Below are 132,597 nucleotides of genomic sequence, written 5' to 3' on the forward strand. Positions count from 1 at the left end.
TTGCAAATCTAACCCTGAAAAATTATTACTAAGCCTGAAAATGGCCCATTAAAGTAAGCGGTATGCATAAAGTTTTGGACAAGCTCGCACCCCTCCACTGTGAGATGTTTATTTCTCTGCTGCACTCACTGCCAGCAGGCTTTTAATATTTCCGAAATCCCACAACCCAAAACACCTTGCTGTGTCTCTCCCAAAACAGCACTTTTCTGGGAGAACAAGAATTCTAACCTCAAGAATGCAGCAACAGATATATTTGTCGTGAGACTCCACTGAAATCTGGCTTTCGCTGAAAATCATTGTATTTAAAGAAACCTATCACTTGGTTCACAAATTGTAACACCATACTTTCTCATAAACCTAACAGACTGCTATATAAGGCCCAAATCTTCCCTTCTTTAAATCTAGGAGCTTTGCCATGGTTTTAACCAGGGCATGACCAGCTTGGTAGTATACATTTGACTAAGAGATGAGCATTAAAAACCTCAAAGCTAACCCATACACTCTGAATTTAAAGTTGAGATATGGTAGCATGTATATAATCAGATAGCTCTTGCTTTAAAAAGCTCAAAAGAAGCAAAAAAAAATACAAATAAAAGGTTGCTAAAATCCTAACTTATTTTGTAATCGTGTATTGGAATAGCAGTTGTTTTTGCTGGTCTGGTCTGCCTTTCTGCTGGCTGGGTTCCCTTTCTGTGTGACAGATGTGCTATTTATGGAAGGGGATTCTGAATATTTTAAAGCACTGACTGTTAGGATCATCTCATTCCCAGCCTTTAAAATGAAAGAGGACAAAATGCCAAATAACTTCCCAAAGAAAAAACATCCAAATTAAATAGATGTCTATTTAATCATTAAAAAAGAAGGATGAGGGGAAACAGCAAAACCAGATTGTTTATTTTTTACAAGAAGTGAATACGTACATACAACAGTCTAGTTGTTGCTGTGTAACATTTTCTGATTAAACACAATACTTGGTATTAGTTTTCACTTTTAAAAACAGATGCTATTTTAGAAAAAAAATAAAAATCAGAGGGTACACAGGTTTCTAGAGAAAGAATACATGGCTAAAAATTTGGCTGCTTTCTTTCTCGGCTGTATTGACAGGTCGAATGAAAGAGAGCGCTTCTCTGTACAAATCTGGCCTCACAAGGATCTATTTATTTCAGCAGTTGGCCAGAAACCATTCATATTCACTTATACATATCGTAAACAATATTTACCTTAAGAAATCTTCCAGTGAAATATTTTCAGAGCTAGCACATTAATCTTCACAATTCTCTTCATGTGTTGGGTATCAGCTTGTGGTATTTGCGGGTAGAGAGATAGAAAGCTGTGAGAAGTCACTGAAATAGTGCGTGTGGGATTCTGCTCTCTGAACAGGTAGATCTTATGGTTTGTTTTACCTCACCTGATGGTTTAGCCTTCTGGGAAGGTAATTCAGGTTATGGTAAACTGCGGCATGGTTCCCTCATTCTCCCTTTGGAGACACAGTGACAATGAAAAAAAAACAACCCAGTTTTGCTTATTAGGCATTTAAAAAACAATTCAGATTATCAGTTTTTAATGCTTTTTTCCCCCGTATATCTTTCATTATATATGCAAAATATTTTCTTGTATTTTGAAGTTTTCCAGAAAATAAGCCTTTTTTAACGCTTATTTATAAAAATCTAATTCCCACAATTACTCTTGCAGTCTCTGCAGAGGGTGATACCAATTTAACGTATGCGGCTGAACAATGTGCATACTATTAATCTCAGAAGGTAACACAAAGATGTTAAGTAGGTGATGTGAGATTTTTAATAATATTATTATTATTTTTGCAGCTGTGGTTTAGTATTTCAAAATTATTTTTTTCTTAAAGACGACAGCACTTTAGTATCTGCATTGACCTCCATGATGTCAGAATGTCATTGTGCAACCGTAGCTAAGAAAAGCCTCCGAGAAAAAAAAAAAAAACAAAGGAGCTTTGCATCTTCCAATAACATGAGATGTGCATATACAGTACGTAGCATTTTGGAATTCATACTGTGGTAGTGAGTTGTTGCTTTCAGTTTGATTAGACAATCATTGTTTCGTTTTCCTTGGTTTGACAGTGAGTATGCTTGTACGCTGCTTAAGTCTTCTTAGTGCTATCTAGGTCAGTATACTTAGGATAGCTTTTATGTTCTGTACGTCTGACAGATAGCGTGCCTGAGAGAGATCAGCACGAAATTTTCTTTTATTTGTTATATCTGAGGATAGAAAAATATTTTATAATTAAGCAGAATTGTATACCACATAGCACCTACCGTTTCTGCATTGCAGATATATTTAGCTCTAACACTGCTTGTGGTTAACAGGGTGTAGCGTAGACACAGACAGCTGATCATGCAGTCAGACCCTGTGCTCGTGTGGTTTGTCAATACTGCTCAGGATTTTGATGGGCTGTAAAAGAGAGAAAACAGAAAGGAAAGAAAAAGAAATGTTTTATTTGTATGAACATTAGACCTTTAGTTATGCTATTTTTGCTATCATTGTCTTTTTATTTCATTTTTGGATTCTGAGACTTAAAAATTAGGAAAGCACAGCAAATGCATCCAGGATTTAATATGTGCGACATGAAATCTTTCTGCATCAAGAGGATGTTACCGTAGTCAATCCAGCGTTTCTTCAATAAGCAAGAAGATTGTTTTGTTTTCCTCGGCAGGCGGACTCAGCCATTGCACTGGCAGATTTTGATAAGAGTTTGAAATGCCTACTACTGTATTGTAGATTTTGGAGTTCGCTAACAGTGTTAGTGACTGGAGCTCATCTTGCATCACCAGTTGATGACAATTTTCTTTGTTCCCTCCCACCCAGTTGAACCAAGACTCTGTAGCCGATACGCAATGTCACTTACAACATTAATCAGATACTGCATTTAAGGTGAGCTGTCCCTTGCCTCCTCCCTTACCAGAGCTGTGCTGCAGTATGTATCTTACTCCTGCAAGCCTAAAATGGCAGGCAGGATTAACGTTGCTTGTGCTGTGTGCATGCTGTGTATTGAATTCATTATACTGTGCCTAGTATCTCAAATGTGAGTATGTAAATGGTCTGTGTGCCATGTCATGCAGTAGTGAAGACCGGGGTTTGCTTCATTACAGGCTTAGATATTTCAGCATCACCTTAAGAATTCTTTTTTCATTTGCAATGTGGTGAGCTGTTAGCTTGTCATCACATTCAAACTACATTATTAGCCCTTGGAAAGGGGGGGAAAAAAAAAAAAAGCAAACTGTGCTTCCAGATGGTGTCACCCTTTTTCTTCTTGTGTTTACTGTAGTTTAAATAATGTATATTGTATTGTTAATTAATGTGAATATCGAATTAAAGCACTTGAAACTTACATATTTATTATGCAGGTAGGAGGCACGTCGAATCTATTTTTAACTCTTACGCAGTCCACGTTGTGCAATGGGCTTTGGTTGTCGAGTTTATATTTTCAGCTGTGATATCAATAGGCTGATTTTCAGTAAATGTGACAAGTGGCCTTTGCAGTGGTCAGCTTCAAGCTTTGAACTCTCTGAGGAGGAGAAAAAAAAAAAAAACAACCTTGTGTTGCAGTTTCGGAAAACCTTGAATGAGGACATTTTTTTTTCCCACTCCTGCTTTCCCTGTTGATAAACTCGGTTCTCCTGATCACGGTCTATTCAAGCTGCTTCCCATCTGATTTTTGACAACTGCTTCTAAAAAATCACCAAGAAGACCAAGAACAGAACTTATCTCCATTGCTTTACTTAAAAATGGCTGGGTGCATTGCCATGCTAACACTGCACTAAGTGGTACACGCAGGTAGGTTGAGATTTGCATGTTTTACTGATTTCTTGGTCAGTGTTGCAAGAACATGAAATGGGCTTTGGAATGTAGCTTTCAGTTAAAAAGTGTATTAAACTGTTAATGAAAACAACCTAATATTAAATTGTTGGCTTCACATATTGGCATGACAATTGTTCTTATCTGTTTTTAAAAGATCTATTGTGAAAGTAGAGCAATCATGTCTGTTAAAATAATCATATGTACTAAGGGCGTGGCAACGCTTATGCAACAAAAGAATTTTTGAAAACCCTATTGATTCAATCACATTTTAAAGCTGACTATAAGCATTACTAAGCTTGTAGTTAAAATGCAAAAATAAAAATTGAGGTAGGTAAGAAAAATGAAAAATATTTAAATTCTGTCGTAAGCGGTTTTGTGTTTTGTGCGAAATCTTTAATAAAGATTAATATGCTTTAATGCTTATATTTTCAATATTGGCTACAAACCTAAACCTGCAGTATTTCTTTTTATTTTAAGGTAGAAGGACTTTAAAGAGAGAGATTGATATAGATGGCCCTGTCAGCTTAAACTGAGTATCAGTTCACTGAAATGTGTTTTACTCCACACAAACAAGGTTATGAAACAAAAACTTAACATCCTTAGGTATAAAAACCTGAATTTGAGCCTTAAGAATAAAAAGAATTATGAGTATTGTATTACTTATACCAACTTTTGTAATGTGTTTGTTTCAGATTAATACTGGGCCAGAACCAGTTTCCTTGGCAACCAAATCCTTTTAAAAGGTGCAATAGTAGAGACGTAGAAAGATGTTATTCTCTTTAATAGCAATATCACAATGCAAATGGAAATTCTGCAGTTGTTTCCTTTCAGTTCTAAACGAGAATCTGATCTCATTTTATGTTTCCACGCGGTTATCATTTCTTAAACGATGCCATGTTTATAAAGCTGTACACAACAAAAAACTGCTTTATTCCTGTTTTGCATTGGTTGTTTCCAGAAACGTACCCCGGGTTCTTTTTTTAATTTAGCCTAGTCTTGCATGTAGGTCAAGGTTTGTACTGTGTGTATATAAAGTGATAGTTTCATTATTACAAGTATAAAAGTATCACTGAAAAATTTAGCAGCTGAGAAATGTAGAGAATCAGAAGTATGTTTAAACCTTCTTTCACCCTTGCTGTATTCAGCCACAGTAATGCTAATAAACCTTTCTTTAAATAGTGGACCAATTCTGAAGTTCAGGTAAAGAACTGTGTTTAAACATACTGGAAAAAAACTTCTGTCGGATCTTAAACAAGCCTTTATAGAATAAGCTCACTTGTGGTCTGCGGTAATTTTCAGACCTTATAGATCTTGCAAAATTTAAGTATTATAATTCCTTATTTCTATTTTTAGCTAATATTTTTAACAGTATCAGTAAAGTCAAATCTTACGTGTACCACAGGTAACTGCTTATACAGAATCGGATGTTACTAAATGTCTCCACTGAGCTTATAACGTAGTGTATCTCCTTGTGAATCTCCTTTGTACGTGACTTGAGAAATTCTCACTACTGCAATGAGACTTTTGCAGCACGGTAGCCATTTTCCCTTCATGTCCTTGACTTTAAAATGACTAAGTATATTTTGCGTGGATGAGGACCCAGCACTGAAAATTAATGCAGAGAACGTATTTAGAAGCACAGACATTATCAATAATAGCCTTGACAGTGTCAGTAATATCAAACTAATGCTCATTTATTCCTAAATGTAGCAGTTCAGTGCGTTCCAAATAAACAGAGTATAACTGTTCAGGAATATGACTTGTCATCTATCTTGACAGGCCGATGCTTAATAATAATAAAACCATTTGATTCATAATTACGAGATTAGTTTGACGCAGTGCAATATTCCCCTGTTCCACCTAAAGAAGCAGAACTGAAAACGTAATAAACAGAATCTCTCAAGTGACATATTAAAGTTTGCATTTTTTTGTAATTTGATTTATCTCCAGTAGCTTGCTTCTGCTGATTATTTTCCTGTCTGAAATGTTAATATGGAGTGCGCCATTACATATAGTTATCAAAACTGCATTTCTTTCTTTATTTCTTGTGTGGTTATTTTTAAAGGAAGTTGCTGAGCAAACGCTATGTAGAAGCAATCTATTTATTGCCGCTGGTATTTATCTTTAGAAAAGATGGGGCACTTAGCGATAAACTGTTTTTATTAGTCTTTGTGTTCAAACATACCCTCTCAAGGCATTTAAAGAAAGGCTAGCTCCGTTACATGAGCATGCTTCGCTATGGTTGTTTTAAATCCATTTGCAAATTTGCTCTTTTGTTCGGGGGTGCAAGTCCTCTTGTAATTAATATGACTGAACTCAAGTGCTTTCATGAGTCTGGAAAAACTCATTGGCAGCCTGTGAACAGTAATTTCTTCTAGCTAAAGAAACTGATTTATTTATTAAGGAGGAGTCTAGCAATTAGCAAGCTGCTTCCAGTTTGACTATTATACGTGGGTTGCTGTATGTATTTTAATGGTAGTTATATCTAGCTAATGCAGTGTCAAATCTTATAGCCAAAGGTGCCATAAGAAATCTTGTGTAAACTTCATCCGTTTTATTCTCTTTGGCCAAGGGAGCTAACCGGGGCACATAGGAGCAGGTGCAGTTTTTCACACCTCCAGCACAGCCGGCAAATGTTATTGTTGGGGGGGGTCAGGCCTTTTTTTTTTTTTTTTTTTTTTTCAGTTTTATCATAGAAGGCTAATTGTTGATACTGAGTCCTTCCTTTTATAATTTAGATGTGTTCTTTTATCCATGCAAATTCCATTTGTGCCCAACAGAAAATCCATACAACACATGAGTAAAAATGAAATCAAACTAAAAATCATTCACTCGGACACTATTCTGCTTGCTTTTCGATGACCTTTCTGATGAAGGTTACTTCTGCCTCTAAACTTCATTTTGATTTGAAACTGCAGGTCTCTCACTGTGAAACTATCCATGTTCAGATAATATTTGTCAGACTATTAGACAGACTCTCATAGTAGTGAACAGGTACCAATTAACCCTTTTGGGGCATCTACTGTCTGTTGTACTTTATCATGTGAATTGCCTTATTATGTTTTAAAAGGGCTTTATTATGTATAATATTACATTTGAATTCTAGTATTATCGAAATTGGGAATTCTCTAGCTTTGATAAGATCTTTTACTGCTGTAATCATCCAAATGTGATGCTGAAGCTTCCCATTCACCGTAATATTTCACAGTCATTTGCGAATATGACTTTACTGGTATTTGAAGTAATAATAATGGCTTAATGCAATTTTCTTTCATTCTGGCCTTTGTTACGGCAGATGTGAGCTACAGAATACTTATTGAAATCAACATACGTTAAAAACGTACTCAGCTAAACCAACAAAAAAAATGAGCTCACCTTCTTGCCTTTTAAAGCCAAAGTAATGGATCCTGTATTTCCTGTGTAATGTTATTTATAAAAGTATATGGTATATTTGCAAATGGGAGATGGATCTATGTATTCTTAATTGCTGCTATATAAATGCCTATCAATCAGCTGAGTCATAAGGCCTTATCCGTAAGATTTTGCAGTTGCTCTATGGAACAATCTAATTTTGTTTAGTATCTTTGAAACAAAGCCCTGTTCTGAATAATTTTTACAGTATTACTTGATAAGCTTATTAGGATGTGTGATACATTATAACATATAATCAGGATGTTTGAAAATGATGGATAATTATTTAAGCAGAGAGATACAGAAAGTGTATTCCAGAGAACAAGAGTTGCCTAGAAATGTCATTATCACAGATACTGTGGTGATATCTGTGACAAAAGAGACCAAAAGAAAAGTGTCAGAATAGAAAGAGGAGAAAGCAAAGGCCTTTTGAAAGACTGCAAAAAAGCCCCAACCATGGAGGCTTTTAAGATAAAAGGTAACTTGTAATTGGTTTCAGCAGTTTATGTGGCGTCAAGGGAACTGACTAGTAATGATGCTTGTTTCTTCTTGTACCATGATTTGTTTTCTAAACTGGCAAAAGGTGAAGCTAATCTTAAAATACAATTGTTTTCCACTGACTTTACCTTGTGAAACTCGCGACCAGACTAACTGAGGAAGCTGTGAACCCTCCATTATTTGATGTCTTACTAGGTAAATCTGTGAGGAATAATTTGGATATAGTTGAGATGGGAGAAGGGAAGTAGAGCTAAGGATTATTTTTAGTCTAATTTTTCCAGTGACCCCAATGAAAAATTATGTTAGACTTGAAAACGTCCATACATGTCTGTCTAGAACATATTATGAAGCATTATGTCCAGTTTGCACTACACAGGTTAAACCATAATAAAAGAATGCAGACAGAAGCAGTATTCACAATAGCTTGGTTAATGGTACGGTTTTATTGCTGGTGTGTTGTAAGCCTCCCAGATGTAGATTTGGAGTCCTATAGCACTCCAGGAAAAATTCCAATGAATTACACAATGTATCTGTAAATTAGTACTTGTCTAATAATTTAATGATTAAATTTGGATTTTCCCATTTGCAGGCTGATACACAGTAGCCACAGAGTTCCCAAAATTACTGAGATGGTTTTGCCGAAAATACCTGTCAATACCACTTTTAAAAGACTCTAAGAGAAGAACAACGTGATTTTAGGTGGGTAAGTTTATGGAGTGATTATAGAAAGCTGAAATCTCTTTAAAACTCACATAGAAATTGTGCTAAAGTATCTAACACTTTAAAACCAGTGCATTACACGATATTTTTTTTTTCAGTTAAAGTTCTACCTTTTTTTATAATCATGTAAGAGTTGGTCTCGCTATGGTATCGCATTGCTCTCTTCCATGTCAATATTGTTAGATTTTTCCTGCTCTCGCTGGATTTTTATTGCCGTAGAGGCTGGACAAACAAAATCAGGCAGAATAGATCTTTGAAACAGGTTGTTATAGCCTCCAATGATCTGTACAAGCCGAACATATTGGCGGGCAAGCAAACCTCCTGAGCTTGCCAGAATGTTGACTCTGGATCCCAGTCACTAGTGTTCATTACAAATCTGTGCCATACAATAAGGGTAGAGGAACTCTCTTAGTCCCAATGCCCATTTCTAATTTTGTTGGTTTGGTTAGGCTGTATATAGTTCATCTAATCTCTACCTTCATATGTGACGATAGTCAGGGGTAGTAAAAAACCCTCTTGAATCGTGATTTGCAAAGTGCACTTTGTAAATTCAAGTATATTATTGTGGTAAATAATCGGGATGTTTAAAAATAAGAGTTTCACATTTTGCATAGCTTTTTCAAATATTAGTATTTTCCTTCTTACTGTGCATGTGAAATAATCGTATTGGTTAAAATAAGTATGTCTGGCATCTGTGCTTTAGATTTGAGATATATATGTAATGAATGAAAGAATCAGTGAAAACTTGATAAATTCATTAATTTTGAACTTGGTTCTTTGTATCATAGACTATAATTGGCATTGTAGAAAGGGAGTAGTTTCATTGATTTCAGCAGCAGTACTTGCACAAATTTCTGTAGGAAATGGTTTGTTGCATCATAGTCACTAATGCTGGGATATCTCTATGTAGAAATAATTAATTAGGGCTGCCACGCAGAACGTAAAATAAGGAACCAAATTTAAAAAAAAAAAAAAAAACCCGCAAAAAAACCCCCCAAGAAACAACACAAAGCCTCTTCAATTCCTAGAATATCTCAAAATGTTTTCTGTATTTAAGTTTTACTTTTAATATGCAATGTTGTATGATGTACAAAATGGCAATGGATTTTCAAAGACAATAAGATGGCATTGGTGATTTAAACTAATCAGCGAAACATTAAAATTAGATAAATTCGGGTTACCTGGACTTACAGAAGCACGGGCTACAAAATCTAACTGGTACCTATTTCAAGTGAATTATCATAGAACACTTGCTCAGTATATTTTAGGTAGAATACTGGGCCATAACCTGTTTCCTTGGCAACCACATACGAATAAAAGGTACATTAGCAAAGCTGCAGATGTGTGTCAGTGAATGCTTGTTAAGCAGCCCAATGCATTTACATACCATGTGCTCACAATAATGCATGCATCTTGAAAATCACCATATAAAAAGATTTCTGGGCATGGCCCAATGTGGATTCTTAATAGTCAAAGGCTTTAACCTAAAAACCTCATGTTTTCAATGGAAATTTCTCTTGTGATATTTTTTTTCATTACGCTTTAAATTGGACTTGCAGTAACTGGACAAAACTGTCATGGTAGGCTTGGTCTGCAAATTGAAACCTTTCTCCAAGATTCTGAATACTTATTGCACTGCTTTAATACAACAAAATATGTACGGAAATGAAGATCTACGGTGTCTTTTGGAAATGCTCAGGCATTCTAAATTTCAGTCTTATACCAGCATTCAGAAGCAAGTATGATTATACTGTTTCACACAGCGACAAACTAAAGCCACTAAATAAAAACGAAACTGATGTCGCTTGTAGCGCTCTCATTCTATCCAATGTATTCAACCAAAGAAACATGACCAAGTGTTGCCTTCTAACAGTCAACAACAGAAAAAGGTGGTGGGGGAGAAAAAGCTGTAGAAGAAGTCAAAATGACAGTTTTTCATGGACTTTCAGAACAAGATTTGGATGCAGTATTTAGGCAGTACTCACACTTTCTATGCAAGTCTTTGTATAGTACTGTTTTGGTTTATATTTTTGGATTTAAAAGAAGCTCAGATATCTAAAATCAGTTTCGACAAATTTGTTTACTGACTTCAGCAAGTTTATGTCCAGGTTATTTTTGGCCTTTCTTCTTAAAGTATTAATTTGTATATAAAATGAAAATTGCATAAAACCCTTCAGGTTAACTATGTTATCCCAAGATAATATATCTTTAAGAAATAAGTCTAAAATGCTAATCATTAAAAAGACGGAAATAATGGGAACCTGCGCATCCTGAGTTTATATTCCGTTTGTGTAATCTGAGAAGTTGTTTATGTGACCAGTAGCCTAATTAAAACCCCCTTGAAATCAATGAAAAGATTCCCATTGACTTTTTTGGAGTGTACAATAAGAGAGAAGGCTTCATACATAACAATGAGATTTAGCAAATTATCCTGACAATGTTCAACATTTCCGTAACTCTCCACAGTCAAGTGTACCAGAATCTAGTATTAATTCCACATAGTTTGAACACATGAATCTTTTCACGATCCTGAACCGTAAACAGTGTTGTTATATACCACCATGTGCTACAACACTCTTAAGGCTTTTGAGCAAATAAGAGTTTGGGAAATTATTAGGGAGGTGCAAGTCAACCGCTTTTTTTCTTTTTATTAGTCGTTGCCCCCCATCTGAGCTCACCGTCAGGCCAGGGTTTGTGTCTGGGGCAATTCACATGGGTGGCAGAGGATGCAGCATGAACCAGAGCTGGAGCCGTCAAAATTTCTCCTTGCTGCCAGCTGCCACCTGCTTTTGCTACAGTCCTTCTCCATCGCCCAGGCAGAGGCCCTGCTGCAGCTTTTAGGTTGGAATGTGCAGCAGGATGGAAGAGGAGGAGTAGGGCTTGGGCTGGGCCATTTAGATCAGCACAAAATGGAGGATAAGACTATTTATGAGCATACAGACAAAGCTATTGTGTGCCAAATAAGTTGTCATAATAAAATCGACACACTAAAGATGATTCAGAGGAACAGCTATCACTTGGGCATTGTTTTTGTCATGCTAAAGTTTACCAATGTAACAGCAAAACCATAAAAATATTTTGCAATGCTTTAAGGAATACTGGAGATCACTGGTGGTCAGTTAACAACTTGAAGACCAATTCTAGCTTTCAAAACGGCTGTGTTCCGCCATCTAGCAGACCAACCTGTTTCCAGGGGAAGTGATTTAGCTCTATTTTCAGTCTAGCATCATTTCCTACATCAGCTGTAGTAAAGGGCAAGAACGGCTGCACTGGCCTGGCCCCCAGCACACCTCACTGCAAGTAAGAGTGGCCCCTGAGCATGCAGCTTGGCTGCTGCTCTTGGGGATGTGGGTTCAGGTAGTCAAAGGATGTTTCTTCTGAAGATTGGAAAATGAGAGGCTGGGTTCAGGACTTTTATTTTGCCTTTCTGATAACTGAATGGGCAACACAATACCACACAGTAATTGTCCAAAATGAACAAAAATTAAACATTTGATTTGCTACTTTTGCTTAAAGCTATTCAAATATATAAATTACTACATTTGACAACAGTCAACAACAGAAAACTGTCTGTTGTTGTCACTCTGTCTGTAAACATAGCTTCATGATTGCAATTGATCTACGCTAGCTAAGGACTGTGATGTGTCCCATAAGTGTAGGAGGCTAGAAAGTGGCTTGTCAGCAGCACATAAAAAAATGAAAGACTTAAATGGAAAATAATACTGAGATTGTTCAGAGATAGCAAGCTGTAAAGTCAGCTGATTCCTAGTAGCAGTACAACACAAGCTTTTATATTTTCTGCAAAAGAAGAATTTGGATTTATGTCAGCTATTGCTGTTGCTTCATTTTCTTTTTTAGACTGGTGGAGAGACAAAGGTATAGTTATACCTTTAAAAATTGCTTGTATGTGTTCTGTTTGGTGTTAATGGGAGTCAGATTAGGCCGTGCCTAAATTGTAAGAAGGCAACATACCTTGGAGAAAGACTTTCTTTGGTGCACATGCCCAGCTCACAGCGCTTGAGAGCCAAATGCGTTCTGCCAGGCTGCTCTCCTCTCAACTGGACTTGGAGGAGCAGGCAGCTGCTGCAGGTCTCCATAACTGTGGTTCTTCTCCCTTCCTCTCCCTCCCCTTGATGCTTGAGGAGAGGCAAAGGGTTACGCAAAGGAACCCTTTCCCCTCCTCATGGTACAGAAAGGGGAGTGAAGCCACTTTGGGCTGCTGGCCCCATCTTCTGCCCCATTTCTGAGCGAAGTGTTGGTCTGCCTGAGGGGTGAAGAGGAGCTGTGCTCTCCTCGGCAGCACCACTGGCTGCTTTGACCTCAGCAGTGAGAGCAATGAAGAAGAATGTCCATCCAAGCATTTTTTCTCATGGATATGCTGGCCTGCTCTAGGCACTGAGAAGGAAATGCGCCAAGCCCTGGCCAAAATCCTGTCACTCGTGAGGAATTTGCAAGAGTTGGTAATGCTATATATGTTGTTTCCTGTTGCTGTTTAAGAACTGAAACTGCTTGGCTAGAGAGGAACATTGGAACATTTTTTTCCTAGGCAGTCTGAAATACTCTTAAGGAAAGAATACCACGTGCCATGTGTTGCAGAAGTGAGATTATCAGACTTCAGCAAAGCATCCAAACACCACCACTTCAGTAAACTTGGAACAAGGGAAAAAAACCCCAAACCCAAAACAAAAAAAACTTGGAACCTTTCTTATACATTTTAAAGAAGTAAATGTTTGCTGACAATTTTCTCTATACCTTGCCATTTTACCATATAAGAAGTAATCCACTGCTAAACTACTTGGACTTCTATTTAGAAAGAACATAATATTTGTGCAATGTTAGGTGCAGTCATTTATATGTTTAATGGGAATTGGTACACGTACGCTAGCAAGATTGCTATTTTTGAAGTACATAAGTTGTATTGTGGCTTACACCCTGAAATCAGGACTGCAAATGCAGATAAATCTTGTCCAACTTCTCACAAATATCAATGTAGTCCATTCACATAGGTTTGACTCCAGCACCAGTTCCGCCATTTTCTTTGCATGCAATTGATTATACCTGAAACGTTATAATGAGAAAGTAAAATCTTGGGTGCAGCCAAGATGGCCTTGTAAAGAATTCCTTACTCTGAAGAATATTTTTATTGCACAAGGAGCTGATGGGACTGTGAATTCCAAATAGCTCAAATTATATATATATGGAAATTAGTACCTTCTATTACAGTATTAGTCACAGAAAAGGTGATTCTTTTTTTAGTTGATGAGCTGAAGTTGCCTTAAGAAAACACCTTATCAATTAAACAAACAAAAAAAAGAGAAAGAAAAAATGAATCCATTTTCTCCAAATCTGTTACGTTGTCTATAGATCTTAAGACTGACGGAGCATCAAATAGTCAAGTACAAATAAATTAACATCTCTAAGTTGGGGGTATCTGCTATAAAAATGATGGTTATGCATCTGATTTTCAAAACAATTTAAAATAATCAATTTTAATTAAGATTTAGAGGGAATTTATAACCTAATCTTCCTTAAATTTGTTTCATGTAATCTAAAAAGATGCTTGTGTTTATTGTTGTTCAGTACTGCATTTCTTTCTTTTAAAGGATTACAACAGGTTTAATTTAATCCATATTATTGTATTGTTACTGACAACACATTTGTCACAAATACTTCTTAAGGCACTTGTGTCAGCAATCTTCATTAAGACATTAATATGTATATACGCACCTACAACAATAATAAAGAAACAATAGTAAATAAGCAATAGAAAAAGTTAAAGATTAAAAGTAACCGACATATGAGTATGAAACTTTGGTTCTCAGTTATGTAGGTTGGAATAAAAAAGAAGGTTGTGAAAACTTTGGGATGCACTTTGCTTTCGCAATCAATATTGCTGTGTTCTTCAGCCATTTGTTCCACCTCCCGTAGCTGTTGGTAAACAGCTACTGGTAAGAACAGCTCAGTTTGTCATGAGATGAAAGAAACCATTTTTTGGTAGCAGAGAGTCCTAAACTAAAAAGATACTCATTGCTTTAGTAGGTGATCTTATTTATAAGAATTACAGTGTTCCAGAAGCAGTAATTAAGCTCTCCACAGAGATGTTTAGTAACGTTTAGTATTTCTAAAATGATCTTTTAATGTGGATTGTGTAAAATGGTGAAAGAAGAGGGATGTATTGATCAGTCACTGAAATGATGAGAATTTCCTGACAAGAAGAAATTTTTTTTCCACAGCTTTTAAACAACGAGCAAAGCATATGATAGTTCCAAGACAGAATGCTGCAAAAAAGACCTCCCCTCCTTATAATAGATTGTATACCTTAAGCTGATATTAAATAGTTTCATCAGATGATCAGCAGCGTTTATCATGAAGGGGGTCTAGCAAAGTTCTAACTTCCAGGCCCATCGAGGGTGACAATGTTTAAATAGTTCATGCTTCTGGATTTATTTTTTTTGTCTAAAATGAATCAGTTCCTACTATTCAGTGCCTCTAATGCATAGGCTTAAGATTTGAAAACAAAGTAACTGTCCAATAAGACCTCATACACAATAGCTTGTAAAAATAAACACAGATTAGCCTTGGGCAAAATCAATATTTTCGAGCAAGCTTTAAGACAAAAGCAAATTGTCCATTTTTCTAACGCTGTTTTCCACCTGTCTCAAAGCCCAGTTTTTCTCCGAGCTTCACAGTCCCAAGTACTGGGAAAACAGGTTTTACTGACTGTTTGAAGTGAGAGGCAGAGACAGAGAGAATATATAGGAAGACTGTGCCGAATATATTGGAGCATCTGGCTAAATGAAGTCAGGCTACTTCCTTCCTTATCTAGGTAAGCGTTTGTTAGTGCTTATGAAGCACTAATAGTATTGTTGCACTTGAGTCCTGAGGCAGTAAATAACCTGAAGTAACCAAAATTAGAGAGTGAGACTCCTGCTTAAAATAAACATCCTCATGATACTGGATGAGTTTCTACATATGCTTAAAAAAAATTATTACTAAAATCAGATAAGGAAAATAAGGTGACTATACTTCAGTAACCAAATGTAATTTATTTCAGATATTATTTTTTGAAGGAGATATTTAATCTCTCCTTTTTAGCAGGCAGTCGCAGAAGTTATGGGCAGAAATCTGGATCTCCATAAACGCTTTCTCTTTCTTCATATGAGAAAGGCTTTGAGGGAGAGTAAGGCAATGCTTTGTTAGGTTTGAGAGGCATTCGAAATGGCGTGGACAAAACTGCACCGATGGACACGCAGCAAGGGGCTGGATACGGGGAGCGCTGCATTTCCTCATCTTTCCAAATTTACAGTCCTGGCACGTAAACAACCTGGCTGATACGCGAAATACCCCAGCGGGCCGTGTTAATTAAGCACAAGGCATTTGGTGCAAGATAAGCCCACGGCAAACCGCGCGGCGACGGCGGAGGGGTGCGGGCCCGCCGGGCCCACCCCCGTCCCACAGGCCGCGGCCGACCCCGCTTCCCGGGCACGATCGCAGCAAAATGGCGGCTGCCCCCGCGGGCCGCCGGCTACGCGCTGCGGCGGGGCGGGCGGGCCGCGCGCCGCCGGGAAGATGGCACCTGTCCCCTCAACCCGCGCAGCCGCCCGCTGAGCCGCCGCCGCCGGAGGAAACCCCCCAGGCGGGGGCTTGACCGCCAGGTAGCTCAAAACCAGTGAGTTATCCGACATTCGAGCGTTTCTGTGACTCCCGGGGGAAAATCGCACTGCAGGTTAATACGCGTTGCCTCCTCGGCGGGAGGTTTAATGTCGTCCGGAGCGCCGTGGCCGCCCGTGAGCGGGGAGCGCCTTCGAGCTGCTTGCTCGCCAAACGCCTCGCCTCTCGGAGGCCGCGTTTTGCGACGGGGAAATATACTGACGTTAACGTGCCGCATCCAGGAGCTTATATTTTATGTATTTCGTGACAGGATTAGAGACAGTCGCATTCGAGCCCCGCGGTAGCGGCCCGCGTTCAGAATGTGGCTGCAAAGGCCTGTGCTCCCCACCCCGCTGCTCTGAGGGGACGGGGCGCCCGGCGAGCCCCCAGCTCCACCGTGCGGGCGGAGGCTGCGAGGGAGCCGAGCGGGCCCGGCCCGGGGGCCGCGCCGGTAATTAACAGCTTGGGCAGAGGGGCGAAACCTTCGGACGTCGGGAAGAACCGGACGTGCAGCGGGAGATGCGTTTTTTGTTGTTTTGTTTTTTTTTTTTTTAATTATTTTTAGAGCCAGATCAGTGACGGAGCGCCCTGCTGGAGGGACGGGGCTCGCCTTGACTTTGGAAGTGAGCATAAGCCTGCTCTGAGGGCTGATAGAAGGGTTTAAAGGCTGTTTTCCATGTGGTATTCCATGAGAAACGATCGTAGAAAGTGTAAAGTAGGAAGTGAGAGAACGAGTTAGGGATGCTAATAATAGGAAAGAATTACAGCTCCGAAGGAATGGTTAATATGGTGGCTTCAGAGATCTGCTAATACTAACGTAATATTCTTGTGCTAAATTCCACCCCCCCAGCTGTCTGAATTAAAAGTTAGGAGGAAACAGTGCAAGGCTGAAAAAAATGATTTAAAGTCTATAATGCTTATGAGGCTATATTTCTATTTGTTATAGAAAATGCAGGTATTCTATATTAATAGGGAAGGATGCAAGCAGTGAGAGTCTAAAAGAGAAAAAAAAATACCTGTACTTGTAGAAATAACATGTAGCCATGTAGACTGGAGCACTAAGCTGCATGCCACTGCAAGCTATTAAACATAATTAGACATGATTAAAACTTCCCTGTGTGCCTGAGGTTGTAAGAAGAGTGAGGGAACCTCGTCAGTGCAGCCTTGCGTAGTCATAGTGCCCAGATGGGGCTGGTGAAGCGATTCCATAAAAAAAAACCTGAGCCACCATCACAAAAGTAGTGGCTAGCCCGTGGGTTTCCGGGTGGGCAAGGGTCAAAATAGTATAGCTGGGGGGGATGTGGGGTGCATGTACTTGTTTTTGTTTGTTGTTTTGTTGGTTCATGATGCCTAGCCCTATTTCTGCTCTAGGACAAAATAGTGCCCTTTAGAGAGTTAGACACAGATGAATGTTCCTTCTCAATTGGGGAAACAGGCCGGAAACAGAACAGAGATAGCCTTCAAAGTATGTTAATAGAGTGGAATGAAACTGAACATAAGAAAATTACGGAGTGAACATGTTTGCATAGTGTCATGTTGGTAAGTACCAGAAAATATTAGCATCTTTAAAATCCCAGTAGAAATGCGTGGAATAAGAAAACAGAGGGAGAACTGTTGCTACAATTTATCAAGTATCCAGATGTTTTTTATTTTGCCTGGGTACTAGCAGCTGGCTCTAATGTGGGTTGTTGTTTTTTTTTCGTTGATACCACTAGCTTGTCTTTCAAATTTAGGCAACTGAAGTGGAATAAAAGAATCTCTTCTCATACATAACGGGGTATACTTGCCTGGCAGTGGATTTCAAAAGTTTAGCAAAAATTAAAAACAATATTCCTAGATTGCAACAGTCTCTTTGGTAGTAAAAACAACTATATTTGTTATATTTGGTATTCATCAGCCGGTAAAACTTCTTCTCTTTGTTTACTTCAAAGTGATATTAATATAAAAATTAACAGTAGCTTCTTCCCTCTGCAATGTCCATGTAGAACTGGATACTCTGATATTTTTAATTAGCAACGTCATCTTTGAGGCATAAGTGGTTTGGATGCATCAGTCTGATCTTTCCATTAATTTCTGATATTACTTATTTTCACTTAAGACTATTGTCCTGGAGTGGTATTCTGTTGATGTCAGGAACGGTAACATTATCCTTTAATCAGCCTGCTGACCATTACACTGAAGTTTCAGATGAATATTTAAATCTTAGTTCTCAAAGTGATTCAACACCTTTTAATGACAGGTTAAGTTTGTTACTGTTTTTGCAGAAAATCTACAAATAGTAAGGTAACTCCCAATCAAAAAATTCTGCTGCTCAGAAGCTGAAGTTATCTATAGGTGCACCAAAGACTATGAAGTTACAGTACAAAGGTACTGTTCAGATTCTGAAGAAATTACTTATGTCTGGATTGAGAGTAAAAAGTATCAAAATAACACGCATATTTGTGTCAAAAGAAGGATGGCTTAGTAGGCTGAAGAGTTTTATTGACCTTTAATAGATCAAATGGTATTTACATATGTTTTGGGCAACATTTATAAATAATACTAGAATTTATTCCATAATTCTGTAATAAAAATCATACAGAAGAATAGTAACATTCCAAATGAACTTTCCAGTGTTTTAATCAAAAATATTTAACAATAATAATAATACGTATGAAAAGGTTGATCTCTGTGTATCTTGGTCTCAGTAGAGCTCCCTTGGAAACTGAAGAGCAGGTTTTCCTTTTGCAGTGTGAACTGCAAATGGAATGTAAAATATTCCTAAAATATTCCATTTATGTGAATGCTAGGTAGAGCATTCTGATTTTATAGCATTTCAGACACATTTTTCACAAATGCAAGAAACAAGCCAGGCAGTAGAGGATCATTTCACACGTGAATAAATGGGCTATTTGGGGAATGCATAGGTTGAGACAGAGGAGCAAAAAGCGTTGTCTCTGAAAATCAATTAGCTCTGGAATTTTTCTGTGTAACTATGCAATGAGATACATAGCAGATGGTTTAGCCCACAGCAAAAATATTAAATGTCCAAATAGCAAATGATAGTTTCTGCTATCTTTACACAAGGAGTCTAGTTTGGTGTTTTACTGAGCGTATGAAAATATCCAAGACTACAAAATATGACAATCTGTGTACAGGCAAGTAGAAACTGAAAATGCTCACTTTTCTCCTTAGGAGAATCAATTTTGAAATAACTGGTTGAATAATAAGACTTGGGTCTAAAACCACTTGGGTTTGTAGATCTTGCTTATAAATGCCTCTTAGTACAGAAGTAGCAGTCTGATATTTTCAGCAAACAGTATGTCAGATGATGTGTCTTTGAACTAAAACCAGCTGTCTCCAATAAAGAAACAGAAAAAACACAGGCGAGTTCCTATGGGGCAGTTCACTGGGAGGTAGCGTTGACATCATTTATTTCCTATACTCAGAAAATAACTCTATCAATGGCTCCTGTTGTGAAATGTTTTTGATGTCTGACAGTTGGTTTCTAATACCACATCACATGAGCAAGTCAGATGTAATCTCAGACATTGTCAATGAGAAAAAAGAATCAATTATGGGATGGTGGCTGCTTGCTTGAAGAGAAGTGTTCTTGTCAGTATTCTTTCTGTAGAAGACTTGATAGACTAGAAGCTATCTGCAATTATATATGGGTTTTCAGATACTGAGCCAAAGCAGATAACTATACCTAACTACTGTGAATTTCAGGTTATTATTCCAAATGAAGAAATATTTCTCATTTTAAGCCAAGCAAGTGTGATAAACACATGATAAACTCTTAATTTTAAGATTTAAAGGCATGAAACAATGCATCTGGATTTACAGCTGCTGTGAGTGACCAGATAATCAAAATAATATACATCTATATTTCTATCGCAGTTATACTGATAAATTCGTTTCTTGACATCCATGGCATATCCAAGCATCAGAGGTATTTTTTGTGAATCACAATTTTTATTTTTATGAATTCTGTGCATTGAAAATTCTCAGCCATTAGACTGTATTAGAAGTCACACCTGTGGGACATGTGCCCAGGTAGAGGCGAGAAAACTTCCCACCCTGCTACGGCCCTCGGATTATTATCCATTTTCAGGTAGGCAGCGATGGAGTTGCAACAAGAAATCCGAGGGCAGTCAAAAGAGACTGCAGGGCCTTGGAACGACTGGTTAAGGGATCAGGAGTACAAGTAGTGTTTTCCTCTGTCCCTCCAGTTTCAGGGTATACTGAGGGAAGAAACAGGAAGATCAATAGCTGGCTCTGAGCCTGCTGTCACCGGCAGGACTTTGGGTTTTTTGATCATGGATCGGTTTACATGACACCAGGCCTGTGGGCGACAGACGTGATACACCGGTCTCAAAGGGGAGAAAAAGATTTGCACAGGAGTTGGCAGGGCTCATTGAAAAAGCTTTAAACTAGATTTGAAGGGGGAAAGGGATGAAACCACGCTCACTAGAGACAAGCCTGGGGGTAGCACATCAAGTGTTTGTGGGACGGTGTGCTAGTGAGGTCCTTCGGTCTGCCATCCCTGTGGAGGCAGGGGCTGGAGTGCCATGTGACAGCAAAGACACAAGGGATATTGATGGGCTATAAATCACAGAAATGCCTGGGAATGGTCAGGTAGGAATTAGGGCTTCTCCCTGTGTCCTGCTTCGAGCAACACAGGACTAATTTCTCTTCTAGTGCTTGGGAAAACTGCACTTCTAGAAGACACCAGTGTTTGAATTTGTGAAAATATTTACTTTAGAGCCAGCTATGGTATGTGGGCTCCAATGTCTCGGTGTTTTCAAGCTAGACAGGTGCAGGGATGAGGAGGAACGAGACCCGGGCACTTGACCCAAGCTGTCCAACAGGATTCTTTCATACCATGAATGTCACATTCAATATAAATTAGAAAGTTTGCTGAGAAGTTCTCTTTCTTCCTTGATGGCTGTGATCCCGAGAACTTCTTGCCCTGGTGCCAGACCCCTGAGCCCTCCTCTTCCTCCCGAGGCCGCAGCGCTCGCACTGTCCCACATTTGCTGTCCACAGCTGGGAGTGTACAGCTTCCTGCTGATAGAATGGGCTGTCTGTAATCCTTGTATATTTTATATTGGTCTCAGGATCAATATTGGTTCTTTAGTATTACTAATGTTAATTGTCTAGTCTTATTCTATTAAATGTTTATATCTTAACCCTCGGGTTTCCTTGTTTTTTCCTGGTTCCCCTTCCTGGGTGTGAAGGGGTCATTGGGTGAGAGGATAATTGTCTACATGACAATAAATTGTTGTGGGTTCCTCAAACCGTAACAAGTAGTTAAAAACACTACTCGGAGATGGAAAAATAGAACAAACCTCATTCTATGGTACAGATCTAAATTTGAACAAAACAAAAAAATAATCTGCTTAAGTCAGAGATTTTCTCCATATGTATACTATCAAATTCATCCATTTTTTTCAGTGTGGTTTTTCATTCACATTTTTCATCTTTTATCTCAATTAAATAAACCAGTATATTCATACAGTAACAGCCTGGATAATCTAAACATTTTTTGTCAGCATTAAACCTCATTATAAATTGGCAGTTATTTGATGGTATTTACTATTGTAATTAAATCTTATTATTTGGTAGAAATTAGGAACACACACACTATCAAATTATAAAGTGTGAACACTATAAATCTAAACTATAACTGAAGAAAAAATGTTCTGTTGCTCTCTATTTGTTTTACTCACTGAATTTATAAATTCAGTTACTTATAAATTTTCAGTCATTTTAAATTGTGCAAACTATTTATCTAATAAAATTTAATCACTATTTAAAAAATAATATTATGTTTACCTAAATAGTGTTCTACTTACTCTGGTATTGTTTACAAAATTGTGTTTCTTGTGCATTCCTTTTTTTATAAAGCATTATCCTGTAGCTGAAACTTTATTGTGTGGGATCTCTGATCCCTGATTTAAATATTAGCTTAATAAGGGGATCAAATGCAGTTGTGCTGTAAAGTCATTGTCTGACAAACAGCCTCAGAAAACAAAGTCCTCAGTATCCACAGAACCACAACAATTCAGCCTTCCCCATAATGTCTAGCAAATACCTCAACTGCATGCTGGGGGAATTACCTCAAGGGTTCAGTGAGTCATGCAGTGTGAACCTGAGCAGATGCACCCACTGGCACAGCAGAAGGTTTGTGGCTGTGTTCCCCAGTGAAAGGCGCAGGATGGGTGACAGACCACAGAGATCTTTTGCCTCCTGCTGAGGAGCTACTGGTGTTCCTGCATCTTTGGTCTGTACATAGGTTACCTTCAGTATTGTTGGCACCAGTGAACCTAAGATGACTTCAGCCTGAAATGCTATGACAAAATTTTATTCATTCTTAAAATTTAAAAGTTAATAAATTAAATAAATATATATATATAAAAATAAATACAGAACTATAAACTTGATCTGTAACTGAAATGGATGAAAAATGCCTTCTAAATGTAATTACCTTCTTTTTTTTTTTCTTGTAGATGACAGTCATGTCCCATTCAAAGGATTTCAAGGATGACTTCCACAGTGACACTGTACTTTCCATTTTAAATGAACAGCGCATTCGGGGTATTTTATGTGATGTCACCATAATTGTGGAAGATACAAAATTTAAAGCCCATAGTAATGTACTGGCAGCTTCAAGCCTTTACTTTAAAAACATTTTTTGGAGTCGTACTATCTGTATTTCAGGTCATGTACTGGAGTTAGATGATCTCAAAGCTGAAGTATTTACAGAAATACTGAATTACATCTACAGTTCCACAGTAGTTGTTAAGAGGCAGGAGACTGTAACGGACCTTGCAGCTGCAGGGAAAAAATTGGGAATATCATTTCTAGAAGATCTTACAGATGTTAATTTTTCAAGTTCCCCCTGCCCCTATGCATACTGTATTAATGAAAAGGGGCCTGTCAAAGAGGAAAAACATGAAAAGAGACATGAAGACTCCGCTGTGACGAATGGACCACGAATTACAAATGCATTCTCGATTTTTGAAACAGAAAACAGTTTGTTTTCTCCACTTGATTTGAGGGCAAACTTTAAAAAGGTATCTGAGACAATACCAGCTCCCAACATCAGCCTCGACAGAAGCGATGTTTGCAAAGATGCTGAGCCAGCCAGTACACTGGCCGAACACTCCTACGCAGTTTCTTCTGGGGGAGATAATTTTCAAGCAACACCTTTTCCTGAACAGGACAGCAGCCCTTCATACAAGGTGGGTGAAGACCACTATGAAAATCTCCAAGCCACACCACTCATTAAGGCGGGAAAACAAGCATGTAGTGCTCCTAAGACAGCCTTTAAGCCCCAAGGTGCTGGTTTGGCTGTAGCAAAAGTACCGGCCTCTACAGTAACCACTACAGAAGCGCAACATGAAGCAGTTACTGATCAGACAATTGCTTCCTTTCCAAAACCTCAAAATAAAGCAGGAGATATTCCTTTATCCAGAGAAGAGGAAAACAATTCTGCTAATGTCTCTGGATCCGTGGCAACTGTTCCACCTGTTTACAATTGTAACTGTTGTGCAAAATCATTCAGTGACAGGGCATTACTCAGTACTCATCTTCAGCTCCATTCAGAGCATCAGGAAACCTTCATATGCAAATACTGCAGCAAACAATTTGCAAATCTAAATATACTGGAAAGTCATGAACAAGTCTGCATGAGATCAAGTACCTTATCGGTTCACAATGGAAACGAACAAAACTTTGCAGATAACTATACCGCTACAGACGGAAGGAATGGAAGTTCATATGCAAACACAGAGCCACCTCTGTTGTCTGAAAACAGCATCACTGATTATTCTAATGCAAACTGCACTTTACCAGAAACGGATCATTTGGTTAAAGTCGTTGATGGGCAGATATTATACACTTGCATCGTTTGCAAGCGTAGTTATGTAACATTGTCTAGTCTTCGAAGACATGCAAATGTGCATTCATGGAGAAGAACGTATCCTTGTCACTACTGCAATAAAGTATTTGCATTAGCTGAGTATCGCACCAGACATGAGATCTGGCACACTGGAGAAAGACGGTATCAGTGCATTTTCTGTCTGGAGACTTTTATGACTTACTATATCCTAAAAAATCATCAGAAGTCTTTCCATGCAATTGACCATCGTCTCTCAGTAAACAAAAAGACAGCCAACGGAGGCTTAAAACCAAGTATGTACCCATACAAACTTTATCGACTTTTACCTATGAAATGCAGGCGACTACCTTATAAGTCCTACCGAAATTCTTCATATGAAAACATTCAAACAAGTAGCCAGGTTAATGAAACTGCTTCTACTAACTGTTTCATTCCGAGTTCCCTTAGCTCTGAGCTACCACCACTGAATTTTCAAAGTAATATAATAGCAAGCAACAGAACTCTGGCCTTGGATACATCTTCATGTAATGATACAGCATCTTCCACGAAAACTCAGAATTCTTCCTCTTGGGGAGTAGGTATATTAAATTCTGACCTGCAAAGGGACTTTTTCACAGCTGAAAAAAGAGTTTCCACTGCTGCAAATGACTCTGGTTCTCAGGAGTGTGATTCCTCAGTTGTGTCTTTAACCAATGTGAATGAAAATTCAACCTCTGTCATCAGTTACAGCAGTTCTGCACCCTCTGTTATAATGCACAGTAGCAGAGTTTCATCAGTAATAATGCACAGCAAAACAGTCACTTCTGTAGAAAACAATAAGACAGAATCTTCAAATAATCTACCTACTCAGTCTGTAAGCGATGATTCTAAATATGGGTCAGATAATTATGGGAAGTGCATTACAAAATCAAAACCTATTAAGGAGAAAAAAAAACCACTCCTGTACAACAGAGGAGAAGCAACTGAGGATACGCAGCACGTCACAGGATCTGGAGGTTCATCTAGCAAAACAACAAATACTGTCCAAGAATCAAGTAAAACTGAAACGTACATTGCAAAGCCTGCCTTACCTGGAACATCTACTGACAGCAACGTTGCACCTCTCTGTCAAATAACAGTAAAAATTGGTAATGAGGCTATTGTAAAAAGACATATATTAGGGTCTAAGCTGTTTTGTAAAAGGGGACGAAAATCTAAACACGAGTCCAAACAGGACAATCTAATTGAGGAATCAGAAATGGAGATAAAAGAAAGAAGCCCATCTAGGCTATACAGCTCAGAAAGCCTGGAGCTGACAGAAATGTGCGATGACGTAAGTGACCAGGACTCCAGTGATAAACCTTGGAGACCCTATTATAATTACAAACCAAAAAAGAAATCCAAACAGCTAAGAAAAATGAAAAAGACCAAGTGGAGGAAAAAGCACGGAAGCAAGAACGCCATTATGGAGAGCCACAACACATGCAGTCGAGAGTATGCGCTCAGGAATGCTCCTGAGGAGAAGGCAATCAGTCAAGAAGAGAACACAGAAATGCCTAATCTTCATTGTGAGCTCTGTGAAAGGGATCAATCTTCCACTGCAGAAATTCAAGAACACGTACATTGGCATGTAGCTACTTCAAAGCCTTACATTTGTGAATTATGCCAAAAACAATTTCAAAGTCCATCCACTTTAAAAATGCATATGAGGTGTCACACTGGGGAAAAGCCCTACACTTGCAAAACCTGTGGTAAGTGTTTCTCAGTTCCTGGAAATCTACAGAAACACGAACGTATTCACCTGGGGGTCAAAGACTTTGTCTGCCAATACTGTAATAAGGCATTCACTTTAAATGAAACACTCAAAATACATGAAAGGATTCATACTGGAGAAAAACGCTACCACTGTCAGTTCTGCTTTCAGAGCTTCTTGTATCTTTCTACCAAAAGGAACCATGAGCAAAGACATGTACGTGAGCATAATGGAAAAGGATACGCTTGCTTTCAGTGCCCCAAAATTTGCAAGACAGCAGCTGCTCTGGGAATGCACCAGAAGAAACATCTCTTCAAAAGTCCAGGTCCACAAGACAGAAAAGAACAGTTTTGCAATGAAAGCACTAAACTTTTGGAAAATCCACATTTCCTTGGCTCAGAAGGAGGTGAAGTCAAAAATACACAAAATGTAGCTCCAGAAGTTATCCTCTGAGTGACAGTTGTGCAAAAGCAAAGAAAAATCCAAAACTATATATTGGAGAAAATATAGATGCATTGAATGGGGAAAGCCTCTCCGCTCAAATTAGAATAATTTACTAAGATCAAATTTCTTCATCTAAATGTATCAATATATGCAAAAGAAGTAAAAATAACACAGAAAAGAAAAACTAGTGTTTGCAATAATACAAACTTAATGTGAAAGACCCAAAATACTTTTGCCACAACAGACTTCTAACGTATATATAGAGAGAGAAAGAAAAAAGGAAAAAAAAAAAAAGACCAACCAAAACCCTTCTACTTAGCATTACAGGAAACTAGTCACTGAACTATTGTACAGTGCTGTTTTTGAGTCAGAATCATTCTAGGCAAAATAAATACGTAGGTTCACAGTGTACTATGTAGAAGGAATTTTTGCTGCAGAAACCATATATTGCATTTTTTAACAAAAAGTAATGTGTTTATAAACAAAATAATTGTAATGTAGTGTATTCTAAAGTGAAAGTGAGAAGTGTTTCATGAACTTGGGTATGCTGAAGTACAGTTGAGTTCTGGCGTGCTTTTCTGTAACTCAACATTTACAAAACATATTCAGGAGTTTAAACCTCTTTTCTTTTCCATATTCAGTTTTGTAGTTACCATAATAACCGTTAAGTCTGAGTGCTTGTGTGGAAAGTATTCCAGATTTATGATATCTCTGAGACATTTAATAAAGATTCAGTGGAACTCACAACAGCCAGTCTTCCAAACTGCATAAATCCCAATGTCAATGGCCTGGCGGAGCTGTTCAGGTGCATTTGTCTAAAGAAAACTGTTCTTGTGAAACAGCCTTGCTTAAAGAAATCCTGTATATAGACGTCCACCTCCTGGTGCGTCTGCAACTTCTGTCTTTTAGAAATACCATTGTTCTCAGCAGAAGAGGAGGAGTTTTAGACAGAGTCTTCTTCCTCATCCTGGAATAATGCCTGGACAACAAACGACAGAGCAACTCCCCATAAATATTTTCATTTTGGGAGGAGTAGGTAAATACTCAGATTCTTGCTTCCATATATATATATGTATGTATGTATGTATATCCCTGAGGCAGTCCCTATGTATTAACAGGGATAGGTCCAGTTTGTGGGGTTCCCTGTCATCCCCATGCCTTAAATAACAGCATCTGACCTTCGTATATCCCTCCGGAGTGATCCCCCTCACCATGCCAGCATCTCACCCAGGCAAGCTTCGTTACAGTGTCCCTTGGACCAGCACAGCCGGCCCATGGCACAGAGGTGCCTGGAAGGGGCTGCTGGAGGAAGAAGCGTTGGCCTTTCTGCCTCCCTCATCCTGCCACACCAGAGGGTTGCAGTGAGCCCTACGGCTTCACAGTTTGCTCAGAATTGTCAGAATAGGCTTCTGAAAGACACCACCAAAACATTACAATTAATATTATTTTTTGAAAATGTGTAACTGAGATTATGAGATTTTAAAAAAGTCAAAGAGGGTGTATGTGTACAAGTTGCAGTTTATGAGATAGGGCTCTGTTGTACTGTATCTGCGTTTCCAATTAGTCATGTAGGTTCATCTCCATGAAGTGATAAATAATTAAGTCAGGACGAAGGTTAGTGAACCTTAAATTCATTGTACGTGCAAATATAGTACACAGTTTGTTTACTTACTTTGTCGTCTTGAATATTTTAAAGGAAACTATAGCTTGGGTACAATAAAACTACCAGTTGAAATGAGTATACAGTATTGATTGAAGTAATAATACAGTCCACTTATTTATTCCATCATCGGTGAATGCTGTGAACCCCTTGAGAAATTTTGGTTTCATGGCAGCTTTGGTTACATTTAAATAAGGATAATAGAAGAATAAACACAGGAAAGTATGATGATGTTTCAAAGAAAGTACACAAAGATAACTTCTAAGTGGACTTGTATGATAATTATAGACCAAAGCAAATAAGGTAGAATATTTATAAATATAAAGATAATTTTACAAATATTTTATATAACTGTATAGTTCTTAAGAAAAATATTGATAGCTTGTGTTAGGTTTGGGGGGGCTTTGTATATTTTGATAAAAACACAATGACTTTGTAACTCTGTATATTCTCTACAGTTTATAGCAAAGCAGTTTTAAGATGGCAATGTCATGTTTATAGTTCAATTGTGGCACTTTTACTACAAGTTACACGTTGCAGTAATGAGTCAAGTATTAATGACCAAATTAGAATTAAAGTAAGTGTAAGAGAAGGTAAATACTATACGTTGTCAAAGACTGTAATTTGCTACATAATCGCATCTGTATTTTTGTTTAGAAGAAAATATTAAATGCAGATGTTAAGGATTGATAAAGAGTCTAATTTTATTTTTAGAAAGAGTGATTATAACTCTGTTTTTGCTTAATTAAAATAACATCTTCCTATTTTTCTGTAAGTCTCTCCATTTTTTAAGTTATGTTAATACTTACATAATCTATAAGATCCAGAGATACGTATCTTCTAATAGTTATTTTGTTAGAAGATTAAGCAACACAGTTACCAAATGTTCCCTTCGTTAAGGTCAGAACACTGAATCGAGAACACATCGGAGCTCAAGGGAAGTGATGGGCTCTCCTGGCATTGTACCGTTTAGGGTGAACACAATGCTGAGGTGAAGAGCATCTCCTGCTCAGGATCTGAGAGGACTTGGAAGACAGGTGAACTGTGTTTAATACTTTGCAACACCTTAAACATGTTTTCACAAGGCCCGAAACTTTAAAAATTCTTTTCTTTTCAATTCTGATAGTAACCTTGCCATATAGATTGTGTATTTTACACACTGTACTTGAAATCTTTTGGGACTCCTGTCAAGAAACACAGTTCAGAATGCAAATACCCAATTGCATAAGGAAATATGAAGATACATACAAAAGAGATTAGGCATATTCAAAATACTTCCCCCTTCAGCTAGGTGTCACTAGTCTCTAACTTCAACTAAAAGTTAAGCTAAACTATGCAGGTCATTTTGGGATGGACATCAGGAGATGTATAACTGAACTAAAAAATTTTGACGTTTGCTACATGTAACAAATATATTTTTCTCTATTTCAAATGCTAATTAAAAAGATGAGTGGATCATCCCAATGCTTGTGCATCTAAACAAAATGTAAATCAATCCTCATTTACGATATACCCCAAATTAGAACAAATATACTAAATGATATTGCTGTCTTCTGTGAAATGAGAGGACGTGGCACAGCTGAACGACAGGCAGCAGCATGTGAAGTAAACCAGTAAGTGTCATCATCGCTGTTATTTGGTATAAACTTCCATAGTGTAGGAGTTACCACTGATAGTTCAACACCTCGGCTGACATCAAAGGTCGGTCAGTCGCTGACGGCTCTCACCAGGCCTGGGGACTGGGGTACCCTCAGCGTGCGCCCTGGCGTCACCAAACGGACCCTGTGGCCGGCTGGGTTACGCAGAGCCAAGGAAGACGCCTGCCACCCCCGTGGGACCGGGGCGAGCTCCAGAGCTCAGCGGGATCCCAGGGAGTCCCACATCATGGTCCGTATCTTCAAGAAACGCCGGTTTAACCCGTGGTGCAAAGGCCCTTTAATTCCCGGTGGAGGCGGGCTAGCTGAACCGTTTCCTACTTGTTTTATGGCATTTCTTACGCGGCCCAACAAGCGAATGTAAACGAGCGAGAGCAGAGGGAGATTCGGCCGAGCCCATGGCGTGCCTTTCACAGGGACGGGCTCAGCACACCAGAAATCGAAGCAGCCGGCTCCGTCGCTCGTTTCGGCCGCTTAATGCGAAGAATACCAACGCGGTAAGTACCGTGCCTCGCAGCTAGAGCCCCTCCGCCCCCCTCACAAAGCAGCAGGGCGGCCGGGACCACCGGGCACCCAGGGAAGCGCAGCCAGACCCCCTGGGCCGGCCCTGGCCGCCGTCAGGGCGGGACCGCCGGGCCCTGCCAGGAGACGGCCGCCATCGCGCATGCGCCCGGCCGCCCCCCGCCCCGCTCCGGTCTCTGGTGCCCCCCGAGGGCGGCGGCCGGCGGGGGCGGAGCGGTGGCGGCGGCCGGCGGGCGTGTGGCGGGGCCGGGCCGGGCCCCTCCCTCCCTTCCCCCAGCGGCGCGCTGCACTGCGCAGGCGGCGGCGCTGGCGCGATGGCGGCTGGGGACGGCGGCGACGAGGTGCGGGTGCTGCAGAACCTCCGGGGGAAGATCTGTAAGTGCGGCGCTGCGGACGCGCCGGGCCGGGCCGGGCCGTGGCGGGGCCGGGCTCCCGGGGGCCGCCGCGCTGAGGTGCCCGCTCCTGCCCGGGCTCCGCGGCGCGGGCCGCCGCTGCTCCCGCTCCTTCCCCGCGGCGGGGCGGCGGCTGTTGAGGCCGCGGGGGGCGCTGAGGGGGCAGCGGCCCCTCACGGCGGGGCCCCTCGGGCCGGACGGCGAGGAGAGCCCCGGGGCGGTGGCCCGGGAAGGGCGGGTGGGGACGGGCCGGGGTCTGCGCGGCCCCGGGGCCGGGAGAGATGCGGCGGGGCCGCTGGAGCCCCGGGGCGGCTGGGGAAGCATCCGTTGGTCCGAGGTTTTCCTTGAGTCAGCGGGTGAGAAGAAATGCCCCCTCCCGCCCCTACCTCGGGCATCGGAGTCTGTTTGTCAAGCAGAAATTGCGAAATTATTGATGTGCAGGAAGTTGGTGGTAGAGGGCCACTCTGGAAACGGTCATTAATGCGCCTCTTTCTTTGTGTAGCGTGTGTGCGAGTGAGCGGGAGGCCGGTGGCTTTATTTTGGTGGTTAGGAAGTGCTGACTAAAAATACCTATAGATTCGGTAACGTGGGAAGCCAGGGGATGAGCCGGGGAGGAGGGGCCGGGGAGGAAAAGAGATAGTGGGGTGCGGGGTGGGAGGACTTCAAAGCCAGGAGGAGAAACAGGATGTGCGGCGGCTTCCTGAAGGGTATCAAAATACATTCATACCACTCCGATGCAACCCGTTTATTTCCTTTCTCACGCAGTCGATACTCTTTTTTTTTTTTTTTTTTTTTTGAGAATGAAGCAAAACAAGTTGAATCGGGCACGGCGCGGGGGATTCAGAACCACTTGTGGAGATGTGTTGAAGGGATTAGGTTTGGTGGAGGAATGGGAGTCGTGTTTACTTAGGTATCGTCATGCAGTATAGACTTGAGTGTGTCTTCAGTAAATAGAAGTGCGGGTCATGGAAATAGGGGACGGCAGGACGCATGGCTGGAGGTCCTTTGGCTCCAGGATCAGCTGTAGAGAGCGATCGCCTGTTGAGTAGACAAGGCTGAACACATGCTTACTGAGATCTTACGTTGTCAGGAGTTATCACAGAAATAATACATGACAGCTTGCCTGTAAAAAGAGAATACTGTTAGCTTTGGGGCAAGGGCATTAATTACTGAAGCTGATTTATTTATTGACACCATTCTGCTGCCTGACTTTTATCATAAGGTTTTTGTCAACACCGGACAACACAACATCCAAAGAGTTTACCATTTTGTGATGCTTGAACTTGATAAAAGTTTTCCATTAAGTGTCAAAAGACAAAATCCAAAATGTATCGAGACTTATGTTGAAACTAGCTTATTGTCCTACTTCTGTGTCCTGGATTGAGCCCACGGTTGTATCGTAACTTTGAATGTTTAATTACCTGGCAAAAGTAATGGTAAACTGAGGACTGTGACTGCTTCCTGGGGAATACCTAAAGAATTTGTTGCCAAAGATGGACCTGTAAGAACTGTAGGAGCCCGTTTGGAAGTGAGTGGAAATAATGGCTGGAATAAAAGATGCATCTTGGAAACTGTGTGAAAATCACTTTGTAAACCTACTTGTTTCTTCTAACAAAACAAAACACTGTTTCGGGAAAAAAAAAGATATGAGTTAAATATGCTGTGGAAGCTTGCAAATCCTCAAATCCCTGGGTGCTCTTTTGTCTTCCTTGCACAGCACACACTGTTTTATTTTCAGTTCTTGCTGGTATTTTACCAATGTGTTTTTTAGGGGAAAACCCTCTGAATGAACAATAATAAACAAATGTAATAATGTAATCCCCCTTGATCTGGAGGGATTAGCAGTAGCAGACCTCACTTTGGGAAGTTGTTCGTAGTCTGTAAGAACTCCTTGTAACGTGTTTCTTAGAAGTGGAATGCGTTTCAGTGCCTAAGCTTTGTTGGCATTTAAACTAGTGCAAGACTTGACACTGACTCATTTTATGTGTTGCATGAGAGAGCGTGGTAGTTTTAATGAGGTAATGTCAGTTCTGTGTAAATCTGCATGTATAGGAAACACCATCTGCAGTAAGTTCTTACTTATACTCTTGTTTTACAGTACAAGAATAAGTGGTAGAATCTAAAGTTAGTGATGTTACACAAATCATCAAGACAGATTTAGAATTGAGGCATATACTTAAAGGTGATTTAAGTGGCTATTGCATACCTAGCGGTGAGAAAACAGAGTAGGAACACATTTGCAGTCCCTGGTCCTCTCTGTTTTGTGGGATACCAGTGTTCGCAGCCACTCTCCTGCCTCCGGTTTTCAAGTAAGACGCATGATGAACTGGTCTTACCAGTTTGAGACCCCATAATATTTTTTGAAAAAGTGGTATTGCACTTTAACAGGTTTCTGCCAGAAATCCACTGAAGATCTATCTTCTCTTTTTTTTTTTATGACAACTCTTTTGTGTTGGTGGCTCTATTTTTTGTGTCATAGTAATGACAAAAGCGCTTTACAAAGGTAGGTGGATATCATGTAGTTTTAGACATGTCTCGTAGTGTTTTAAGCTGTATAACTAGCTTCTCTTTTCATTTTCTGACATACAGTAGTACATTTTTAGGTGGTAAGTGATTTTAGTTGCTTTGATTTTTGGTGTGTTTACTGAAACCTTAGTGAAATGCTTGGGAAATGTCTCTGTTGTCTCGGAGCTCATTTGACAAAATTCAGGACGCGTTCTTTTTCAGATTTCTTGCGCTGAGTTGTTAGCACTGCCTGGGTATCTCAGATTATGCTGCACTCCTGGAGCGGATTTAATTGTTGCTGTATAATATGTTTAGTCCTGTGAAGCAAAGACTTCAGAGTTTGTGTACATAAATGTCTTCTAAATTGCTTTGTTCCGGGTCCCTGTCAGAGGATGTACACTAATTGCACGCTTTCACTTGGCAGAGGATATTGTGAATAGCGTTTATCTATCCCACCTCCTGCTTTTGCTGAGTTTCTGATGCGCTGTTAACAGTGACCAAGCTTTGACTTGATGTTTTCATGTAGTGTCTACGTTTAACAAATGATGTGCAGGTGAGGGAGTTGGACAGAAGTATTGCATTTGGTAGGTTGCTCCAGTGCTCTTACTACTAACTCATAACGTGTGTGGAGAATATGAATTTATTAAATGTTGTACACCTGAATTCCTATCACTCTAACACTTGAGTTTTTATTAGCATTGCAGCTTTTCCTTTTCATTTAGATTTGATCTAATCTTATTTTGATGAGAGGGCTTACTAGGTATTTATATAGAGAACCTAAACAATATTTTCCAAATATCTTAAAATCCAACCCAATATACATAATTGGCAAAAGTGTGAGTTGTTTTTTTTTTTTAAAATTGCTATTATTATTTTTTGCGGTTTTCCTAAAGTAGCTGAGTGGCAGTAAAGAAATTTAGTTTAAAAGTCAGATAACGGGTTGCAATTGTGAACTTCCATCTTTTCAAAATAAAAAGGTTGGTGTTTATTATTTTAGTGACGCATTTCATGGTTTCCCTGTTGAATTAGGCTACTAGATATGTCATGTGAAAATATTTTCTGGTTTAAATTAGTCCAGTGACCAAAACTGGTGAATTGATACGGTCAGTACGAAATAAATAAGTGTGATATTGCTGCTCTTTCATCACTTGCACGTTTCGCCATTTGAAGTGCAAGTTTAAGTGTCACGGTGTGCAGTTTTAAGTGACAGCCTCTGTGAAGAGGCTTGGAACATAGTTTCACAGTTAGGTCTAAAACTGGTTTAATTTCTCTCTTCTCCCCAAAACAACTTTATTTGGTGATTCTGACTAACCATTCATACTACCTATACTTTCTAAACAAACCCTTGGAAAACATTGGTGTCCATTTCCTCAGTATACTTCTCCCATTTCTTACCTCTTTCCCGTTGCATCCTTTGAACGGTGAAACGTGCAGTCTTCAGAATGCAGAATTGCATACTTGATGAATGCACCAAAAATCTAAACAATCAAGCAGGTATCTGGTGGTGTTCATAACTTGATTTTTATGCAACCATTATAACCATAGGTTTTTGGTGAAAAAGTAAGACTTAGTGTAATCAATCAAAGACTGGACCACCGTATGGCTGACAAGTTTCCCACAGTCACAGATATTAAGAGGTGTTTGGAAAGATGTGAAATCCCATGCTCCGTACTTCACCTGACAAGTGCTGTGAGGTTATGTTTGACTCAGGACTGAGAATCATCCTCCCTGCCTCCCCAAAACCTCAATAAATTTGTCAGTGCCTTAAAGTTAAACACTTGGGCTACAAAGTAAAGGCTTTTATCCCATTAGAAAACCAAAACTTCTATTTCTTCTGTTCCCTTGGGTAGAAAGTCTCTTTTAATACTGAAAGACTGCAGTATAGTAGACATACAAATTGTGACTTATGTAGAAATATTTAATTTTTACTCTTTTAAGGAAACATGAAACTATAGTAAATGATTTCCTTTCAAAGTCCACTGTACAGTGCATTTAAAGTGACGATTAAGTAATGTTATATCTGAAATACTTCATGTAAAAATAGGATGGTGAAGCTACAGAGTATAAACTAAAAAATGAAATTCTTATTAGGAACAACTGACACGTGCAGTTCATGCTTATTAATTACAGACTACAGTATCAGAAGCTCTCTGGGGATTACTAGCCTCTTTCATGAATTTATTTTTTTATTTTCTTTCATATGTTTTATTAAAATAGGTATTACTTTTTTAAGGCAGTGTTCAGTCGTTGCTGCTGTTCTTGGTTCTTCTGCAATATCTCACTTAAGGGTAATTTCGAGTGTAGTCTCTTTTTGGAGTCTAATGGTGTTAAAAACCGGTTCTGCTCGTGCCTCTCAATCTGTCAACGTTAAGTGTGGCGTTTAAAAATAATACGTATACTTCCTCCTCTCCCACACCCAAGTTGATGAAAAGCTCATTGATGCTTCTGAGAGCACAAGTTTTAACTGTGGAAGTTGCTTAAGTGTCTGTTCATGCTTTCCATCAGCATACATATCCCGACTTGGCAAACATCGTGCGTGAAGTTCAGTCTCTGTTCCTGTTAAACGGTCACGTTCTCTGCTCAGATACAGTTGTGGTAGGCTTTACAGTGCCAGGCGTTACTGACTTGACTTTCAAGACTGTAATAATCTGTTTAACACAAAAGAAAAAAAAAAAGCAGGGGGAGAGAGGAAGAAAAAGAAAATTCCGATTTTACAGTAAAACTTACTGCACCGTGCTTCATATCTGCAGTTTTTTAAAAAGGAGTATATGTAAGACACTTTAAATCTACTTTCAAGCCGTGGTCTTTGAAAGTGGAGGTGTTATGTTATTCAGATATGATAAGTAGTTAGAACTCAATACTTTGATGTAGTTTTCATCCTATTAATTTGTCATACCTTATCTAAAGTTTAGAAAATGTTGATTCCACATTTCATTGGGAGAGGTATTTCTAGTAGCAGCTGAGGATGGACACTACTGTGAAAGGTCCTGGATAAGACCTCGTGCAGAAAACAGTTCTGGCTGCCTGTGTTTAAGATAACAATTAAAGAGGAAGAAGGACAGGGAGTATCTGCTTGCCAATTAGGAGACTCTCAGAGAGAGTACCAGAAAAGCTCATCTTGTTTCTTTTAGCAGAATAAAAGGTGAAAAGGGTCTGTTTGCTGTCTTCAGAGACATTCAGAGGGGAAGGAAACATCCAGGGAGAAATAACTGTTTAAGCTAAAGGACAGTGTTGTCGTAAATCTGCCTGCAGCATTCAGATTCTGTAAGAGCTTTCCAATTTGAGCGTTGGGAACTGGGTAACTACTTAGAAGTAACCATTTCTGAAAAGGGCTGCCAAATGTCCCGCATGTGTTATTGCAGTGGCCTAAACACTATGCCCGGGAAACCTTGTATTCCTCTGTTGACAATCATCCTGTCTCATTAGAAACTTCCTTTTCTACTTGTTCTTATCCATGTTGTGTTTAGTCAGCAGGTGATTTTTTTTAATTTTTTTTTCCCCCCCTCCTGCTAGGCCAGACAGTTAGGCAAAAATAAACAGCACTCATAGCTGGACCTTTGAAAATATATCAGTGAACTGCAAATCAGCTGTTCATTGTGGAACATGAAATAGAGATTTGATGGGTAAGTCTGTATTAATCAGCTTCCTTTAGCCAAAATACTTGCAGAGAAAATACCAAGTGAACAATAACTCAGCCAGATCATGTCTTGGTCTCATGACCTAATGCTGTATCACCTCGGGCTGCAAGCTTCTCGGATTTAGCAAGCCACACAGGGTCAAGCCCGAGATGAGACCTCTGAAGGGAAAGTGTAGGTGCTGGAGGAAGCGGTGTTGGTGAGTCAGTGCTCTCCTCCTGTCGGCTCTCTGTCCGCGTGAAGCTGGGTGCAGCAGTCTCTGTACGCTCTTGGACCTTACAAATTAAAAATTAGTATGGAAATGCTAGATGAATGGAAAAGTAACTTTTGGATGCACATTAGAACCGTAAAATTCTTGTGTCTAATATTTTGTGGGGCTTTCCCCCCTCAATATTTACAGTCTTTTTTTTTTTTTTTCAGATGACGCCAAACACTTAGTACCCAACAAAATGAGAGACTTTTTCTGTACCATAAACTTGGACCAAGAAGAAGTTTTTCGTACACAGGTAGTTGAAAAATCTTTAAGGTAAGCCTAATTTTTAAATGGAGATGATAAGCAAGACTGCCTCGGTTGGGAATAAAACCAAGATACGTTATCAATGTGGTTCTGCTTTTTCTTGTACCTTTTTAAAATGAGAACTGACTTGTGGCAGCTACTCAGAACATGTCACAGCAGTGTGTAAATCAAGAGTAGCTGAAAGAAGACAGAATTGAGGCTTGTGAGTTCTACGGTGCTTTTAAAGTGAAGCATGCTCAAACATATTTCACTATAACTTTATATTGTTCCATTAGGCAGCATAACATTCTTTTTCTTACTAGGTTGTTTCCAGGGGAAAGAAATATGCTCAATACTTGCTCTTCATGTCATTTCCTACTTCTGACATGCAGTTGGTCTTTATTGGTGGAATTCTGCTTTTAGTGTCTGTCTTGTAAAACCTGTTTCTCGAATGAAGGAACCGGAACTTTTCCATGTATGAGAGTTGCGTGTGCTGTGGGATGCTCCCCTGAATAGGCCTCACTCGCTCCTGAATTCTTGTTTTGGGAACTACACCCAGCACTCACACAGAATGCCTTGCTTTACCTCCCTGAGCAGCGCTTACCTGTAGATTCTGCTACTGCTTTAGAGCCTTAAAAACAATCAAAGAAGAAGTCGTGATGACACAGCTGCAGTAGTGTGGGTGCTCTTATGTCTCAGAACTCTTTAAGCTCACTGCTGACCCACACTGAAGCGTCGTTGCAGCTGCCTCGCTCAGGGCACCTGAGTGATGGTTTCAGTTACCTGGAGGAGATGTTAAACCTTCCTCTTAAAACCCAGAAAGCCTGCTCAAACTCTTGAAAGTTTTCCTAATTCTTGTTGTTTCCAGTAGTTTTATTTTTGGTGTTTGTTTATTGAGCTATCTCTCTAGACGGTTCCAGGTGAGGAACAGCATACTGCTAATATGGCAAATTTAAACAGGCAATTTTACTTTTTCAAAACATTTTAAGGCCTCCATATGCTTTTGCATGAAAAGCAAACACCACGTGCATGCAATTGGGAGCAAATATTTTGCTCATACTCCTGATCTGTGACTGCTGTAGTCAGATCCAGAAAATTTTCAGAGTTTAAGTGGTTGCAATTGAGATTGATTACCAAAACAAACTCAATTGAGTAGTCCTTCAGAGAAGGATGTTAAAGAGACTGTATTGATAAAGCAGAAACTTAAAATTTGCCCTTCAAATAGACAGTAGTTTTATGGGTAAAAGGGAACCCAACGTATCCTTTAAAAAGAAAGGCACTGCTGTCTGATTTTTGACATATTCATAGTTGAAAACCTAAAAGTTACTACTGTGCTTAGAAACAAGACCCATTATGTTTAATGTTTATGCAGACACTTTTATCTTGTTCGGTTAAGAATTATTAAATTTATATACATTAATCACTGGATAATAAAGAAGTATTAATTGCATAGTAAAATATTTTATAAAATAAATTGCCTTAGATCCTTCAAAATTTTTTTAAATAGTACTGAAGTTTTAACTGAAACTTGATGAAATGAAAACAGTACTTTACAGAGGAAAGGAAGAAAAATCTCGCTATAACAAAGCAACAGTTTACGGGAAGGAGGTCTCAAGTGACACGCACCTCCCCCTCAGATTGGGAATGTTTCAGGTGATATGAAATTAATATTTCTAAGTTGAGAACATTTATTTGGAGTTAGAAGTCACTGTTCTGGATCACCCTTTGCCCATTGGTGCCTTTTTGTCTCCACTGACTACACAGGGAACTCCTTCGTCCTCTGAATTATGGCTGTGTTAAGTTAGAGTCATGGCATGAGTGGGGTTTCACACAAATTGGTCAAACTTAATAAAATAAGTCATCCTCTATTAGCACCAACCAGTGTTGGATGCCTTCACTCGATTACTAGTGTGTATGCAGTTATGAAGGCTGACACTTGTTCCAAAAACTTAATTATACCATCTTGTTGCTTATTACTGTGTTAAACTGGAATACCGTACGAACCTAGAGGTACTGGAAGGGAAGATGAAAGCTCTGATCTCTTATTAGTCTGAAAACTTTATAAACTGCTTTTCAGTAAGGTGTAGTACAGTGTAATTTCAGCCATAAGTACAACTTTGAATTTAATTGCTTTGTCTTATATTATTTGTTTTTTTTCTCACACACACAATTCACAGTCTGTTTTTCTCACCTTATTCTGGGTTACAAATTTATACTAACTGTAATCTAAATTGTATTCTACAAATATCCGCTAGTTAAATGTCTGTGGAAGTAATTATCACTAGAATTAAAATCACATTTGACTACAGTGATTGAAAAATAATGAATAAATGTATTTTTAAATGTGCAAATAGGTTTAGGCTTCCACCAGCACTGGGACTATTGTTAGAGTGCAGATGCGAAGCAAATGACTTTTCAAAGTTAGAAAAACATGAATTAATACTGAAGTGAAACAAGGATATTTTGGCTAATGACTCAAGAAATATTTCCTGACATGGTGTGGGATTTCTGTGGGGTCTGAAGAAAGAAATTTTTTTTCCCTTGTAAAGTCTGAAGAACTTCTGTGAGCCTCCTCAAATATCCATGGTGAAATATGAGGAATTGTGGAGGGGTTGTGGTATGTGTGTGTTGCATTTTTTATTATTATTATTTAAACTAAATTCAGTTTCTTTTTTTCAAACTAAACTTTGTGTGAATGCAAGGTTATAGCAAAAATTATTTCTCTTGTTGATATAGCTGTTGCTTTTATCAAATGACAGATCTAGGGGCATTGGTCAGTTCCTGTCATAGAACTGCCAGTTTCACGTAACATGGAAGGGAAGGGCAAAGGAGTATGTCACTCATTTAAATTTCATCTCCTGTATTACGGTAATCCAGTTCTTCCTGTATGACAGTCTGGTCTTCCTTTGAATTAGCAGTATCTTCTAATTTTGTATCTGTCACAGTCTTTAAAGTTCTTGCATCAAAGTCACAAACGAAAGTACTAAACTGACTGAATCCCTGAGGAACAGGTTGAGTAAGTTCTCCATTCAATTATTCCTCATTGGTATAACCTATTGTACCCCTTCAGCCAGTTCTGTATCCACCTAAGAATTTCTTTACTAGTCCTTTGTATTCTCCACCTTAAATTTTCTCTCTGTGCCTCATACTTTGCTAACAAATTAACAACTCATTCATAAGGTGGTGGTGTTAATCTAGGTAAGGAAAAATGTATCGATATGAATAAAATAAATCTATTTGTGCTCATACTATTCACCTGCTCTTTCTGGCCAAATTTGAGACTTCATGTAAATGTTGAGGTTAAAATAATGATTGTTAGTGGCTGATCATTCTGTGAAATTTGTACTTTTTAGCTGTAGGATATGGCTGCTAGAAAGGTTTTTGGAAGTCTCTGCTAATAGCCTCCATCTCAGGCTGATTATAACTGGATGCGTAGAGTTATATAGATCCAGCAAGAATCAGGACTTAACGCTTTGCGACAGGAAGTTGTTGATGTACGTCGTAGTGGAGTGTTCCTCTTAGGGTGTCTGGCTGAAGCTGAGCTAATCACAGTTTGCCTTGGTGCCAGTGCCAGCTATTCACCCACAGTTCGCTCTTTCCGCTGTAACATCTCTTTGATTGTACTGGTACAACTATTATTTGCATAGCTGTTAGGGGAGCCGTATCACAGAATCGACCAAAGTTTAAAATAAGCCTTTGTTTCATTATTATTTTTTTTTTTTGGTCTGAGTTGTTGTGTCAATACAATTAAAATGAGCAGCGAAGGTAATAAGGAAATTGAGGCTGCTTAGGGCTGCACTGCTGGTAAAGGTAACGCTTGCGAATTTATACCTTTAGTGGTGGAGTTGATGAGAAGAACCCAGCCCTTGAAATCAAAGCTGAATTTGTTGGCTTTCAAATTAAAAAAAAAAAAAAAAAAGTGGGGAGCTGAAAAACCACAAGCAGATTTTTCAGCTGAGAATTCTTAAATTATTTCTCAGTGTAGTGCAAAGGCTAATACCGATTTGTCTGCTTTAAAGCCCATGGTAAAAGGTCTGTGTTTGAACAAAAGGAACATTTTCACTTGTGAAATTCCTCATAATGAATTCCTGCAGTTAAAGCTCTTGTTTCTAAAAATCAATTCTAGAAATTTGGAATACTAGATTTTTCACCTGTGTTCTTTCCCACTTTTTAAATTAGTTATCAGCTCTTTTCTTATTTTTAAATTATTTAGTGAACCATTGGTCCCTAAGCGTTTAGTGTTTTTTCTGTAATTATTTTGGAGGGAAGAGAGTAGGGATGATATCCTATTCTTCCTGGTATTCTTTTGGGTAGGTAGTAATATGAACTGACTGTTCTAAACGTAAGCATATTTGTATTAGTTTAATAAAGTATTGTAACAATACAGTGTCAGAAAATTACTTTACTGGGAAACAAACAAAACCCCCTTTGTTTCTGGGTTTGGTATAACTGGTATAATTGTCATCACATCACTTGTCTCTAGAAAGAAAGCAGAGGCTAAAATTACTTTAATGAAGCTGAAGTTTCATGAAGCTGAATTAGTTTCATTCCCTGGTGATGTTAATACATTGCAGTTGAAAGTATTTGAAGTTTAAGAATCCAGTAGTTCCAAAATAGCAGGTTGTTTCTTGTGGATGCACATAATTTTCAGAGTTCACAACTTGCAGTGACACAAATAGCATTGTGGTTTTGTTCAGTCTTTCAAAATACAGCATTCTGACTACTGGCTGTGATTGCATCAATAAGTACTCCTTCAATTTAATGGAAGTATAAATTCCTTGAGTGAAGATACCAACACATTGTGTGAAATATGCCTAATGTAGAGGAACTCAAAAGTCTTTTTACCTAGAGGGCTGCACAAATGGCAGTTAATTAGGGTGAACCGTAAACATATTGGACTTCGTTAGCTGGAGAAATGTGGTGACTGTTTCAGCATGCAGGAGGACATGTGTATTTGAGATTAACATTTCTCTTTTTCACTCTTCTGTTTTATAGTGGCTCCTGCGTATGGTTTCTTTTTGCAGGTCTGAATCTTTGAGCATCAAATTTGACATGGAAATTAGAGCTAAACAAATGTCAATTAGTGAAGTAATTAGCAAATTGTGTTTTAATGTAATTTAATGACATACTGAATGAAGAGAGAGAAACTAAAACTTGTGAGTGTCTCAGGAAGTCACTGGGGGTGGATAGACAGAAAAAAGAAGAATAGAATTGAAATTGCAGAGGAGACAACGCTTTCTTTATGTGCGCTCTGATTTTTTTTTTTTCTCTTTTGAAACATACGTAAAGCATTCTTAACTTGCAGTGTTATTGTATGTTCTTGTAATGAAATGGTTGCGGATGGCTTTAATGATAGATAAGTATAGTGCTAAAGGCCAAGGTCTGTGACTGCAGCAAAAATGTGGCATTTTGATGTTTGTCTTCTGTATAAATTCCATAAAGTGTTTTTCTATTTTAACTTTCAGTCTTTCTTTTCAGCCCTTATTTTGGGGAAGAGTTTTACTTTGAGATTCCAAGAACGTTCCAGTGGTTGTCCTTCTACATTTATGATAAAAGTGTTTTGCAAAAAGACCTGCGTATAGGTAAGTTCTGGGATACTATTTACATCTTACATTAACGTTTGGTTACTTTCAGTATAATTATCTGTAATATTAAGGATAAAATTATTAAAGTGATGCAGTTTTCAAAACACAGCGTATAGTGCACTTAAACTAAATGTTCCTTTAAACTTTGAAAAGCAGGATTTTGTTTCCTTCCTTTATTCTATTATATTAAAATATGTTCATTTTTTAGGCTAATAGGATATTTTATAGTCTTATAGCCTCAATACATAATTTTTTTTAAATTCTGTTTTTTCTCCACTTCTCTTTCATTGGAATATTTGAGTAATTGTCACTACCTGTAGGACAGAATGCATTGTGGAATAAGTGCAATTGTGGAATAATTCTTAACACTGTGTATAGGTTTCGTTTTTTTTTTTTTTTTCCTTTGTCAGTGCAACCTGTAACTTAGTGACTTACAAAGCATTTTGCATCAACTCATGTATTTCAGGTGAAAAGTTACAGGGGGTGGAATTATTATTGTGGGTTTTTTTTCCCCACCGCATAATGGCTCTATTGCAGCTGCTGTTTGGATACAGTTGCTATAAAGCTCAGTCTGCTGTGGAAGAAGCCTTCATGTTATTTGAATTGAGGAAGGAAATAATTTGCACCAGGATGCCATATAATTTGGTATAATAACAGCTTGCCAAATAGCAATCGGAAGAGTAAAAGGAATCTACCTTCAGTAGATGCAGACAAGCAGTCTTCAGTACTGTTACTGTTCACTCAAATCTTTATTATGTTATTTCCAGCCACAAGTGTGTTCTTTATTTGACCTAATCTTGTTATTAGTGATATCCAAGATAACATGTCGTAGTTAACTTAATTTGGCTTTATATAAACTATTTTTCTGCTTTATTTATGCTTCAGGTTCCTTGTTTCCATAAGCTTAGCTTTTCATATTGCATAGTAAGCTTATTAAAAAAAAAAAAACAACCCAAAAACTAAAAGAAAGAGAGTTTAAGCAAAAATGAAACTTCAAATCTGCTTAAATATTTCTCCTAATCAGATGAAAGTGATATTTATGCTTCTCTCTCCTTGCCCCCCTCCCCCAGGAAAGGTATCAATCAAAAAAGAAGATTTATGCAACTACACAGGAAAAGAGAATTGGTTTATGCTTCAACCCGTTGATTCTAATTCAGAGGTTCAGGTAACTATTAAATTGCACATTTACATTTTTTAAGCATAGATAAGTGCATGTAATAGTAGAAGTCTTGTGACACAGTCGTGTCTTTCAGCTTGATTAAAGAATAGTGCATATTTGACATTTCTAAATTGGCTGTATTGTTCCTCATGATACATAAAACTAGCAGAAGACTTGAAGCAACTGTTTCGGAAATGTCTTAATAGTATTTTGATGTCTAAAATTGTTGCAAGAGGAGCTATGTACTTGGGACAGGTGAATGATTTAGGAAACTAGTGAATCATTTTTTTAGTCCGTTTTGGTGTTATCTGAAATGATGACTGATTATGTGACACGAAATGGTTAAAGTATCCAAAACTAAAGGTACTTGTGCTCTTCTTATTTATCTAATTTTGAAATACTTTCTGCATTCAGTATCAAATAACTTGCACTTCGGAGCTGCATTTTGGCCTGTGGTTCAAGTTCTTCTGACAGGTTTATTCTAGTAATAAGTAAAAATGAGATGGCTCTAGATGATGCAGCAATCTCTTTTTAGTCTGAGGAAGAAAACAGCAGTATTCTTGAGAATCTCTTAGCCTTTTTGCTGTGATAAACAATTTGTTAGATTTTGATTGTTTTTTCAGATATGCTTAAGGGCATAGTCCCTCTGGGTAGGGAGAATCCCTGTATGCTTTTACAAGAGGTGAAAGAGTACAGAGTTCTCAAAAAAAAAAAAAAAAAAAAAAAAAAAAAACAAAAAAAAACCAGACAGACATTATTTTCCAGGATTAATCATCTCTGAGGTATAAGTTTAGTGTGCAACTGTTGGCTATATAGGAGGGCATGTGATTGCTTTACGTGAAGACAGATTTTCAAAACATTGAATACCCCTTTCTCTTATCTGTTGAAAACCAGTCCTCGTTCAGTTAAGGTACAATATAATAGAATAGTTCGGTTGGAAGACACCTACAGATCATCTAGTCCAACAGCAATCTTCTTCCAACTTTTCCATCTAATCACTCTGAATATTTTAGAAAGTCCTTTCCAGATATAAACTGAAATGCAGTTTCTGCTTTGACTTAAATATTGTTATGCTTACTATGGTTTTTTTAAGTCATAAAAATGTACTGAATGAAAGATTACTTTTTGTCAGAATACTACATAAGCAAATATGAAAATTCAAGTATAATATTCCATTAATAGAAGTTACCAATTTCTTACATATTGGAAATAAAGAATTTTTAATTTTTTCATGGCTTTGTAGCTCACAGTGGAATGTAAGCTCTTATTGATACTTTTTTATGGCTGGGACATGTGTAAAGCACTCTCCTGCATGAGACTTCCGTTAAAGGATGACCTTTTTTGCTAAGGTGTATGCTCCTCGTGGGAATCTTTCCTTGAGTTAGGTGATTTGGGTAGGTTTCTCCTCTGTCCTGCTTTCCTTTTTCCATGAAATTTGTAACGGCACAGCCCAGTTCGCAGCTGCCAGATTTGGCTGAAATCTCACTGGTTTAGATGTGCCATACTGTACTGAAATGTATTCCTCAAAGATTCCCAAGATTATTGGTGAGACATGGCTGAAAATAGCAGGCTTTCACATAGTGTGTGTGCAGAAAAAGTACACAAATGTTTATAAAGTTAGATAACAGTTTTTTGGAGAAAAAAAGATTGTTTTCAGATGTGCTGCTCATGAAATAGACTGTGAAAATGCAGTAGCAATTCTAAAATCAAAAAATGCCTAACTGGTTTTGTAGTTCTGAAGTTTAGGTTGGTGATTTGGACACTCTGGGTTTGGCTCCTTTGTTACTACGTCAGTCTTCACTGGTCAGCAGCTCCATCTTCCTCTAGTCAGTATCTGAAAACTGATCATTAATTCATTTGTAAAGTCAAAATGGTACCTACCTGCTTTTGATGATCCCTGAGATCTACAGCTGAAAAGTGCGTTCACGTAAAGTGCACTGCTTATTTTTTGTATAGGAATGGCCTATTTCGTGTTTTGAACTAAAACCAATTGCACAACCACGTTTAAAACCAGGTTGCGTGTTATATCAAAAGTTCTGATACAGATCTGCAGATCAGACGCTTTAGGAAACCATCGCGCTGCTCTCATCAAACAAAGCAACAAAAATGTACCCAAAACTCTCCATACGTGTCAGGGAAACACTGAGCACCATGTTACTGTAACCATCGTGGTGCTGAGTTTTGAACAAACTACATCTACAGATAGTTCTCAGGAGCAGTAAACTTCGTATTTTACCCCTATCAATCAGTGCGGAACGCATGAGTTGTGTTTATTTAAAAAAAAAAAAAAAGGCAAAAGGAAGACGTTTCGGCCATTCACAAGGTCTGCCTACTAAAACTAGTTAAGGCAGCTATTGCAGTATGTACTACTACCATTGTCTTTTCATTTGTCATTAAAAAACTTTGCCTTGTAAGGCTGTTGGCATGCTTCTCGGTATCCTGTTTTTATCCTGTAAATCTATTTTTATAATTAAGTTTCTCTGCTTGACAAATATTTCCTTAATGTACCTGTGTTCCAATCCACGTAGTAACAGTTTGCAAAACACTTGGCAGGAGTCCCAAAATAGTTACGTTTTAAAACTTCCTTATAAAAGAGACTTCACTTCTCCCATGTGACGTACAGAGAGAGAAGCACAGCCTTTGCCCCAGGGGATTTACGATAAAAACATTTCAGTTTTATGTCAAAACATAAGTGCTATACGTGTGCAAGGTCAGCTAAGGGTTTTACTTCCATTTTAATGTTGTACCGCAAAACCGTAGTTCAAATTATAGCTTGCTGCTTTTGCCACGGTTTAAAATTACCTCCCAGGTCCTTTTGCTAAGAACCATAATCGTGGGCAGGCCAGGGTCATCTGATGTTCCCTTTAGCAAACAGATAAATTCCAAGAATGCTGATGAGAGCGTGGCTTAGAAGAAAGGCTGTGTCAGTGCGTGGTTGCCTTAGATGTGAAAGCCAGCGCACGCAGCCAGGCACTGAGAGTAGCAGCAGTATTGTTCAGGCTGTAGGTGTTTGGAGCAAGGTTATAGTACCAATTTTTGGTTGTCCCAGGAAAGTTGCCTATCATGGTTTGGAGGTTTTAAAGCCTGTTATTGGGAGGGCAGAGTAGGCTGGGCCTTGCTGAGTTCTGAAGTTAATCCATGCTGTGCTATCATTTATGGATTTTTTTCGTAGTGCATCTTACTATATCAGAAAAAGAAAAGGAGGAAGCCAGGTTTAGCGATTATCGCCACCTTTTCATCTCCTTTGGTTGTGTTTCCTGTTCCATGAGTACATCAACAGATTTCACGAGATAGTTGAAAGCTGCACGGGAATGCATAATAAATTTCTAAATGATCTTCGGTCTGGTGGGATGGACAGGATTTCACAGCTGGATATTAAATGTTGTTGGTTATGGCTACTGCTTACTGTTTTACTTTTCTAAGTATACCTAACTGCCTTCAGAGTCTGAGCTCATTTTAGAACTCTCTCCTGAAATGCTCATAAACTCACTGTCTGTTTGTTCAAAGGTTCATCTTGTGCTTAGGAGAAAGAAGCTGAGAGAGACTTTGGCTTTTGGTATTTCCTCATGCTGGAGGAAATATTTTTGTGTGTGTGTGTGTTAAATCTGTGGAGGCTTCACCAATTCATGTGCTGTCTGCAGCTGAGGATAATGCTTCTCTATCATTATCTCTCGAAGTTCAGATGCATTCATCATACTCTACTTGCAGGATACGTGCTGTAGAATAGATATTTGCTTGAAGTGGGTATATTGGAATTACCTTAAATAGCTTCTAACTGTAAACTATATTATTGTTCTGATTACTACTTTTATTTTAAAAGCTTTTAAAACTATTTGTGTTTCTCTCTTGCTTTTTCAGGGAAAAGTTCACCTTGAATTAAAACTGAATGAACTGATAACAGATAATGGATCTGTGTGCCAGCAACTAGTAGTACAGTAAGAAAATACATTAATTCTTGAATATTTAGTTGCTTGTCAGAATACTATGTGATCTGTCTCTCTTAACACTGAATGTCTGCACATCCTGGTACCAATGACATTTTTCTTTCTGTATGACTTTCCTTGCAGCCTGCCTTGCTGAGGGAACGGGTATATGCTTAGGGAACTCCTGCAGAAGTTCTTTGCCAGTGGCTCCCAAAGCTTTATTAGGGCTCAGCATGGCTGTCTGCTATTAGTTCAGTGTCTTGTAATTCCAATTGAATTGGGTCTGGTGGGAGCGCTGGGACTGCCGCTGCAGCTGACGGCTAGAACTTGCAGTGCTGCTGTTAGGAACAGTGTGAAACTTTCAGTAGTAATATTTTGGTTTGGTAAGTGAAAATCTGCTTTTATTTTTGCTTCAGAATCACTTTCTTATGCTTAACCATGATAAGGAATGTTTATAACAAAACAAAGTACAGGAGTAGCCATTTTGGAGCATTATAATGTTGCCACATGTCAGTAAAATTTTTTAGCAACAACTTAAGGAGGTTTCACTAGCAAACTTAATTTTGACTCCAAAGTGTAAAAATATTAAAGCACGTCAAAGAGCCCCATAGAAACAGTAATTTTTTGGTATATGGTGGTTTTTTTTAAAAAAGACACATTTTACCAATATTAAAGATAAAGCACAGAATGAGACATATTGGAAGATGCTAACCAGTCTGCACTCTTGTATTGTTACTCTTAGAGCTGTGTTTGATAATGATCCTATGTGATGGCTTTGGGATTCTCAATATACAGGTTACAGAGATAAGTCACAGAAGACCAAAGTTCTGTGTGTACCGGACATTCTCTTTACTCATTATTAAACAACATATTTAAGGCCAGAAATTGGTAAGAAGCTAATGCAAATACAGCTATGCAAAAATGTTTTGACAATCTCATAAAAAGTATGTCTGATAAGGGCATACTAAAAGATACTCGTCTCTAGGAACTAATCCCATCCTTTAGTTTGGAAGAAGCGCGACAGCCTTCTGTGTTGCTTGCCTCTAGGAGGCTGTTGGCTTTCGTTGAAAAGACCAGTGGAAATGAAAGGCTGGCAGAGAGTCAGTGAGATTGGCAGCGTTCTCTTGTGACTCTTTACGTTCTCAGCATGACTCAGATTCAGGAGAACAAGCCAGTCTTATCACAGTTTTTTATTTTTAGTGCTTCAGAAAGAAATAAAGGCTTTTCTGCACTTGTCTCTGAACAGGTTGTGGGATAGGTAATGTGAAGAAAAGGGTACAGACAAGGGGGTTAGAGACTAAGGGAAAATCAAGATTAAAAACTCAAAGGCAGTAAGGTTCCTTAATTTTGCTTTCCAGCATTATTCATTAACTTATATTTTATTCAGAGTGCGAGGTTTTTTCTTTTTTTTTTCTTTTATTTTTTTTACTCTTCTCTGAGAATTTAGTATGAAAGAATGGCTTGTATTGTGAAACTGTGAGGGGAGGAAATGGTCTGTGGTCTTCCGTTTGTGACTTCATGTTCAGATCAGCTCCAGGGAGCAGGGGGAGACCATTACACTGTCAATTTTGCTAATATAATTTTCATTATGAAGTTTAAATTGCATTCTGTCATAGGCAACTGTCTAAATGAAGATGAGTAGTTTAGTTGGAGCAAGACCTAGCAAAATAATCTCTTTGCTGTTCCGTTACTTACTTGGTATGAAAAGGGAAGCTAGTTCTGTGATAGAACTAAGCCAGTGAAACTGGTAATGCTTTAGTGGCTATTTGTAGGCTGATAATTCAGGTAAGATGGAAACTTGCTGTACATCGATGTATATTTATAATTTAAAGATAATTCTGAATGTGTTTCTGGTTGTATAGTGGCAGCAGCTTGGTTCATTGGGAGTCCTGCTGCTCCTATTTTTGTGTCCCACTTGCAGCACAAGCAGAATTAGAACAGCTTTACCCCCATGGACTATTCACTGCCAAAAGCTGCCTGGAGCACTTTAGTCCGAGTTAAATTATTTTTTCTATTTTTAAAACATGTTTGGATTTTTTGTATGATGGAGAAAAGTTGGTTTAGAAAGTTACTGTTGCAGATTGCAGTTTTGCGTAGGAAGTGGGTTACTCACGGTGCCCTCTTAGGATCTCTTTATGACGGAGATAAATGATCAAAAGGAAGACAGGGTTCTCTCGTGGTTGCTATATTCACCCACTCACTGACATGTGGCAGAGGATTGTGCGTTAAACGCTGCAGTATTACATCAGTACTTTTGTCTTCATCTGAGATTATGAAATGCACTAGAGTTCCTTAAACTAAAAATGTTTATCACACAAGCTGATAGCCTTGAAATAAATGGCTGTATAAGTACTACATTGTACGTAAATATATTTTTGGATGTGTGTGTTGAGAGTATGAGAAATATATCCATATCTCACTGGATATAGTATTATAGAAATGGGTGTGAGAGCATTTTTGAGACCCTTTTGATTTTAAGGCATGAGGAAGTTACAGAAAATACATGAGATTTTTTAAAAGTCTGCTTATTTTGTAAACTTCTGAAGATAATTAGTCAGTGATGCACTTATTGCTATGGTTTGTTAGTCACCAGGCCCTGGGAGGTCATTGTATTAGTAACTCCTTAAAAAAGCTGAAAGATAGGAAGTAGCAGAGATGTGACTGAGTAAAAAAAAAAAAAAAAAAAAAAAAAAAAAAAAAAAAAGAAAACCAGAGTGGGCATATGTGTGTATTTCTGTCCCTCCTGCTTCTCGATCTGTCCAAAACTGAAAAAGTGTTGGCCAAAGGAAAAAAAAAAAATCATGGAATAAATAATTGTTAAAATACAGGCTATAATACTTGCCTTCAGTGTTTTACTTCACATTCAAATTAATGGTCTCTCAGTGTAATGAAATGGGGAAGCTTTTAAACCTTCACCAGTTACATTTTTTTGTAGGATAAGAGATTTCTAGATACTTGTGCTGGCTTCTCTGCAGAGGTAAGTTTCTGATGGATTTCCACCATGTCTTCCCTGAGAGTCCAGAAGTTCTACAAAGGTGAAAAGTAGTAGCTATAACTTTCACAACACAAGATTAAAGACAGTGTTAGGCGCGCAGACAATAGCAAGCAATCCGAGGGCTGTGATTCTGAGCATTGTTTGGAGCCCCCCGTCACCTTCTTGTTTGTGGATGAACCAAAGCGATAGGATTAGACCTGACTAGGAGATGGATTTGTATTATTTTGGTTCTGTAGACATAGTTGTAGAAGCTTTTTTTGCTGGTCTTGTATATGAGTTTTATGATGAGGATTGATTTAAAACCTGAAGGTAATTCCAGTAGGAAGCTGGTTTTTTTATAGTTAAGGATTTCAGCAACAGTGAGCTGCTGCTGATGCTAGCCTCTTACAGCTGATGTGGGAGGGAGGAAGGCTGGCTTCGTGTCTCATGCTAGTATGCATAGTAAAACCAACTTTTCCAAACAATAAGTTGTTGGTAAAAGAACATGTGATTTTTAGAAAGGTAAGTGTTGCTGCATATAACAAAACCAGGAATGCGATTCTTCATGTTTCTTTCTTTTCATACTCTGTGCCACCTCTTTTTGTACTCTATCCCACCACCCGCCCCCTTCTGGTTTTATTTTTAATTTGTATCCTTGTTAGGGCTCTATTCCCCAGCTTTATGTTAGGGAAGTAAGCTTGGGGAAGAATAAATACTAATATATCGCAAACTAACTTTGTATCAGTGAAGCTGTGGATGACAGTCAAAAAAAACCAAAACCCCTCACTTGAAAACTGGAAGTTCACTTCTTTTGCTCAAGTTAACAAAAAGTGGTCACATACAAGATATACCACAACTGACTGATCTGGTCTTACTTGATGCTCGGGGGTGGGGGAATGGTGGCCAATTTTCTTAAAGTGGGACTTTCTGAAGCCAGCTAGGGCTTTCAGGTTGTATAAGCATTCTAAATACATGATACTGAAACACATTTTTCCCTAGAGAAAGTAAAATTAGGACTTGTAATTGCTTATCTTGTATCAATGAAGCACTTATACCATTTTTGAAATGCAAGCATAAAGTTAATCTTACTTTGGTGAAAGGCTATCTTTAGAGACTGATTACTGTGGGCTAAGCCCTGATTTTACCCATAGTTTTTGTATTAATTGGAAACGTGCTGTTAAGCTTTATGCAGATACACCCACAGACCGTTTCTGAATTGAAATTTTGCTTTGTTTCTGATACTAGTTGTTTCCTTTTCTAATGTGTGAATGAGGAGGGGAAAAAGATAATGCAATAGATTAACTGCTGACTCAGTGTGGGCTCTTTTTTTCAAAACCACATTGGCGTGTGTAGTAGCACATTTCAAAAATACGTGCTTGCAGCTCTCCTTTCTGGGAGTCTGTAAAAACAAGTTTGTGTGACCATTGTTTGTGTATTTGCTGCTGCTGAAAGCGGTGATACTTGAACAGTCTCTTGCCAGATTAGGCTACTGGATGGTAGTACTTGCCTTCTCCTTGTTTAGCATGACTTCAACTCTGAAAGAAGCAGTTCTATGTATTCATAATGTGAATACTTGAAAGCCCAGAAATGGTTTCCTGCAGCTAGATTTTGCCTTTTTTTGCACTTTCCTAAATAAATTATACACTGTACTATCTTAAACTGACCTGTCAGTTTGTCACTGTCCTGCTTATACTTGATCTGCTTACATGAAGAAGGAAACATAAACATTTTTATGAAGTGTACAAATCCTAATGGCTGCAGTTACTTAGTTTCCGTGCTTGGAGGATTTCAGTTGATTTGGATGTTGGAGGTAGAGTCCCTCAGTCATTGAGGGGGTTTATTGCAGGCTGTGTCATTTTAAGGACTTGTTTCCATTTTATAAGCTGAATATATGCCTGTTGCATCTGAAAGGCTCGTATTTCCTGTATGAAACTCCTCTTGCAGAACCGACCGCTGAGATGTGAAGCAAGAATTAATGCAAACTGAAAGATCTCTTATGCTGTACCGTAACTGATCAGTAGTTTGAGAAAAGAACAAAAGTCCTTCTGTTAGCTATCGCTTAGACTTTACTTAAAGATGTAGTAGTTGTAAATATAAAGTAAAAGGCTTTTAAGTTCCTGTCTACTTCTTTAAACTCTATGTATTTATGCCTTAGAATAAAATTACTTGTGCCAGCCTAGGTAGATGAAACCATTTGTTAAAGCTGAAATGTTTACCATATGATGGAAATATATTTATTATGGTTGTCAGAATAGGAATGTATATATTTAGGTTATTTTCTTTTTTGATTGGTCAGAGTGTTTGGGGTGGTGTTTTTTATTGTTTTCTTTGTGGTTTTTTTTGTTTGGTTGTAGAAGATTGCAGTTCTAGCACTTTGCCTGATCCTTTGGGGCAGGGCAGTATTCCTGTGAGATTTGCTAGCTGGTAGACACGTTGAGGTGGCACTTTTCCATTTCTGTTAAGTCTGCTGTAATTGAGCCACTTCAAACATCTTCAGAAATTTTTAAGCATGTTTACTGGAGGCTGTTTGTGTAGTAGCTTAAAACTCTGCAATAATTCCGTCTCGTGTATTCAGTCCCTAGGGAGTAACAATCCAGTTTGGTAGCGCTGAGTTGATTTAATGGCTTCCTACCCTTAATGGCTACTTGCCTTGCACTGCCTTCAGAGCTTGCGAGATCTTCTGCGTGACTAGGTTAATTCAGGTTGCCAAATCACCGAAGGCAACAGATGCAAGGCAGGAGCGTAAGAGGAGGAGGAAGATCCACCATTTCAGTGCAGTTCAGCCAAGTGAGCCGTGCTGTCAGGTAATGGCTCTAAAGCAGGCTCCAGGCGGTGACGGGGGAGCTACGGGATGGTTATGACTGGCCAGCTTAGAGTGAGAGGTGGGAGGGGAGGAAGTGAGATAAATTTGGAACAAAATTCTTGAGCCTGATGGGCCTGAAAAGGAAAAGATTTGGGAATATTAAGAGTTGATGGTCAGGGGGAGTGGGGTATTGGTGTTTTTTTTAAGATGTCAGAACAGGGTAGGCTGTCTCAGCTAAGTAGACCTTACTTGCTGGCAACAGAGCTGGGACTTGGGCAGGAGATGAAAAGGGAATGCTAGAACTGCCTACACAGGGAGACTGGCTGGAGCATGAAATCAGCTTGAAGTGACAGATCTGTATGATGAATCTGGAGATTCTAGTTCTGCTGCAAGGCTGGGTAGTTGTCAGTAAAACGTTTTTCAACTTGCAGGAAATCACAAACAAGCCTTGCTTTGGTTTGCGTATGTTGCAGTCAAGCTGTAAGACGACATGGGAGGCCAGAACAAGCTGTTTCTGTAACCAGAAGTAGGGCACTGTGACCAGTTTTTGTTGATATGATAATACGCATTTTCCCACATGATGTCAAGTATGCAGATCATTCATGCAGTGGTCAGGGAAGGAGTGATAAACATCATATATAGGCAAATAAACTGCTTTCTGTAGGACTTATATATATGTTTGCTAGAGAAATCCAGGAGCTTAGCGACCATGACACAGGCTGTAGGAAGAGAAATTGTGTTGTTCTTGTTAAAATAGTTGAATTCTATCCAGATAATTTTGACTTGATCCATCTGCTATGAATTTCCGATGAGATTCAAGTGGCGGCTAACATATAGGTACACTCAGCGCTCACACCTGCAACCAAAAATCTCTGGGAGCCGCAGAGGCAATGTGTTTAGTGCTACAAAATACCTGATAGTCTGAAAGAATCAAGTCTGAGCTGCCTCAAATCAGATACCCCAAATGACTGAAAAGTCTAGACAGTTTGATTTTGTTGCCGCTCTCCTATGTCACGTGTGTGCTGGGGGAGGAATCCATTAACGCTTATGAAACAACTGGATGTTTCAAGAACCCGTTTAAATGGTGGGTTTGAAATCACTGTAGGGTTCATTGTGATTCAAAAATTATTGAAATGCTGAAGGCCACATGCTTGAAAACTGGAAGAAAAATAACAAATGATTGTGCAGTGGTTCAGCACTAAATGTTCCCTGAACTGGCTAAGACAAAAGGACTTTTGGGGGGGAAAATACCATCTGGTTTACAATCGTGCAGACTCCAAAGAGGGTGGAGTTTTGAGGCAGCGCAGGAGTGTTAGTGTCTGTTTTTTCCCCACTAGTGTGTGTTTTAGTGAGTTTGCAACTCCTGCTATCCTTCTAACACCGCTTTTCTACAGTACAGGACGCATTTACTTAACAACAGTGTGTAGCTGCTGTTGCTGCTATGTAACTTTAACTTGATCTGCACAACTTAATATTCCATATGATAGTATTAGAATGTTTACCTGATTGTTTATGTGAACTTAGAGCAGAAAAGTGTATTTTCCTCCTTAAGTTACACAGGTCTTGGATTTTATTCAAATTGGCTAATTATGGCAACAGAAACTTACTAGCATTAATTTAGTTAAATTCCTGCAATATGTTATTTAAAAATAGATGATCTTAAAAAGAGAGAGCAGGAATGTAACGTTCAAATCCCATTTGTGTCTTACTTGTTTATAAAACTTTGTAATCTGCTGAATATTGCCGAATTTAATAAATACTACAGTGTGCGTGGCTATATTAGAGCATCATTTTGCTAGAAAGTCCAGTTTCTGCTGTAAATGTACAAACTCTTTTGCTTTACTTTTGTTGTTCCAGCTGTTTCTAGTTAATACTCCTATGTGGGCAGCATCTGAAGGTTAGTCAGCTTGCTGACCCAGCGCTGTTTCTAGTAGTGTTGCTGCTATGGTGATTCAAAAAGATTGCAACTCTTAGAAAAGGTCCAGAAGATGTGTCTCTGTGCCCATGAGCATTACTTTCTAACCATCTTGTCCCTTTTGCATCAGGAGTGGTGAATAGTGTGCCTATGTACCTGTTAAACATCAGCTTACAACTTAATGCACGAATTATGGAAGACAACAGTATTTTTAAAGGGACGTTTAACCCTGATCATACACTATTGTGAAAAGAGTTTGAAAATAAACTTAATGTACTGTTTCAAAGGTAAACTGGTTTTCTTTTTGTGGCTGAATAGCATGGATGGAACCTAAACATGCTAGGACTGTATACTAATATTTGGATGCTTAATTTTAAATAATGTTTCAGGATGTGACTTTGCATTTCTCAACTTACTCAACTCAGAATGCAGTTTAGCTGAAACAAAATATTTGAATCCCTTTTAATGCCTTCCAAATGTAGTTGCTGCCATGTGGATGAGGCCATATAGCTTTTTGTGGGCATTGAGAAATCAAGTTTAAAAGCTAATGAGGTCTGCAGTTTTCCCTAACAGCGGTTCATTTTGCTTAGGATTTTGCCATGCATGTGTGATACTAGAATGTCTTTTATTGAAGCAATTCCAATAATTTTGTTCTTACAGAGCCTCCTAAGTGCGACTTGAGTATTATCTTGTATTACCATCCAGAGATCTGTAGTTACGATCTACTTCATGTACATACATTATGTTGGATCAACGTATATATCAGTGTGTAATGCAGCAGGACTTAAACCAATATTTAAAAAAAAAAAAGGATTGTTTGTGTTCCATTTTTTAAGCCAAAGACATTGCATCACTGATGTATTGATTGCCTTTTCCTTTTAGCATAAAGGAGTGCCATGGGTTGCCTCTTATAAATGGACAGAATTGTGACCCTTATGCAACTGTCTCTCTTGTGGGGCCTTCCAGGTAACGTTTCAGTATAAAATTAATGAATCTAAAATACTGTGATCTTAAACTGGAAAAGAAAGTCATAGGTTTTAAGCAAAATCTTTAAAATATAGAAAAATCTTAAAATGCTTTCTGTTGTATGTCGCATCTTCCATTGTTACTGTACTCTCGCCTTCCCCACCATACTCTCAAATGTGAAGGTGTTTAGTGCAGGCCATTCAGACAGACCAAACAATCAAGAGCCACTTGTCACTCACTTCGTTCGTTCTTCTCAAGTTTTGCACTGGACTCTTAATATCTGCACTGTATTTCCTATTAATTTTTATGCAGTTCCTGTGTGGAATGATGTAGTCAATTGCTCATTCGCTTTCCTCTGTTCCTTGTTTTTCTTAATGCGTGAGCTTCTTTGCAGCAAATGTTTAGCAGTTGGGAGGAAGCAAGAGAGTAGAGGTTCTGGTAAGACCTTTCTAATGCCAGCACCTTCATAATGCTACTCAAAGTCACCACAGTTTAAATGCCTCCTTTTTTTAGATTGGTAATCCTGAATAACTGTTGGGGTTTTTCATTTAAGAAATACCCTATTTCCCCCACGTTCACTATCTGCAAATCCCTGCCCAATAACATCTGAAGTAAGCTAGTTTTCACTTGTTTCTTTTTTGCAACGTCAAACCTAAGTCCATCTGCTTTCTCCAGTACTGAAGCATTGTCACTGTGAGCACAGTACCAGAATGTCTTCTAGCAAATTTGCGTGTTTTAAAGACTTTGGAAGAATTGTCACTGAGTAAACTCTGAGTGAATGGGGCATTTTTTCCTCCTTGGTTTCCTTCTTAGATTTGGGGTTTTTTTGGGGGGGTTGGTTGGTTGGGCTTTTTTGAAGAGGAGTAGGGAGATTAAACCATTATACCTAGGAAGCATGATGTTGATTGCCAAAGAAGGTAAATTGACATATATTTCCTGTTTGAGCCCTCTGATACAGATGGAACTGGGTGAATGTTGGTGCCACACAATATTTACCCTGTTGGTATGGGAATATATGTGCAAATCTGGAAAATCTTAACCAGGAACTTCTGCCAATCTCATGCACGTGTGACTCATATGTCATGACTGGAATATTTATATGGCCAGCGCCTGAAAACAGTTGATGTCTAGGACAATTTTTCTTCTCCCTTGTCTGTTTTTTCCAACACATTTTCTATTTGTTTCTTTTAGAAAGCATCTTTATACTATCATAGGCCTTTACTAAGACTGTGTTCTTTTATAAAACGTGTAAAATGAAAAAAAAAATATTACTATATAAAACACAAGGGAGTGGTGAGCAATTGTGATGTTTGAGCCTATGCTATTTAGCATCTAGTGTTAGCAGCGATTCCTTCCAAAGGAAGATCTAAGCCTCTGTAGAGAAGTAGTGGGTATTTCCCCAATAGAAGAGGGTGGCAAAAACAGAAATTGGCAGTTGACCAAGGTGAGGAAAACTGTACTTGTAACCTGCAAGCACCGGTAAAGAAATTGCTTGCAGACTTAAGTTTGAAATGCTTTAGAAATTCTTGATATATTTTATTTCATGTGTGTAAGTTACACTTGTTTGTGAAATGAATAGAAACTTTGGGCTGGACAGATGCATGATCTATAGATACAGCACTTAAAATTTTAACTTTTCAAACTATGTTGTGAAGATGAACTGATTTTATTTTAAGATTTTCTTTATGATCTCTAAAACAGCAAAAATGTTTTGACTTAAATGCATGCGTCCTTCTTGACAATAGAATGTCTTTAAAATTGTGTGTTTAAGTTGTCTATGGTAAAAATTTTACCACATTGGAACAGGAATGACCAAAAGAAGACCAAAGTAAAGAAGAAAACAAGCAATCCGCAGTTTAACGAAACGTTTTATTTTGAGGTAACTTTTTGTGTGGTATTCTGCCGGTTTATGTGTTTTATGCAACCCTTCAAATATTTCTAAGCAAGCTGCATAGCAGTGCCTAACGCAGAAAGCCCTTTTCAAGCAAATTGAAGAGCTTTTACTAGCCTCTCGAATGTAAGTGAATGACACATTTAAATTTCTGGGGCCCGCTGGACAGTGGTGTTCCCCTTCAATTGCTATGTGAAAAATTACTTCCTCACAAGCACATATGTGAAGGTAACTTGTTATCTTGAATTTACTTTATATAGCATGTCAGGAGTTCTGAGAGAACTTCGTCTATCCTGTGGAATTCTATTGAGCTAAAAAAAAACCCCAACTTATTTCTTTAATAAAACAATGTAGTGATTATACCCAATAAAGGCTAATGTTATTACTTTATTTAAAAAAGCACTTAACTTTTCTGTTATTTAGGATTTGATTTCAATTCTACAATTACATGTGCCTCAAATGTATAATTTGCTGTGTTCGTATAGATCCTGGTCCTACTGTGGGGCTTAAGTGAGAAATTGTTCCATGCTTTTGTATAGAGTATCGACACATGGCGTGTGTTTCCGTTGACCTGCTCTAGATACTGAGTGTAATTTCTTAGGAAGTAAGATACTAGGATAAAAATGTTATCCAAACCACTCTGATAACTTCATGACTTATGATTTATTGGGGTTAAACTGAGAATGCAAGCAGTCAAGAAATGAGGACAATTAAAATAAGAGGTTATAATTGTGGTATAAGTAGGGCAAGAAGAGTAGACTTCTTATTTGTTCTTTCCTTAAACATCTCAGAATTAACTTTTTAATGCTTTCTTGGGGCTCATACTGAAACTAAAGAAATTCTTGCCAGTTTCATGTCATACTTCTTGGGTTTTTTTCTAATAGTTCTATACTATAATTCCCTTAGATATCAGATAGCCCTCCTCAGGCTCCACCACGAACCCTTCTTGACCCATTTTTCACCTGCTTTCTGTCAAAGGGCAGTTTGTTTGGTGAACTGAACTTTTCTAAAAGGAACAATAACTGTTTACCAATGTTAAAGAGGCAGGTTTTTCTTTGGTTTTTTGCCATCCATAATACAACAGTAAAAAGTGTGTTAATAGGAGGAATTTACTTCCAGGTAACCAGGTCCAGCAGTTACACCAAAAAGTCCCAGTTTCAGGTGGAAGAAGAAGATATTGAGAAACTAGAAGTCAGGTAAGTTATGTAGATTAGAAAGCGATTTATTTTATCATTAATAAATCGTAATATTTTATCATCAAGACAATAAAAAAAGGTTTTCTTTTAGTGTAACTCCAGAGAGTTACTGATCAGACTTGTAGAAAAGATTATTCTAACATACAACATTACTCAAATTTTTAGTGTGCTTCCTACTGAAGATGTGATGTTTTTAAGTAAGTAGTGGTAGAGTGTATCTAGCAGCCTAAACCTGTTTCTGGTGCCCTGTGAGTAAAGAGACGTGAGGACCTCCTATCAATATATATTAGTCTAGGCAGAATATTGATAATAAAACTTGTATGGAAGGATAACAGCATACCTGATGCTGGTCTGTGATTTTAAATGTAGTTGGCTGTTTTAATAAAAACCAAGGGAGAAGCCTCTTTTATGAGATTCTTACAATTTCTTGTTGCTTCTTAGAGGAACATTTGTGCTGCATCTTTTCCTTGCAAATGCAAAGAATACTTACAAATATATTCCCCTTTTCTGCTCCTTTATCCTTAGAGCAGGGCTGCCTGTATTTGTGGTGATAAGTTAGGACAGCTAAGAGCCCCTGTACTCAGTTTCATTTCTTTATTGTACTCATGCGCATACATGCATCAAATCTGCTGAATGACAGAAAGTCTTGAAGGCTAGCATATGTTTCCTGACAGGCATCAGAAGAATTTAGTGGTTACTTTTAATAGCCATTATAGAACTAACTTGGTATGTGCATTTTTAACTTTTAGTCTTATGATTATCCTATAGAATTGTGTATTTCATTATAGATGCAAATATATTTAGAAAAACAGTCATGCCCCAACAAATCTAGTATTAATTTTTTTTGTTCTTCTTAACAACTGCTGTCTGTCAGAAATGTCAGAGAGGTAAGAAGTAATAGAAAAAACCCAAGGTGCATGTCTGGAGTCTGTGATTCCTTTTGAGGTTGTAAGCATACGAGCTGCTGTTTGGAAAACAAGCGCATGTGTTGGTGTGGCATTGCAGTGTGCCAAATTTTAGCAATTAGATAGGGATACGTAACTATATTGGTTAAAAAGTTCACTTGAATTACCTGAGAAGAACTGTGCACAGTTTTGGGCGTGGAGACTGCTCAGAATACATATATGTTGCCAATATCACTTTCATTTACTGATGCAAGGACTGCGAGTCTAACTCTCACTGTTTGTTTCTTTCTCTGTTTTTTATGGCTTAATAAGCCACTCGTTTGATTCGTCTTGATTTAATTAGAATGGAGTGATATTTCTAACATTTCCTGCCTGTATGCATGTGGATTAGTGCCGTAAGGCAGTTACTGTTAACTTGAAGATTTTTATTTCTCTGTGGGAGAAAAAAATTAAGCGGTGTTCTTATTTTCAGGGTTGACCTATGGAATAACGGAAATCTGGTACAAGACATCTTTCTAGGAGAAATTAAAGTTCCCGTGAAGGTGTTAAGAAATGATTCCTTTCAAGCATGGTGAGAAATGGTGGCTCGGAAGTGAATTTGTTTCTGTCTTGCAGATCTTCCTTTGCAAAGGATGTATTTTCTTTTAACTATCCATTAAAATATGTCTTCCTGTTCTAGTCTAGGTAAAACATCTTTCTAGAGAGTTTCCCTGCCCAATGAATTACCTTTGCCAGAGGGTACATATAGCCCTTCTCCTCCCCAATCTGCCCTCTCCCACAGAATAGTTCATGTGTTTGAGGGGAGGGTGTGGAGGGTGAAGAAAGGGAAGACTGAGTGTAACTATCTTTTGGTCAGCTTGTTGGGTTTTAGTGATCTCTTTATGCTTTTCAGCCTATCCAGCAAACCTGGAACTTCTCAGAATTGCATCACTTGTAATTTAAAAATAATCATTAAGTATCATGCTTTTTTTTTTTTTTAAATTCCTTGGGGAGGTGCAGAAGGTATCTTCTGGAACCAATCCAATGTCATTTCAGGGGAGCGGGCATAGAAGTTTAAAAGCTGGAAGTGTAAGATATGAAGGGAATTCAAGAAAGACCGATCTCTGCTTATAACATAGCAGCAACCTCCCTTCTGAAGTTCTTGCAAGCAGGAGCCAAATACTTAGTGGCAGGAAGTGATGAGTACAACAGATTTGAACGCCTCAAAGTGTGTGGAATATTCTGCTTTTAGGGCACCTTTCAGTGCAGAAAAAAGAGTGCAGGAAGCCCTTGTATGTCCACGTAGAGAACACATAGGAAGGAAGCGGGTAAATTGGAACTAAATGGAGCACAGCAACCATTATGGCTCTGCTCTACCTACCCACCTCAGGCTCCAAGTGTCTTGGACGTATCCAAGTGGAACTCTGATTCTCAGTCTTAGTGTTTGAATGTGATCCTGAACATAATAAATGCTTGTGTCATATTTTCTATTTTTTTACATGGTATATTGCAGACACAGGTGTGTTCTGCCAGTGGTCTAAACTGATCAAAAGCTGTATGACCGTATTAACATAATGACATGCCTCTTAACAGCCTGCTGACAGAAAGGTTATATTAGCGTAGACTCAGTAGCAGTGTATTGTTTGTATCGCATTTTGAATTGACCTGACTCATGTCCAGTTCACTTGAAGCATCAATACAGAGATTTGTGTCTGCTAATATACTTTGTAGGCATACCTTGTGTTAATCATCCTCATATCCAACTATGATCTGCTTATCAGAACCAGTTCTGTGATTAAAAATATCTAATTTTTTTATACTATTACTAATTTACATAAAATGTTTTGAATAAAGCTGAAGTACAGCAGATAAGAGTATCACTGGTACAAAATATTGGGAAAATAAGCTTAAGAGTCATGCCTTCAAGCAAAGGTTGTCCTTTTAAATCAGTTAGCATGCCTTCACGTGCAGTGCATCTGACTATTAAAAAAATGTCCGATCTCCTGATTGTAGAAGTACAAATATGAATGACATGATTTCAGTTTGTTGGGCTGAATGTTGAAACTGTGCTGTGATGCTACTTAAAAGCTGTTAAAATTTTTGTAGGGCTGCACCTCCTGTTGGAATACAGTTGAACTACAACAAAAGCCAATGAAGAATTACTTAATACATTTTGTATTGAGAGTAGTAAAAGCACATGGTTTTTTTCCTTTAATCTTACTTGTTTCTCAGGAATGCAGCCTGTTAATATTATGTATTTTTACTGGTTTCAGACTAGACCATTTAAATTCTTGACAGTAGCTGTTCCATCTGCAATGCTCAGCACTCTAAATATAACCTAGATGTAAAATGAGAAGGTCCAACATAATTTCTAACTATTCCTGCTATCCCAGTTGAGCTATAAGAGGTATATCCTATTTCACTGTTCAGAAAGATACGAGAAAATATATGTTTCATTATGTGCTATAGTTGCATCAAATGCTGCTCCTTTTTTTTTCTTTTATGTCTCAGCTATTTTGTGAATTTTATTGCCAGTTTTCAGATCCAGTTTACGTATACTGAAATAATTAAATGTGATACTTTGCTTCATTGTAGAGTTAGTCAAATTAATGAAATGTGAATCTGATGTTTTAGAATTACCCTGTTGCTTTCAGGTACTTACTTCAACCAAGAGAAAATGGAAACAAGTCTTCTAAAACTGATGATTTGGGATCACTTAGATTAAATATCTGTTATACTGAAGACTATGTACTTCCATCCGAATACTATGCTTCTCTAAGAAATTTGCTGCTAAAATCACCAGATGTTCAGGTATTTTTGTTGAAAACTTCTTTTAAAATGAAAATTAAAAATTAATTATGCAATCCTGTATGAGACAATGTGAATTATGCCCATCTAGAGGATTTTCTTGTTCCTTTGCGTTAATTACTTCTGTTATAACCAGATGAGCAGCTTGTAGAGCATTTACTTCTGTTCCAAACTACCAAGATTTTCTTCTTATTTTAGAAGAACTAGCAGAGATTGTGAAATGACCTGTGCTGTGTGATGGGAAGAGATAAATTACTTTATTCTTGTTGCTTGCTCTTTTCAGCATTGTGTTTTCCCACTGGCTGCTATTGGCCCGCTGGATTTCATGTTTTCCAGGGACATTGACCCATTATTGGCACTGAAGGGGTAGATAATCACCTTTACCAAAAACAATCTGCTTCAGAATTGATTTCTAACTCCACTTCTGAATTGATTCTGTCTTCCCTAGTGTGTTAATAATTATGACTGGATTTCTCACGTGGACATGGTGACAAAGAGGGAAGTGTGGCAGATGGTTAGCATAACATTGAGACAGGAATCAAATTACAGTAACTAGGCTTTATACTCCTAGGTCTCCTACGGCTTTTCTTCACTTCAGTGGTGGTGAAGTGGGGCATAGGAGAAGAAGGTAAAGAGGAGGCAGGTTGTGACTAAAACTTTTGCTAGCCCATATTCCAGTACTCCTTCACTGGAATTGAGGAAGAGATGAGTATGTAGCTAGCGGCAGTCAGCAGCTGTCTTTTTTACTTAAATGCAATAACTTGGTTGGTTTTTGTATTGGAACTCCCACCTGTAGAATGGTGACAGACACTTCAGAAGTGTGAGAACTGTATTTTAATGTGCTCTGATGATAGTTTTAAAAGTCCTGTAAAGATATATGACATTATAGTAAAGCAATTGCTTACTCACTCTTACTTGTATTTGTGACAAAGCCATATTCTAACCCTTTAGGGAGAATGAGAAGGGTGAGTAAATGCTGAATTTCATTCTTAAATGTCAAGTATAGAGTAGATAATACCAATTTTCAATTAAGTATTTCTGTAGAATGGGAACTTAATTTCTGTGTGATATAGCACATGTTGAAACTTTCTGTTAAGAACCTGTGTCTGTAGTCTTGTTAGATTTGATCTGTGCTTTGCCAAACACGTGAAGAACATTAAACTACTTCGCTCATGATTTCACATTCTGCTTTCTCACAGCCGATTTCTGCATCTGCTGGCTACATACTGAGCGAAGTTTGTCGAGACAAGTATGATGCTGTTCTGCCTCTTGTACGGTTATTGCTACACCACCATAAGCTAGTTCCGTTTGTTGCTGCTGTGGCAGAACTAGATCTGAAGGACACGCAGTATGTATTTCACGTTTAGTGCTGTCATGCTTTTTTAAATTATTCTTAGAGTTTCAAAGGGCTTTGTGATACAACATTGATAAGTAAGCATGTTAAATTTATTTCTCTCATTATGTAAAACTGACTAAATAGATTCATCTTTTAATGCTAGTTTGTAAAAACGTCCATTAAAATCACATTCAAGGTGGCAGTCAGAGTTAACGATTGATTTGGTAAAATTTTCTTAGAGCTGGTATACAGCTAAACATAAACTAGAAGCCTAGAGTTGTGTCTAAAAGCACATAGTTTTTATTTCAAAATGTCATAATTGGCCACTCTTCAAATTTTACTGGTGATTAAATTGGTTACATAACACTTCTAAAATTGCTGAGAATCTTATCCTGTTTCCTTTAGTATGTGACTTAAATGAGGGTTATGCTTTTTCTGCAAAGATGCCTTGTGAGTACGTACGTGTCCTCCTGCATGCCTTGAAAGTAGCAAGCACAGGAGTTTTCCCAAGTAGCACTGTGTGTATGGCCTGTGAATTTGCAGCTCTGTGGTTAGGAGAGAAATGAAGTAGACCTGAGTAGTGGCCACTGAGGTGCCGAGTCACATCCTGTGGAGATGTGGAAGGGATTTTGTCACCACAGGATGGTTCATTTCAAAGCTGACTTACTCCAGATTTAAATAAGGTGAGACAGTTTAGCTGTGTAGAAAGAGGTGACTCATGGAAAATAATTTTCTGAACTGCGTTTTTGTACACACATTTCTTTCCGTTATAATTGAACTGTAACAAAGAAAGATTAAACTAAATCTCTCAGATTAGAAAGATTTACTTTGCATAGCTGGCTCTCAGTTGTCTTCAACAGCTATAATGAATAAAAAGCCTAACCCTAGATTAAATAAGTTTTGGTTAAAGTGTCTATCAGTGCAGTGTAGCAGTATGCTATTTATTGTAGCTCTAAGGGGTTTTTTTCACCAGGACTACTGGAAAAAGAATTGTATATCCACGAGGTACAAGTCGTCTTTATTTTGGAACTTTCTCCAATTGTTCTTTCTCACATTCAGCACTGGATTATAGATTCACTGTCTCAAATTTCTTAGGCTTTTCCTTATGGTTTTATTTATGTTCCTGGTTTTGGTAATAGCTGTAATAATATTCTTGTTTATTCTCTTTCTGTTCCTGAGTGCCGTTGTGAGCTAGGTATCTAGGTTTGGGAATTCCTGACTGAAGTATACCAAAAAATGTTTTCAAAAAATTAATTATTTAATAGCAAGATAAAGTATTAATTGGATTTTGTACCTGAGCTTCTTATTTTTTCCCTATTCAAATAATATCAATTATTTTCTTACAGAGAAGCAAACACAATCTTCAGAGGCAACTCATTAGCAACTCGGTGTGTAGATGAAATGATGAAAATAGTGGGGAAGCACTACCTAAAGGTTACTTTGAAACCTGTTATTGATGAGGTAGGTTATCCTTCTGAAACTGTTCTCAGGATTCTTAGCCCCCTGGCGTATCCTATCTCTTTGATATACGTTCTTCTTACAGCTCCCTGTGTGGTAGTAATTGCTCAGGTGGGGGAATTGTAGAGGAAGGTTAAATTGAGCAATAATTGGTTTAGTGGGAGGAGCTGCTTTTTGTTAATTGTGTTCCAGATGCTTGAAATTAAACAGTCAGTGACAGTCGCTCCAGCATTTCAGAATTTACCCACATGATGCTTTATGTGATTGATCCATGTAAAAAGGCACACACAAAATTGAGGATGATTATTGTATGCTGTTATGGATAGTTAGAATCTGCTGATTCCGGGATAAAGTTGTATTTTCTTATCCCTGTTCATGAAAACAGTAAAGGAAAAAAGTCCAACCGAAAATAGAATGGGGGGGGGGGGGAATTAAACAGAGGATTACAGTCTTCCTTGACAATTTTTTGGAGCTTTACCCCTAAATCTAGGGCAGAATCTGGTTTTGAATAGGTGCATTTCCATACTTTCTGTCTGAAAAATTAAACTCCAATAGTTTTGTTTGTTTCTTTCAGATCTGTGAGTCTCCTAAACCCTGTGAAATAGATCCCATCAAATTAAAAGAAGGGGATAATGTAGAAATTAATATGGTGAGTTTCCTAATGTGTTTTTCCTAATTTAAACTTTCTCAAAATCTGATAGAAAAACATTTTAAAAAGCAGCTCTGTGTAATGGAAAATGAGTAATTTATTAAGCAGTGGAATCTGCTGATTCCGGAATAAAGTTGTATTTTCTTATCCCTGTTCATGAAAACAGTAAAGGAAAAAAGTCCAACCGAAAATGGAATGGGGGGGGTGGGGGGGTGGGGGGGGAATTAAACAGAGGATTATAGTCTTCCTTGACAATTTTTTGGATGTTGTAATGTAATTCCTGGTGTTCTGTGCTCAGTATCTAGATGATGAAGCACTTAGGACTGCTTTAACACGTTTCATTAAAGTTTTGCTTGAGGCTTGCCTGTCACCAAAGGATGACATTTAAGGCAATAGTTGCTGCAACAAACTAACTGAACGTTCACTAGGTATCCAGGGGAAGTGATCCTTGTTTGTAATGTGGTGTCAAATTACAAAACCATATTTTGTTATAGTTGTATATTGCCAGACAGTGCTTATATGCTTTCTTGTAAGTCAATAACATCAAACTTATCTTTTAACACTAGTAATCCCATATAGCTATTATGAGGATTTTTAAATATGCGCTGTACTAAAATACATAATCAAATAGTCGGGCAGTGTTTTGAAAAAAGGAACTGTACTGTTATGTTTGTGTTCGGGGAAAAAACATACAAATGCAAAGGTTAATGGTCTGAAAAAATACCTTTTTTCATAATTGCAGGAAAATCTACGCTATTATGTAGACAAAGTATTCCGTGAAATTGTGCGGTCAAGTATAAGTTGCCCTACCCTAATGTGTGATGTTTTTTATTCTTTGAGGCATCTGGCTGCCAAAAGATTTCCAAGTAAGTGTTCTCTAAAAACTTTTGAAAATGGTGTTCAGAGAGAAATACTTAACTTCTGCAGTTACCTTATGGGGATTGTTAAAATTCTTGCCTTGTCCAAAGCTGTGCCCTGAACTTCTTGCCTTGACAATCAGGCATTTGTTTTTCTGTCAATTTGTAACTTATAGTAAAGTCTTGTGGTCAATCAGCAAGAACTTTGTATTTTTTGATAGAAAAATGTAGCAGGTCAGAAACACTGCAAGACAGTAGCAAATAAGAAGTCACCAACAAAAGTATGAGATAATAGAAGAAAAGCGCAAGTAATACAGGAAGTGATTTAATTGAAAGATATGTAAAATCTGCTGATCTTAATGACATGAACTGCAGCTGTGTCAACTGAGTAGCACATTCATAACTTATATGAAGTTAGCTTTACTACTACCGTAGCTTTACTACTTAGGGGTAGTTTTGAGGAGGGTGGATGATGTAAAATATTTAATGCATTTGTAATGCGACCAGTATTAGGACAGTTTTATTCGTTCTGAATAGTTTTAATATCGGAATAATGTGATGGGTCTGAAATACTCTTATGCTTCAGTCAATTAAAATTGGAAGCGTCATATAATAAGCCACAAATGTAGAACATAGTTCTCATAATCTGGAGCCTTTCTCTGACTTATGTTTATCATTGGAACTGATACCGTAAATTCCTCTAGTTAAGACGGTCTTTTCAGAATAGCTAACTTCCCAGACAGATCAGATTGAAGCGGTTGTTAGAGTAACAATGTGATCCCGCTATATTTCCCAGTATAAAGGTGTAAATATACCCAAAATAGTAAATGAGAAAGTCCTCCTTTACATCATCAAAATTATATGGCACCATGGTTTTATGATGCAACTCAGATTTGGAATTAAAGTTGTTCATGTGTGTGGGCTGCATTTGTTGTGCAGCATTAATGTATTTGAGTTGCTCAGTGATTAGCTTTACAGGGGAATAAGCCCGATAGCCCTAGAGTTTAAAGGCAACTGCTACAGTATTTTCTCTTTCAGTTCAAGGTGCATACAGCTGTACTCAATCAACACTGTGTATGTAAATGCTTGCAATAATCTCATCGTTCCTAGTAGTGGAGCTGATGAGCCACTTCTATGAGTAACAGAACTTTTCAGAGAAATAAACCCTCCGTTTTAAGCAGAACGTTTCTTACCATGATCACCTTTCTCATTTCATGCACTTCATTGATTTTTCTATTCTGTTTTAAAATATAAATGTGTCCTCTGATGTTATCTTCTGAACAACTTTTATGTTGACTGTCTTCATTATTTCCTATTAAGTTTAGTGCATGTTACATTTCATGGTTTTTCTCTGCAGATGACCCTCATGTACAGTATTCTGCAGTGAGCAGCTTTGTGTTTCTTCGTTTCTTTGCTGTAGCCGTAGTCTCACCTCATACTTTTCATTTACGACCTCACCATCCAGTAAGTTTTGTGAAGATTTGTTCTGTTTTATTCGTAACTGTCAGATCTGTTTATCTGGGAAGGCATAAGTTACTTTTGGTGGGTCTGTAAGTGGGACGTAAGGTTACTAAATGTCTCCAGGTTGAGTTTTCGATTTTATACCTCACTGAAGAAACTAAGACATTTGCAGTTCTTTAAGCATCAGATTTCTCAGTCTTTATGAGGCATTGTCAAGTGATGTAGAAGAGCTATTTATATTAAAGAAGCTGTGTCTTCTTTGGGAATGCACTGCTTTACTTTGAATAGCAGCATCACTGAGGGTTCTTTAACGCATATGTCTAAACTGCATTGGTTCCCTCCACATGGAAGTTAAATATCCAGGTGCCACTTTTACTTTTAAAAAATATTTCCATTTGTGTCTTAAACAGAGGTTGTAGAGTTACCCAATAATTGGTCTGTGTATTTATTCTGGACTTGACTAGCTTCATTGGGTTGCCAGATCTGCCATTTTTAGTTTTCAAATTGTCAAGTAGATGTTCAGTTTGGAGAAGAGAAGGCTCTGGGGAGATCTTATAGAGGCCTTTCACTACCTAAAGGGGGCCTACAAGAAAGCTGGAGAGGGACTTTTTACAAGGGCATGTAGTGATAGGACGAGGTAATGGCATTAAAAGAGGGTAGATTTAGACTAGATATAAGGAAGAAATTCTTCACTATGAGGGTGGTGAGGCACTGGAACAGGTTGCCCAGAGAAGCTGTGGATTCCCCATCCCGGAAGTGTTCAAGGCCAGGCTGGATGGGGCTTTGAGCAGCCTGGTCTAGTGGGAGGTGTCCCTGCCCAGGGCAGGGGACTGGAACTAGGTGATCTTTAAGGTCCCTTCCAACCAGAACCATTCTGTGATTCTATGATATGCATTAAAAAAAAAAAAAATTTTTCAAAGACAGGAATATGGAGATAAGGAAAAAAATACTGTATTATTTTCACATAAAATACAGAATACATGTGAGATCTTCTGCTGTAGAGGTTGTCTTTATTAGCTTATTTTATCTGCTTATATGTGTTGTGCTTTCAAAAGAAAAAAAAATCTCCTTACTCAAATTCATTCCTTTGACGTTATCCAATTTGTTGAGTAAAACGATTACAGGATTTTATCACTTGTGGGTTAAACGTTTTAAAGGGAACAGCAAGGCCCCTTTCTGTGGCTGTGTTTGTAATCCTGTACTAAAATGCAAGCAGTGAGGTAGCAAACAAATTGGGCAAAAGCCTTAAAGACAAAGTGTTTTAGTTCATGTTGTATTATGAAAAGTTCTACCATTTGTTGAGTGACAGTTCGTTATGTTTAGTGTTAAGTTTTGAATAGTTCAGAAGCATTAGATGTGTAGCAACAATTACAGAGTTTGAGCGTTTTAAGATGTTTTATATGTAAAAATATTTTTCTGAGTACTAATATTAAGTTCTAGTGGTAGTGAATAAAGAATTAAGCACTGGGCAGTAGCTTATAAAATATACATATATTCACAAAGCACAAGTACTAAAAAAGGACAATGCTGCATATGCATTTCTTTTTGGGCAAAGTAGTAAAGGAATGAAGATGTATCAGATGTACTACATTGTGTAATGTAATAATTTTTGCGACATTTTTCATTTAAATCAAGGTTTTACCTGGAACTGAATAAAAAATGTGACTTCTGAATTTTGTTTATTTTAGGATGCACAGACTTCTAGAACATTAACTCTTATATCAAAAGCCATCCAGACTTTGGGGAGTTGGGGAAGTTTGACCAAAAGCAAACTTGTAAGGCTATTAAAATTCTTTTTCATTTCATAGACAACATTCTTTGAAAGTTTATTTATGTCGATATACCTTTTCTTGCAGTCAAGTTTCAAGGAGACATTTATGTGTGAATTTTTCAAAACATTTCAAGAGGAAAAATTTACTGAATCTGTTAAAAAGGTACCTTTCAACTAGATTTTTTTTTTAAATGGTTGATGTATTTGTTCAGTGTTAATTATTAGGAGGTTGTGCTATTATTCATTTTTCTAACAGAAAAAGAAAAATTGTGGTCCATTTCAGAGGTTTAAAAAAAAATCCACACAATCGAGCACACAAGAGTTATATATAACGGACTAAGACAATTTAGTTTAAAAAAAAAAAGTACAATTTTTTTTAAAACAGACTTGATTAGATCTGCTGTCTAGGAACTAATTAAAGAAATCTTGTGTGGGTTATGGGCATGCCATTTTACATTGTTCCAAGTCTCTGCAATGTATTTTCATTTCATCTGTTGCATAAAATAATTATTCAGTTCCAAGAGAAACTGTACATGTATATTTTCAAAATAGCTTTTGATTGTTCTTTGTTTCTGAATAGTACATACTCTCTGTGTATTTTTCCTTAAGTTCCTAGATGATGTTTCCTCTACTGAAAGTAAAGAGCCCAGTGGTCTGAGTGAGCCAGTACATCTAAAAGAAGGGTAAATACATCTTGAATCTAGATCATGCAAAAGAGTATTGACTTTACCGTTTTTCCATTAATGCCAACATCAAATTAATGCTCATTAAAATGTTTGATGTACTGTAGAAATTACGGTATTTGTAATTTGTGGTAATTCTTTGTTAGTTTGCAGAATTAGTTTAAACCAACAGCTGTAAACTTTCATAACTTATCTTTTAAATAATTAAAAAAAAAAATCAGCTTAAAACTTATTAAAAGCCCATCTGCGTTTCTGTTACAATTCAGTAACGTGTGCTTTGTGATGATTTATTCAGGATTGTGAGCTTGTACTTTAAAGGAATGTATTAATTTAATTTAGAATTACTTTGCATGCGGTTTAAGCACAGCCAGCTAAATGTTCTGCCTTAAAGTAGGGGGGAAAATTACCCTGTAATAAATGGTTTTAAAAGCTCTCCAGAAGACTAATGGTTGCATTTCATTGGATTCTGTCTTTACAGAGAAATGTACAAAAGAGCTCAGGGAAGGACTCGGATTGGTAAAAAGAATTTCAAGAAGCGGTGGTTCTGTCTAACAAGTAGAGAATTCACCTACCACAAACAGCAAGGTAAATGATGTTTATTTTTCAATTATTTTTGTTTTCTCAATATTTTATAAGTGTTTGTATCTGATTTGTGCTTTTTAAAATGCATAAAATTTTTTTCTTTCACTAAAGTACATATGTCTTAGTTACCTTTGCGCTGGTTACAGAATGCTTCTATGATTCATGTACATTTTCTCAATAATAAAAGGGCACATTTTCAGAACTTAACCTACAGTATCAGTGCACTGAGGTTATAAACCAGTTTTCTTAAAAATCGCTTCACTCATCTATTTACAATTTTTCACAGATAAAGAACCAATTTTCACTATTCCAATCAAAAACATCCTTGCAGTGGAGAAACTTGATGAGAGCTCCTTCAACAAGAAAAATGTGAGTCAAAAGATAGTTTATATGTAATTCCTGGTGTGTTCTTTAAATAAAAGATTATAATTAGCTTATAGAGTTACTGAAACCCCATTACTGAACACTTCAGCAAAAAATCTTAGTTGGATCAATAATAAAAATCTGTATGCAGCTTTTCCAAGTACTCTGAACGTGGAACCTAACTTGGAGATTTGGATCTCAGCATCAACTCTTCTGACTGATTTTATGACTTCTGCCCCCTTTTCCAAATTTCTGAAATGAAGGTTAGAACTACTGTGACCTTATTACAAAGCACTTTTCACGTAAGGTATTAGTAATATGTATTATATTATGTTCTACTAGAGATGTAATGTTATCAGACTTCTATTTATTCCATTTGATGAGAACTTCCTACAGTACCTTCGTCAGCTGAGACAGTTGCCTGTGCTCACAGCCTCATTCTGCACCTCTAACACATCAGTATTTCTGTGTTATTTCCATCAGAAATTCTGAGGCAGTGATAAAAGTGCAACTGTTACTTAGGCTGAGGATGGCTAAAGGAGAGACTTCTAGGAATCTTCTGTTACTCACAGGATATCAAGCAGGAAGTCTGAGGTCACATTTAAAGAGGCATGAATGCAGAGGACAGAGAATGCATCACATTCTAATTCTTTAAGAATTCTTTTTTGGATGAGGAAATGGTGGAGGTGGAATACAGGGAGCTGTTTTGTTTGTTGGTTTGTGGGATTTTTTTCTTTGAAATAGGGCTGTGTAGTAAAACGAAAGAGGTGAAGAGTCTTCTTTTCTCCCTTGTCACACTTTCTGTCTTAATTTGGCTTTGTTGAATTGCCTGAGCTTTGAAATCTATTTTGACATATTCGAAGTTACTCTTTTACTGAGCAGAATGATGTTGTGTTCCTTCTACAGATGTTTCAAGTACTACATGGAGAAAAGCCGCTCTATATCCAAGCAAATAACTGTGTAGAAGCTAGTGAGTGGATAGAAGCTCTTTGCCGGGTAACGAGGTGCAACCAGAAGAGGCTCAGTTTTTATCATCCTTCTGCTTTTCTGAATGGGAACTGGCTTTGCTGCAAGGCTACAATAGAGAACACAGTGGGCTGTGCTCGTTGCACTGCGTAAGTTGCTTCTCAGCTGAAAATACATATGTGTTGTGGGACAAATAATGTATGAATCACTGTACAACTTGAAAATCTGAAAGCAAGGCTTTAGCAAGTTATGCTACTAAAAACATGCCTTACTAATAAGGCCTGAAGTACTGGATTTTACGAAGTCTATTACTTCGTCAGCTACCATATGAAATGAAGGTAACCAGTTCAGCATGTAAATCAGAAATATTGAATGGTTCACTTCTTTCCACACAGAATAATAAATTTAATAGCTGAAGTTTATTCAGATGCCAAGCTGAATGCAGAAATGTGACACGCCTAGGTCATCTGTATGAAATAATTGGAATACCTTGCTGCAGAGGGCTCAGCCTGGAAGTCTTATCTCTTTCCCTAATGACATTGGCATTTTTTATACAGTCACTTTTTTATTTCAACCTCACATATTTTAAACAGAGTGTACTAAGAAAATCAACTAAATCTTGGATGTAGATTCTGACAAATGATTTGGATTTTATAGGTATGTTAGGAAAACGAATAATGTCTTAGAATGCATTAGTGCCTTTCTTTAAGCTGCTGATTTCTGAGAACAAACAAATGCTTTGATCTTTTTGAAAAATAAATTTATCCTTACCTGGATAGATTGTATAAATTACAGACTAAAGATCTCAGTCAGTTCTACATCATCAGGAAGTCCTACAAGATAACTTTCTGAAAATACGTATAATACTTCTTCCATGTTACTCAGTTCATTCCTATATTGGGTTTCTCAACAGTTCAGAAGATTCCCGTTACTGAATAACTTGGTTGGGTTTGTCTTTCTATTTTTTTCAACTGTTCTGGTTTAGGAGATTGCCCTTCTCTTCTGGTTACCTTTCAAGAATAGAAGATTTTAAATAAGTGTTTAAGTGTCATTTAATGACAATTAACCTTACTTTGATCTTTTTGAAATATTTTTCCTTGACATACTGAATAAATTGTATTGGAAAAAGCAGTTTTTTATATTGCTGTATTCATTGCCCTCAAAACTGTTTATGCCTGTTCCTATAGAGCACTTGCGTTGAACGCTAAGTTTTGTGGAGCAATTGTAAAGCCATCTGGGTGACGGACACGTTAAAAGGCTAAGTGTAGTGAAACAGAATCAGTTTTTACTTGCTTTCAAACCTTTCAAGAACAATTCCTATATTGACTACCCGTCTTTTTTCACCTTTTAGAGATGTTCCTGCTGATACTCAAATTGAGATTGATGGAGACAGAGAGGCAGAAAGAATTTACTCACTTTTCACTATCAACATGCCTAAACTACAGAAGTTGGAAGGTACTCAAATAATATTTCAGAAGAATTATACTGATATTATTTAGCTCTAATTCTTTAGGCCCATAACATCAGTTTGATGTCTTAACAATTTACCTGAAAATAATAGAAAGTAGAGAGACAGATTATATTTTTGTTGTCTTAGTGCTCTGGTATCACACATTCTTCAGTCATTTCTTTACAGTAGACATGAGGCGTGCACATTGTTCTAAATGAATTTGCATATATGAAGTATCTTTAATAGGCTGAACAGAGAGACTGCAACTCTAGCCAGTTGTTCTTCTGTCTTTGCTCTCCTTTTCCTGACTATGGAGTGAGTTCTGTTGAACATGGTTGAGTTGCAAGAAAGCATTGGTCGTCTGTTAATGTCAACAGGAGAGAGCCAGATACTTGAGATGCTGAACACAACCAGCAGAGAATAAGCCACAGAACTGTAAATAAAGCTAGTTGGTGCTATCTCCTGCTTTTGTCTTAACCCACTTTATGTATAAGCTAGAGTAACTTTACACTTCAGAATTTCAGAATCACCATTTACGTGATAGTTAGATCTGTTTGTTAATTGTCAAAATTCTAATCAGGATAATTGTGGTAATTTTTGTAGAGGCTTGTGGAAGTATAGCAGTCTACCAAGGTCCGCGGAAAGAACCAGATGATTATTCAAACTTCACAATTGAAGATTCTGTAGCAACTTTTCATACACTTAAACAGATCATAGATACAGTAGAAAAGCTGAATGAATCGCATGAAAAATACCGAAAGAAGAGATCGTCTAGTGCTAAATATGGTAGTGAGTAAGTATCTTATGTAATTTTGACATACATAAATATGTATTTTCCTAAAAAAAAAAAAAATCACAGAACAAGACCAGGCTTGTTTAGGTAGAGATAATTAAGCTAAAGGTAGATTTAAACAAAACAAAGAAATTGAGAAAATAAGGTACATAATTTGTGGTAATGCAGGTTTTTACCAGTTGTTAGAAGATCCTCTGGGGTGGGATTCATCTGTCTTTCTGTTGAGATTCCCATAAGTGGGTGCAATGCCTCTGCTGTTTCCTTGCAAGTTAACATCTGAAGTGGACACAAAATTTATCCCTAACTGTCTGCCTACTTTCTAATTTTTTTTTCAAATTCCATAGTTCAGTTAAGAAATAATTAAAATATCAAATTACATAAAACTGTAAAGATTACACTGCATGACTGTATCTTTCATGCATTGTATTTACTGTTTATAATTCACTTGCCGTGCTCTATGGTAAATCCTGTTTCTGGTGAAGTTAAAAAAATCTTTTCTTTGGAGGACATTGTTGTTCCAAGGCAGATTCTTTCAGTTCTCCTCAATCCTGGCTGATATCTGTGGAATGCCACTGGCAAGTTTTATGATTTCTTCTTTGCGTCAATAAGGCTTGATTCACCAGAAAAAAAGAATGCTGAAACCACGATTTGGTTTGCCTAGTTTAGTATTTGACCCAAGTCGTTTAGAAAAATTTACTTTGATTTAGAAAGTCTCACGTGAGAGTGCGTGAGGTTTTCTGCAAATCACGAAATTTCACAAGTAGTAGTAGAAATTATTAAAAAAAAATAAATACAGGTTTGCTGAATAAATTAAAATTGTATGATGAGAACTAGAAAGCAGATGTTAACCTTAAAATATTTACGTATAATATTTTATTTTTTTCCAGAGAAAATCCAATTGTTGGAAAAGTTTCCTAACCAAAACAAACTGTCGCACACTTGGATGAAAAAAGAAACTGGAAATGTTCTTGAGTGTTTTGGGGTTTTTGTTTTGTTTTTGTTTTTTTAAATTCATTATGTGCATTTTTACAAAGTATTTAAGAATGAACATAAATGCTAGTTGTGTTGACAATCTATTTAATATTTAATAGAAAAATATCTACTTGGAAATCTGGTCTTAAGGTTTATTCTCATTTTGCTGAAGAACTTGAAGTTCCGAGTTCTTGAAGTAATAGGTGTGAATGAATCTAAATGTTGTTTTGCTATTGTTGTCTTATTAGAAAGAACTTTCGAAACAAATAAGCTTTTTAATGGAAGAAAATCCACACAGCATTTGTTGGTTGGATTACATCTCTCAATACAAACACTGCAAACTTGCATGAGTTTACCATGAGTGCCTGCCCTGCTGATATGGATCTTGAAATAGAAATCCCAAGATACTATGACATGGAAAAGATCTGAAGCTTCATGCTCAATTCATTTGACTTTTTTTCTTGTATTAGGTGTTGTCAGGACTTGATTTCTCTACAGCTGAAGTCTTACAAAAATCTTGCAGTGTGCTGCAGATAATCTGGACAGCAGATACCAGTGTTAGTTATGTTTTTAAATACTAAAGAAGAAATCAGGGAACTTATGTTGTACCTCTTGTTTACATTTGGGGTGAGTAATATATGGAATGACATTAGACCACTATCTATATTTTCTTTAGGATTTTTTAAGGTACATATTTTTTCTTAATCTAAAAAGAAATGCAGGGTAGCAACATTCGTTTTAAATGAAGTTTGCCTACAGATAATAAAATTTAAATGTGAATAGATTGTGGTTAAGTACTGATCAATTTACATCATCCCATGTATGATTTTATTTCTTTTTTTTTATAAAAAGTAATAACTAGGTCCAGCTTACCTTTTGACTACAAATCTAATAAATAATCTCTATTATAATCACTCAAAGCACTTTAGATATCTGGACTATCCCAGATTATTTTTAGATACTTTGTAGTATCTGCTTGTTATGATCAGTTGAATGATCAACATTGTTTTGTCTTTAAGCAATGCTTCAGTGAATATTTTTATATCTTTAGTTATATGGATTTGTATTTGCCACTTAACACAATCTTAAACTGGCGTTCTTGACTTTAGTAAAATCAATTTTTGCTCACTTCATCTGAGAAGTTAGGTTTATGCTGAAAGAACATATATGTATATAACCAGGAAGAAGCAAAGGTATTACTGTGGCAACTTTGCTTCATCAGTATTAAATATAATGGTACTCCTTGAAATATTATTTTTAATAATAACTTTATGTGGTACTTTTATTTTTGGAGCATTTGCTACGGAGTCTTTTGTTGTTGTTTTGTTGGGTGATTTTGGGGTGTTTTTACAATCATGATTTGGCCAAATTAACTAGGAATGTAACTTACAAATAGAATAGAAATCCACAATGCTTGAAACAGTAAGCTGTTTAAATTACTATACATTTATTATACTGTTGTAGGGAGGCTTTCTGTAATAGAAGCAAGTTGGCAAGACAGGATTGAAATCTTTTGGAATGAATGTTAGAATATGTTGTTAGAATAACTATTTGATTTAATACCAGACAAACTGTTTTAGAATATCCAGGATTCAGTACTAGTCTCTGCAACGTCACAATCATTCTATCACCTCAGCTGTTTTTGCCTTTTCCTTTTTTACACATTTGATGTATTCTAAGGGATTTTTATTTGCCAACAATTGAAATGGGGGGGAGGGGAGAATATAGTAATGCCAAGAAATGTCTTTTGCCAAGGTAGAGTCTGATTAATTGCCATTAATAAAAAGCTGCCATTAAACAAAGTTGAATGTGGTCGAGTGTCAAAGTTAGGTTTTGCTATATGTGGATTAACCCTGTGGCAAAGGGTCTGTTCCTTGGAGCCATTTTCTGTTGTTTTAAAAGTCAAATATATGAAAAATTAAATTGTATACTCTTACAACATTTTTTTAAAATATGCACTTTTTCTTGCTTTGGTACTGGAATATCTAGGAAAAAAACAGAGACCATTGAATATTTGTGACCATTAAGATTTGATTTCTCATTTTATAATGTTTTAAAATGCAGTAGACGTTCTAGAATTTAATTAGGTACAAGTAGGATGATTAATAACAAAAGTTGCCTTCATTTTGATTAGTCTAGAAAGATGATGTTATTCAGTAATTAGTTCTGTTAGGATTGTAAATTATCATTAGTTTTAATTTGTATTATGATGATGTATTGTTGAATGTATTTTTATTTAAATTTTATTTTCTTATCAAGACATTAAAATGTTTTGTAACATTGCTTGAGAATAACTCACAAATAAATTACAACTTAAGATACACTGTGTGTTTATTGTGAGGCCTGGCTCCTTAAAATGTTAGCGTTTATCTGAAGACTGAATTAATAGAGTTTTACATACAGGAGTTGTGTATAAATAGATAAATATAGTTGGCAAGAAAAAAAAACAACAGAATGAAGTTAGAGGGATCTTGCATGGTCATCTACAGCGTTGTTACATTTTAACTAAGATTGATGGTTGGAGAGAGAGAGAAGTGATTGTTAATCATTTGGCATAACAGCATGCGTAGAAGCCTTGGTAATTTGACAGTTTTTAAAATGTTTGGAATGACTAGTCTGATGTATTGAAGGATATCCGGCACTATGTTACTAGTGTTATATATGACTAATATTTTTTCTTGCTTACTGATTTGTCTTTCATTACCTGTCCTGTGTACCATTACCAGCTATATAATTTTTCAGACCTTTTAAAATATATTGCATATGGAAAAATAATCTTCCCTTTTCTCAGTCGTCTTCCTTTATTTAATCTGGGCACTTTTTTGCCACCATCTCTCCCCTCCTATGCTTATGGGCATTTTTATGAGATAATTTTGTACACGTGTGTTTTAATGTCTTGAGATGTTTTGTTTCCTTGTACAGAGAGCTGACCTGTTCTTTATTGCTGGTATGGAGGCTGCTATTAGGAGTTACAGTGCAAACCTTCCAGTCATTTTGGAATTAATTTTGATTAATTCTGAGGTAAGCTGTAGTAAGGCCCAGTCTCAGTGGTCACTACATTCACTTGCAGAGATCAGAAAGCAGAGGAAGTTAAAGATTAAATTGGAAGTACAGGATGAAATTTTTTTCTGTGGACATTAAAAAAAATCTGTGGTTATTAAAGCAGAGTGATCTGTTCTTTTCACTGCTAATATGCTGCCTTCTCTATCAGCTCCATTAAGCTGAGTTTTCTCTACACCATAACATGAGAAGGGTATTCCCATTTAAGATCTGTGGCTTCTGAGCTGATTGTCCTTTCAGGTTGTGGGCCAGGCTAGCAATTATAGGTGCATAAGGCCTCTGTAGCTAGAAGGTTCTTCCTAGGGCTCTGGATTCCTTGAAAATCAATGTGCTAGTTTCTCACACAGTTCTATACATCTTTGTCCCCCACCATACATGCAAGTGACTATAGTGAGAAAATGCATACTTACAGCCTATACGTAGGTGAGCATATGTATTTATCTTCATATAGTCTCCCTATAGACTATGTACGGTGAACAGAATTAATAATATCTAGAAAATTAAGTGTTTAAAATACATTATCTTTAATTCCTGCTCGTTTGTATGTATTTTAATATACAAAGTTTGCAACATCAACTCACATGTGATAAGGACTGATTCAGTATTGCATTTAAAAGAGCATGCATATGGAATAAAAATTAGCCCAATAAGCAACAGCTCCCAGTAACAAAAAGAACAACTTCCAGTAGAATGGGCAAATACATACAATTTACGTAAGGTTAACAAATAGTTAAAGAAGCATATTTAATATTTATAGGATTTATGCAGATTAAATAAACCAGAAATCATTTAATAGCAGTAAGGAGACTGTAACAGTGTTACTGTGTTCAGCTGTGATGAGACTGCTGCTGGAATACTTTGTCTCTTCCTGAGATTAAAGAATATAGGCAGCTGTTTAAAAAAAAAAAAAATTCAGATTTTGAGAGTAGAGCTATAAGAACTGGAAATATAGACTGTAATTTAGTTAAATTACTTAGTTTTAAAATGTAAGTTTAAAAAGTCACTTTATGACCTAAATCAGGGATAGAAATTTGATAATCAGTTGCTCCACAATCCCAATAAGGTTTAAAAAGATCAAGTGGCTGCAGTGTTCAGGAAATGCATGTGCTTTGTAAGAATGTTTTGTTTGTTTGTTTTTTTTAAGGAAAAAAAAAATATTAGACAACCTTACTGAATTGCTTTTAAAATATTTTTTACATTAAGAAATGTTTATGGGAAATAACAGAATCCATCCATATATAAATTTTAATACGATGTTTCATAGAATTTTATGACTAAGCTTTTTAACTGTTTGAGGTAATAATTATTTTAGCATAACTACTATTGCAAATGCTGTGGCAGTTTCATATAAAGTCTAGTTAACAGTTTTACTGTTCACTGAAGAGGATATAAATTTTTATTCTTATCTTAGAAACATTAATTAATGTTTTTTTTAAATCCGGTCAGACAATTTAGTTTGCTTTAAGGGACTGTGATTTTGTTCCCCACTTTAATCCTCTATTTTTGGTCATTCTTCCTACACAAGGAAAAAGAACTGAGAGAATCATAGAACAGCCAAAGTAAATCTACTGTGTGACTTGAATTCAAGACTTAAAGGTAAAAATCTCTTACCTGGTTCCTCTGAAATAGTAGTGTAGAAGATTTTGGCTCTGGTTTCCTAAGAAATGCAAGATATCCCCTGCTTTGCTCCAGGTTGGTGTTTCAGTGACACACTCCACTGTCAGGGAGCAGGGAGAGAAGATGATGTTTGAGGGATGTGTGTGTATATATAACAGAAAGCTTAAAAGCTAGCCCGACTGCTGGTCCCGCAGTGTTTTCCTCCCGGCTCAGCGTGCGGACACCGTACCTACCGAAGGGTTACTTCAGCGGCCGGAGAAGAAGCTCAGGGGTGGGAGCTCCAGGGGTTTAACACCGCCTGCTCAGCATTTGCTTCTCCCAGACACTGCGATGTCGTTGCTAGGTGATAGAGAAACAAGCCTTCATCAGATGGCAAAAAGCAGTCGACAGAGGTAAAATTAACAAGAGGGGAAACTCCCCTATAAAAAGTGATCCACAGTAGCGCTCGGACGTGACATTTATGTTGCATCTTTTATCCCTAGACCTTTAGAGTACCTGATGAAAGAAGGGCAAGTATATACAATTCGCTCTCTCCTTTCCACGCTGGGGGATGTCAAGGTGCTATGTATTGTGTAGCAATGGAAATTTAAACACCCGAGAGGAAGGAGTACTTCCCTGTAGCTTCTGTAACTAAGTAGTATTTAAATGATGCCAGAAGCTGTCAAAATGCTTTGTCAAATAATTGGGCATTTTAATCATCTCGAGTCGTGAACTGACACCCCAGAGGGTGACAGTGTAAGCTGAGAGGTTTGTACAAGCGTTTTCTCCGTATGATAATGATGCAGTATAGCTCATCATTTACCTTGCAACTTGTATTTAGTCCTGTACCTTTCCTTCTCTCACCTTTTCTCCTTATTTTGCTGATTTACCCTAGTATAAATTAGACCAAACACGATGCAGATTATCTGATTGATTTTGCAAGAATCTTAAAATTGAGACAGAAATAATCCTGGTCCTAGGTAGGAGATTTTAAATAAAGCATTAAGCTGTATGAATGGAACAATACAAGCATGAGTTACAGTACTGCTGGAAAAACTCCATAAAAGATCTAACTTTTTTGAATGCAAAACATACAATGATTTCTGTAACAACCAAAATAATTCACCTAGCTTCCTCCTGAGTAGTTGATTCAGATTCTTGACAAGTCTTTCCTGTCACACCATTCTGTCATTGTTTCGGTTTGGGTTTTTTAAAATTATTTATGTATATACTTGAATTGTATATACATACATCTTGGCCAAAATCTCAAAGTAGAAAGTTGGGTTAAAGTCAAAAAAATCTGTTGAGTGACGTGGTACACAGGACATAATGTCTGCAAGTGTGAATGATGAGAGGATAAACTTCACTTACGCAGTACCTTCCAGTAATTTAAGCACATGAGTAAAGGGAGTTTCCATAAGACAAGTTTCTGTGCAACTTCCCTTCCTTTTTTGTTTGGTTTGGTTTTTGTTTTGTTGGGGTTTTTTGGATTGGAGGGCAGGATGCGGGGAAGGCTGTGCACGTTGTCTATCTGGACTTTGGTAAGGCCTTTGACACCGTCCCCCACAGCACTCTCCTGGAGAAGCTGGCGAATCATGGCATAGACAAGCGTACTCTTCGCTGGGTTAAAAACTGGCTGGCTGGCCGTGCCCAGAGAGTTGTGATTAATGGGGTGAAATCCTCTTGGCAGCCGGTCACCAGTGGTGTCCCTCAGGGCTCAGTTTTGGGGCTAGTTTTGTTTAATATCTTTATCAATGACCTGGATGAGGGGATTGAGTGCACCCTCAGTAAGTTTGCAGATGACACCAAACTAGGTGGGAGTGTTGATCTGCTTGAGGGTAGGAAGGCTCTACAGAGGGACCTGGACAGGCTGGATCGATGGGCCAAGGCCAGCTGTATGAGGTTTAATAAGGCCAAGGGCCGGGTCCTGCATTTCGGTCACAACAACCCCAAGCAACGCTACAGGCTTGGGGAAGAGTGGCTGGAAAGCTGCCCAGCAGAAAAGGACCTGGGGGTGCTGGTGGACGGCCAGCTTAACATGAGCCAGTAGTGTGCCCAGGTGGCCAAGAAGGCCAACAGCATTCTGGCTTATATGAGGAATAGCGTGGCCAGCAGGAGCAGGGAAGTGATTGTGCCTCTGTACTCGGCACTGGTGAGGCCTCACCTCAAGTACTGTGTTCAGTTCTGGGCCCCTCTGGACAAGAGGGACATTGAAGTGCTGGAGCATGTCCAGAGGAGAGCTACCAGGCCGGTGAGGGGTCTGGAGACCAGGTCATATGAGGAGAGGCTGAGGGAGCTGGGCATGTTTAGCTTGGAGAAGAGGAGGCTGAGGGGAGACCTCATTGCCCTCTACAGCTACCTGAAAGGAGGTTGGAGAGAGGTGGGTGTTGGCCTCTTCTCCCAGGTGAATATTGACAGGACCAGAGGAAATGGTCTGAAGTTGCGGCAGGGGAGGTTTAGGTTAGATATTAGGAGGAATGACTTTACTGAAAGGGTGGTCAGGCACTGGGACAGCCCGCCCAGGGAGGTGGCTGAGTCACCATCCCTAGAGGTGTTTAAGAAATGTCTAGATTTGGCACTTCAGGGCATGCTCTAATGACAGAGATTGTAGGGGGGATTTTTTTGGTGTATGGTTGGACTCGATGATCTCAAAGGTCCTTTCCAACCATGAAGATTCTATGATTTGCTAACAGTAGCTTATGAGGTCTATCCCGATACTAGGCGTATTCCAAGTATCAGTGAGAGGGTAAAAATATTAAGTCAAACTGCATTACCTCACACGAATTTAAAGGAGATGTCAATATTTCAAAATCAGTAGGGGGCGTGCCTCCTCGTAACAGCAAAACAACATAACTTGGTTTTCAGTTCAGAATGCAGTTCCATTCTCAAACAGCTAACCTCAGTTAAAACATGCAAAAATTTTATCTTCACAGTTAATTTTTTAAAAATTAATAAATGGAATATGAGACTAGCTTCTGACTTGAAAATCCGCACTGTCCAGGGGAATAGTAATAGCTGAGGTTTACTTCAGAGTAAAACAATTAGCAAACAAGAATCTAGTGTAGAATTTGATGAAGTAGTCTGGGGTCTTTATGTCATTGGCTTTAAATCTCTGTCTCAGAAGGGGAGATGGATGAGCCTGGGTCCGGTATGAAGAATGGAGAAGTTTCAAGGCTTTAGACTTAATTAAAACAGCTCAGCAAAGTCAGTAGATATTTAGTCTCTTGTAGACAGGGTTTTCCCATTAAAGCAGAAAGGTTCCCATGCAGAAGTAATTAACTCTTTCTGTAAAACTTCTTTAAGAATTTCTCTTCTATCTATTAGGTGTCGTGTTGTCCATTTGTTTCACTTATTGAGTAATGCACAGTGCATTTAAGAATCTGAATTACTGGTACTTCTCTGTCTTTGAACTCATTCCTGGATTTCTATAAAGTTTATGCCAAATTGCATCACGTATACGGCAATACAGGGAAAATGGTGGGGACAGACTTTTTTAAACTCCATTTGCTACTCTGGGTAGAAATATATTTCTGGGACTTCTTCTATCTCCCTTCCAGTGAGATCCTCCCAGTGTAAAAGTGATATGCAATTTATTCCACAAACACAGTATGTTTCCCAAATTTCTGTTTTGGTTTATTTTTTATTTCTGGATGCCCACATCACGCTTCTCTTTCACAGAAACTGTACATATTTTTATGTTATACAGTTTATAATCAATTAAATTTCAATTAAATTTCTGCAATAATTCCACAGTGAGGATGCAGTGTAATTCATCAATTCTGGATGAATTCTGGATTCTGACTTGTCTCCATGTCAAATAATACTCATTCAAATCTCCAAATGTTCAATGTATGCATATTTTCAAGTCTATTTTCCATTTTGGCAACTGCATTGGGCATCTTCAGTAAAACCTTAAGAACAACTGACTACAGGCAACAGCTAGTGTGCCGATACAGTGCTATTTCCTCTATTGCAGCCCCACCGCCTGCCCTCAGCGAGGTCTCGGCTATAGCCACAACAGGGTTATTAGTACAGGCCATTAATAGCACTGTTTAGCATATTCCTATTGGAAAAACAGCACAGAGAGGCATAGGTGATCTAGAGTTTAAGGAATAGTTTTGGCACAGAACTATGCTTCAATTATTTTCCTTGGCAGATAAATTGATGCAGTACTTAAGTGTTCTGATATATGTTAGTCTATTGACAGAACAAACAGTATGTGTAATACTACAATCCAGCATGTGCATTAGTTGGCCAAGATACACAAATCCTTACATAACTGTTCTTTGCATTATCATAAAACTGACATTTCCATAACAGTTTTGTTATTAGTAAAAATAATCTTCGATTCTATGTTTCAGAGTAAGCAAGCTGTGGAAAAAACAACAAAAAAAAAATCTCAAAAAGTTGTAAGAGCAAAGAAGAAAGAAAAAAAGAACAAAACTCAGGTCTCCATTCTCAAAAGATTCGTGAAAATCTATGAAAGGCCTTGAACATGCTTCCAGCCACTGTCTGTGCAATACTCAGAGTTTAAAAAGGTTCATAGTATATGAAAATGTTCCTACAAGGTAAAGATGCATCTGTATATTCATTTGATATGGGATTAGGAGTGTGAAAATAGAACTGTGTTATGGCAGGTGTAAGTTGCGTGTCAAACACTTGGAGCTTTCAATGAGTATTATTTGACATTGAGGCAGTCATCATCCAGATTGGTCCTTGATGAATTACACTGCTTCCTTACTGTGAAACTATTGCAGAAATTTAATTGATTATAAATTGTATCATATAAAACAATATTCTAAATTTGGGTACCTACTATTATGTACATGCCCATCCACAGTTGCCAAACAGGTTGGGTTTTGCCATTCTGTAGCACGGAGTTGGCTCAGCAGCTGTAATTCTAGCTGAGCCATCACTCGATGGGCTAAAAAGAACTTAGTTCAAGTTCCTATATTTAGACACTTGCTTTGGAACATTGTCAGTAAAGTCTGAATGAGATATGCAAATGCAGTCTTCCCCTGCCCAATCTGAAATAATGAGTTTTTATTTACAGTTGAAAACAGCGACAAAGTACATCAGGAAAACTCACTGAAAGACCTATCACATTTTGTTCCACTGTCCCACATGCGACATCGCTAATGTCATGTGTGTCTGTAGGGAACAGATGAGTTCTAGAGTGCCAGGACAGTAGTTCTCCAAAACGGCTTGAAATTTTTTTATACAGTTCTTCAGGTGGTAAAATAATCAAGAAAACACTATTAGTTGTGAAATGATTATTTTATTTCTGTAAAGCAATATGGACAGAGTTAAAGGTACCTGTATCAAATTTGCTCTACAATTTTCACTGCTAATGTAAGTTCTGGCACTGCACAGTAAAAATGCAAGTTTTATTTTTAAGAGGGAGCTGACACGCATTTAAGATCTTGCTTCCAGCAGCAATGGAAGTGTGATTGTCTGGAATCATTTCGCTTCGCAAACTGATGCTCAAAGTTCAGCCCAACCACCAAAACCAACGTGGACACGTTGAGATTTCTGCAGGGGGGTCAGAGACTTGATAAATTGCAATGAACTAATGGGAAATGAAAGGGGTGTGATGGTGTGGGGGTGTGTGCACATGTGTACAAGGCTCAGATCCAGGGCTAGACAAGAAATTTGCATGTAGTTTTTCGCTTTGTGGATAAGGTAAGGTGACATGCTGTGGGCTGTGCACATCCGTACTGTCTTGTTGATCCTCCCTGTTGAAGCCGTGTGATGGGGTATGTTCATGTTTCGGGGCACATGGCCATAGAAATGTTCTAGACTACATACAAAAATAAGTGCTGCCCATGAATCTAAAGCTGCTGAGAAAATGGTTAGTGTTGGGCACAGTCGGTACTCTGAAGGTGGTCAATCTGTTTGGCAATGGGACAGGAGAACTTCGGTGCAGGTGAAAGAAATATTGGTAGGTTTTGAGAAAAGGCAAAGAAAGGTGGACTGTTTCTAACTCTAGCTCTCACAACTTCCATGAATTTCTTTGTCCTAACTTTAAATAGAACATTGTATCTTTATAGTTTAATTTGTACATGGATATAAACATTGTTTAACAAACTTACCTTAAAGTAGTCTTAAAGAGACAGGGCACTATGTTGGAAAAGTCAATTTTGTGTACTTTTATTTGGGTAAAGATTAGGGAAGAAATCCAAGTTTCTATTATCTTTTAAAATAAGTATGTGCATTGTTTAGCTTTGTTCTTATCCACACTTTGAAGCTCCAGTTTTTAAGACCTATGTGGTTGTATACATAAATGCTTTTATTTTTGAATGTAACCAGACACTTTAAAATTCCCTCTTAGCTTTTTAGTTCCCTCGTGCTTCACAACTCTTATACCTATTTTCCGCTGATTTTTTTTTTTTTTTTTTTTTTGTCCTTTATCAAATTCAAGCTGAGTCCAAGTCTATAGTCTGAATTTCACTCTCTAGAAACCGTAGACTTCGAGCAGGTATTTGGGATCTCACGCCGCCCCCGCCCCCCGGGTTGCGCCCGCCGCCGCCGCCGCTGGGGGGCGCTGCCGGCCCGCGCTACCGGCGGCGCGTCCCCGCCCCTGCGCCATGGCCGATGTGGAGGACGGGGAGGAGGCGGGCGCCCCCCACTCGCACCCGGGCTCGGCGGGATCTAAGGCGGGCGGCCCCGACAAGATGTTCTCGCTGAAGAAGTGGAACGCGGTGGCCATGTGGAGCTGGGACGTGGAGTGCGACACCTGCGCCATTTGCCGGGTGCAGGTCATGGGTAAGCGCCGGACCAGGCAGGCCCCGGCCGCCATGGCCGCCGCCGCGGGCCGCAGGGCCGCCCTGCCCGCCGCCCTGCCTTCCCCTCCCCGCGCACTGCGGGCGGAGGAGCGAGAGGCGGTTTCCGGCAGAAGGGGGGGGCTGCCCCCTCCGCGCCTCCTCTTCCTCCTCCTGAGGAAGCGAGGAGGGCCCTGCGGCCCGCGGCACCCCGAGTGCAGGCCCTGCCCTCGCCTCAGCTCGGGGGCCCGGGCAGCCCGCCCTCCCGCCGGGGGAGGCCGCGCCGGTCAGCGGCCCTCCCCGGGCGGGCCCAGCCGGTGCTCGGGCCCGGAGGCGGGCGGGCGGCCCCGGCCTCCGCGAAGGCGCCTTTTTCGTGGAGCCCGTTTGGTGCCTGCTGGCAAGCTCCGCCAGCGCTGGGGTACGGCCGGGCTGGCCAAAGTGTGTGGTGCTGCTGTGTGCGGGTTGTTCCTGAAGAAACAGTTGTAGATGTTCATATAAACTCATATTTGAAATCCGCTAATCAGAGTCTCTGACACTTCTACCCAAGCTTCTTAATTACTCGTGAAGTTTAACACATGTGAATGCACCAAAAAAAATCTATCGAAATCTAAGGGGTCAGTTTACCCGGTTTTGGAATCTGGAGAATCTCTTTGAAAGCAGCCTCATCGTTGACTGGCATTACTGTTTTCTGACATCTTTTACAAATACGATATTTGTTTTGGGTCTTTGAAAATCCTTTAAATTCTTCTTCTACTGTATCTCTAGATCCTGTTTTTATTATTGTGCCGAGTCATCCTAGGCATAACGGTCCCCTCAGTTGGGCTTGGTACAGTCTGGCATGACAAATGACCCAGGATTCCATCCAGAGCACGTTTGTTTTGTAGGTCCAGGAAGCATCTGGTTTGGGCTTAACAGAAATGAGGCAAAATACGTAATGCCATCATTTCTCATACGTGTTTTTACTGAGAACGCTCTGTGGAAAAGGCAAAAAGGTGTACTAGAGGGGAAAAAAGATGCAGCCCAGACTGAAACGGTGGGAGATACATCTTTTGCATAAGCATCTTATGAAGATTGCCTGCTTTTATATGGTCAATAGAGACCCTGGAAATATGAAATTGGCTTCATCTGCCATGTAAACCTTGATTTTAAAAATGTATTTCCCTGTTTTAGCTAGCCTGTTACAGGGCACTATAAAAAAAATCTTAAATGAAAAAAATCTTACCCAGAGCTTTTATAAAACTTTAAAAAAAAAAAGTTAATTTATAATTTTTCATAAGTAGACCAAGGGAGTACTTTTTATCTGAAACTATCAGAAAAATCTGGTAACTATTTTTTTGAGAACAAACCACATTGTTAAAACGTGAAACTTGATCATTACTGACTTTCAGTTTAGCAATTTCATGTTGACGCTGCCAGACCCCGTCTGGCTCCTGTAGAGCCACTGCGTCTGCAGTAACCTTAGTTGGAGGCAGTGCCAGACTTAAGCTGGCACTTGTTGAAAGTTTGTTTGATTTTTTGCAAGGGAAGAAGGTGTTAGCTGCCTTAATTTTCTACTGTTTTAACTCCTTGGACCAACTATTGTAACTCTTTGGACCACAGAAGCATGAGGGAAGGAAGCAAAAACGCAGGGGTTAGGTGGGAAGGGCAGGATTGCAGCAGTACTGACTTAGATTTGCTTAACGTTTCAGACTGACACCCTTAGGATTGTGAAGCAGGGGTGGGGACAGTTTAACTTGGTATAGTTGCAGTCATTTCTGTCCTCAGAAATGCTTCTTCTCTGTCTGAAACTGCAAGTCTGGAGCTAGGATAGGAAAGCTGCTTTTTCAGTGACTACTGGTCTGCCACAGCGTGCTGCCCTGCATATTGTGGTGGCCCCAGATCAGTTTGCTTTGATGTAGCACAATACAAGTTGAAGCAGTTTGCCTGAACCTTCCCTGCAGCTTGGCCCTTAAATGCTGTGGAAATATACATTATAGGAACAGACAGAGAACCGGAAACTATTTACTGTCTTACTTTTGTTTCAGTGAGGAAAGGGCAACTGTTTCAGAGTTCCATTACCTTTTCTTTGGAGGAGTTGAAGATGTGTTTGCTCCCATAATATTGAACACTTTCTGTTGTGCGTGGTACGTGCACAAATGTCTACGGCAGCCCATGTCAGGGCAAAGGATAAACAAAGGCATTTTTCCACTGTATGTATGTGGCACAGTACTAAGCCTGGAAGTTGTCTCTTCTCTGTCTTATTAAGTCCTGAACCTGCCATCCAGTCCTATGGCCACAGACTGGAGTGCATAAAGATGATTTGCATGTACATGTGACTCTTGTGACAATTACATACAGGTACTTATTAAGGAAAACTGCTATATAAAAAGTAGAAGGAGGTGGAGGTTGTGGTGAGAGATGTACAGCCTAAAAAAATCAAAATTGTGAATGATTTCCTTAAAAGGAGATGCTGACATCTGAAAAACAAAGTCCTGTAATTAGGGTTTGGCTTTGTGCTTGCTCTGGTCTTAATATGCCTGAGTGCCTTGGCACAAATCTGCTGGTTATATGTACAAAATGGAGAAGGCTTTTTTTGAGCAGAAGTTATGAAAATACCAAAGCAATGGAAAATAAACAAAACTTGTTGGATAGTTTAGTCCTTCTGATCTCTTTCAGATATATATTTCATTGTCATGTGCACTGTTTTAAAATTTAGAAGGGGGTTATTTAATATTAAAGGGCTGAACGAGACATCAAAACATGGGATTTTTACCTTTATAAATTGGCTTTAGAGTTTATATTTTCCTCTGACAAACCTATTCTTATGATGGAATCCTGAGAATCAAATTGAGTCTTGTTCTTGTTTACTTTTAGATGCCTGTCTTAGATGTCAAGCTGAAAACAAACAAGAAGATTGTGTTGGTATGTAGTGATATCATTCGCTTGTTTTTCAATTGAAGCTTCTCTCAGTAGGGTGCATTTTAAAGTTTGAAGGGAGTAGTGATTTTATTAATGCACAAAAGTAAACTGGTGTTCCTTTCTTCATTGTGTCATCTTTTTACATTAGTAATACTTTATGCTTTATTTTTGAGCACTAATAAAATTAGTTTTGACTTTAGACATGCTGTAGGACAAAATAGCTTCAAATTTGCAGTCAACACATACGCAACTGAGAGGTTTAAGTTTCTCTCACCCTGAGCGTAACTGAGGAGATGATAATGTACCCTTTTGAAGTGGGTAGGAAAAGGTTACCTTTTTTTTTTTTTCTGAGATGCATGCCAGAAGACACAGTGGTAATACCATAAAAAGTTCAGAAATAAATGCGTGTCTGGGTTAGAAAGTGGTATTTTTCCCAGTCTTAACTCAGACATAGCAGAGGCAATTGCTTGTTTGTTTACTTTTTATTTGAAAAAGTGGAATCACTTGAGTTTGCTATAGTGCTCTTTAAACAGAAACATACTTTCAGTTGCATACCAATGTATGCAAAAGCAAATCTTAACTTAATTCTCATATATTTAAATCAAAAATAATGAAAATTGTCTCAAAGCGTTTGCTTTAAACCTTTAAGTCAACTTTTAAACCAGTGGTAAACTTTTTCATGCCCTGGTTCTTTCTGATTTGAAGTATGTTGTCTCAAACTTAATCCACTGTTGTTTTTGATGATTGTTTTAATGAGAACAGGAATTTCCTGTTCCAGATATCTTAACTGGCTTGCTAAGTGTCATCATTTGCAGCACTTTTGATTGGTACGCTTGTATTCTAATAGGGAAAATGTGAACTAATAAGGGAAAAAAGCAAAGTAACCAATACTATTCAGGAGTAGGTGGACAACAGACAGCACTTTTTGTTGTGTTGAAACAATTGTAGCCTATAGACTTAGACCTGTGTCCCGGTCTAAGATCCTGTTCTGAGGCTATGTACTGTATCAAATGGGCCTCCTTTGATTATCACACATTTAAGTTTAAACACTGCATTTCACATGACAATTTGCTGATATGCTCTTGCGTGATAGTCAGTCAGTATATTTTGGTATATTTTGGTACTGGGGAAGATAAATTGAATAACTTAGGTGGTTGCACTTATTTCTTGGACAGAACTGACAAATGTGTTTATACATTCACAAAACTGTGTCACTTTATACGAGAAGGTGAGAATACGTGCGTTTCTTTTTTTGTAATTGTAAATAAGTAAAGGATTGATGAGAAAGACTATAATAATCCAATCTCAATGGATAAATATGTGATTACCCATTTTGTCTCTAAAGCTTGCGGTGGTTATAAACATCTGAGAATGATGGTTTGGACCATGCTGTAGGTGTTGATTGGACAGCTGAGGGTGACTGGAACATGTTCTTTCTTCTCTTTCAGTGGTTTGGGGAGAATGCAATCATTCCTTCCACAATTGCTGCATGTCCTTGTGGGTGAAACAGAATAATCGCTGTCCCCTCTGCCAGCAGGACTGGGTAGTCCAGCGAATAGGCAAATGAAAACACTGGAAGTTGTTTTTTTTTTCTGTTGAACTTGTTGAAATAGTGTATGTCTTATGCCATATGCTCATACAAAAAAATGAAACGTGTCAATCATGGCATGATTTATTTGGCTTATCTGCTACAAGAACAGTGTGGTTTTGTTGTATGCTCTTTTCTGTACAAGGTGGCAATGGTCAGTCTTACTGCAGGTATTTCTACAATGAAAAAAAGAGAGACGCTACATTAGCAAATATATCTGGTATGATTTGAGTGTTAACTGTATCAGAGCATAGAAATGTGGTGGTGCAGATTATACCCTAAATACAGTTTATTTAATGTTTTTTGCATAGATAAATGGATTAATTCGAAAGGGCGACCTCACCTACAAGTCTGATACGCTGCATAGTTCGCTGTCAGGATAAAGAATTTGTTTTCTAAGTAATATTGTATACAAAGACACAGTTGATGAGTTTTTTAGAAAGTATTCTGTTTTTTAATCTAAAATTAATTGCGTGTAAAGCATTTGCTATGTGCTTTTGCCATCACACTATACTAAACATTTCTAACTTAGGTTTTCTTTATGACTTTAGAAAATCTTGTTTTGTTGTATTTCTAATTCTGTTGCTGTATTATATTCTGTACATGATTCCTACGACCATAGTGTTAAAATTTAACCACATTAATATTTTTTTTATTTATATTTCTGTTAGAGATCACAGACACATGCATTTTTAATCCAGAGGCTTTTGGTACAAAGACACGTATTTGGTATCAGTTAACTAGTGGTGTAAACAATCTCACTGGTTAGCTGACTAATCTAGAAAGCAAACAAAATGGATAATTTAAATATCGCAAGGAAAGCAGGTACTAGTTAAATCTAGGGAAAAATGTTAAATTGTGGTTTCATGAAAATTCAGTTAATAGAAGTTTCTTTATCATCATTGTATTGGTTATAATGTTTTGTAAGTGGGAGAAAACGTTTCATTTTTGTGGAAATCCCCTATATATCATCTTTTTATATGAATTGCGTGATCTTTATTTTTTTTTCTTACAGATATTTAAGTATTTGCCTCTGACTTTGCCTTTTCCCTAAATATCCAAAGTAATTACTATTAATCTGGACATGTGCTGTGGGGTTTATTTTAATATATGTAATAGGTTGAATTACTGCTTTAAGTCTGTAACAAATTCAGACTTAATAAAATGGTTAATAAACCTGGGTGAAATTGAAGCAATATTTTATGCATATCATTGTTTACTTCAAAATTATCACCTTAAATATTTAAGAATAATGCATTTCTCAGTAGATTTATTTCTATCTAGTTCTGTTTATTTTAAGTATATTTAAAGAGGTTTATCTTCACTGTATAAAGTAGTTGCAATGGCAATCTTTGTGTCAACAAGCATGCATGCAGAGTTTACTGTGTTTTTGTTTAATCTTGTAATCTTGTTTTTAAAATGTTTTGAGTTTTTTAAATACAGCTTTTTGCTCATTACACACTAAGATAAAAAAAAATCCTCTGTGTTACAGTGTATCACATCAGTCGTTATTATCCCAGATGATGTCTGTCTTAAAATTGAAAACAAATATAAAATAGGTTAACAGTAGTAATGAAGTACCTATAGCATTTACGTTGTTACAGAGTATTTCTGTTTGTGTAAAAGGATTCTTCATAAAATGAGTGCAAAAGAAAATCTGGTTGGATGTGGAAATAATTTTTGCTGTCACATTCAAACTATGTCTTATCTACCACCTATTTTCTCTGACAGAATTTGGTCCCAGGCTCCATCCTCTAACCTCTATTAATTCCATCTGGTCCCATCAGAGGACTTCTTCCTTCATTTTGCTTTGGTTTGTAGGTGAATATGGAAAGTATCAAAGTAATTTTTACTCTGCTTTCAGTTCATATCACATGCATGACAAGAGTAGCTGAAATTATAATTGTAGAAAAGTTTTTCCAAAGTGTCAGCTCAAACAGATTTTAACACATATGAGGTATTAAGAAAGTTAATGTTGAAATCAAAGCAGCTGATACTTGTGTGTATCTGTTTGTGTATTGTAAGTATCTTGTTGGCCAGTAATTAGAGGTTCACCTAGAATATAAGGTAATGAATTTTAAGTCCTGCATGTTTTCTCTGTGATTTAGAGGAGATCAGCTTAAGTCCCAGTCTTTCTGAGCTTTGCACCAGAGAAATTTTCTTGTGTTCCAAATCATACCCTGATATTCTATTAGCATAATTCCTAATAAGTACCCACATTTAGTCATTAATTTGTTCACCTTTCAAGACCAGCCATTCATACTGCTACTGTTTGAGCTGTGGTGGCATTCTTGCTAAATGTGGGGGGGGGGGGAAAAAAGACCCTGCTGAACTTTAGGACCTGAAGTTAAAGCTCTAATTGCCTCCTTTCTTGCCTTTCTGTAGCCAGCGTTTTATAGGATTATGTTGCTGTGGGCACCGTTTTCAGGAAAGCCACCAGCAGAATTCTGCATTTAGTCCTTTGACTTCTTTCAGTTTTGCTTACGCTGCTGGCTGTGTTATTTAGCCCTTTATGTAACCTTCTCCTGCCCCGGGCTTGCGTTCACCTGTCAGAATTAGCCATTGCTGTACAAGCAAGACTTCCAAATACTCTGCTTTAGAGTACACCACGTTCTCCTGCACATATAGCAGTTTGCGATGGATGGCCCCCTCAATCACAGCTAGAGAAACACATCTCTAATGTAATTTTGTAGAGTATAAGCATGAGTTATATGTCAGATGGGTTCAATGCAGACAGGATTAAGCATGTAAAAACAAAATACTTACATAGTAGTGGAGTGACCAAAAGCAGCCAAGAAGGGCTTAGCATTTACAGTAGGGAGTCTGAGAGATGCCTGTTATTACTGTTAATGTTTAGCGTTTGCGATTCAGCTCTTCAGCTTGCTCTAAGAGTGAAAAAAGAGGAAAGGAAACTTGACCTTGACCTCAGGAGTAAAGCTTGACCCCATTGCTACTGGAAGATTCATGGAACTGCTCTTCCGGTTCCCATAATACATTCAAGAAAGTTTTAGCAGCCAAATCACATGACCCCACAGCAGAAGGGCGCTTAGCCTAGTAAGTGCCACACATGATTTTTATTCCTTTGGGAAAAAAATTGGGCACAGACTTCCTGGTAGGCAGCCGGTGAGTGAAGTCAGGTGGAATTTGCATTCACTTGATTATAATCAGCTTTGTCCCTTTATTGGTGCCCCCTCAGCCATACACTTGTGCCACCTTCTCATCTTGCCACTTACTGTCATAAAGCTCAGCAGGGAAAATAAACTGAGGCCACAGTACATACGGAACTGTCTTGGCAAGATTCGGCTGATCATTTGAAGTGGGTTCGCTTTCTCTGTGGATAGGAGATGAAGTCAGAACTATATGTTGTTTTGTATATAGGGATCATTATTTTTAGACCAGCAGCAGGTCTTAGCCTCTGCATGTAATCCTCTCAGACAGAGCCACATGAGGCATCAAGGTTTGCAGGAAGTGTCTGTGGAGCTCAGTCATTGGTGTTGTGTGTAGCTTGCGTTTTGGAATTATGAATGCTCAAAGCACTGAGTGATGTGATAATTTAAAGCTCAATTACATGTTCATCTGTGTCAGCTTCTGTTTCAGGCATGGCAGATATGTGATAAAAGCTTTCTATAAAACCAGATCCCAACTTACATAATTCTTAGTACATTGGTGTTATCTGTGTCAAGCCAGGGAGATACAAGATCGTCCTATTAACTATGGCCAGAGTGCCACTGAGTTTGGAGTGTGTGTGTATTGCAGACAGGAATCTGCATGCTCTCATCAGCCAGAGACAGTGCATATAGAGGGAATCTTGGTATGTTTAAGGGTTATCGGGACCCATTCTGAAAAACACCAGCTGAACTGCCTGCATTTGGTGCTGCCAGTGAGAAGGTTTGCCTAGGATCTCATCCCTCAGCTATACATAGCAAACTCAAAGCTCCTTACAGAGAAACCTCTTACCAGTCACTTTCCACAAATGGTGCATATACCTAAAGGTACTTAATGAAAATCCTTGAGAAGTATTTAATGTAAAAGCAGTTAGACTCTCTGGTGTTTTTCAGAGGCCACCACACACCACTCGCAGGGCGAAGTGCAGGGCAGCTACAGCACAGCACTTGGGCCAGTTACTCATTTTGTCTCAACGAGGCTCTGCCACCCCAAGAGCTTGCCAGGATGTGTGACATGGGGGGGCTTGACAACCTGATTGCCAACACAGCCTATCTGCAGGCAAGGAAGAGTGGAGATGGAGACACCAAGGAGATGCAAAAGAGACGTAGGAGCCTCTCACTGCCCAAGATTGATCAGTGCACTGAGGTTAGACAGTCCATTGTTGTTGACTATGACAGCATCTGTGAGCAGCAGCCCATTGGCAAGAAGTTCTTCAGAGACTTCTTAGAGACAGTGCCAGAATATTTGGTAGCTAGGGACTTCCTGGATGAGGTGTCAAACTGGGAACTGGCAGAGGACAATGTCAAGAGCAGTACCATGGAGAATATAATCACCAATTTTCTTAAGACAGGCTCCAAAAACTATCTGGCTTTCTTGAGCTCTGACGTGGCCAGCAAATGCCAGGCAGCTACTGCAAAAGACTATGAGAATGTCATGCAGTTGGCCAAGGAGGAAACCAAAGTCTTCCTTAAAAACAAGCCCTTCCAGGACTTCCAGACCAGCCCCTTCTATGACAAATTTCTCCAATGGAAAGTTTTTGAGAAGCAACCAGTAACTGAGAAATACTTCTATGAGTTCCGAGTGCTGGGCAAAGGTGGCTTTGGAGAGGTAAGAGCTGTACTTTTAAGGATGTGGGTCATTTTTCCCCTTTCAAGACCAGCAGGTGGGTTTACGAAGAGGAACTTGGTAATGGGTTAAGTAATTGGCTAAGGTTTTGCAAAACTTGCTCCTTCAGATTGTCTGTTTCTTAGAAATTAGGCTGGGTTTGTTATCTATACTGTGATGTAGCCTCCTGGTACCCGTTAGTGAAGAGTTAGTTTAAATTTTTTATATTCTGTATATAATGCTAGTAAAGAAGCAGGCTTCTTTACAAAAGCTTGCATGACTGTCCATATGGTTAATTATTAGTCTGCTCCTTGGCACCATTTTAGCCTGTGCCAGCTCACACACTCCCAGATAATTTCTAGGTGCAGTTTAGGGAATAGCACAGATCAGGCTCTGTTCCCAAAACACGATATGAATGAGGCTACCTTTTTTTTTGAGATGGAGGAGAGTTTAACTATGTAGATGGAAGCTGTATATGCCACTTATTCTCATGGTTGGAGAATGGGTCCTTGTTCATTTTATTTGCTAATACTTGTCTACTAATGGTGTCCTCAAGAACTTTGCATAAGGTCTACCCTATACTAGTCTGGAACAGAACAGATTGTATGCTTGTTTTCTCCTTATTTTCTCTGCTAAAACATTCTTACATGGAAGTTAGCATCAGCAGCTACGAATAGGCATCTGTGATTCCCCAGTTCCTGCCTATTACTGCCCTTGATATTCCAGTCTGTATGTGTAAAATTCCTTCATTATCTTTCCTTGTGCATCTTGCTTCTCTAGGTTTGTGCCATCCAGGTGAAAAATACTGGCAAGATGTATGCCTGCAAGAAACTAGATAAGAAAAGATTGAAAAAGAAAAGTGGAGAGAAGATGGCACTGCTGGAGAAGGAGATCCTGGAGAAGGTCAACTGCCCTTTCATAGTCACACTAGCTTATGCCTATGAGAGCAAAAGCCATCTGTGTCTTGTTATGAGCCTCATGAATGGAGGGGATTTGAAGTATCACATCTACAATGTAGGAGAAAGGGGGCTGGAAATGAACAGGGTCATTTATTACTCAGCTCAGATCACCTGTGGGATTCTGCATCTCCATTCCATCAAGATTGTGTACCGGGACATGAAGCCAGAAAATGTCCTCCTGGATGATAACGGTAATTGCAGACTGTCTGATCTTGGATTGGCAGTGCAAGTCAAAGAGGGAAAAAGCATCACTCAGAGGGTGAGTACAAAATTCTTTGTACGTGGGCAGTGGGAAGGGAAGCTGTTCTATTTCTATTGCATTATGACTCCAAGTCTTAATTCCCTGGGATTTGTTCTTTGCTAAAGACCTTACGTGGTCATTTCATGCTAAGAGACAGGTGGTAAGAAGATTTGGTTAATTAACTCTGTAGTCGCTATATGTAGGTAGTAAAATAACTTCTCATACACAGAAACAGTAGGATCAGCTTGGCCTGTTGTTTCTCTTGAGATAAAGTCTTGAACCAGTCATTTTAGAGAGGCTAACAGAGATGTCTTGTGCAATAGTGCATAGTCAGGGATTTAACCAATTACTTGTTTGTTTAATGAGCAGCAGTCAAAGATATGACTCCTCCTGTGTTCAGTTTTTGATCCTAGAAGAATATGGTTTCTTCCAGGTTACTCTTAAGTGATGCTGCTGGTTGTATTGCAGGTGTTCATGGTGCTGCACAATAAACCATTGCCAGCCTTCCTGCCCCCACAAATTGATTCTTGAAAAAGTTAGCAGACTTGATGACAGTTTGTAAACGTACCTGCCTGGGTGCATGTGTAGGGAGAGAGGATGGATGACCACCTGGTTTTGCTCTGTGAATTTGACAGTGCAGCACTCAACTGTGCCTGTGGTCATCCTAAACTAAACCAGATTTGTAGTAATGTCACGAGGTTTACACAAGAAAGATGTATGAATTAAAGACACACACACACATATATATGTATATATAAAAAATGAGCAAATGTGTGTGAAATACACTAAGAATATGAAGAAACGGAAGCAACATTATAAACTGGTCTAACTGCCTTGTGTTAAACTCCCCAAGTCTTTCAAGTTACTCTGTAGAAAATCAGTAGAAGAGAGAGGACATGCTAGTAACTTTTTGCACCATGCTTGAAGTACACACGTCTTTTGACATTGTTACTTAATACAGTATTTGTAGTTTGAAGGCTGCAATTTTTCCTGGCAATATAAAAAGTTTTCTTTATGAGTGTTTTTAGTTCTCGGTGAAAGAAAATATGGAAACTGATGTATTTTTAGATAGGAAATAATTTAAAATGAGACTGCATTGTGTTTTAGATATGAAAATACAGTTTCTGTGAAAGCTAAGGCAGGTTTTTAAATAGAATGTCTGTGAAATGGGAATAATGTTTTGTTTGTGAAGATGGCATTTTGGTCAGTGAACCCAAAGCTATAAACCTTAGTGTGCTTTGTAAGTTATAGATGCACGTAGTTATTACGATCAGAAAAAAACATTTTGTCCAAGAGCATTTTTTCCTACTTGTAAATATGTGGAGTTTAGCAGAAGAAAAAAAACCAAACAGACAAACACAATGAGTGCATTTAGAAATGTCTAACCACTTCTGTGGGTATTAGGGTAGAATCTCAAAGCGGTAGTGGACAAGGCAGTTGTTCCTCCTCGCTTTGTATGACAGTCATCAAGTTGTTATAATGATTTTTCTTCTGTTGTTCACTGTTTTTAGAAGTACTAGTTACTGTTATGTGGGTGCTTTTATTACAGCAAAAACTGCAATAAATAATACACTACATGATTGTAATGTGTTAAAGGAATTTCTGTTAAAGGCACTTTTATTCATACAGGAAATTGAAATAGGAGAAGAAAAAGTAGTTTGGTTTTTTCTGTATTGTAACTATGAGGGAGTTAAATGAATAATAATTCCCAGTATTATTTCTGTAAAGTAACCCTATTTGAGTTATTTGATATATACTACTAAAAAACATTATGTAAGAGCTAGATATTACTATTATTTATAGTAACGTCATACGCAGGAAGACCTAAAAACACCTTTACAAAATCTATTGCATTAAGCTTTACCATGTACCCCTGTAATGAAATAAAAATGGTGATGTTAAATTAATTTTTGTTTACCAATCCCAGTTACATTGCGACTTAAAATTGGCACAAAGTTTATATCATAGCATGCTTTCTGAGTATGACTACCAAATTGTTATCCCTTTTAAAAAAATCTTGAGAGAAGATGTTTGTATAGTTTTGGGGTTTTTTCACCCCAAAAGATATATGGCGCCAGGACAGATGTATTAAATTCATCAGTTGCACCATATTGTGGACACAGTTTCATAAGGGCAATTTTATAAGCTACAGCAGAAAATGTATTCCTCCAGGTCAAATCTGTATTGTACTGTATATCTGAATGAAGTGCCTAATATCATAAACGCGTTTCTAGATGAGCTGAACTGTCAATTTAAGGCTTACAATTTTCTGTCACTAATTATAGGGAAAATGCTACCTTTTCATTTCAATTTATTTATCCCTTTGCAAAGAATTGTTCTGTTTTGATAGACATTGTAATACATTGAACTTCGTATCTCTAGCAGTTCTGACTTTAAAGCCTTGTAACCCCTCTTTTATGACCTGATTCTTCAATATCGTACTTAAAATACTGTTCTACTGCACTATGAGAAGAATGCCTAACTTTGCTTGAATCATATTGATAAGTTATTCTGCTGCCTGAAAGTAATTCACTAATATCCCTAGTACCAAATGAAATCATAGTTTAGTTGTCTGGTACAGTTAATGGTCATTTATTTCATCTGGTAAGATAAATTTTACTTAGCTAGCCTTATACATATTACGAAGAGTTAAGATAGTGTATTTGTTAAGGTAGAAATAATTTTTAAAATTCCATCTATTGTGGCCTTTCTGTAAGGTGATATATTAAGAAAAAATTATAGTTATTCTTTTTTCTGCTGTATAATGAAAGCTTGTGAGCTTGAGTTTGGTCTTTCATTTGATTTCTTGTTTTTCATCTTAGAAATATCAGTAGCAGCAACTGTTGAATTCCTTGTTTAGCTGAAGTACTGTTTCAGAGAAAAAAAGTAATATGCATTTCTGGGTCATATTTTAACAGTTTACTCACACTCAACAGATTTCTACAATGCAAGCTACCCTTGTGTTCAGTAAAGGTACTGTTATTATGGGATTGTATTCATTCTGAGTATAAAGATCCTATTTTAGTCTCATACTTTTAATGAAGAAGCAGAATGGTGCCTTTTTTAAAATAGAGCGCTTTCCTTCAAATTGTGTTCTGTAGATGTGAACTAAATAGATGCTAAAGGTAAAGTAAAATAATTAAAAGATTTTTTCAATGACTGTCTACAAATCTCTGTCAGCGATTTAGGTTTTTCTTCCTGAGTGCTGACTGTTTCATGATCTCTCTAGTTCTTCAGGTGTTAAGTGGATCTTCCTTGTGAATAAGCAAAATAAAATAGAAAACTCTTCCATACCTCTTATATATCAGGAGGAGCCAAGTAAAGAAATGTGGAGTAGAAATCTGATCTTAGGCACATGCTTAAAAAACGTTCATCTCCATGGGTTTGCCTCTAACCATGCTGGTATAAAAATGTCTCTTAATACCCCATACACATGCCATAGATAGTGAAACACACTAGCAGTTTTCTGACTTTTTTTTCTATGTCTGTCTTTTGCTATATATTATGAAGTAGAAACATCATGTGATGACTTTCATCGTTCCTCCTACAGGGTTGAATAGTATGTAATATATGGATTTATCTGTGTGTTTATTTTATTAGAGATTGCAAAAAATACATTATTTCGATGCATTCTGAAAGCTTTGCACACCTCTTGTGAGTGTATAAGCCATTAAAGATAAATCTGTTCTGCTTTGAAAGCATCAGAAAAATTCCTAGCCTCTCATGTATGAATAAATGCGCATCACCCATACATCAGCTGGCAGATCCATAAGTCCCTTTTGTAAATCTTGTTAGGTGATTAGGTGATCACATGGCACAAGTGATAAGCTAGTTAATGACTTCCTGTTTTAGACATTTTCCAAGTTTTTGCTGAAGACTGCTCTGAATCTATAATGTTTATGTACTGTTTACTAACCAAAGATTTTCTTCGTGGGTGAAAAGGTTTTTATAATTTTAGATGGGTGACTTTAACGTGGTCTTATTGTAAAGTAACGTGTGTTTATGTTGCAGAAAAAGCATTGTGCAGCTGATGATTTAATACTTACGTAACTGAAGAAGTAGTCTTGGTGTCCTTTAAGTATTTCCATTACATATACTCCTTTTGAGAAATATTTGCGTGCTCTGAACCAATTGTCTGTAACTATTATAAATAAAAATGCCCTACTTTCAGAAACAATGCTCCTTGCAAAGGTCTAGAAATAGTTGGATACCCAGCCTTAGTTTTCTCCCTTTCTTTTCAATTGCTAAAGCAACAAGTAGAAACATCTGGCTTTCCATGTGAATGTTATTTTGAACACGCATAGGCAGCTCTAAGTAATTGGTACAGTAATAATTAAGTTTAGAAAGTTTAAGTTTAAAAAAGTGTAAGTTTAAAAGTTTCAGTTCAAAAAAAGTTTAGAAAACTTCTAATTTCACTAAGGTGTGCTTATTTGTATTTGTGAAGTGCTAGCTGGCTTTAGAATGGAGAAATAAGTAATAAAATACACGAGTTTAAACAATAGCAGTCTTGGAAATAAAAGAAGTAGAAGGCAATTGAAAGCTACTTAAAATGTATTTTTTGTTCATGAAACAAACATGGATTATATGGGATCTTCCCTGATACATACACGTACCTGTGCGGTCTACCTAGAAATGTGCATATGCACACTTAGTCAGAGTTCTTAATGACATCACTGGAAACAGAAATAAACTCTTTGCCAGTGATAATATAATTATTCAGGGCTTTAGGAAGTATCATCATGACTTCTTGTACAAATGTGCCTGTAGCATCTTTTCTGATGTGTTCATCACACCATGCGTAAACTAGATTGTATCTTAAAATTATGCCTTTTTAAATGTTGATGTTCTCTTTGTCTTATATAATTGAAATAGGCAACAAGAAGACTGAGCGGCTGCAAAGATGGCTTATGCATAGGCAAAATGGTTTGTCTAGTTATGTACTGACTTGATTGGTTCTGGAACTAGTTCTTTTTGCATATGACAGAAGTTTCTTCACCTGAACAGTTTGAGTTGACATCTTTTTTCTTGAAGTCTCTGCAGTTTTTTCTCATATAACTCAAAATTCACTTGTTGTATGCAAGTCGAGTGCTCCTGCCCTTATCCAAAAGAGTAATAGTATTTAATTTCCTGAGAATGCTTGTGAGAGAAGTGAGCATGTTCATCTGTTTAGTACCCTCGTATCCTCTGCATATCGAAATATAGAGGACTTAATTCCATTTTTCCAGAAGTCAGTGCGTATTTGCTGTTTATTGCAGGAAGAACTTTCTGCCCTTACTGGGTACGGCTTTGTGTGCAGCAACTGTTGCATGTAAATTATGAAGTACTTTTGTGCAGATGCATGTGAGCCAGAGAGCTTAAATATTGACATAACAACTGTGGAAAAAATAAGACAAACATATTTTTGTAGTATTTATAAAAGTGCATTCATATCTTCAGAGGTTTCAGGCTTCTTCACAGTTTTCCTGTGCTATGTTTTATATAGTTGAAGGACATAATAATATTTTTATAGGAAAAACATGTTTTGGTTAAAATCTTACTCAAAATGTCCTTTTGCCCTCCTGTATGTTTGTTTATTATAAGATTCTATTTCTTAAGAAAACAAGGAAATCTATTTAGATGTTCTGAAACTTGCAGTTTAATTTCAAGGCAGTTGAGAAGCAGGAGGAGTGTGCAGACTTGTGAAATAAAAAGTAACTCAGCAATCTATTCTACAGTTGACCTTTGGTCATTATCACAAGGCATTCTTATTGGATGAGATTCTGTAAAAAATTATTCTTCCTTTGCATTTTGAAACATGACAGCCCTTCATTTGCTCAGGATTGGAGTGACTTGCTGCTATTTTACAGTTTCAAAAACACCATTCTGCTTATGCATTTTTAAGTATGACATGTAAAATTGATTATGTTTTACTATCAGAACTTTGTTCTTAAAAATGTTTATAGTCACAATTGTTATGAAGTGCTTCATCATGACAGGTATTTCAGATTTTTTTAATCTTTGAAGCATATATTTTAGAGAATGCAACCTAATCCTTTATGAATGCCATGATCATGGGAGTGAAGGGAGCAAAAATGAATGAATGGGGTCATTCTGCCTCCTGCAGTTTTGGAGATGACATAAAGGATACTGTAGTCATTTCAAATTATGAGAACGCAATGTGTCCCATGAAATGCTTTTCCTACACAGGCCATGCCACCCATGAGACATGTTTTTCTGTCCAGGAAAAGACATTGGAGCCCTTTAAGATGTAGCATCAAGTCTCTCTGCATGACTTTTAACCTTGTTCTTCATTCAGTTTAATCTGACAGTTAGTAAATGCTATAGCATGTTCTATAAAAAAGCAAGAGATAAGGTTCTTTATCAAGTTCCTAGAGCTGGTAGGAAGCTTAATTAAGCTCTTTAAACATGAAAAATGCTATCTGAGTAAGTGCTAAATACTACTGTTTAGTCTCCTTGTCTCTCGAGGCTCATTATTTATTATAAAAAATAATATACATTCTGGAATGATCTTTTTGGTAAATCATCTAGTGGGTCACTTGTTGGTTCAATATTGTCAAAGATGTTTTGATTTTATTGGGGAAGAAATGCAACATTTGTCTGACAGTGTAATTCTTTGAACTGTTGATTTGGCAACTTTGACCAGAAGCAATGTTGCAGGAACCCTGCGCTCCGGGATGCTGAGGAATGTAGTGCTTCTGTTCGTATTGGACCACATGTGACATTCCACTTACTGTGATGAGTAGTTCTGCTTAACAAACATATAATAACTTTTTAATGAAGAAGAGATAAAATCCTGAAATTGCACACGCAAGCAAGTGAAAACTCTGGGCTTGGTTTTGCTCATTGTTCAAGTTTAAAATCTGCTAGTGAAGGGTAGCAGGCTCAGAATACCTGGAGGTGGTTCTGAAGACAATGTATAGTTAAGCTGCAGGACTCTGCGAAAGATCTTGTAGGATCTGAGAATTTCTCTATGTTGAGGGGTAGAGTGGGCAATTGATGGAAGACAACTTTGTTGAGAGAAACCATTTCTGTCTCTGGAAGCCCTTGAACTGCAAACAGCTGGTGCCTAGGAAAGTATTAGAGAAGTATCAATGTACACATCAAGTTCTTAGTTTTCCTTATGCATCCATTTTTTGGCCAATTCACAGACAGTAACCTGGCCATATGGGCCTTTGGTCTGATGCAGCCATACCCATCTTCCTGGATTTACATGTAAAAGAATTGTACCTCCAGCATTAGTCATAATCCTGAAAGATTAGGTGGATGAAATCCCCTGGATTTCAGTGATAGACAGTAACCATCCAGGCCTTGCTGTCACTCACACTGCTCAACCTACAGGAAATGTAGGCCAGTAGCCTTCTCAGGGCATCTTGCAGCTCTGTCCCCTTGGTCACACTGGTACTGAACACAGAATTTCTCTCTGATATTCCCTTTTTGAGAAAGCAACCCATGTGTTGTGCTAGATACTGTATTTGTGTTCATTATGAAGAGCTTCATAAAATATATACAGAGCTAAGTAGACAGAGAATTTTCTCCCTTATTCATATTGTTTATGGTCATTAAATAATGAAACTGTAAACGTCTCTGGAGTATTATTCTTCCCACTTATATATGGGGAATGCTCAGGAGAAATTTGAAGTGAAATTAAACAGGCAGACTAGAGAACCATGATGGTTCTTGAATTCTAATTCTGTGGTTATGAGCCTGTACCAAGTGTTCTGCTTGTCCTACATGCTCCATTCCTATAATGTCTGATTGCTTCACTGTCTATGAATGCAGATTTCTGCTGATGACACTTGCCAAGGTGGGGATGTTAGCAGGCCCTATCTCTAGTAGGGGTCTGAGGCAAAGATGGTGATTTACATGTGATCATATAGGAAGAAAGTGGGGAGATGCTCTAGAGTCCAAAGTTAAAATTGGTCCCCAATTATTGGACTGTCCTTCCTGAAGCCATTTATCCCTTTTATTTTCATTTAGTGTGAATATACATGCTGTAACTGTGTCTCTTTCTCTTCCCAAGTGTAAGCACAGAGGCAGCCTGCCCTTACTGTCACAGAAGTGGCTTTCTCTTTCATTTGTGCAACTTGCTTGACTTCAATGACTGTCCAAGCTTAAAAGTAAAAATTGATGGTGGATTTTTTCACTACTCCGGTTAGTGGCTTTGAACCCAGAGGCAATTTTGTTTCCTTTTTTTCTAATATAGCAGAAATTTGTTTTGTCCTTTCGTGCTTTTATATGTGTTGGGTTTTTTAAGGCAGGCAGCTTTTCCTGTTAAAATTATGTCCCTGTGTGAAAACGAAGAAAGCTTTGGTCTTGGATTTTGTGTAAGCGTGTGGGATTCAGTAGCTCCTGAGTTCACATACAGTCCTTCTCGTTGTCTTTTCCTGGTACTCTGAACAGTCCTCCTTGTGTGCCCATCAATTTATGTTGGAGGCAAAAGGAAGACCAGAGAAGTTGTGCACCCGCTGTTGAACGAGACAGAAGCCATGGTGATGGAGCCATGGTGATGGAGGATGCAGAGAAGGCGGAGTTACTGAATGCCTTCTTTGCTTCAGTCTTTACTGCTTGGCCCAGCCCTCAGCAGTCCCAGACTTTGGAGAAAGTAATAGGGAAAGAGGAAGACTTCCCCTTGGTTGAGGAGGATCGAGTGAGGGATCAGTTAGGTCAATTAGATATTCACAAGTCCATGGGCCCCGATGGAATGCACCCGAGAGTGCTGAGGGAGCTGGCGGAAGTCATTGCTGGGCCTCTCTCTATCATCTTTGAAAGGTCCTCGAGAACAGGTGAGGTGCCTGAGGACTGGAGGAAAGCCAGTGTCACTCCAGTCTTCAAAAAGGGCAAGAAGGAGGAGCCGGGGAACTACAGGCCGGCCAGCCTCACCTCCATCCCTGGAAAGATGATGGAACAGCTTGTTCTGGGCCCCATCTCAAGGCATGTGGAGGAAAAGAAAGCTATCAGAAGTACCCAACATGGATTCACCAAGGGGAAGTCATGTCTGACTAATCTGGTAGCCCTCTATGGTGGCATGACTGGATGGATAGATGAGGGGAGGGTGGTGGATGTTGTCTGCCTTGACTTTAGCAAGGCGTTCAACACGGTCTCCCACAGCATCCTCATAGGGGAAGCTTAGGAAGTGTGGGTTAGATGAAGGGACAGTAAGGTGGATAGATAACTGGTTAAAAGACAGAGCTCAGAGGGTCATGATTAGGGGCACAGAGTCTAGTTGGAGGTCAGTGACGAGTGGTGTTCTCCAGGGGTCAGTACTGGGTCCAGTCCTCTTCGATATATTCATCAATGACCTGGATGAAGGGACAGAGTGCACCCTCAGCAAGTGTGCCAATGACACAAAGCTGGGGGGGGGGGTGGCTGACACACCGGAAGGCTGTGCCGCCATACAGAGAGACCTGGACAGGCTGGAGAGTTGGGCAGAGAGGAACCTTATGAAATTCAATAAGGGCAAGTGTAGGGTGCTGCACCTGGGAAGGAATAACCCCATGCACCAGTACAGGTTGGGGGCTGACCTGCTGGAGAGCAGCTTGGTGGAAAGAGACCTGGGAGTCCTGGTGGACAACAGGATGACCATGAGCCAGCAATGTGCCCTCGTGGCCAAGAAGGCCAATGGCATCCTGGGGTGCATCAAGAAGAGTGTGGCCAGCAGGTCGAGGGAGGTCATCCTCCCCTTCCACTCTGCCTTGGTGAGGCCACACCTGGAGTACTGTGTCCAGTTCTGGGCTCCCCGGTTCAAGAAGGACAGGGAACTGCTGGAGAGGGTGCAGCAAAGGGCTGCCAAGATGACAGGGGACTGGCACACCTCTCTTATGAAAAAAGGCTGAGGGATTTGGGTCTCTTCAGTCTGGAAAAAAGACGACTGAGGGGGGAACCTTATCAACACTTATAAATACTTAAAGGGTGGGTGTCAGGAGGATGGGGCCAGGCTCTTTTCAGCGACAGGACAAGAGGTAATGGACACAAACTTGAGCATAGGAAGCTCCACCTAAACATGAGGAAGAGCTTCTTTACTTTGAGGGTGGCAGATTCCTGGAACAGGCTGCCCAGAGAGGTGGTGGAATCTCCGTCTCTGGAGACATTCAAAACCCACCTGGACACGTTCCTGTGCAACCTGCTCTAGGTGACCCTGCTCTGGCAGGGGGGTTGGACTAGATGATCTCCAGAGGTCCCTTCCAACCCTACAATTCTGTGATTCTGTGGTCCATCTCATTGTAAGGTCCTTCCCTTTGCTAAGCATTAACAGTATGCCAAAATCTTTGTTCTGTGAGATTTTTCAAGGGTGCCTTTTGTCCAAATTAGATTTGATTTTATGTTCTTTTGAAAGATAGTTGTCTATTCATTTGATCAACTGGCTTCTTGTTACTGTATGAAGGTGTGGTGAGAGTGTGGAGGAACTGCAATTCTGTGTGACTCATTTAAATTACGCTCCATTCCTCCTCACGGTGGCTCTTGGGAGAAAAATGAAGATTGTAAAGTGAGTGACAGAGGCAGATCAGTTGTTTGTCTCTACACCTAGGGCCTATTAGCTGGTGTGCAGAGAAGAGTGTTCTGTGGTCTGTTCCTGCATTCCTGCAGGGTCTATTAAGGCCATTGCTGAAGGAGCGGAGGAACAGCTGGACAAGAGAACAAAGCAGGCAGTGGCACCCCTTGGAGGAAGGAAGGACTGAGCCCCAGGAAACAGCTGATGGAGCTAAACTCAGCTTGTTTTTTTTCCTCTGTTCAACAGTTCTTGTGCCATGGCAAACAAAAGATAGACATTCTGAGTTGCTTTACTGTTTGGTTTGTGATATCAATTGAGTTTGTTTTGCAGAGATCTGTGGGAAAAGGTAGAGAGATCTAAATCCTGTTTCTCCTCATTTGTCTGTTTCTGTGCTGATGAAGACTCCAGAGAGTTCTGGTTCTTTTTTCTCCTGCATCCGCTAGAAGCTGGGATAATGGCGGTGTTGAAGGGACCTTCCCTTCTCGGGACAGCAGTGTGAATAGGATGGGTGAGCGTACTTGCGCTGTGGGCCTTGCTCTGCTCGGAGGTGTGGTGTGCCAAGTACCCGTTAACTGTACTGGGAACTGGGTGCACTTAGTGCTTCTCAGGATCATATCTTGTATTATTCAGAGATTATAATTATGTGACCTTTTAAAAATTTATGCAGGATCACATTTCACAAAAGAAACATTTGTATACTTTCAGATGAGTCATTTCTGCTGTGCCCTGTCAAACCACGCTCAAAGCAGCAATTCCACTTAACAGAACTTCTTCACTAATGTATCCAAAGACAACATTTGGTCATTACATTTTAGAGGATTATTGAAAAATTGGATTTTGGGTTGTTCTCAAGGTAGAGAAATACAGGGAGAAGTAGATCTGTTAACTTTTTTCAAAAGCAAGTAAATTAAAATTTAATTGACTGAAATTTAATGACTATTTTTATATTTCAAACAGCATATGCAAGTAAGGCATCGTGCTCATCATCACAAAAGACAGCGTTAATGGAGAGCAAGCAAAAAGTAGCTAGTGTTGCACTGACTGCACTTCAGGAAGTTGTGTGCCCTTGCAATGGCATATGATTTCTGCCATCTGTAAAAATGTTGGGATAATATACCATTCTTTGGCTCCTTTGCAATTTATTTTTTTTATTGTGTCCCCTGAGACACTTCCAGGTTAGTGAAGGGGTAATTCCATGTGGTTTTGTGTCTCTCTAAGATCACTTGAGCAGTCAACATGTATGTTCAGATGGTTCCTTATCAGGAATCCTACAGGAAAGAAAAAAATAATGTGCTGAGTGTTAATCTCAGTCAAAACCCAGTGCATGTCCCAACAGTGTAGAGTTGACAAAAAAGGAATTCAACTTTCTGAGTGTGGGATTTTTTTTTTATATTTTCCCTGTTTTCATTAGAACAGTGGAATTTATCCGTGTATAATATGATCTAGTAAGAACAAGTGGTTTTCAATTAATACACAGCTTCTGAATTTACTTATAAATTTTATAGAGTGAAAACAACTACAGAATTGTACAAACCTAACGATTTTGTGTGTGACAGACACACCATAACCCATACTTAGAAGTATCCATTCTGAGGCATGGTCAGGTAATTCTAATTCAATTAAATATTCAGTACCAGCCCATGGAAAATAGACCCCTTCTCAAAAATAAGGCATATATGTTTTTTGTGGTATCTTTGAATTCCTTTGCTTTCTGTCCTTTTTTTTTCCTTTTCACATTTGAGTATAACTTACAGTATATTTATTTACTCATTGACCTGCTGAGAGTAACTTAACTCTTTACTCTGATTCACGTTTGCTTTGGGAATCAGTAGATGCATTTTCCACCTAATACACTATCTTTTTGCTGCTCAAATCTCACTACTGCTAGTCAGAGTTGTACAGTTCAAAAACTCCCTTCACTAAGCTTCTGTTTTACCTGCTTAAATAAACCTCTCCTGAGTCACTGAGGCCGCCTTTCATGTTGCCACAGGATCTCTTTTCCTTGAAAGATGATCTGATTTCTGGCATCTTGTTCTCCATAACGATTAGTGCGGGGATGTTAGGTTATAGCTTCCCTCTAATGGTATCTACTCCCCAAAGACAGAATTAAATCTTCATTTGAAATATGTATGTTCTTCCAGTTCCGGGGGTTGAATAATTCTTTTTGTTGTTGTTGTTCCCTTATACAGCAAATGCTTATGGCTTTATCATCTTTCTTCCTAGACGATTTTTCCAAAGGTCCACATATGTAGAAACAGGTGGAAAAGACTAAAATTTAAGTTCTTTTCTTCCTTTCTTCAAATTCCTGTTTTGATAAATATTGCAGAGATTTATGTATTTCTTCCCCCTTAAACATCACTGCTGACTAGTGAAATGTGCTCGTTTCTGCTACAAAATGGTAATGTTTAAGTGGGGTTTGAGTCTCAGGGGTTATGAGATTAGGTTTAGATTCCTGCTTCTCAGCCTGTTCCTTCATAATGAATCATAGGAAAGCTTCAGGATTAAGAGAGATTTGCTTTAAGATAAGGTTCAAGTTTTGATGAAATTCCATGAGAAAAACAGCTCTCAAAATTCTGAATGGGAATGGTTTGGCATATCAAAGGAACAATATATGTTTCTAGACTTCTCTCAGGTTGAGCTGGATCTCCTCAATAACAGCTCAAAAGATTTCAGTGCTACTAATTTACAATTTTGAAGTTTAATTCTTGTTCACAGTTACCCCATCCACAGTGTTTCACTTAAGTCTGAAGGGAAGCTGTTGTTGGTCCATGTCTATTTTCTATTAAATTGCAGGTACACAATCTTTTGGGTCCGCTGTTATGGTCTTGCATTCTCTGTTCTTGGGAAACATGAGTAGCACGTCAAAGCATGGTGTTCGTCTGTATGGTGTGATTTACTGAAGGTTATGTGGAAAATGCACATGGGGGTGACTGAAGTGACTTGACAACTGTTTCTTTTGAAAAAACAACCATGGAAGAAAGAATACAAGGGGAAGAAAAGAGAGGCAGTCTGAAAGGAGCCACCTTGAAAGACATTTATGATTGCAGAATTCTGACTTTTCCAGGTCAGATTTATCCAGTTCCCGCATGATGATGCTACGTTGCAGCAAAGTAATGTCTTATCAGAAGGACCATACTGTGCTGTCAGGGTACATTTTGATGATGATATGACTCATCAGTTCTTCAAGGCATTAGTGCCCCAGCTTCATCTCGGTAAAAATAAGAATGTTTATTGCTTCCCAGAAAGGGTGGGGGGGAAAAAAAAAGACAAAAACTATTCCAGAAGCCCATTTAGTGTCTTTGTTCACTAACCCGCAGTGACCTCTGTGCGCATCCTTCCCTACCAGACTTTCCTCTACTGCTTTGAAACCCCTCTTCTCCCTTCCAGGTTTCAGGATCTTCTGAGGCCAGATGGATCTGAGTTCTGTGGTCCATATTTGAGCGCTTGTCCCCCTTTCTGAATGGAGCAGTAATCGTACATAAACATGTAGTACTGTCAGGGTATCTCTCAATATTAACTTTTATTTAGAGAAATTCAATGCAAACAGTACAAATTACCTGTGGAATGCTGTCAGCTGCTGCAATGCCCGTACTGCTCCTCTGTACTTTTGTGGTTTTAGCGAGGGAGGCAACAGTTAGCTTTTAAGCTTTTCTTTTGCTTTCAGCCTGGCTGATATTTTTGTTCTTGTCATCTCATTTCTGTTTTTCAACTAAATGGAAGATTTTGCTCTATTTCAACTAAATAGGAAGATTTTTACCTAGAAGTAAAAAAAAATACAAAGAGGGAAAACAAACTGGGTTTAATTTTCTGTCCATTAGGCCTATGTTGTAATTGATGCTAAGATGTTCTCTCTTGCAAACATAGTTTACAGTAGAGTATATGCCATAATGTGTAGTGGCATGAGCTAAAGTTTATAGGGAGACCCGACTCGGCTATACTGTGTGCCTAATGTTGCAAAAATTAGAGGAGTTACCCAAACCCCATAAAATAAAATTCATCTGTTGAACTGTGCTTTTTACAAATACAATTTGCCCAAATGAGGTCTAGTTTTAGTTACCTTTTTCTAACTGTTTTGTTTTGGAGTGAGTCTGTGTCACTACTTGTGTTCTGGTAGCAGTAACGATGACCATCTTGAATAACCTTTAGTGGGATTTTGCACAAACATAATTTTTCATTTTAAATTGTAATACTACTAATATATCAGTCCCAGTCTTTCAAAAAGATATAAAAGGGGTTCAAGCAACTTCTGACATAGTTATCACTGTTAGCTGAATCTGGTAAATATGTAAAATAAGATGTAACATCAGATGCAGCAGGAAATGGTGGGTCAGCTGAAGGAATGCGGTTTCGATTGAAATCTCACATCCTCAGTCATGTAACTGTGCAGCAGAAAGTGTACAGAGAGGGTGACCTCTTCTTCCCTCCCAGGTGGATCAGGTCCCAAGAGAGAGGGGCAGCAGGAGCTATTTTGAACGCTGTCCCCCAGGGGGAGCGTGCCAGGCCTGGTCTGGAAGGAGGCAGGCAGATTTCCCTCTCTAAGAGCGGTCACTTCTGCTCTTGGAGAGGGGTCCTTTAGTACTGTATATAGTAGTATTCTTTATTCAGAGAACTTTTTTCAGTTAGGAAATATGATGTTGTTCTTTCACCTGAATGCATTTAATTTACTAATTATAATTTTCATAGGTTTACTTTCTTACATGGTTTTAAGAGTTTTTCTTGGCCCTTGATGGCAGTACGTCCTTGCAGAAACCAACAGGGAGTGCAGCTCAGCTACCAGCTTGATGAGAATTTTCTTATTTGCGGCAGACCCCTATATTGGCGAGTTATGACCACTGAATGGGGAGGGAATTGGTCATTTTATGTGTGATTTTTGTCTTTTTTTTAATCTTTTCAAATTGATTGCTAGTTGTGTTTACAGGACAAAGCTAACAATGCTATCTTCAACGAGAAACAAATTTAATATAGAGAAAGGTAGCAAGCTAAGCATTAATTTAAAAAGAAACCACTTTTAGGTAGAAAATGCACAGACATTTCACCTTTGAAGAGCATATTTAAGACAGTTTTCCCATATGCCAAGACGTTTAAAGACAGATGTAGTCCATGTGCTAAAACAGAGTTATACCTCAGAGTTCCTAGATTAAAAGATATATCAATTATACAGACTTTCTAGATATAAAATATATCAATTGTGTTACTAATATTTTTGAAGAATTATAGACTAGTCTGTTTAATTGTATGTGTTTCATTACTGACATTGAATATTAAATCTGTCCATATGTTTGCAATAGGCTGGGACAAATGGTTATATGGCTCCGGAAATCCTGAAGGAAGAAGATTACAGCTATCCTGTGGACTGGTTTGCTATGGGATGTAGTATTTATGAGATGGTTGCTGGGCGAACACCATTCAAGGATTTCAAAGAAAAGGTCGGTAAGGATGAGGTTAAAAGAAGAACTCTGGAAGATGAGGTGAAATTTGAACATGACAAGTTTACAGAGGAAGCGAAAGATATTTGCCGACTGTTTTTGGCTAAGAAAACAGAGAATCGTTTAGGAAGCAGGTATGCCTTACTTCTCAAATTCAGTAAATGCCAGATTAAAGCTGCAAACAATACTATTATTTTACATATTACACAAAATGAGGTTAGATCATGATTTTCTAGAGAGTACTGAATTTTCCCTTTCACTTCTAGGAAATATTCACTTCTAGATAATATGGAAATAAGGGAAAAAATAAAGAAGTGTGATTGTCTGTCCTCACCCCGGACTACTCATAGGAGCTCCCTTCTTGGTATTTTGTGGGGTTAGACTCTATATAGTTTTGGGAGAAGGGAGCAGCATTTCTTGCATTTTCTTTTCTAAAGGTGAGGGATATTCGAGTAGATACCTGCATCTATGCTAATGCAAACTGAATGCACAATCTTAGGCTGGATCACTTACTGGAATGATGTGGGCAAAAATCCAAATCTGCAATGTGGATCCTCTTCCCTGCAGATATCTAACTTGCAAGGCTGTGTCTTTGGCTTCTTACTGAAGAGACCTTAACCCTCTGCTTTACTCAAGTGCTTTAGAAAAATCTTGTAGAGGTTCTGGTCTTCCTGACTCATCCCAGGGAGAAAAGGGAGGAAAAGAATATTGAGCATAAATTCTTATAAAGCAAAATATTTTTTGGGACTTCAGAGGTGGCTTTGGGTTGATGAAGATAATGGATGTGTTCCTGACTTAGCAATTTCAAGTAACTGTTTAACAAGAAGAAAATTGGAAAGCTAAGCACTGTAATATTTTAACTTGTAATATCTCTGATCCCTCTGGGGGGTGTGTGTATGTATATATGTTTGTGTGTATATATATATGTGTGTGTGTATATATATATATATATAAAAAAATCATTTAGTGCATTTTGAATGAGACAAATTGGGGATCTACATTTGTGATATAGGCAAAAAGAAAAAAATATAATAAAAATGTAAAAAACAAATAGGAGACTGAGAGTACCTATCTTTAGAATACACCATGATTTGAATCGCCTATGGATACAAATGTATGTATCAGGTGCTTTTGCAATCTAAGAGTGGAATAGACACAAGCAGTTAATGAAAATGCACAGATAGTGTTCTGAATTTATATTTCATAACAACATGGAACAGTTTTGCAAAATGTTAGTCACACATTTGCCTGAAAGAATCAACTTTGGTGAAAGGTAATATATCATTAATATATATATTCTTATTCCAGTGCTAAATGAAGACGACTGCTATTTGTGCCTGATGAGTTTTCATAATAACTCTGCAAGGCTGCAGGAAAAAAAAATATTTTCAACAGCACATAAAGAATGTTTGATAAAAAGATCTGTATTATTTTTCATTTGTTTAAAAAGCTTATTTAAAAATAAATTTAATACAAAAACATTTGGAGAATTCTACCTTACAAGTCAGCATGCTTTGCAGACATTTAGTCTTACAGCATTTTGTGAAGTAAACACATTTCAGAGAAGGGGAAAATGAAATTTAGAGATTCTGAGGGACTTGGTCAAATTCATTCAGCAAGTCTGAAGCAAAACCAGCAACAGGCTATTCACTTACTGTAACCACATACCCTTTGCCAAGGGAATCATTTACAATCATTCTGTCTGCTCACTGTTACATTATTTCTTAGCAATGGGAGAAATGTACACAGAAAGGTAATTGCACAGATTATTTTTAACTTTCTGCTATTTAAGATATTCTTACGTTTATGTGCTGTACTTGGAGAAAGAAAATGATGGGATGTATACTGTACCTGGGCATGATACAAATAAAAGCCTGCATGTACCTCTTAAACAGGGTAATACTATTCAGGACAGCTCATCCTTATGTAAAGATTAGCACTGTAATTCTACTAAGGACAACAAGACCTTGGGTTATCTACATAAGTGCCTGTTGCATAAGTTAAAGCTGCTCAAGGACAGCTTTACTTTGTACACCTGACCTTTTAAAATACTCCACTCTCTTATTGAAGACTCAGTGTCACTGCCTAACTCAGGAAAGATGTAAACCTTTTTCTCCATTCAAGCTTTGTGGGATTGACATCTCAAATCCCAGATCTGTGAATTGATTTTCTTTATCTTTTTTTTTTTAATGAAGGAATACAAAATTGACGGAGTTTAGATTACTTCATTTGCTTTTTCTAGTAAAGTTACGTAAACATGCAATTCACACAGGAAGAGCTCAAGATCATCTCCAGCTAGTTGGAAGATGCCTCAGTTGGTTCCAGTAGATGGCGTTCCTGTAGCTTTATGTTTTTAAACTTTTTATGCTTTTGGTGGTGTCAGAAAATACATGAGGAGGAGACGCGCTGCAGCAATCCATTCTGGAGCCTTCACCAGCTTCTAGTGCTTTTTGATTCATGTTACAGAAAGGAAAAGCAAAATAAAGTGAAATTTTGTGAATCCATCTGCCCAGTAGGACTGTTGGCACTACTAGCCCACTAGTGTCCTAGGATACTAATTAAGTTGAAGAGAAACTCGAATGTACTTCACGCGAACAGTGAATGTACATAAATCACACATCAGGCTTGAGGGCTGCTGAAGTACTTGGTTATCACTAGCTAATTAAGTTAGGAGATGATTTTGCAAGACTGTATATGCAGAGGTCATGATCCCTGTTGGCTTAATTTATACGTTCATAATTGTGTTCGTATGGCTCTTTTGGGTTTTGGTTGCCTGGATGGCAGCATCTGCCGTTCATCAGGCTGTGATTTAGCATTCTGGTCCTGGTGGTGTGCAGTGGTTAGTGGCTGCTGGTGACCTGCTCAGAAGAACCTGGCAGCAGAGGCACAAAATGACAACTTTCTAACAAGAGAGCTGAAAAGGGAGCTGGTAGTTTCATCTGAGCTGTGCCTGGGTAGCACCAAGGCAGGCTAGAAGCATGGCAGGACAGCATATGAAGAACTGGCAGTAGCGGCAAGCTGTAGGAGCTGTTCTGCATACGTGGTATAAGGTCTTAAAAAAAGAAGATTTTCCATAGACACACAAATCTCCTACCTCTATATGGTGCTTCTACAGATTTGCAAAGATAAAAAGACTTGTTAAGGATTTGCATTGCATTTTTTTCATAGAACACTGTCTAGAAATACATAAGGGCTTACACTTTGCTAATATATCATTTTGTAAGGAAGTGGGAAAAGAAAAAAGCAACAAGTTAGTAACTACCATTTTCTGAGGTCAAAAAAACAGACAAATTTGTTTTTCCTACGTTACCATTTTCAAGACCAATGAATCCATAAATAGATAAAAGAAAGAATGCATATGTGTAGAAAATACAGTGGTCCTCTCTGCTCCTCCTTTCACTAGAATTCAAAACGCAAACTTTGCATGCCTTTACGCTAGAGGCACAGTTCAAAAGCTGTGGTCCTTCGTCATGCTGTAACAAGCACACATTTGAGGCTCAGGTTATTCTTACAATCAGAATATCCTACAAGTCTGTCTCTGGGTCTGCAATGAAACAATTCACTGTTTCTTTTACAGGAAGAGTTCTCCCTGAGGTCTACAGTAGTTTTTCTTAAGATTTATTTGAAATATATATTTACAATTATTTTAGTCCTTTCTGGATTCTATTCTTGGGTTTTAACAACATAAATAAAGGATCATGTTTGTAACAGTGGAACACATACTTTTGCTAATGTCATAATTTGTGAATCTCTTGCTTTAAATCTTTGTTTGTTTATAAGAGTAGTTCATTTGAATGAACAGACTCACTAAAACTGGGAGCGTATTAGAGCAACATAACTGAGTTTTATCATGTAAATGTCGTTTTTCCCCAGTTTCCTATTCAGACTGTTGTTTCTTAGAGTCAATCCCTAGATGTGTTAGCCCAATGTAGCCTAGCCTAAGGTTTAATAGATATTCTTATCCTAGTTAATATAGAGCCAACCACTGGACTTTCATCGTTGGACAGTAAATCCAATACTCCCCCTCCCCATCCTGCTGTATCCTCAGTTCTGGTTAAAGCATGTCTCTGGATACGGGTGTCTCGGTGCGCTGCCAGAAGCAGCACTGCAACTCTTGCCTGGCACCTTGCCCAGACTAATTTACCCTGAGAGGTAGAGTAATGAATAATGGGGCCGGGATGTTTTCTGCTTCTCAGCTTTGCTTATATTGTGCAATGCGGCATTTTCTGGTTATGAAAAAAGGAACTGTATTGCATTGTGTGTATATATGTATCTCTCCTTACTTTAAAATACTCTCATGTATACAACACAAGCACACACCTGAGAGCAAAACATCATACTGATTAACAAACTTTTGCTTTATTGCAGAAATGAAAATGACGACCCAAGAAAACACAGTTTCTTCAAAACAATAAATTTCCACAGGCTAGAGGCAAACCTTATCGAACCTCCATTTGTGCCAGATCCATCCGTTGTCTATGCCAAAGATGTTGGAGACATTGCTGACTTCTCTGAAATACGAGGAATTGAATTTGATGACAAAGATAAGAAGTTCTTCAAAAAGTTCGCAACGGGTGCTGTCCCTATAGCCTGGCAGGAAGAAATTATTGAAACGGGACTGTTTGAAGAACTGAATGATCCTAACAGAGTAGATTCCGGGGGATACACAAATGGAGTTGAAGCTAAGTCAGGAGTTTGTTTGTTATTGTAAATATCACATCATTAACAAAAAGGGTAGAAAACACCTCAGAACTTTCCATATTCTGACACTGTTTCAGAAACTCAGTGCGTCTGTTTAAGAAGAACGAATCAGTGTTAATATGACATTGACAGGCTATGTAGGACCACCAGCTGTGTAGACTATATTGTTTTCCTTTGCTCTAGCAAAGGAGATAATATTTTTGTTTTACTGGAGATTTATCAAGATGAAGAACCATATTTCTCTAAGAAACTTAGAATGATAGAAATTCTGAAATACAAAAAGCAATAATAGAGTGAAGAGGCAACACCTTTTGAAAATGACTGACTACCATTTTAAATGCAGTCATTTGTTGGTTTTCTTTCTATTTTCTTGTTATTTCTATTAACATTTCCTCTTTGTTCTACAGTTTCCAGGAAAGATTTTTTAATTTTCAAGTAATATTCTCAGTTAGACAATGGAGCTCATATACCATGTCAAACTTGGAATCTTATTGGTTAGCCAGTCTGTCTGTTGTTTTCTTAATTTCTGTTAGTTTTTGAATGGTTTGATTGTAATATGTTCAAATAGTCATAAAATGTAAAAGAAGGCTCTACATATCACTAGGAAATAGGACCAACAGGATCAAATCATTTTCAAAGTTGAATTTAACAAAGCGAAGAGAAGATTGCACCAAATTAATTAAATAAAGCATTTATTTATTATTATTAAGCGTATTCTTTTAAGTGATAATACCATATCCAAAGAAAATGTATTTATAAGTTTTTTGACAATTTCAAACTTTTAGCAAGTTTCACGATAATTTTTCTGTATTTCTGTGATAAATTAAGCTACAAATAGACCAAAGCAATTTGTAACTCGCTTTTTACAAGACATTTATTTCAATGCAATACAAATTTTAATTCAGTAGTTGCAAAATACATTATACTATTTAGTGCTGTAATGCTGGAAAGGTTATGTGTGCAAGTTGACACCATCTTCAGATGTTCACTGATTCTCATGCATATTTTGATGTCTTTTATTTTTCAATTTTATGACAACCTAAATTGAATGAATTGGAAACATTTCTGCAAATGCTTGCTACTACTGCTGAAGTGTATTACTCATGAGATGCATCCTACTGATTTTCTCTGGTAAGAAAATAGGTGGTAATTTTTTGCAACAACTTCTAAAAATGATTTTGTATGTTGTTTACTGTCATCTGTCTAACCATAATTTCCACTGACTGAAGTGGAAGTTGAAACTGCTCCATTCCTTGGAGTCCTGGAGGCTGCTAATACACAGTTTCCTATTTTTCGTAGAGGAAACCTCCCTCTGAACTCAAAGAGTTCTTTTATATAGACGCAGGGATTGAATTCACACATCTGTTTTAAAAGGGGAAAACCAATAGATATGATGTTTTCTATACCAGGTCTATTATGTGCAACAGATAGCTTTAGTGTTTCTTTATAGTCTTAATAACTCATCCCAAACATTGTAGTAATCAAAGACTCTTTAGTTTTAAGTACTTAAAGTGATTTAGTCACAGCTAAGTAATACATTGGTAATACATTGTGTTGTTCTAAGTAGTAAAAGGATTGTTTATTTTTTTCCTTTTAAATTTGCTTGTCTAGTGCTTTATATACTTAATTTTCAAGTGAAAATCATGAAGAACGGTGTTACTTAGGATTAGTGAATAATTCTGTTCATGAATTACAAGCATACAATTGTCTGCCTTTTGAGGGGAGAATTTCTGTCAAATAGTTTAAAACAATAGAAGCCCAAGACAGAATTCAGCTTATAATTGACAAGGAGCATCCTGAAAGATTGTGAAAAGCAGAGGAGGTTGAGCGGAGAGAGAGTCATGTGGTTCTGTCACAGATTTAGGAGAATGTTTCCACTGCTGATATCCAGTGATTTTATTTCTCATTGCTCCCATCTGCAGAAAACTCTCACAGAGTGGTTTTAGGCCAACATATTTAAGAAACCCAGACAGAAAACTTTATTATATATACATTTAAAAAGACACCCCATCCCCCCCCCCAAAAAAAAATCAACCAAAAAATCCACAAAAACCCCTCCGACCTTATTACAGCTAGGAGAGACCTATTAGTCCTAGCGGCGTCAAACTTTTGTCCGGAATTGGTACAGCTCAAATCCATAGAAATGCCATTTCACAAATCCTCCAGAGCCATGAAGCAGTATTTTGAAATGGCTGTAGGTTTTCTAGTGCATAACTGATTTTTCAGGATAGACATGGTCCCATATGGAAGGAGGTTATGTATAGACAGAACCAGAATTTAATGTCACGTTAGATCCTATATCCCATATGATACCAGGTGTGGCAAGTCTACAGGTTTTAAAAATGTATTGCAGTGCTGAGGTCCGTGAATTCAGGACATCATATGCACATAACATTAGTTTATTTAGTTTTAGAAATGTTATAGTGTCAATAAATCCCAGCAGGATGTATATCAAGGAGATACTGTAATGTTAAGTGTTCCATGAATCATTCAAAGAAGCATATCAGTAGTCTGATAATGCACAATTTGGCACAGTGCGTGACAGAGAAAAATGTGTTAGTTTGAAATAACTCGTTTTAATTTTCTAAAATTCTCTATTTCAGAACATGGACAACTTGTGTTTGTGCTGTGAAGAGATAGCGTTTTTAGGGCGTCTTTTAAAAAATAATTTCAACTTCTTTTAAGGAATCTGTGAGTTGCTGGATTCTTTTCTTCTTCCTGCCACTGTAAAGTTACTTGTTAAACTTTCAGGAACAAAGTTATTTTAACATCCTTCTTCACCTTAACAAAACAAAGCCAGCAATTCTAAAAGATTTATGCATCTTATTGCAGCCCATGATGCTACTCCTGTGAGTAAGCTTAAAATGTATATGCAAGTGTGCAAGATCAGGGGTCAAGTCAACAGTATTCACCAAGTCATTGGATGTTTATGATAGAAAATGAGGGATGAAGTCGTGGGAGGAAAATAACCTCGTGGTTGTGGGCTACTTAAGTTCTTGTGGCAAAAGAAAATGGTGTAACTTGAAACTGCTGTTTTTTTCTTCTAGATGTCTCTCTTTTTCCTCCTTTGCCAGCTCTGTGGCGTCTCACTTGCCTGCCTCTTTTTCAGACAGATAAGATGCATTCAAGCGTTAATCTAATCTAAAAAACTAAATTGTGAACTCTATTGCATTAAATGCCATCTGTGAAAGGTTACTGAGTGCCCTGGCCACTCTGCAGTGATTGTACTAACAGTGCTGTCTTTCCTGCACTGTTTTACTTAGTACTGCTATTAGAACTACTTGATAATTTTAACTGAAGAAGGCTGAAATGAGAGATTCATAATGGCTTGAAATCTGTTCTTATAAGGACATCATTTAAAGTACCCTGGACAACACTGAAGAAAGGCTGTTGGCACTGAGAGGGTATAAAAGGAACAGCTTTCCCTTGTACCTCAAGGCCAAATTTATTTTTTTTATACCATCCCTGTTACCTTTACCGTTACCCCACCAATTTCACGAAGCACAGAGAGACAAAATGAGGTTTAGTATTAACCTAATGAAATCATTGTTCACAGATATTATTTATTAGTGTCAATAAAGCCCTAGCTGTGTACCTTCAGCTGTATCATGCAAAGGCTCAGTTAGTCAATAAACACCTTGTGTGGCAGAAGGTAGTTCACTTTTCTATTCCAGTATGAGACAGATTTAGTAATTGGAACCTGCGTGCAATTTCCAGGCTATCAAGTAGCACCAGTATCAGGGAATGCAACTTTAAGTTAAGAGCCTCTAAGCAAAAGTAATACTTGCAATAGTTATTTCTGTAATCATAAACAAACGTCAATGCAGAAAGCAAAACAGAACTAAGATGAGCTCTCTAGTTAGAGCAGATGCCTGTAACTGTGCTGTGTAGCTATGAAGCGATGCATGGTTTTATATACTTCTAATATCAGCATTGTTTTTTAGCAATAAAATACTTGTAAGACTGCATTTAAAATATTGTTGCTTTCACAGCTTTCAATGATATATATGTAATGTTTTTCTGATCTGCATATCCACATCTATGATTAAGATATTTAAGTACGCTCATGTCATTTACCTTAAAAAGTATAAATTGCTTCTTTTAATGCTATGATAACTTGTAACTTTTTAACCATTAGATTTTTAATACCAAAAGTTTAATATTCTTTTAATCTATTTATGCACTAATGAAGTCTAAAAAACTATTTTAATCATGCGTGGTGTTTTTTCTCTATTTAAATTAAGAATTAAGATCTTAGCAACTGTGGCTCATAGCACCACAGAAGTATTGAAAATCCCACCAGTTCTGGGGGCTTTGCTAAAAGCAAAGCATACCTTTTTCTCAAGTGACAAACCCATCAATTTTAAAATCTATGGATAGCAGAAATTACTGACTTTTTATAGTATGAGACCTATCACTTCTAATGTTATGGGTAAAGGTCACCTGTGATCATTGCAGATTAGGGAGTACATTTGAAACACTGCATGGTGATAGCCTTAGGGAGCTTCATAGACTCATTAAGGAATGCATGGACAGAAACTGAAAACAAATTCAATTAAGCATATGACTTTTTATAATTAGGCATTGTAAGTAACTCTAAATCTAGTATTTAATTTAAAAAATAGACCAAAAGATTAATGTTTCTTAGGAAATAATTGTTTGGTATTTCTCTTGACTTTCTTTTATATAACTAACTGAACCTGAGCAGAGCTGGTATAAAATTCTTACCAGTTAGCCCTCTGCATTTGCAAAGGCATGAATATTTATTCAGTATTCGTGAGGGAGTGGAAATCTTTTAGGTACCTCTTGCCTGGAAAAGCAGAAGAGCAAGAACATGGGGGTGTCACTGTGTCTCTTACAATGCAAGTACCTACGTGCATGGGAAAACAGAGCTGGTGACATCTGCAGGTAGCACCGTTCACACCCTTCTCTTGAGTTCACTTCCTTTATGTGACATGGTATATTGTTCTTGCATTTATCCACATCTGTACCTTCTTCTCTCAGCTCCAGAAGGCTGGCACCATTCTGAACAAAGCCATTTAAACTTTCAGGGAAATCTAATGTTAATTCTGTCCCTTGGACAGACAAAAGGGGCCATAAAGAATAGCTGTCAACACCATTTCAGTCAAGCATTGCTCTAAGTGGTGAAACACTGCGGGGGAGGTGGGGCACCATGGAAAAAAAACATGAGACTCTTTGAAAGGGCTTCTGGATATTTTCGGTCTATTCCTTTTCCTCTGACCACTTTGGTGCAGCTGCAGTGGTTAATTCCTCCCTTTCCTGTTGACCAAGTGCAAGCACAGTCTGTTTTAGTAGTTATTTTATCCTGTTTGTGCTCTTTATCCATGCTTTTCAATGTCTGAGCTTTGTGAGTAGGCCGGTTTCTTCCAAGTGTTTTGTTTTCTGATTAACGTACACCAACGTGGTGCTATCGCAATGCTTGATAGAATGACTTACAAAGAAAGAAAATTTTAATTTTTCTTCTGCACACAAGCATTACTCGAAGCTAAACATAACTAATTAATTTTGACATGTGTTTTATCAGAGCTATTCTTTACCAAACCTACATGTTGGCCTGTATGATTCATTCAAGTTGTTCTGACAGTTACATTTTACAGAGTGGAAAGATACAGCAAGGCTGAATGACACGCTGTATACATGTCCTTATGATGGGAGTTCCTCACGATGAATATTTCTGTGAGTCATGTTTTTATAAAGAATGCCAAAGGGATGACTATGGATATATCAGTTGTCATAACTTGTAGTTCAGTTAACAATAGTGGAGTAACTGTTTAAAACAACAGCTATTGTACAGGAATGTTCAGTTATGTTTGCTTTGCGAGACTTCATGCAAGCATGACGTGGGATGTGCTAGCCGTGTCTCGTGACTTTTGAATCACTGGGGTAAAAGGCCTGCTGCAAGTAAGAACAGATTTGTTGTTGATCAATCCTGTCTGCAAGCGTGCCTACAGTAATATATACAATTCTGACTGGATGCCTTTTGAACAGTGGTGAAAGCTTTCTTTTAACGGCATTGCTAGCCTGCAGTGCTTGGTTCCATGTCAGTCTATGGAAATACATTGATGGAACTACAAAGAGATAAATTGTTCCGATATCCTGGACTTCTCAGGAGGACGTAGAGCAGAGCTTATCACTATAGTTGTTGCTTCTGAGGGTTTGATCCTGCTTCTGACATCATCAGCACGTAAGTCAGAAGTGGCTTTAGTAATATGAGAGCGGAGAAAAAGAAGTCATGAGGCATGATGCATTGAGTCAGTTCAGTCAGACTATTAGGAACTGCTTCTCTAGATCAAATGCAAGTGGAGCTGTTTCTTGATAGAGAGGGATGATCAGAGTGGGACCGGTGAGATGATGTCTGCAACAATAACAAACAGTGGGGCCCCTAAAGCATTCCTGTGTGTGCACTTCCTTGTATGAAGGAATTAAATTCATAGTGAGAAGTATGGATAATTTTTGTCATTATCAGTAATAATAACATCATGACCATAAAGAACCACTAGTACCAATTACCAGTTTAGCCTGTTCCTCTGTAGTAAACTGGAGAGAGGTGCCCGATTTACAAACAAGCCAAAAAGAATTTGCTTCTATTCCCAAAACATAATACCAACAGGATATCTCGAACAACAGGAGGAAACTCTCTGTTGAACTTGTACAGAAGGACAGTTGACAGAATAGTAATCTCAAATATGGTATCTGGCTTGTAAATCTATTTTATTCTATCCTAATTATGCAAGAACTATGAATCTGGTTTGAAAACAGTCATTAGGCAAAGAAGGTTATTGTGATGAATACAGGAAATTTTTCTTTTTGTTCTTTTCAAGGTATGTGTTTCCTCCCTTCCTACAGACTGACTTCTATACTATCCTCCATTAGGACTTGATATCTCGATGCATTTCTGTGAGCAGATGACTATTTTTGACTACAAAACCACTATGGAGTTGGTAAAAACAGAGCTACCTTGAAATTTAATGAGAGATCAGCAGTTAATCGGTAGGACTGGTGTCAAAAAGATGAAAAATGTGAAGTCAACATATATTGAAAATTAGGCTATAGTTTAAGGAATATTTTCTTAAGCAAAGAGAGGCTGATTTTAACTCACATCAGTTTCTTAGTACAATTACTGTACATGTCTGTAAAAAAAACTGTATTACTGGTGCGGGCTATTTTAATCAGCATCCACATAGAAATAAATATCCTAATATTAAGTAAGGTTTGAGGAGACCAATTTAAATATCTTGCTGCCCAGAGTGAAGGCAAAGACTTAATTCTGGATATTTGATTAAGACAGCTAAGCTGTGCTGCCAACAGTATGTACAAGTATATAAACTTCTGGTTTCCCACGCTAAGACAGTGAAAGTGAGAAATGTGCGGGAACCTAGCATCAAGCTAATGAGGTGTCAGAGCACACTTGCATTTAAAAAAAAAAAATAAAGTTTAAGGTACTGCATTAAAAAGGATGAACTCTCTGGGAAGCTGTGAAGTGGTTGTGTAATGATTTGGTATTTATGCATCTAGTGATACTCAGATCTGGTTTTATTTAATAAATAGTAAAAGCAGCAATATTCTCATCACTTTTTTAAGAAATGTGGGCAGCTATTTTCTATAGCTGTATTGCACAACTGCATGTTTTCCTCCTACACAGAGGAAGAAATTAGAAAACGTACTAAATGGCAAGGATAATTTATATGCTGCTTAAAATTGTCTGATAATGATACATTGTCTGATACAACCTAAGAATCAGTAGTTCCTCATGCTTACTTTCTCATGCTTAGTTTCTCATCTTAGTATAAGACATCAAATAATGAGAATTCTTCTCTGTTAAACCAAGCAATGGATAAATATTCAGATACTGGTGTTCCTGGATTCCCCCCCAGGTGATTTTTCTCATTTCTGCAACTCTGGTGAACACATTTTTGCTTCTCTCCCCATCTTCCTATGTCAATACTGAATCAAAATGTTACATTCTTTTTGATGTGACTGAAAACGTGGTGAGAGATGCTGGATGAGAAATCCTTTAATTTGTGAATTCATAATCCTAATCCAGGATCTGCTACCCATGAGAACTAAAACTGAATATGTGCTCTTATATTCAGTCCTTCTAAAGACTCTTACATTGCACCGGTTCCAGGCAGGGAAAGGAATAAAGAAATTGGATAATCTCTTCAGAATTTTCCGTATGCCTTGTACAGAGAATAGTGGATCAAGTGTTTTAAACAAAGGAAGGAAGGAAACTTTGATTTCTTGCCAAGAGATTGAAACCTCCTGATCTCTTACCAAGCAAATTTCTTTTGCTGCCAGCAAACAGTTTCCTCACCTTAAACAGCTCCTTTTCATCTGTGAAACTAAGAGCAGTGGGGGAAACAGGCTCTGCAGAATGGCAATGCTGTAGGAATCTGCTCTAGTTAACATAGGGGCTGATTAACATTCAGATTTAGATATGGACCAGAAAACACACGCAGTTCCAGGTGTGGGGTGTCCTCAGATGGTTCCTAACTAAATTCTGGTTTTTTTCTCTTAGTACATGAAAGTTGCTGGCTTTGCAAATGTTGATCTCCTACTGCACAAAAGTTACTTAACTGCCTTTGCTATTGAATAAAATGCGACTCTGATTTTCAGAATTCCATATATTATGGTATGGTTTTTTTTTTTAATATTGATTTTTACCAACTTTAAGACACAACTCCTTCCAAGTGAACTGAATGCGTCAGTTCTGAAACTTGGCCTCCCTCTAACCCAGTGAGTTAGTTTTGATGCAGTTTACACCATATCCTTAGTGTTTGTACTACTGATTTCAGAGCAGTCTCTAAGCAGATATGGAGCACAAGTTCTTAGATATTTTGCATATCTTTTTTCAGTGCGAAGGAGAAGATGAAGATATCTGGTAAAATCTGAAGTCAAAGGTTGGCCACGGGTACCGTACAACAGTGTTTTTAGTTTTATTATGCTAATAAACCCAAAAGCAGACTGTGATGAAATTATCTTCTGTGTAGCAACAGAGCATAAATCTTGCACACCCCTTCAGCCTTTTGTCCCAATTGTATTTATGCAAGGCTAATTAATTGAGGGATTAATCAGCTACAGGTATCTGTTTAGTCCTTAGTTTAGAACTAAAATAGAGGAAAAGTTTTTAATTGGAGAATTATAAATTAAAACAATGGAAATTATTACTTTTGAGGGGAGGAAGTTGTAATTAGTGAGCTGCATTAGCAAACATCTTCCAGTTTTTGTCTGGATGGACGCAGGGATAATTTGTTATTCTGAGATCCGTGGAACAGCCGCTGCTCCAAACTATAAATTGTTGTTCTGAGATTACCATGATCTTGACACTATCTGAAAAATAAACATTTTAAAGTCAGTTTAAGACAGGATATGCAGAGCTTTAAATCTTCATTTTAATCAGGAACAGCAGCAAATGCATTAATTGTGTTTTGTTCCTGCAATTTTCCGGTAAGGAAAAAAAATAGACTCATTCTGTAAAAGCTATTATTTCAAATGAACAATGATTTATTATTTTTTATAATAGCAAGTGAGGAAATGCTGTTTGAATCTTTTTTTTTTCCTTGCAGATACATTCTAATTTATAGTAAACCAAATGAACAATCCTCTATTAACTTGTTTTTTCCTTTATATAACTAGTGGACTGCAATTAATGCTTTTACCAGCAGAACTGATAAATAAGAGAATAGAGAAATAACCTTTCAGACTTCGACATGTATCTTTGGATAACATAGATGATAGAAAAATACGTGGACTGTTCAGAAAAAATTAGTTTATTTTCCAACAACAAGTGAAAAATGCTTGTGTAGCCTACAGCCATCAAGCTAGAATTATACAGCATCTCCATAACCGTGCATCCTGAGCTAACGGCAATGAAGTTTTGTGTATTTATCTCTAGAGAGATGGTTTACATACCAGTTTCTCCGTTGCTCAATATATGATTTAAAGATTATCGCACAGTCCTTTGTATAGGTTTCTGTTTCTAGTGGAAAACATAAATGTTTTTGTCAACTTAAAGGGCTTTTATTTCATTAAATGAGCAAAGCAATGGGAAGGGAGCCACAGAAGGAGACACTTGAACAGCTTGAGAGCCCAGTGTATGTGCTCAGTAGAACTCAATTAAAAACCTTTTTATTACAAGAGTCCCTGTGGTCACAGATGCTTGTCTCTGTAATTCTGAGTGATACCCTAAGGATTTTTTTTAAGGATATTCTGCGGCTTCCAGTTCAGACAGCAGCGTTTTTATTTACTTTGTGCTTAATGTCACCCCCTTTTAGAGCAGGGAAAAGTCTTACGAAAGAGAAAGTTAGAAAAAAATATTTTAAACTGTACAGTAGGAAATGTCTGTAGGATTCACATACCTTTATAAAAAAGCATATTCCCTCTTTTCTTATTTGAGCAACAGCCATGAGCTCTAGTGAAGGAATACTTCATATTTCCAGATGCCACAAGGATTTATTCTGAAATAAATTGTTTAAAAGCAAAACAAGAAGTGTACCGAAACCAGCGCTACTTGACTCAAACTGCACACAAACGTAGAAAAGTGAGTAATATGAAAGAAGGAAATTTTTATTTAATTACTAGGAATCTTAAGCAGCTAATTGTCTCTAGAAACTGATTTATTACGTATGATTTGACCCAAAACAAGGGGAAATCATATGTCTAGGAAACAGCAGAGTATGTATGTCGCAACGGGCTTTTATCTCTGGTATTACAGAAACCAAATTAGAAAATAAGATAGTCTAATTTTTTTCAGAGTTTACAATTCTTGCATTAAAAACAGGGAAAGCTTCTGTATGATTAACAGTGGAGATCATATTTGTCTATTCAAGACATCCGTTGTTGGGTATTTTATCTCCTGGGTTTAGATTCTAAATGAGCTTTGCTGCATTTTTCCTGCTACTAAACTGTACTGTTGAAGAGCAATGCAAATAACAGAGGTTGTACTAAAATAGAAAAAAAACTGCAGCTGAAGAATTATGGCTTTATTAATTTTGGGAATTAAATTTACTCTCATCAGGAATATATGTCGTAATACATCTCATGTATCATTTTTAGGTGACTGCTATATTTACATATTCATATATATAATTTTCATATAATGTGTCATATATCTATTTATCACTTTCAGCTGACAGACCCCTGAGTCACCAAAGGCTTTAAAGTAAACCTACTCAGTCTTTTTTTTTTAAAGTGAACATGCTGAAAGAAACCAACAGCTCCCTGTCTCTGAAGTGAGATGGTATTAGCACACGAAATAGCAAACAAGAGCAAGGGAGTTTTTACAGAGAAAGCTGAGGCTTGTCAATAGAGCCTGATTAAGAAGTTTGCAAATAAGCTCCTGCCCAGCGTGCCTTACATCCGTCTACTCAATTTTGCTTTCCCTTTGGGCAACTTTTCATCACCCTCCTAATCTGTACGTAATTTACACAGCTCCCCATGAGGGTCCTATAGAAACACCCTTATTTCTAGCTCTGGGTCCGAGCCTCTTCCCTGCTTGCTGTGTGATGATAAAAATAGTAGAATACTCACAGCTTTGTAAATAAACACAATGCAGGAAATACAAATTAAATGATGATTTTTGCACAAAGATACAAACTTTTTTCAAAGTTAACAGCTGAGGATTGCAAATGAGGTTTTGTGTCTTTCCACTATAGAAATGGCACTAATGGCAAAACCTGAATCCCCGCTGTCTTCCCCTAAATCCAGAATTTCTTAGGTCTTTGTTCAAGAACACTGTTTAACAATAACTTCTGACTGTTCCGTATGCCGCATAAACAACTCCTCCTCCCATCTAAATACAGAGTTTCTAATTTGCAGCTTGTCTTCCAGTTTACTTAAGGGTATGTATGTGTAGATCAGTGTATGTAGATAAGATGAACTAGCTTTGTATTTTTGTAATTTGAATTCTTAATGATTAAGTGAAGAGGCCTAATTTAATATAAAAATTTTAAATTAAGCCTCCTTCTAAGAATGTTTTAAAATAGAGAATGCATATTTACAAGACATATATTATAGTTGCCCTACCTGTGAGTATTGACACAATGACTGAGGATGCTAACAACAAAATCTGCTGTCATTGAGATCATCTCAACCACTTGACAATTACCAAAGGGGAGGGAACAGGTATAATTGCATTTCATAGTCAAGGCAGATGTTTAGTATTTCTAGTGTACTATTTATTTGAACACTGGTTTGGGCAATACATAATGGATTTGAGAAATCTGCCATATAGCATACATTGTATTAAGAATATGAATTCATGGCCTGCTGTCCTCTGAAATAGCCTATGCAAATAACCATTTCCTCTTCAGTGACTTCAGTGTTTTAAATGTGGTTAACTCTGTATTTTTCTGCTGAAGTTATACAGCAGTCATTCCTCTCAAGTATTGGTTAATAACCTTGTTAATAACCTTTTTCTATCTGCCCAATTTCAGTAGTCCAACTAGACCTGAAGTGCAAGGTTAGTAGCCTTACAGCAGCCTTAGCACTGGAGGTGTGTTTGATGCAGTGCCTGACTGTGCTCGGTATGTGTTTAAATGCTAAGGACACCGCACTAGTCTTTACAGCACGTATGAAGTAGAGTTCCTTCATCAGCTTCATAAATCTTCTTCCACACAGGGAAACTCCACTCTGATTTCTGCCAGAAATCACAACCAGATTTGCTCCTTAGGATGTCTGTAAGTACTTTGTTTTATTAGTATTATGGAATGATTCAAAAAAATCCATTTCCGTGTCCCCAGATTTGTTAACAAATAGGTCTCAGATATAATCAATATGTCTTTGGACTGAATGTTAGAATGTGCAATTATGTTTGCGCAAATCTATGCAGATGGGCTTTTATTATAAACTATCTTCTCTTTCTTCTGTAGGCAAACAATTTAGCAAATAAATAAAAAATGAAGATTGATGGTATTATAACAACAAAATACCCATTACAATTACAGCAGCTGAGAAGTGCAATAAAAAGGATGTAGAACATTTCAGTCTATTTTTTAATACCCAGGAGTTTTTTGTAGTTTAAGATTTTGTTTTCTCACAGGCTCTGTGATTATAACAGACCACATTTTGACAGGGTTTTCTTTCAGCTTTTCAGTAGACTAAATCCTGCTCCACCTACTCAAATACTCCCATTCCTGTATGGGAAGTGTCCCGCTCCTTTATGGGTAGTGTCCCCCCCCTTTATGCACAGGGGAACAGCATGGGGAGAAGACACAGCAGTTCTCTTACTACGTGAGCACTTGATGTGGATTTTTGATGTTTCTTTCTGTAATATGAATCTGAAAAAACAACACCTTTCCCTGAGGCACTATGTATTTAAAAATTTGTATTTTACCATCATCTGGTAGTAACCACTGTTGCCCTTAAAGTATATAGAGCTCTGTTAAATGTACTGGTTTAAGTATAGTTTTCTTTCAAAGGATCGCATCCAGCAGTAGGAGGTAGAATGAATATTTTTAGATTGTATTATGATTAGGGAGCAATGGAAAGGGAGGCCTGTTGTATGTCCATCTTCAAATATGAGAGAAATTGGAAAATACTATTTAAGAAGAATTAAAAACCTTTATTGTTGTCACTTTTGGGAAAATCCAGTAGCATTTACTGGAAA

General features: G+C 37.9%; 4 protein-coding genes across 13 annotated transcripts; all 4 read left to right on the plus strand.

The window, feature by feature from the left end:
• The first annotated feature begins 3,498 nt into the window (after positions 1 to 3,498).
• ZBTB38 (zinc finger and BTB domain containing 38) lies at positions 3,499 to 28,595 on the plus strand. 6 transcript variants are annotated; one of them, XM_054205732.1, is made up of 3 exons: positions 3,499 to 3,807; positions 8,330 to 8,439; positions 22,602 to 28,595. In XM_054205732.1, the coding sequence occupies exon 3, from the start codon at positions 22,602 to 22,604 to the stop codon at positions 26,178 to 26,180; it is 3,579 nt and encodes a 1,192-aa protein (XP_054061707.1). In that variant the 5' UTR covers positions 3,499 to 3,807; positions 8,330 to 8,439; the 3' UTR covers positions 26,181 to 28,595. The 6 variants fall into 6 exon arrangements, with proteins under 6 accessions (XP_054061707.1, XP_054061709.1, XP_054061706.1 ...); XM_054205729.1 differs by lacking the exons at positions 3,499 to 3,807; positions 8,330 to 8,439 and adding exons at positions 16,209 to 16,733; positions 17,482 to 17,649; XM_054205734.1 differs by lacking the exons at positions 3,499 to 3,807; positions 8,330 to 8,439 and adding an exon at positions 15,928 to 16,186.
• A 1,669-nt stretch (positions 28,596 to 30,264) lies between these two features.
• On the plus strand, positions 30,265 to 82,558 carry RASA2 (RAS p21 protein activator 2). Of its 3 annotated transcripts, XR_008466991.1 has the most exons (25): positions 30,308 to 30,383; positions 36,961 to 37,066; positions 42,515 to 42,618; positions 43,692 to 43,786; positions 47,639 to 47,715; positions 56,278 to 56,361; positions 58,168 to 58,240; positions 59,372 to 59,448; positions 60,826 to 60,924; positions 62,987 to 63,143; positions 64,340 to 64,488; positions 65,823 to 65,937; positions 66,509 to 66,583; positions 67,326 to 67,449; positions 68,798 to 68,904; positions 70,590 to 70,676; positions 70,758 to 70,835; positions 71,282 to 71,355; positions 71,834 to 71,940; positions 72,224 to 72,306; positions 73,207 to 73,415; positions 74,618 to 74,721; positions 75,320 to 75,509; positions 76,397 to 79,502; positions 81,067 to 82,558. XR_008466991.1 is itself a non-coding variant. In XM_054205391.1 (24 exons), the coding sequence occupies exons 1-24, from the start codon at positions 30,323 to 30,325 to the stop codon at positions 76,425 to 76,427; spliced, it is 2,466 nt and encodes an 821-aa protein (XP_054061366.1). In that variant the 5' UTR covers positions 30,265 to 30,322; the 3' UTR covers positions 76,428 to 79,912. The 3 variants fall into 3 exon arrangements, 2 of the variants coding, with proteins under 2 accessions (XP_054061366.1, XP_054061367.1); XM_054205391.1 differs by lacking the exon at positions 81,067 to 82,558 and having other exon boundaries at positions 30,265 to 30,383; positions 76,397 to 79,912; XM_054205392.1 differs by lacking the exons at positions 70,590 to 70,676; positions 81,067 to 82,558 and having other exon boundaries at positions 30,265 to 30,383; positions 76,397 to 79,913.
• Positions 82,559 to 87,689: 5,131 nt separating this feature from the next.
• On the plus strand, positions 87,690 to 93,576 carry RNF7 (ring finger protein 7). 2 transcript variants are annotated; one of them, XM_054205446.1, is made up of 3 exons: positions 87,690 to 87,902; positions 90,752 to 90,799; positions 92,245 to 93,576. In XM_054205446.1, the coding sequence occupies exons 1-3, from the start codon at positions 87,725 to 87,727 to the stop codon at positions 92,361 to 92,363; spliced, it is 345 nt and encodes a 114-aa protein (XP_054061421.1). In that variant the 5' UTR covers positions 87,690 to 87,724; the 3' UTR covers positions 92,364 to 93,576. The 2 variants fall into 2 exon arrangements, with proteins under 2 accessions (XP_054061421.1, XP_054061422.1); XM_054205447.1 differs by having other exon boundaries at positions 87,690 to 87,895; positions 92,245 to 92,301.
• A 601-nt stretch (positions 93,577 to 94,177) lies between these two features.
• GRK7 (G protein-coupled receptor kinase 7) lies at positions 94,178 to 119,675 on the plus strand. Of its 2 annotated transcripts, XR_008467008.1 has the most exons (5): positions 94,178 to 97,157; positions 97,935 to 98,372; positions 114,132 to 114,403; positions 114,536 to 114,706; positions 118,638 to 118,758. XR_008467008.1 is itself a non-coding variant. In XM_054205443.1 (4 exons), exons 1-4 carry the CDS (start codon positions 96,555 to 96,557, stop codon positions 118,978 to 118,980), a joined length of 1,656 nt encoding a protein of 551 aa, XP_054061418.1. In that variant the 5' UTR covers positions 94,178 to 96,554; the 3' UTR covers positions 118,981 to 119,675. The 2 variants fall into 2 exon arrangements, 1 of the variants encoding a protein (XP_054061418.1); XM_054205443.1 differs by lacking the exon at positions 114,536 to 114,706 and having other exon boundaries at positions 118,638 to 119,675.
• Positions 119,676 to 132,597: the final 12,922 nt, after the last annotated feature.

This window comes from Rissa tridactyla, chromosome 6, assembly GCF_028500815.1.
Source record: "Rissa tridactyla isolate bRisTri1 chromosome 6, bRisTri1.patW.cur.20221130, whole genome shotgun sequence".
In the NCBI taxonomy this organism is placed as follows: domain Eukaryota; kingdom Metazoa; phylum Chordata; class Aves; order Charadriiformes; family Laridae; genus Rissa; species Rissa tridactyla.

What these genes read in the sequence shown, in the direction of transcription:
- RASA2 (XM_054205391.1), top strand. Translation starts at nt 30,323, where the DNA reads ATGGCGGCTGGGGACGGCGGCGACGAGGTGCGGGTGCTGCAGAACCTC. An exon ending in GTAGTTGAAAAATCTTTAAG is followed by an intron (nt 37,067 to 42,514) that starts GTAAGCCTAATT and finishes CTTTCTTTTCAG; the next exon opens with CCCTTATTTTGGGGAAGAGT. An exon ending in GGCTGCCAAAAGATTTCCAA is followed by an intron (nt 67,450 to 68,797) that starts GTAAGTGTTCTC and finishes TTTTCTCTGCAG; the next exon opens with ATGACCCTCATGTACAGTAT.
- RNF7 (XM_054205446.1), top strand. Translation starts at nt 87,725, where the DNA reads ATGGCCGATGTGGAGGACGGGGAGGAGGCGGGCGCCCCCCACTCGCAC. An exon ending in TTGCCGGGTGCAGGTCATGG is followed by an intron (nt 87,903 to 90,751) that starts GTAAGCGCCGGA and finishes GTTTACTTTTAG; the next exon opens with ATGCCTGTCTTAGATGTCAA. An exon ending in CAAACAAGAAGATTGTGTTG is followed by an intron (nt 90,800 to 92,244) that starts GTATGTAGTGAT and finishes CTTCTCTTTCAG; the next exon opens with TGGTTTGGGGAGAATGCAAT.
- GRK7 (XM_054205443.1), top strand. Translation starts at nt 96,555, where the DNA reads ATGTGTGACATGGGGGGGCTTGACAACCTGATTGCCAACACAGCCTAT. An exon ending in GAAAAAGCATCACTCAGAGG is followed by an intron (nt 98,373 to 114,131) that starts GTGAGTACAAAA and finishes TGTTTGCAATAG; the next exon opens with GCTGGGACAAATGGTTATAT. An exon ending in GAGAATCGTTTAGGAAGCAG is followed by an intron (nt 114,404 to 118,637) that starts GTATGCCTTACT and finishes GCTTTATTGCAG; the next exon opens with AAATGAAAATGACGACCCAA.